We start from the raw sequence: 144,179 nt of genomic DNA, 5'->3' as shown, positions 1-144,179 counted from the left end.
ATTTATCTTTTAGAGGCAAGCAAGCAAAGGTGTGACAAGAAAACTATAATATGGAAAGATTCCTAAAGCATTACCACAGTAAATAGGTTTCATGGGGTACAATCAACAAAACAGTCACTAAAAACTAGAAATGCATGATAATCAAAATTAAGTTGTAACCTCTAAACAAGGCTTGCACCCCACCCAGAAGCTGAAACCTTGAGCTTCATGCATATCAACAAAAGAGACATTTGTTTTTTTCATTTTTACCATAGGCTATGTAACTTTGATTCTCTTTTGATCTGACCAAGATTTCCCTTCCATGAGCTTTTAGATTCTACTGCGGTTTACTCAGTCATTTTTTTCTTTCTCATTTTCTACAGGTTTGCATCTTAGCTTCACCAGCTTTTACTTTATCTTCTAGTCAAGAATCTTTTCACCAGTAGCAAACAAGTTCCATACTAGTGTGCCCACGAGGTACAATACGACGGCCACCTTAAAGACATCATCCCATGAACCTAGAAAATTTTGAGATAGAGAATTTACGGTTAATCAACACATGACAGAAAAAAGATCAGAGAAAGAGATTTGGAGTTGGGTCTATGGATTTCACCTTTTTGGAGAATGTATCCTGTCGCAGCAGTGCCAAAGACTCCAGCAAGGACTCCAGCAGTATTTGATAAGCCTAACAGTACCCCCTGTTTTCTCACCAATGTATATTCACAATTGCAGTTAGAAACCACTTTCAGTTCACACAAGAAGGAATAAAATGATGTGTATATGTTTTTTTTTCTCTCCAACTTATGCTGCTTCACTGACTAAATATTGCATATTTGCAGGTTACAATATGGGTTATTGCGAGTGGCCTGACATATCAACATTGCATATTTGCTACATAATCAATGAAATAAAATAAGGGTTTGTGCGGGTGATCATCTTGATTAAGCAGAGAAGCAATGGTGTATTAATTGATGCTTAATTTTACTATTTTCTGAAAACTGAGTGTTGTTTCTACTGAATAAAATAGTAGAATATTACGCAAACAGAGGATATAAACCAACTTACAGAGTAACGTGGCCCAATATCTTGGTGATTTGAATAGAGGCCAGACTGTGAGAAGGCATCAGCCCCCTGTGACAAACCAAAAAAACATAAGACCTTGAGAAGACAAACTTATCACAAATATTCAGATTCAATAAGACTCCGAAATATTGCAAAGAGCAAAGGCTAAGTTCTTATGTTTTAGCCTTTATGCATGCCAACTTGCATCATTCTGCTTATTGTATCCTTAGATTTGAGTGAATATTTAGAATTTGAATCTGTCTCACATATTCAGGGTTGATAACCACAATAGGATATATCATATATGCAGTTTCAGCAAAAACTTGGACAGATTTTCTTCTTCAAACAGTTGCAAATTCAAGAATTACATCTAAGAAAGGTAAGAATTGCATCTAATAAACTATTAAACAATGTATATGGAGAACTTTAAGGCTCTAACCTGACTGCACGCCATGCATAAAACTGCCATGGCTGGAGTACGGACTTTGCTCAGCTGTGAGAGAAAGAAGGCTGGGCCTAGAAACCCAATGGATTGCATGATCTGTAGCATAAAAGGTTTAAAGAGAGAAGAGTTATGCTCCAGGAAAATTCATTATCCTTTGAAGATCTTTCACGTTCCCGTAATTTAAAGGAAATTCTACCATGAATTTACTTACTCTCTGTCTTTACCTAAGTTCGGCTATTGGCTTCTATCGTACATTGATATTTTAAGCAATTGAGAAAAGGTAAAAACGCATGCGAAAAAAGAAAAGATGCCAGTAACGGGTATAATTATCTAGGCTTAACAAACACCAGTGATTCTTACCTTATAGTCTAACTAGAGTTTCTGTGTTAATTGTTGGAACATCAGTGGTTCTTACCTTACGGACATTAGTTATGGAAACACCTCTGCTCACAAGTGTGTCCGCAATCCACCCTCCTATATTTGCAAACACCGCCATGGTTAACCATGGTAAAACACAGAACAGTCCAGATTCAGCAAGATTGAACTTCAACACCTGAGGAAAGTGGATCCAATATAAGATATGGTTAAGGTTACTGCATTTGTAAACTCTTAAAAATGTAAATGGATATTTTTGTAAATATCTGTTTCTATAAGTAACGTATATTACGGTTTTAAGCAACTTATACTAATTAAAAACTAAACAATAGCATTCACACTAGAAAATAACTATCCTGGATTCTTTGAGAACTTAAGTACCTGATTGTAGTACGTAGGCATCCATGTGAGAAGAATAAAAGTTCCCCAATTATGGCAAAAGTGGGAGATAATTAAAGCCCAAACAGGTCCCTTCGATAAAATCAATTTCCAGGGTATCTCTTTGACAGGTTCCTTTGATACACTTCCTCCCATGATAAGCTTCATTTCTTCTGCTGAAAGGTCTGGATCTTCTTTCGGTGTGCTGTATGCCTATTAAGAAACAAATTTATAAAGAAATTATAGCTAGTTAGTTACTATGTATTTTATTTATTATGACTGGTAAAAGATATTGACAAGCATATTTCATTAGAGACTAAAGCATACGTCGCAGAGAAGATGCTACAGGATAGTTATTTAGTCTTTGACAGAAATGAATAAGCAAGATAGTAACCTTTGCTCATATCTATTCTCAATCTTGCATTTATTAAACTCACGTCAGAGATGAAAACCAAAATCCCTATTAATTAAAGAAATCAATCAATACTATCAAGAAAAAAGAGCATCTGGCAAATCTTAAGAAGAAGGAAACAGAAATTGCTAGAAGCAGTTCTTCAGGCAGCCAAAGGAACAGCACCAAGTTATAAAACCACCATGACTCAATTTTTCAGAAAGTATGGGTTTAAGTGCTTTCATATCGTTAAAATGCAAAATTGCAACTAGTGCAGCCTGGATGCTTTGCTATTGTAAGAGACCACACAAACTTGGTAGATCACTTCTCTGTCTTATCATACTTAGGAAGGGAGAAGAGAGAATAAGACGATGTGGGCTGGGTGGCAGCCTATACTATGTCCTGCTTATTAAAATAAAGGTAAGAAGGAGTAGCTGCTTACTTTTTTCAGCCACAACACAAACCAGATACTTCCAAGTGAACCAAAAGTGTAAAACACAGAAGGCCATCCAAATTTCTGGATCAACATCGGGGAAAATCCCAAGCCTGTCACTGATCCAAGGTACATGCCACTATATACCAGTGCAAGAGATCTGCTTCTCTCATTTACTGGAATCCACTTCGAAAGAATGTTATTCATAGCAGGCATAGCAACACCCTGAATGGATAAATAATCATTTGTTAGATAATACTCCTGTTTCCAAGGGACATAAACTCCAAATGCAATATACGGAACTCTAAATTCAGGAAAATTCATACTAGCAATTGAATGAAATATACAGTAGTCACTCATTCAGCCACATCAATAGCAAGTCATTATTCAAATTGTCGTACACATCAAAGAGAAATACGGTTGACAGGTCTTCATGTTACTAAGGTGTTAATATAGATATTAATAGTGCAATATCCAGGCTGACTGTGTTGACAATGTCAGAGAATTGCAATATTTCAACAACATGATTACCTAAGGGAGGATTTGAATAACAACAGAGATTCTCTTTTAATAACATCTTTCTTCTCATGAGTCAGATGTGATAGATTGTTTGCTCTAACTCATACTTGGTTAAATATATTTTCCATCACCTACAACCATGTAAAGTTTTCAGATAACTGTTTTTCCAATGGCTTGAGGCCTTTAAATATGTGGCTAACGATGTTAGAAGCAAACTTTTGTACAGGCATGGACTATGACATAACACCTCAAACAAGTACAGTTGATGAACTTATCAAGGGGTCCTTGCAGAGCATCGTCAGATATTATGAATGTTACCGAAAATAAATAATTAACAAAGAAATAGTGGTTATAACCAACCTCACCAATCCCCATAAAAGCACGCATCATAAGTAGGAAAGGTAATCCAAGCCTTGCAGCTATAGGTGTTAGAACTGTTGCAAGAGACCACCAAACCACCCCAAAACCAAGAACACGTTTGCCACCAATTTTATCCGCCCATATGCCTCCAATAATCTATTCAAGGAAATGAAACATAAGAAGAAAACATCAAAAGTTAGAAAGAGAGTACAATTAAGCATAATTTAAAGGACTGAGCCCACAATCTGAATTACCTTAGCTATAAAACACAATTAAATGCACTTTAAACTTAGTATCAGCGTCAAGACAGACGTTCTAAGCATTTCAGACTAAACATATTTCATACTGCAGTGCAGGAATCAATTTGAATTTCCAAGCCATACCTGAGTGAGTAAATATCCCCAGAAAAAGGATGACTGGATGAGACCAACAGTAGCAGGATTCCAGTTGAACTCCGCTGCCATTGGTAGTATGGCAATGCTCATGTTCACCTGCCACAGTCATTGGAGTTACAAAAGAGATAAGAAGAGCTTCTAGTGGAGATAAGCACCTCTCATTTGGAAAATATGTTTTATAGAGGTTTAAAGACTATTAAGACTACATACAAGAGAGAAAATCAACAAATATTACCCTGTCCATGTTGCAGAGAAGAAACGCTGTAAAACAAAGCAGTACAATCACCCAGCGCTTTGGCAACTGCCACCAAGGAGATGATGAAACCTGTGTACTCTCTCCTACTATAGCGATTTCATTTGAAGCTTCTGAAGCACTCAGTGGATCAAAGTTTGGTCCCTTTATGTCATTTGGATAGCTAGCACGGGTCCTGGTTCCCTTCCTATACTCAGACTGCTGACCTCGTGCATTTGGCAAACCATGCTTATCTAGATTTGTCTGCTGGCCCCAACTATTATTGAAAGAATTAAATGAAAGAAAGCATCCGTATCTTCCCTGAGTTCTTGTTTTCAGATCTACCTTCTTTTCACTGATTTGCAGAGAGTTTGAGAAAGGCTTCTCCGTTTCACCAAGGAATGAGGTCCTCTGATTAGTACTGCTCTTATCTGAGGAACAAACAAGATGAACAGCTGAGCTGTACGAGTATCTAGGCATAGATGAGTAGTATCGACTTATAACATGTATCTTTTTGTGAACAATGTTTCCCCATGGAGAAGTTGAACCCGAAACGGCCAAATTCTCTACTTTATGTATCATAGCCTGCTCTTTTTGAAAGGATTTTCCTGCATCAAACGTAAAATGTCAACTAGTGACCAATCTCACAAGCAAACAATCAGATTCATCTCCATAGTCATCAGTAGAACAACACTAGCAGTTCACAAGACACATACAAATACGCAATTGAGATAGTAGTACATTCCGTTTATAGTATTTGACACCATATGAAAATTCTGAAAATGAATTCCGCATTAAAGATAGACAATAAACACATGACTTTCCAATTTAGTTAGCTGCATTTAAGTTAAGAACCAATAAAAGGAAGTACATGCATAAACTTCAAATTCAACATAAAAAACAACAACCACGTAAAAAAGAACAACCTAACTACATTCATAAACTTCAAATTCATGAAAAATGTACTAAATAACCAAGACTAAACAGCAAACGAACTACATTCAATTTCAATTTCAATTTCAGCTCTGAAAATCAAAAAAATAAATACTACCAAGATTAATCCGAATGATAAACAAAAAGTGATTGAAAATCATTACACCAACTCAAGAATCAAACAAGAAATCACAAAATGCAGCTTAAATCTATAATTTTTCATTCACCCATTTCATCAAACAACTACAGTGACGGAAAACCAATCAAAATCTAAAGAAAAGAAGAGGTCTACCTGAACCAAAATGTCTGTTCGAAATCACTCCATTAGTAGTAGTAGCAGCCATTACTCTTCCAACCTAATAATTTTACACACAAATTTATTTACTCAAATCATTTCTAAATCCAGTATAATTTCTTCAAATCTCTTCTTCTTAACCTTCTTCTTCAGTTGACTAAAATATCTATCTATCAGTCTCTCTGAGAGTCGCTCACTTTGAGAGGATGGATTACACAGAGTGTATCGCTGAAGCGGGAAAGCTTTCTGTTTTTTAGGTGGGTTGAGCTTTTGACACGTCGCACTTCATCCTCGTTGAAGGAAATTCCTTAAAAAATTTCTTCTTTTATTCGGTTTTTCTGTTCGTATTCTTACGTTAATGCCCCTGAAGTTTGAGGATAAAATGGATGATGCTTCTTAAAAAGCTCTGGTTGTTTTGTAATTCATGGAAAATTTTATGGTTTTTATGGAATTGAAGGTAATAAAATTCAGATATTTTTTATTATAGTTTATTTCAGTTTGATGAGAACAAAGTTTTTATTACACGTAAGTAAAAACTAGTGAAAAGATTCCTGGGCCGATTCCTACCGTATAAAAATGGTGTTACGTGGGCATATACCATTCGTTGTTTTCTAACTAATCACAACCGTCTGTCAATTCTTCTGCAGTGCACCCTAGGTGGTGGACGGTACAACCTCTGTTGTTGAGTGCCCAGGGTTCTTGTTAGGCGCTGTACTTGTTTCTTTTGTTACAAATTCAAGCCAAACAAGATATATATTGCAGTCATCCGCTACTTGATTACACAGACGAGGAACAAACACACAAGACCATAGATGAGAGGTAAATCCGTCCAGTGAACCATAGAGTTGGGTTCGTGAAAACTGAAAATGCCCCAACACCTTTATCGTCTCCTTCTTTCAAACATCACTTGCAGAGATTGAAATAGATCTGTCCACTGCATGGCATGAAGAAGACACCATAACTCATTTAGCAATGTGGCAAAAGAAATGAACTTTACCGGTTCGCAAGTACTGAAATACCTGCTGAGAAGCGATCGGATACTCGCCAACTTTAGTCTTTAGCAGCATACTTCATCAGTTTGCCATTTCTAACAAAATAATTCATCTGTAAGCCCAAAGTTGTAGACTGGGCCTTGGTTACTCAATGTATAGCAATAGCATAGACATTCATTGCCGTACTCCTTTCCTTTCTTTACCAGGAATCAAATGAAACAGGTAAATGACATACCAGCACACACCAGATACACAGTGATGGAGCTAGGATTGACAAGTGAGGAGAGCCGGATACAAGTGGCTGATAAGTGAGAGGGGATGGAATCCTTTTTAAATTTTTAGTGCTGAAGAACAATTAACAAAATTTCTTTGGATTTGAGCTTGTGCTTCTCAAATTCCGAGGGGGCCATGAAGCAGACTGCAGCTACCCCTAATTCCGTCACCGGATAATCATGCTCACTGTTTGCAAATCTACCACTGGCGGTAGAAATAGTTTTTGTTGCTTTGTTTAGCATCTTTTTTTTCAAAGTAAAATGAGCCATTAGAGTCTGAAAAATGAAATTGCAATATCAAAAGTGAAACGGCATGTACAATGTCACAAAAGGCTGGTAGCCATAGAAGTCACTACACATTGTCTTACCCTTCAATATAATTTGCCTTTAGCTGTTACTTTGGAGCTACACATTTAAGGTATAACAAACAACAAGTACATACATTTGTCTTCCCATAAATCATGTGATGCTGATATATACCGCAATCAAGATTCATGACGACCCAAAACAAAGAACATGTTTTTGCAGCCTCCTATATATATATATATTTACATACAAACCCATCATGATATCAACCAATACCTAATATTTGCGGCTCCAATCTTTTCTCACTAAATCTCACTCCTCTTCTAGTTATCTCCTTTTTAAAAAACCAAAACATATTGGAAAATGACATATAGCTAAATTTATACTTAGGGGAGATGTATCTAAAACACAAAAACAAATGAACCCTAAAAGATGAAAGTTATCTAAGGTTGGTTGTTGTACTGTACCAACAATCAAATCACATCAAAAAATTTCAGAATTTGTATAAGAATTTAATTTTAGGTTTAATGTTAGATATGTTATGACTTTATTGCTACAATAATCTTCATTAATTTGCATTTAAGAAAGCAAAAAAAAAGCACCTGTAATTAATTAGGTTTGTGTATTTTTCGAAAAAGGAAAAGTTATGGGATGATGATTCTTTGTAATCTTTAATGGGGTTTTATTTATTTTTCATCCATTGTATGTGTCTTGGTTAGTTCTCAATCATCGTACCAATATGGGAATCATGGATAGATAAGAAGATGAGACTTTCCTAGGTAATGGAAAGGTAAATTGAGCACCGTGTCTTATCTTGGGCTATACATAGATAAAAAGGTCTCTCCCAAATTACTTTTTGCTTGTGCATGATGGATCATTCTTTTGGAAAAGATAGTTGATGGCTATGATTTAACAATCTATAAATGTCAATCCTTAAAGTGCAAATTATGGAGCTCTTGATCTGATGGGAAAATATTGTTAGTGATTCTTAGAATGTGTTTAACTATCCGAGTGTAAAAAGAATGAAGAATTTTCGGGTAACTTGAATATTTTTGATCGTCCTGATATTCATGAAAGAAAAGAGAGTGAGAGAGAAATTTTAAAAAAAGGTTTATGAGTGAAAAGACGAGGGTACCCAAATAACCATAATCTTTAAAATATCCATCTATAAGTCCTCCTATCGAAAGTGATTGTCGATCGACAAAGTCGAGACAATACTACAAATCGGTATTCACACTTTGTGTGATTGTCTATGGATACAAGATCGAGACAATACGACTACCAAAGTGTGATTACTTGATAATAAGTTCGGGCTTAACCAAACACTATAGGATCACTATCAAGTAAAGCAGAGTTAACATTTGTGTAATTTACTTTAAATTATAAACACAACAATTATAATTGCGGAAAGGAAAAGTAAATGACACATCAAGATTTTGTTAACGAGGAAACCGCAAATGCAGAAAACCCCCGGGACCTAGTTCAGAATTGAATACTCTCAGTTAAGTCGCTACAAAAAATCTAAACCAACTTCGTATAGTTGAGATCAATCAACTATCCCTAGTTCACTTAGTTTCCTCGGTATCTCTGCGCTTCCGACTTCGATGAGTGCACGCATTGGAAAAATTCCTTTGGATCGTATTCCAAACAGTAAAGGAACAACAAATCTGTTTGGTAACAACTCTATTGATTCTTTAAGATAAGATATCTCAAGTCATATGCAAAGGCTCTTCCGTTTAAGCTAATAAACTCCTTTGCCTGGTTAGATCAATCAACCCAATAACTACCAAAGTAGTCAAGTTTAGATTAGCAACAAATCGATATAGCTTCTAACAAGATACTATAAAGTGATGCCGATCTCACGTAACTAATCAATCGGATAAATCCGATATTAGTTGGATCCCATCCGATCAAGGTTTGTGCAACACAAAGATATGAGAAAACAATAAGAAATCTTCACCGTCTTCAAATCTTCTTTAATCTTAAATTAAACCTGCACAACACCACTTGAACCTCTTGTGATCAATCACGCACAGAACGGAGTCTATTAACGATGGATTATCACAAGATGTCTTTAGATCTACAAACAGTTCTAAAGATCTTGTCGACACTTCAATCTAGTTTGAGTGAATCTTATATCAGAAGAGAAGATTCTTAAGAATAAACAAACTAGGTGCAATCAAAGTTTCAGTAACCGCTAGTCAATCAAATCAATCGAAAACTAATAACACTACAATTATCTAGTTTCCTACCAACGGTACTCGTAGAGCTTCTTGATCCCACATAAGTCTTTAAACGAGCGTAAGAGATTTCGCCTAATTAGGGTACTTTCTTCTCCTATTAGACGGCTCCACCAGAAACAGCAAAAGATGAAGTTTTCTTGGCTCTTAGGATAGTTTGCTAGAAATGCAAACTTAGGTATTTTTAGATGAAGTAAAGACATGATGTGACGGACCGAAAAATTACGCGTGGCGCACCTAGGCGCGCAGGCCATAACTCCCCCGGTGCGCCATGATGATGCTCCTTACAGGGACTTAAAGCTAGGAAAATGCACGTCCATTTTTCCTTGCAAGCATGCTCGTGGAGCATGATGCAGCTAAATTAGCTTCCACACAGTTCCAAACTTGTTCCGCAAAGGGTTTAAAGCCTTGAAGGCTATGGCCGATGCACCTTACATACATCTCTGGATTCCGAGTCTTGTCCAGGCATAAGGCATGCCTTGAACTTAGGCATAGGCCTCCCGAATCCTATTGATATTTCCCTTCTGCACTTACCGACTTAGCTTACTCTCTTAGCCATGTCCAATTCTGTAATTTGAGCATAAGCTATGTGTAGCTTGATAGGAAGTATGAGCATCCCTTGCTAGCATGCAACTAGCCTCAGCAATCTTGTACACAATCGTCTCTTGCATCGAATTACCGAGCTTAAGATAATATGAGGGTCCAAAGTGCCGCAATCATCTCTCAAATAGATGATATGAGCGGCAAAGTGCTGGAGCGGAAATACTACAACTCATTGCAGCTGCCTACGTACCCTTCCCTACTTTAAAGGGATCAAGCACAGACCGTAGTTCATCCTCGAAGGGGAAAGAAACTTAATCCAACTCGTTTGCAAGGTCGTGGCCTAGCAATAAGGGTGATGGCCTAGTCCGTGTAGGCCGTTCCGACAAAATACATCCAAGTGATGCATATTTGGCCCGCGGCATGGCATAGTGATGCCCATGCTTAATATGCTTAATTGGCAGGGTTATGCAGCTATAAATGAGGCCTAAGCGTCATTTATACTCTTCCGGATAAACTATGAAGCTTACTTGGTGCATGGTCCACATATGTACCTTCAACCAACTACCCCTCCCTATATATGTTAACTTGACATTTTAACAACTTTGGTTAGGGGAACAAAAATCATTCATCAACTACCACTTTTATTATTCATGGTCGTTGCCATATATTTCCTGAATAACCGGCCAAGATGGTTGTACATTCAGTTCTGGCTCGCAGGCCAGTTCCAATGTCCGTCCATGATGGTTGAACATTTCCTGAGCTAGGTCCACTGAAGGGCCGTGATGGCTGTATTCCCGACTTTGGCCAATAGGTCACTCCAATGTCCAGCCGTGATGGTTGTACATTTCAAAGTCCAGCCTTCTCTGGCCTGTTGCACCATTGGGCGCGATATTGGGCATAGGCCAATGACCTGCGTATTGCGTCATTTTGGTGCTGCTTTGTTTTAGGCCATCCTCCCAACTGGCCTAATGCATCCTTTGATGCAATATTGGCCTTTGGCCAATATATCTTACAGCTTACACCCTCTTGGTGCCGTAATGGTCTTGACCAATATGTCCGACATAATGCGTCATTTTGCCACAGCATTGGCCTAGGCCAATGTTCCTTTTTCAACGCACCTGAACTTGAGATGAAGCTTCATCTCATGCCATGGATCATCTTTAAGCATGCGTCGTGCTAAAAACACGGGGTGTTAAAATATTCACCCCTTTAAAGAATTTCTCCCCTGAAATTCAAAACAAAAACTATTGTGGCAATCTCTTCGGTTTGGATTCCTGAGCAAAAGTCCCATGCCAGATGCTCAGAAATTACAAGTTTTCTTCAGTTTGTCATGAAACATCTATTAAGACCTTCTAAGAAAACGTCCCATAGCCAAAAAGAGTCCACAACATTAACAAGAACCCCATTTGGCCAGTGCCAAAAGGATATCTCAACAAGGTATCATAAGGGGCGTCCAATACCACCACTCAGGAATCCCTAAAGTTCACAAGTGGAAGATGTAACCGAAATGACAAGTAACATTTTAGCGCAGTACTGTGTGGAACAGGATCCAGTTTCCCACCATCCCAGACGGTCATCCAGGTTGCCACTCGTAAGTGGGATGCTAGCCGGGCCTGACAATGCACACCATTGGCCAGTTGCCAACGTGTGGGGATGATCAGTCCCATTGTCTACCCACCATCCCAGACGGTCTTCCGGATATCCACTTGTAAGTGGGGTGCCACTTAGGCAAGGAAAACTCACATCACTTAAAAAAGCTCAACTCGATTCGCAAAGTAACTGGCTCTGCAGTTACTAACTGTTTCCCGCATAAAAGTTGGCATACTATCCAACTTTATATTTTCCATTCAAGGAATATACTCTCTAATGAGTCCACTCCGGACAATCACTAGAGTTATTTCGGAACTTGCTCTGATACCAACTATGACGGACCAGAAAATTACGCCTGGCGCGCCTGGATGCGCAGCTCCCCTGGTGCGCCATGATGATGTTGCTTACGGAGACTTAAATCTAGGCAAATGCACGTCCATTTTCCCTCACAAGCATGCTCGTGGAGCATGATGCAGCTAAATTAGCTTCAACATCGTTCCAAATTACCCTTGTTCTGCAAAGGGTTTAAATCCGAAGGTTATGGCCGATGCACCTTACATACATCTCTGGATTCCGAGTCTTGTCCAGGCACAAGCCATGCCTTGAACTTAGGCATAGGCCTCTCCAATCTTATTTTCATTTCCCTTGTGTAATTACCGACTTATCTTACTCTCTTGGCCATGTACAATTCTGCAATTGGAGCATATGCCAACTACGTGCAACTTGATAGGAAGTATGAGCATCCCTTGCTAGCATGCAACTAAGCCTCATCAAGCTTGCTCACAATCATTTCTTGCATCGAACTGCCGATCTTATGATGATATGAGGGGCCAAAGTGCCGCAATCATCTCTCAAATAGATGATATGAGCGACAAAGTGTTGAACCGGAAATGCTGCAACTCATTGCGGCTTCCTACGTACCCTTCCCTACTCTAAAGGGATCAAGCACAAACTGTAGTTCATCCTCGAAGGGACAAACAACTTAATACAACTCGTTTGCAAGTCCACGGCTTAGCAACAAGGGTAATAGCCTAGTCCGTATAGGTCATTCTGTCAAAATACATCCACGTGATGCATATCTGGGCCGTGGCATGGCATAGTGATGCCCATGCTTAATATTCTTCATTTGCAGTGATACACAGCTACAAATGAGGCCTAAGCATCATTTATACTCGTTCGATTAAGCTATGAAGCTTACTTGGTGCATGGTCCGCATATGCATCTTCAACCAACTACCCCTCTCTATATATGTTAGCTTGACATTTTTAAAACTTTGATTAGGGGAGCAAAAATCATTCATCGACTCCCACTTTTACTATTCACGGTTGTTGCCATATATTTCCTGAATAACCGACCAAGATGGTTGCACATTCAGTTTTGGCTCGCATGCCGGTTCCAATGTCGGCCATGATGGCTGAACATTTCCTGAACCAGGTCCACTGAAGGGCCGTGATGGTTGTATTCCCGACTGTGGCTAATAGGTCACTCCAATGTCCAGCCGTCATGGATGTACATTTCAAAGGCCAGCCTTCTCTAGCCTTTTGCACCATTTTGGTGCGAATTGACCATAGGCCAATGACCTGCATATTCCTCCATTTTGGCACTGCTTTGTTCTAGGTCATCCTCCCAACTGTCCTAATGCATCATTTGATGCGAGATTGGCCTTTGGCCAATATAGCTTACATCTTACACCCTCTTGGTGCCATATTGGCCTTGAGAAATATGTCCGACATAATGCGCCATTTTGGCACCGCATTGCCCTAAGTCAGTGTTCCTTTTGCAGCGCAACTGAACTTGAGATGAAGATTCATCTCATTCCATGGCGCATCATTAAGCATGTGCCATGCTAAAAACACGGGGTGTTACACATGAGCTATAGTTGAAATAGAGTCTTCCAAAGGTGTAATATCAAGTGGATAAACGGGCCATTCATGTGAAGTACAGGGTACATGCATGATCAGGTGTGGAAGGAGATATGCCTAGAAGATGACAATGATGATATAAGTTGTGATAACAAATTTTTATTACAAGTGGATGTAGTAGAAGTAGAACACTATGATCTATCAGCAAAAGGAAATCCAGTTTCATAATAATTTAAAAAAAAAATGAATTTCTTATTATAAGTAGTAATGTCATAACATTTGTAACCCTTATGCATCGTTATATAACTCAAAATTAAACACATGTATTACAGATTTGGGATGAGTTTATCAAGTCTATAAGGTTCAAGGTTTGGATAACAACAACCAAATGTTTTCAGAACATTAGAATCAGGCAAAGTGTTGAATAACATCTGAAAACTAAATTTACAGTTAATTAAGAACCTTGTATAGTGGGGATTTTATTGATGACATAAATGGTTGATGTAATGGAGTCATACCAAAGATGTTTAGGTAAAGAAGCTTGAAAATCTAATGCATTACCCATTTCAGTAATATGGGGATGCTTCATCTCTGCGAAGCTAGTTTGATGATGTATATGTGGGCAAGAGACTCTATAAGAAACACCACATGCACAAGAATGCTTTTAATTTACCTTTAATAACCAATTCAAATGCACCATCACATTAAAACAATTTTATTGAGTTTTCGAACTAATTTTGTGTCATATTTTTTGAAAAGGAAGAGGGTACCATATGCTACCAACATTTTCGTTTGTGAACCTATTAGACAATTTTTTGGACGATCTAAAACATCAATATCTAATATCAAGATAGTATGTACTCGAACTATACAACATTTGAATTGAGCTAGAAAAACTATCTAGGTTGATTATTTAATCACTTAATTTTAGTATAATTATAACAAACACGATTATAATACGAAGTAAAAAGTAAGGTAAAACATGGAGAATTTTGTTAACATGAAAAATTATAATGTTCAGAAAAACCTCGAGACTTAGTCCAGTTTGAACAGCATACTCTCTTAAGTTGTTACAATACTAACAGACTATCAGACTTTGGAATAGAACATAGTTGAGACCGAATTGGTCCACCATAAATTCATCTTCATTCGTGCTCCGTATGTCTCTTAAATCTCGCGAGACTCTACGTATTTGATTCTCTTAGATTAGTTGCTTTGTAGGTTTATGAGTTGCTTCAACTGTACTAAAGACTTTAAACCTATCAGGCCTCCATCAAATACCTATTTATTTTATTTTTAAATGTGAATCGATATTTTGGAAATATTTTGTTTGACTCAAAGAATACAAGGAAAAAAATAGATATGAAAACAAACTGGGAGCATTAGGGTTTTTTCTCTTCAAAACTTATAAAGATACCTAAATTATTCTACAATAAAATCAACTAAAATAATTTTAGAGATATCTTGTAAAACTTCTTAAGGATTTGTGAGATACCTTATATGAAATTTTCTTTGCAGACTATATTTCGACCCATGTCGGTATACGATCTTAGGTTGAAATCTATCAAATCTAGGGTTTATGAACAATAATCCTTGAAAGGCCTTATAACAGAAGACAAATATCTTAGAATAGAAAGAAAAACTGTAATCACCTAAATATAGGTTAAGTAACTATCTAAGAAGATGATAACTAACTTGTGCTTTACGATCCCCAAATAAAGTCTTCAAAGTCTCACTCTTGTTTGTGAAGAACAAAAATAGTGGAAAAAAACCTTATGCAGAACACACAATTTTCCAAGGGATAGTTTATGTAAATACACGAATCCTCTATTTGTAGTGAGCGACCAACACTAGGTTGATTGATTCTAAGAAATTTTGTAATCTAGTTTCCTTGTTAGACTCTCCTTATATTGAGAGTACTTTAAGTTGTATAGTTTTTATCATTGGTAATTAAATAAAAAATTACTAGCATAAATTGTAGTTTTTAATTGTCTCTTAATAAAATAAGTTCAACTATAACTTGGATTAGGAAGGAATAAAAACATCACACACTTTGAAACTAGCCAAATACGACAATAGATTGTGTATGGAAGAATAACTATCTTGCCTAGAATAGGAATCATCAAAACATGACTAAGGAATACCGTCACGTTTTTTCGCTTTAGTTCGCGAACTGTTGCTCAAAGTTCATGTACTGATCCTATTCACGAAGTGAACCTTAATCCACACTTTTTAGCTTTAGTAAATCATTCATAACCTCGTCATTATCACTCGTAACTGGGTGATTCTTGTCCCGTTGGATTCAATATATTCATTCATACAACATGAGAATATTTTCAAAGTGAAGGTCATTCTCAGTAGAATATTAGTCAAATATCCTCGGATGTACACACAAATTGTTAGAGAATTGCTCGGTTGAACCCAAAAGTTTTTTTATTTTCAAGCTTGTTGTCAATATTAGATGATGAAAACTATATCTTGATTCCTAGTCTATTAATTCAAGTCTCGGACTAGGTTAGAATTTGGTAGTTGAGTATCAGACATCACCTTTGAAGACTGAAGATCGGCGAAGACATTTGGAGAACTTTTGAATCAGGTGTGTGAAGACTGAACCATTATACTTTACTTACATTTTGAGACGATGTCGTATGACTTTTAGTAGATTTACAAAAAAGAAAAAAAAAATCGAGTCAAGCTTGTCTTGTTAAAAATCTCGAAATATGATTCTAAGCAAAAATGTTCAACGATCCTTAACAATGTTAGTTCTAAACATTTTATTGCGTGAATTAATTTGTGGATCAATTAAAAATTTCCCATGTAAATGATTTTATCATGCGAGAATGTTTCAAACATCATAAGAGAGAAATATTGAACTCACTGATATTTCTTTCAGGGTAGGTTGGCGAACCAGTTTGCAAACCATAGATATCCGAGTATTGGATTTACAAGAGGGTTGGTGAACCAGTTCGCAAACCGCAAGTTCAATTGCGGACTTTTCACGAATCGGTGTGAACTGAAGTTTGAAAGTTGGATTTAAAGGCTAGCGGCTGACAAACTTGGTTCACGAAGCATGGTCAGTTGAGTTCAGTAATCTAGCAGGGTTGATGAACCCGGTTCACAAACCATTCCACCCTGACTCGTGAACAATCGTAACGGTACACGAACCGTTATACCAATTTTCTCAGTTTAAGTTTAGTATATTCTTTGTTAGAGCATTGCTCGGTCGAACTCACAAGTGTTTCTATCTCAAGATTTTTGTCAAAACTATATCTTGATCTCTAGTCTACAATTAGTTAATTCTCATATTAGGGTAGAATATGTAGTTGAAAAACGAACATCACGGCAGTCATCGTTGCGTTCTACTGTTTGAAGGTGAAGATCAACCGAAACTTTTGGAAAACTTCTTCAAAAAATGGTATACTGAAGACTGAACCACCTATATCTCAAGTTATATTCATCTTTCTATCTATGAGATGATGTCGCATAACTAATTAGACAATTGTAAGCATATCATGAATTTTGAGTCAAGTTTATCTTGGTAATTATTTCTCGAAATATATGGCTAAGCTTAATGAACATTAGTTCATACTTGATGAATTTCATTTAAGGAAAATTTATTGTTCGTAATCTAAATAGTGATTTAAGATTATCATTTGAAAATAGCTTGGAACAGTGATATGTGTCATTGATATTATTTATGGATGTTTCGAATTGATTTGGAGAGAAATATAGAACTACTATTATATTTTGGATACAATACATATGCATAGTAGTCTTATAAACTATAAGAACTGTTACAGGTCCGGAATCGTAGTACATCTACCTAGTACACGTACCTGAGTGGCTATATTTTGGTATGCATACCAGTATGCATACCATAAAAATTTTGTGAACTCGTGACCCTGGAACGGTACGCAAACCAGTACGCGCACTGAAAAAGATCTGTCGGTTTTGGAACCGGTGTGGCATCCATACCCGGTACACATACCGAGAAAGTTTTGTATGTTTAGGAACTCTAATTTGTCTTAAGGGTACATGTACCATGAAAAATATGTTCACGAAAAAGGTTTAATTATATGTACTTTCCCTGTCGAATTATTTCAGATGCACATAAAATTATTTATGTGAGATAATTAGCATTTGAATAATATCTAAAAACACTATAGATGTAATTGATCACATGATTGTGACTCAAGATTATAGTCTTAAGTGGTTTATGAAAATGCTCAAGCTTATAGTTCAGTTGTCTAGTTTCGGCTAACCATTCATGAATGTTGTCTTTGTACATGGTTCGGTTACGGTTCTTCCTAACCAGAGTGTATATCTTGATATGTCGATCACATTTCAAAGATTCATCTTATGGTGGATATTGTTTGCTTGCTTCGAAAGCTATCTTAGCTTAAACCTAAAGCAACCTATGCTTTGAAAGTCTATAAAAGGGGAACCTCAAACAACTTGGATCTTTGAATCCCGATAGTACTTTTGTGTGTCCTAGTTGTAAACTAGAGTCGTCCTCTTCCTAAAATCCTTCTAGGGTTTTGCGACTAAAAGGATTCATAGGGATTCATTAAGTCAGGTCCAACTATCTTTTATTAATTCCATAAGATAGATATAAATCATCAAAGTTTTCTTCGTCTCAGACTTTGATTGATTCCAAAAGTTTAATTCTTCTGAGGTGAATAATAACCTAGGTCGCAATTCGGGTAGCATAATTCTGGATATTAAGGTTAGCTAGACTTTGTCTATTGCTATCGATTTCCAGTCTTACCTTGATCTTCGATCAAAAAAGAAATCACACATATAGGTTTATCTGTGGGAGGCAGATTGGTTTAAAGTCTTCAATTGAGTTGAAGCAACTCTCAGGCTGTAAAGTACATCAGCTAAGGGAATCGTTTGCGTGGAATCCTGCTGGGATTCAAGAGGCATAAGAAGCGCGACTGTAACTTAATTTCTGTGAGGGTTTAATTTGGTCTCAACTACATTCTAGTCCGAAGTTAATTGGTAGTAGTTTAGTGTCTGTAGCGGGTTAATACAGTTTGGTGTTCAATCTGGACTAGATCCCGAGGTTTTTCTGCATTTGCGGTTTCCTCTTTAACAAAAGTTCTGGTGTCTGTGTTATTGCTTTTCCGCATTATATTGTTCATCTTTATATTTGAAAAGTCACATGTTGTACGTAAATCAATAAAAGCAGATACATTCATCCTTGTTTTTTGGATACGACTTGATTGATTACTTGGAACCACCCAAGTACTCTCACACGTAAATCAGGTTCACGGACTAGTCTTTGTAAACTATCTGATTATGAGAGAAAGAGATATAACTCTGAATATTATTCATCGATTGAGATTCATTAAGTTGAAATTTTGGATTGTATTTAGGCTTTGTCCATACAGGTTGCATACGAAAAAGTTGGTGGTGTATGTTGGTACCCCCAGTGTTTTCATGCTTAAAGACTTATTTTTAATATATTTAACAATAATAGAGCTCTCTCAAACACTTCTAAGACTTCATTGACCACTTAAACACTTATGTTTGTGCATCATGATTAAATTCTTAGGTGTTTAAATAAACATCAAATTGCTTTAGTTCTTTGGCATACTTGCCAAACCGGACAATCATTACACACGGTTCTAGAACCGGTTCCTAGTGTATATTTTTTCTATTGTATATTCAAGACCTAAAGTGTTTGCTTGATTCTCAAGTTATCTTAGCTTCAATTCTAAGCAACCCATGGTCCTTGAAATCTATAAATAGAGATGCTCTTTTAACTGAGAAGTTCAATCCTTGCATAGTCCTAGTTGATTCTAGAGTCGTCCTTTATAGTCCTAGGTTTCCTCTGAGAAACATAATTAGGTTACGAATAAAATACTTTTCTTTAGGGATTCGTAAATCCAGGTTCGACTATCTTTACCTTGATAGTTCGTGTACTGTGATCTTTCTTTTTTTGTTATCGAGGTTTTCGTAATATCTTTCGGGCAAAATAAATAGTAATCACAAAGTTCTATCCTTTTTAGACTTTGTGATTCCTCAAGATAGATATCTGAAAACTGATCCTAATTGATCTTTTGAAGATTGCTCTTGAGAGGTGGTTAAGAATCTAGGATGCTCTTCGGGAGTCCTACGTTCTGGATTTGTCAACTTCGCTAGCTTTGTGTATATTGCAAACAGATTTCCTCACCTTAATCTTAATTTGATCTAACAGAAATTCAAATAGGCTTATCCGCTAGAGGCATATTGATATCAAAATTCTTAACTTAGGTTGTAAACGAAGTCAGCTAAAAGGGAATCAATTGCGTGGATCCTTGAGAGGTCAAAGAGACGTAAGGAGCGCGTCTGTAATTGAATGCTTAGAGGGGGGATTCGGTGTCAACTACATTCATGTCCGAAGTCTGATAGTAGGCTAGTGTTTGTACTCTGTAGCATCTTAATATAATTTTGTATTCAATTCTGGACGATGTCCTAGGGTTTTTCTGCTATTGTGGTTTCCCCATTCAAAATTTCCGGTGTTTTATGTTTTTCTTTTCCGCATTATATCATTTATCATTATAACTGGATTTATACAGGTTTGTACGCAGTCAGTCTAAGTAGATACGTGCGCCTAATTGGAATCGATTACGAGACTAGTTTCTTATAGAATTCGTACCTTGAAAGATAGATAACAAGTTTAATTACTTGGCAGAGTTCCGACTGAATTATTTGGATACAACTAGATTGATCTTGGATATTGATTTTCGAGAACGTCCAAGTACTCTGGTTAACAATCAGGTTCAGGGACCTTGTGTCTTTATAGATAATGATTGAGTGGATGTTGATATATTATCTCCGTAAGAGCACTGCAAGGTCGAACTCGCAAGCGTTGCTATCTCAAGATTGTTTGTCAATTTTAGTTTCCAAAACTATAAGTCTTGATTTCTACTCTACTTATAGTTATGTCTTGGATTAGGGTAGAATGTGTAGATGAGATTTAGACTTCACGAGTTCATCAATTGAAGACGAAGAACTACTAAGGGGAGCTTGTGGAACTTCATCAATAAAAAGTATGTAGAGACTTTAACTCATCTATCACTTAGAAGTCCATTTCTATTCTATCTCCTATTGAGACAAAAGTCATATAACTATATAGATTTTATTTTATACACATTTGATATTTCGAGATGAGTTTAACTCGCTTACATATTTCTCGAAATATGTGTTAGTAAGCTTTCGCTTTAACCAAGTCCATCTTTATTCTTGACAAAAGTCAAAAGATGATCATGTGAAAATCGCTTGGTAACATCTTACATGATTTGTGTGAGACAGTCATTTGATGTAGACTTGGAATGTTTCGTATTGATCTATTGATCACTTGAAAATTGCTTTGAAGCTAATAGTTTGTGTGAGACATTTATTCCCGTCTTCCAAGAATATTTCAATGATTTCCTTTGATTGGATACATCAAAGTATGCGTACTTGTATGCTAACTGTTGCAAGTTATTCCAAGTCCTGGAACTTAGTATGCATACCCTTATGTGTGCTGGATTAAAAGTTCAAGTCCGGGAATTCAACTAAGTTTGGTCATGTACGACAGTATGCGTACCCGTTCGCATGCTGGCGAACCCATAACAAGTCCGACTACTTAGGTATGCGTAACCGTTTGCATACTTGAATGGGTTAAGTTCTAAAATCGGTTTGTTCATGAACAAATATATTTATATAATAAGGAGTGCAATATTTTGCAAACCGTAGGTATAATATTCATGAATAAATTCGAGTGAATCAAAATCGATTTTGCTTCAATTGTGTCTTGTATACTTCTATAAGAATATAAACAATTCAACAACCCTATAACTAGTTTCATTTGAGTCATTTGAACTAGTTGTGATTAAGATGAACAAGGTAGATATGAAAGTGTTCATATGGATAACTTCGGTTAACTATTGTTGAGCCAACCATGTGTACACGTTTAGGTACGGTTACTCATATCTAAATGAAGTCACATTTCATTTGTGTATAACAAGCTAAGTTCGATCTAACAGTTGAAAGATATTAGCTTGACTCTAATAAGGTTTTCATCTAAAGGTGAATATTGAATTCTTTGTTACTAAGGTAGTATTGATTGTAAACCATGATTTGAAGACTATATAAGGGAGAACTCTAGCCACTGGGAAACCTAATCCCCACACCACTTGTGTGATACTAGTTGCAACTAGAGTCGATTCTCCTTTAATTGTGTGTTCTGATCTTACTTTGTTCTATCGTATTGAGTATCTTCTCTAAGATTTGCACGAGATTTAATCTCCTATAGGTAAGATAAAAAGTAGTCACAAACATCTTCGTCTCATCGTTTGTGATTCCACAATATCTTGTTTTGCTACCAAACGATTAAGACTATTGTGAGGTGATTGATATTACTAGGTTTTTTTTCGGGAATATAAGTCCGGTGTATCAATTGGATCATGTTCACTTTGATTTATCAAAAGACGGAACAAAAACTCGTAGGTATTTCTATGGGAGACAAATTTATCTATTCAATAGACTTTTCTGTATGAGACATATTTGTTTATCAAGTCTTCGACTTTGAGTCGTAGAAACTCTTAGTTGTGGGTGAGATCAACAAAGGGAATCAAGTGCGCAGGATCCGGCGTGGCTCAAGAGGAGTAAGGAACGTGACTGTACCTTAATCAGTGCATGTGAGATTGGCTAGGGCTCAACTACATTTGATAGGTGTCTAAAACACCTAATTTTATATCTAGTATTTATGCTTTCTTTGCTATTTTTCATGTGAATTATGTATCTTACGGTTGTTCTGAGTGATTTAGGTGTTTTGGAGGCATTTGGAGCGAAACAAGAAGAAACGGTGTATTTTGAGCAGGATCGGCAAAGTGGCATTTGACATGCAAGCGATAGTCGGAGCCCAGCCGAGGATAAGGGGAATTCATAGAAGGAGACTGTTAAAGGCAGATTGGACAATTATTCGGGGTCACCATCATTCTATTTAACCCAAAAAAGAAAATCAAGTCGTGACTATCTCTCTAATTCAGTCACATCTCGGCGTTTGCTGCTCCAAGGGTTTGCTGCCGATCCAAGCACCACTGTCGTCTAACCAAGATTTAAGATGGTTCGTATCTCAGAAGTTGTGACAAACACAGTGTGTGGGTTCGAGTTCGGTAAAGGATTTTTGGCTGCAGAACTTGTCGAGACAACATAGAAGAGTTGGATTTGAAATTGAGAGAAGTCAGGTGAGAATCGATGAAGATTTGTATCGAGAGAAAGGATTCTCGAAGAAATGGAGCAAGAAATTTGAGAGATAGGTTTGTTCTAGATTCGAATCACTAAAGAATTGGAAGGGATGGAGTTTGTTTCCATGGATTAAGGTCAACTGGTTGGCAGCGAAGAAACTGAATCTAGGGTTTGAGATGTGAAATCGAGAGATTGAAATCCAGGAAATCAGATGAACGAAGAATTGGTCGAGCTCGTGTGATGTTGGGTTCGAATCTGGGATGAATTGAGAAGATCTGATGCTGCTCAATGGTGGAGACTCAGGTGAGAAGTCACCATGGTATGAGTGAACTGAGATGGCAATGAGTGGCTGAGGTTGCAGTTGAGAAGAACACAGAAGATTAGGTTTGTAATTATGCTGCTGATGGTCGAAGTGGTAATGCAGTCAAATGGATTTCTGGTGGTGATTTGGTCTGAGCTATTGTAGCTAGAATGAAGCTGAAAGAGGTGCAAGGAAGTGATGCAGTTTGAATGAGTTATGGTGATTGCAGATACAAGGAAATTGAAGCTCAAATAGATGTATTTCTAGGTTGAATGGTGTTTATATATAATTGCAGGGAACTAAACAGCCAACAAGTGAGGGCCTTTGGCACCGGTTTGTGAACTATGGACTGGATATGGAATGCAATATTGACTTCCAGCGAAGGCCTGAGTAGATCGAGTTGCTGTTGCAGCTAAACTGAAGACTTGTTACAATTGTTTATTGAATGAATGCAGGTATTGGTGCTATGTATTGCAGTGACTTGAGAAGGGGTATGAGTCTATGGTGCAACTACAGATAGTTCAGAGAAATGGGTTTGTGTTGATGATGTTGAAGTTAAGATGTTAATGGAAGTCAGATGGGGTTGCTGCTGGAAATGTACAAGTCTACTAGTGTTAATGGGTTGGCTTGGTCAGAATGAAGCAGGGAGAGAGCTACAGATAGTGCTGATTGCAGGGAACTGGTGGTTGATGCTACGGAGATCTGGCTGGAGTTGGTCATGTTGTTGGTGCTGTTATTTAGCATCTAAAGAAGCTGCTGATAAATGCAATGCAGAGCTGAGGAGGAGCACCAGCTGGTTATGTTGCAGTGATGGTTGCAGTCATGATGAAGCTGACTTGGGATTGGTTACATGGTGGAATTGCAGTTGAATGTGTTTGTTGATGACAAGAGAAGATGAACATAATTTGAGATCTCAGAAGATGGATTGATGGGCCCTGAGTCATAACCTTTGTTAAATCGGATTAGTACTTTTACACGTTCGATTGCTTTGATTGGCCTGATTTCATAGAACTTAATGCATCTAGGGAAGTAAACTTGATTAGTGCTTTTACACATTAGGTTGTTCTCTAAGATAGAATTCATATTCGCATCTTTTAATGTGTTTGTTGATGACAAGAGAAGATTTGCGGGATATACTTGCGATCAAGGTATCTTAGGGCCTTTGATAAAAGAGAGATTAAATATCAATTCTAGTTACTGTTAAAAAGCATGTTTGTGAACAAAGATGAATCCTTAACCAATATCTGCTCTATTTGATTTGCTTGTTTATTTCTTTGTTTTGTTTTTATTTTATTTTAGTATATAAAAATCAGAAAACCCCTCATTGGTATTTATAGGAAACCGAAACAATTTGAAAACCTTAGTCCTCTCTGTGGGAACGATCCTTTCTTGCTCTTGCTATATTTATATTTTGAGTAGTAAGAAAGTGTAATTTATTTTTGACGCATACGACAACGATCAACATTCCAGTCCGAAGTTAACTTGTAGTAGGATAAAGTCTGTAGAGGCTTAATATAGTATGGTGTTCAAATCTGGACTAGGTCCAGGGTTTTTCTGCATTTGCGGTTTCCTCATTAACAAAATTGCTGGTGTCTGTGTTATTTATTTTTCGCATTATATTTTTATATAATTGAAATATCACAGGTTGTGCATAGTTCAATCAATTGGTGAATCCAACCTTTGGTTGTTGATTGAAATTGATTGACGCTTGGATATTAATCTTTGGTACCATTCAAATTATTTCTCATATTAATCCGGCTCACAGATTTCTATCTGTTCGATTGCAGATTGATTTGACAAATTGAGATATAACTCTTGAATGTATTTTCCTTGATTGAGTCTGACTGTCTAATTGATTCTCTTAGAAATATATTGGAGTTATTCCATACAGATTTCCTAAACGAAATATTGGTCGTGGTTGTTAGACCCACGCTTTTTCAATTGGTATCAGAGCAGGAAAACACGTTTAAGACCTCATAAGTTTGTTTTTGTAGCAATCTGACTCTATGGACAGAAACGTTATCTCTATAAACGTACCACCAGTCTTCGATGGCTCGAATTTTCGTGGTGGAAAATCGTTATGCGTGCCTTTCTTCAAGCGCGTGATTTTCAATCATGGGTTCGTGTAGTTAATAACTATGATCCTCCGATTGTTACAGAAGGTGATGTAACTGTTCTAAAGGATATTGGTACATATGATCCTGCCGAGATTCTCGCTGCAAAGAAAAATTCTGATGGTTAAATGCTATCATCCATGCCATTACCCCAGATCTTCAGCACCATGTGACTACGTGCAATAAGTCTAAAGAATCCTGGGATATCTTAGATCTGTATTCGAAGGAAATTCCTCTGAGAAAGAAGCTAGGCTTCAAAACCTAAATTCTGATTGGGAAAACCTTCGTATGGATGATGAAGATTCATTTGATGATTTCAATCACAAATTGTCTGAAAATGTTAATGCATCTTTTGCGTTGGGTAAGACTATTCCTGAAAAGGATATTGTGATGAAAATTCTCAGATCGTTGCCAGCTAAATACGACTCTAAGAATCATGTCATCGTTGAAGGAAATAACCTTAATACTTTATCCAGAAATACTCTTGTTTAGAAGTTAAATATATTTGATCATGAACATACATCCAAATCTGGGAAGGATATTGCTTTCAAATAACAAAAGAACACTAAATTGCTTGATAAAAGTAAAAGCATTGGAAAATCTGTTATTGATCCTGTCGAGACTGATTCATCAGATGAAGATCTTGACAACTCAGTTTCACTGATCACAAGACAGTTTAGGGATCTTCTTTTGAAGATAAGTAAACGGTTTATCAGAGATAAACCCAGGTCATCAGTCAAACCTCATGACCGTGCTCTTCCTAAAAACAGGGACACCGTTGATACTGATGATGAGGATATTCCACAGTGCTTCAAGTGTAAAGGTTTTGGTCATTTTTCTAATGAGTGTCCAAATCATAGAAAATACATTGGGAACAAAGGTTTCACTGCAATTCTTGATAAGATGTCTGATCACTATGATTCAGATAAAGATGAAAAGTCAAGTGTTGCACTCCTTGGTATAAATATTGATTTTGATAATTGTAGCAATACGTACATCAATCTTGATATTCTTTCTGGAGAAACTTCGTCAACCACTATGGAGGATAAAATGGATTTTTCCCTGTCTACTAAAAATTATATTTCACATGTTTCAGGTACCTCAATTTGTTTAGCAGCATGCTCAGTTATGGTGTCTGAACCGTCCTCCACATTGACATGTTCTTATTGTGCTTTTACGGGTCATGAACTCTCTAAGTGTTACAAGTACAAACATAAAATAAGATATGTCAATAAAATTCAATGGAGAGTAAATCGATTAGCAAACAAGCTCAAACTTGTTCAAAAGTCTAATTCATCTGAGGTAAGTAAAAAACTCAACTCCTCTTCGAAAAAGTTACTTTATAAAGAATTAATTAGACCTCTCCAGAAAAGAACAAGGTGGAAACATTCTGTGAAAAGGGTATATTAAGAATTTCGTACAATAAGTGTATGATGGACATATTATTGTTCACCCCAATACAACTTAATTGTGTTGAAAGTGCATCTTGTCTCATGTGCCTGACTTCAAAGAGACAAGAGTTTCCCACAGTTCAGGCTTTAGGAAAAGAAAGTGTTTTCTTTTTTGGTTGCTTTTTGTTTTTGGAATTCTGTTGAACTTTTCATATCATAAATTGGTATTGAAAAGAATTTCCCTTTTCATTAAAAAGAGGTTAAAATCGACAATTCTACCTTCTTTAGGGTTATGAATTGATCTTATGGATCTTACTTTGTATATAGGTGTAACCCAACATTCCTTTTTCCTTCCCTGAAACTTTTTTTTATCACAAGATTGCTTGTTGAGCTTTATTTGTGTATTTCTTTCACCATTCCATACTTGTACGGAGACTCCAAGCATCATGTCTTCTGATAGAAAAGATGTTAATATGATTGTTAAGTCATCAATCATGAAGGAAAAAGATAAGTCTCCTTCCTCTACAACTTTAAAGAGAAAAGGGAAGAATATGAAGAAACCAAGGGCTATCCCCTCTAATCTTCAGAATTTTTCTGGTGTTCTTGAAGAGTTGAAGGAAACAAGAAAGGAGATTCAGCAAATAAAATCTATTGTTTTAAGGAATCTTGAGATTCAGAAGGCCGAGGTTAGACATCAGTCATAAAGGTTTGTTGGAATTGACTCATTTCTTCATGAACCTTATGTTCCAATGGCTGTTGACGACAAGGAGTTCGGGGACGATAAATAATTTTTCAGAGGTCTTAATGTCTAAGAAACTTCTTATGAGAATTTATTCTTGTGTTTTAAGAAGGATAACTAGGGTTTGGAATAGCCTATATTGTGATTACACATTGCTATTGGCAACGATTTTCATCTTGCAATATTTTTTGATTTATTTATTTAATTCTAAAGTTTATTTGGAAGATGATTTTGTAGTATTAATCTTTATTAGTTTTATATATTGCAAAAATTGTTATGGTATATGTATGTTTGCGTCTGAGAACTGTGATTGTCCCATATATGTCAAAAGTTAAGTCAATTGTGTCATTATGCAAATAGTGATGGAAAATAAAATGAACCTTTGGATTGCAAAAATTAAGTCTATGATATCATTATACAAATACTGATGAAAAATAGAATGAATATTTGAATATTCTGTAGCATTGATCTTTCCCTGATCCACTTCTAGATGTAAGTACTTTATGGCTCCGTAAGTTTTCTTATGTTGAGCATTTCCGATTAAATTAATCATGGGTTCTCTTGTGGTTAATTTAATTGAGTTTTCTGGATATAAATTCATGTTTCATGTGATTTGTTAATGTCCAAACAAATTCTTATTTTTTTTTTGAAAGTAAGGTCCCTCTTGTTGTTCCTTTCGGGAATGACATTTTATGGGGGGGAGTTCTTAATTGAACTTGTGCTTAATTACCAAATCTTCGTGGAGAGTGCGACTGTGGAATATTCTTTATTCTAGGAGTTTTCTTGTATCTTTATAAACTACTTGATGAATATACTAAGTTTCGACTATGTAAAATCATTGAAACAAAGTTGATATGTTCTCTTTTAGTCATGAAGTATCTCTATGAGAATTTCATTATGATCCCACTAGTTTACGTACCTTTGCCAATTTATATTGACAAAAGGGAGGAGAATTATTGTGTAGTTCACACTACAAATACATATGGTTTACAGATCATTATGTAAGGGGGAGTGGTTTTCATTGTGGGATGAAGTATTGACTAGGGGGAGTGATACATATCACCACAGTATTATTGTCAAAGTTGTGATACAATTGAACTTTGATGATGTGTAATAATATTATGACACTATATAACAATAATTGAGAATAATGGTTTTCTTATTTTTATGGCTACGGATCATCAACAACTATGATAGTGAGGTGAGCACGTTCAGAATCACTGGAGTATATGGAAGTGACGAAGATTTCGAGTAATGTTGAAGAACCAATGAAATAAAGCATTTGGATGAGAAGCTACAAAGTTTATTTATTTTGTAATTCATATGTATTGATAGTTTTAACAGTAAAGTTGGCAAAGGGTGAGATTGTTAGAGCACTGCTCGATCTAACTCGCAAGCGTTGCTATCTCAAGCTTGTTTGTCAAGTTTAGTTGACCAAAACTATAAGTCTTGATTTCTAGTCTATTATAGCTATGTCTCGGATTAGGATAGAATGTGTCGTTGAGATTTAAACTCCACGGCGTTCATCGATTGAAGACGAAGAACTACTAAGGGGAGCTTGTGGAACTTCATCAACAAAAGGTATGTGGAGACTTGAACTCATCTATCACTCAAAAATCTATTTATATTATATCTCCTATTGAGACAAAATTCGTATAGCTATATAGACTTTATTTTATATACATTTGATATTTCGAGCTGAAATTAACTCGCTTACATATTTCTCGAAATATGTGTAGGTAAGCTTTCGCTTTAACCAAGTTCATCTTTATTCTTGACGAAAGTCAAAAGATTATTATATAAAAATTGCCTGGTAACATCCTACATGATTTGTTTGAGACGGTCATTTGGTGTAGACTCGGAATGTTTCGTATTGATCAATTGATCACTTGAAAATTGCTTTGAAGCTAATAGTTTGTGTGAGACAGCTATTCTCGTCTTCCAAGAAAGTTCAATGTTTAATATGGAGTTTAGAACGATTAAACATTGATTGGATATATCATAGTATGCTTACTTGTATGCTAACATTTGCAAGTTATTCCAAGTCCGGGAATTTAGTATGCATACCCGTATCGTACCATACTTAAAAGTTCAAGTCCGGGAATTCAACTGAGTTTGGTCATGTACGATAGTATCCGTACCCGTTCGCATACTGGCGAACCCATACCAAGTCCCGCTACTTAGGTATGCGTACCCGTTTGCATACTTGAGTGGGTTAAGTTCTAAAATCAGTTTGTTCATGAACAAATACATTTTTATAATAAGGAATGCAATCTTTTGCAAACCGTGGGTATAATGTTCATGAATTGATTCGAGTGAATAAAAATCGATTTTGCTTCAAATGTGTCTTGTATACTTCTATGAGAATAAACAGTTGAACAAATCTATAACTAGTTTCATTTGAGTCATTTGAACTAGTTGTGATTAAGATGAACAAGGTCGATATGAAAGTGTTCATATGGCTAACTTCGGTTAACTATTGTTGAGCCAACCATGTGTACACGTTTAGGTATGGTTACTAATATCTAAATGAAGTCACATTTAATTTGTGTATAACAAGCGAAGTTCGATCTAACGGTTGAAAGATATTAGCTTGAATCTAATCAGGTTTTCATCTAACGGTGAATATTGAATGCTTTGTCACCAAGGTAGCATTAGTTACTACTAGAGTTGATTCTCCTTTAACCTAGGTTTTTCCTAAAACCATTATAGGTTAAAGACTTAAAGACTTCATTGGGATTCTGAAGCCAGACCCAACTATTTTTTCTGTAGTTGCATGTTCTGATATTACTTTGTTCTATCGTATTGAGTACTATCTTCTTTAAGATTTGCTTGAGATTTAATCTCTGATAGGTAGGATAAAAAGTAGTCACAAACATCTTCGTCTCAGCGTTTGTGATTCCACAATATTATTTTTCGCTGCCATACGATTAAGATTATTGTGAGGTGATTGATATTACTAGGCTGTTCTTCGGTAATATAAGTCCGATGTATCAATTGGTTCCGATTCACCTTGATTTATCATTAGATGGAACAAAAACTCGTAGGTATTTCCGTAGGAGACAGATTTATCTATTCAATAGACTTTTCTGTGTAAGACAGATTTTTTTATATCAAGTCTTCGACTTTGGGTCGTAGCAACTCTTAGTTGTGGGTGAGATCAGCTAAAGAAATCAAGTGCGCAGAATGTGGCGTGGTTCAAGAGGCGTAAGGAACACGACTGTACCTTAATCAGTTTGAAATTGGTTATGGCTCAACTACATTCCAGTCCGAAGTTAACTTGTAGTAGGCTAGAGTCTGTAGCGGCTTAATATAGTGTGGTGTTCAAATCTGGACTAGGTCTCGGGGTTTTTCTGCATTTGCGGTTTCCTCGTTAACAAAATTTCTGATGTCCGTGTTATTTCTTTTCCGCATTATATTTTTATATAATTGAAATATCAATTGGTGAATCCAACCTTTGGTTTTTGATTGAAATTTATTGACGCTTGGATATTGGTCTTTGGTACCATCCAAGTTACTTCTCATATTAATCCGGCTCACATATTTATATCTGTTCGATTGCAGATTTATTTAAGAAATTGAGATATAACTCTTGGATGTATTTTCCTTGATTGAGTCTGACTGTCTAGTTGATTCTCTTGGAAATATATTAGAATTAATCCATACAGATTGCCTAAAAGAAATATTGGGTGCGGTTGTTAGACACCAACTTTTTCAAACTCTATAGAGTATACATTTTATCAAGTATCATTAAGTTTGTCTACTTGCAATTGTATCAAGTTTTTTCTATACAGGTTGTCGAACAAAAAAGTTGGGTGTATTTGGTATCCCATGTGTTACCATATTTGACGAGTTCTGTATGATATCTTATTATTACACAACAGTTTGGTTTTACATCAGGTCGATGGTAAAATTATTCACAACCCGATTACAAACTTAATACAACTTAGTAGTATTTTAAAGATAACAATAATTATGGAATCGATGAATGACCAAGTTAGTCTTTATAACTGCATCTTCTGGTTTCCATGATTATAAGGAAACTATATAAGCACGCCATGTAGGAGTGTTGCAAGGCAATTTTAGCAAGAACTCTAATGAGATTCGCTGTGTTTTTATGCTTCTTTAAAGAAACTTCAACTTTTAACTGAAATTAGTCAGATAGATTTGAAAGTTTTCTACCATAATTTTCTGGAGTAAAAAAATAAATTTCGTTTCTTAAACCCAAAGTTGTTCTTTGATTCGGTCGAAGCTTCACCAACTATGAGGAGAAATCCTACAAGGTCATAATCATAAGTTTTTTTTTTGTTTGTCATGAATGTAAAATGAGCTCATAACACATAGTTCTCAACTCAACTTGAATTTTTACCGTTACACCCTAGTGTGAAATATGTAAGCATAATCATTAAGTTGCACTAACCAGATCTAACTATAGTAAATTTGTATCTGTGAATTTCTTTGTATCTGATAAAGTTTTAACCTTTGCCAACTAATATCTGTTGTGGTAATTCACGGTTTAAATGTCATGCATTGTTTTGGGGAAAAAAAGGGGGAAAGATACACATTAGAATTGTTCAAATATTTAAAGATCACTCTCTTTACTTGAAGATTACTCCCTCTTTTATGAAAGTATGTTTGTCTATTATGCAGATGGTGGTATATATTATATTTAATCTTTTTATATGCATGCACTTCATTTGTTGTGCAGATGATCGTAGTAACAATTTATGTATTCTTGTATGGCAAGATTTACTTGTTACTGAGTATATTGGAATAATCCATATTAAATTATGCACGATAAACACGTAATTTGTCTCTACAAGATGCAACCGCATCTGGAGCCTTGGTTCAGATGGGTTTCCTTGCGTCACTGGAAGTAGTTTTATGGTTCGGCATGAAAAGTTTTCTGAGTATTATAGTATGTATGGAGTCATTTTTTGAAATCTTTGGAGCTTATTATACTTTCGGTTATTTTTGGGACATATGGTTCTTCCAATAGTTACTTGTTTTTCACGATATTGATCTTCCATATCAAGTAATTTGATACATCACCTTTAAGTTTAAGAAAAACAAAGTTAGTGATGTTTGAAAAGTAAAAGATGTATGAAATTGAATTTAAGAATTGTGTTGATTGATTTGAAGAAGTTTTTATGATATCTTCGGTCGTTATTAAGATTGTGTTTAGATCCCACAAAATTTAGTCAGAGAAGAATGCAGAAGAAGATCGAAAATGAATTTTGAATTTCAAAGAAAATGAAAATGGTATGACACCATGAAAGTATCAAGAGTGAGAGAGAATCTCAAATGAGTTTTATAAATGGAATAAGCAACATCTGATACAGACTAGATTATATATAATCAGAGACAAAGGATAAGTATCCAGTACAACAGGCTGTAACCGAAAAAGGAATTAACATTTTCACACTTCAATATCCTTACAATGTATTATTACAACAACAAGCTATGCAGATGTTTAAGGATAAATTGTAATTTAAATTGAATTTTGTTTTTTATGAATAACCATAACGTACTCCTTAATTATTATTTAAACTTTACATGAAGCAATGTGTTAATTTAATTCATACGTATATCAGAAAAAAAGAATCCCTAACTTTGTTTTTTTCTCTTGTCGAGCATGAATCTCTTTCTTCTAATATAATATTTGGTTTTTCTTCGATTTTGTAATCTAAATATGCCAGATTCGATTCGAAATTTTCAGATATTTTCCAAATATTTGGTTACATGTATAATTAAAGAGTACTTTTCTTTCTTTCTTTCTATGACATTATTTTTTATTTCAATATTTCATCTCTAATGGCTTTTGTATACCAAATAGATGATTCACAAAGCCATACATGCAATTTCTTCGATTGTTATAATCATTTCAAATAAATCACCGATAGCAATTTATTAGAAGTAATCGTGATTTTGCAATCTGCTGAAGATCAATGACTACCGAAATGATTACGAAAAATGATGAGTTGCGCATATTCACAAGTTAGATCTTTCGATATCGTTGATTCCGTCTTTTAACAAGATATCTGTATTTATCATAATTTTTACCATCTTTTATGTATTAATGAAATTAAAAAAGAATTCCTTATGAAAAATATATCAATTTTATTTTAAAGATAGTTGTAATGCAACAATATATAAAAATCAACGGGTAAGGTTTTAGCCTCTTTTTTTTTCTTTCTTTCTTTCATTCTTTAACATTATTTTTTATTTCAATATTTCATCTCTAATGGCTTTTGTATGCCAAATAGATGATTCAGACAGCCATACAGACAATTTCTTTGATTGTTATAAATATTTCAAATATATCGCAGATATCAATTTATTGGAAGTAATCGCGATTTTACAATTTGTTGAAGATCCATGACTACCGAAATGATTATGAGAAATGATGAGTTGCGCATATTCACAAGTTATATCTTTCGATATCGTCGGCTCCGTCTTTGAACAAAATATCTCTATTTATCATAATTTTTACCATTTTTATGTATTAATGAAATTAAAAAAAGTTCTTTAAAAAAAATATATCAATTTTATTTTAAAGATATATAGTTGTAATCCATCAATGGGTAAGATTTTAGCCTTTTTTTTAAGATTTGACTATGTCAAGTATAAACAATAATTACCTCACTTGTCATATTGCAAAAATTAATATAAAAGTTTAGATATAAAAATTATTTGTATTTTTATAGAATTTCTATATCATTTTTTTTCCAATTTAACATGGAACGTACATAATTTTTATCCACTTTAATCATATGAAACCATAATTGTATTATTTTAATTTTTTATTTTTTAATAACGATACTTTATTTTTGAAAGGCACAACTTAGTTAAACTATTGACACCATAATTCATGATTGGATTCTTCACCTATAGGTATTCATAAAATAGGCCAAACAATCCGAGTGCATGTGTTTCATAATTAATGTTATTTGTTGTGGTTTGATATTATGCATGGATTTGGAACTCATCTCTTTTCACCAACAATAAGCATCGAGTTTGGCAAATGTGGTGGGACAAACTACCATTTTCTTAGAAGTTGCTCACTACACATGCACATCTTGTAGTGATAGTGTTCATCCAATTTGGTTGTTTTCTATAATTTGGCACTTTACTTTCTAGGTAGATATAATCATTATCAGATTGGGATCATCATTCTAATCTTGGCCAAGTTTTCTCACCCAGATGACACGGTTAAGAATGAACAACCATGGTGAATCTTCTTGGAACATTACTTTCCTTAGCATGAGCAACTGTACTTGTGTTTACTGAAAACGACTACATCAAATCTAATTAACAAGAAATTTCCAAGAAAAGCTTAATGAAGTGACATGCACTTATCTTCACCGCTAACTCAACTAGGTGAATTTTTTACTGCTAACTCAACCTTGTCCATAGACATATTGCTGATAAAGTTGCTTATAAGGCTGTTTGGTAATCATTATTATTATAGATTATGAGCTTATAATCAATCATCCAGCCTATAATTCATTATGTGGATGTTTGTTAAAATTTATAATAACTGATTATTTTAATCATAATTGAAAAAACTCATTATTTTCATAAATAGAAAATAATTGTTTTTAAAATTATCATAATTTATTAACAAAGTCGAGTTTAATTTTTTACTTCTTATTTTCTCTAAGCTATCAAGAAAGAAAAAAATAATAGCAGACTAAAAGAAAAAATCTTAGATCATCATTCTTTTGTCTCTTGTTTGAGAGCATTTTCTAAGATAATTAATTATTTTTAAAAAAATGTTTGTGGAAATTTGTTATAAATCCACCACCTAAAAACAAAAATATTAAGGCCAAATGGTGGATCTAAAATGTTCCTTTGCCGAAATCGATTTATTACGAAAATTCAATTTACTTTCGTAGTCCGTTGGTTAACGGAGATTGCATATCTCAAACCCCCACCGGCCAAGGCTCAACTTAAAGCTACATTATAACCAAAAAAATACACCAGCATATTTGGTCTTAGCTATAATATGTAGCCAAAACGAAGGAAAATTACCCCCATACTCACTTAGTAATTGGCCTAATGAGTGCGCTCGAAGAATAACTACTAAGAGCAAGGGCTATGGAGTGAGAGCCCTCATTGAATTTGAAAGAGATCAAAATAGATCAAATTAGATGTTACTATGGGATGAGAGCTCTCACCTACACACCCAAAATCATTCACATACTCATTCAGGTGAATTAGTGTTCAAAAATCTTCACTAGGAGGCTAAAGATTTGCCGCTCACCCAAAACCCACCAAAAACGGCAGAAGTTGATCCGTTCCAATAAATTTTCTATTTTTTTTATTAAACTCTTTTATGCGGGTCCATTAGAGTTTTATAAAAAAAAATGCCTAGGAGGAACATCTTTAGCCGCTTGGAGAGAAAAATTCTCTCCAAACGGCTGATCTTCAGCTAGACTCTCACTGGTTTTGGAAATGAATGAGTGTTAAAAACACTCATTCCATAGCCCTTGCTATAAAAGAATATAAAAGGTAAAGCTCAATTAAAACTCGTTGGATTAGTATATACCTAAACTAATTAAAAACTTAAGTGGACTAACAAATTATGTTAAGGGATGTCAAAATTATCATTACCAATTCTAACTAAAACTAGCTGATCGAATCTATGAATTCTATTTCATCATTTTCCTTCTTCCTCTTATCCTAAGTATAAGTCTTATGGGTACTAATCTAGCAGCTAGATTGACAATCCACGTTAGCTAGAATAACCATCTAAGTTTTATGGGAGTGCTAATATAGCAGCTAGATTAGCAGTCCACATCAGCTGGGACCACCAGCGATGAACGATTCAGCGCTTTAAACCTCAGCCGTCAGATCTGACTTAAATCTCCCAACGCTGAACCATTCCGCGGAAATGTGGTTTTCCCAGCGTTGAATGATTCAGCTAACTATCTAGCTGCTAGTTCACCTGCAGTGTTAACAAATAAACAACATTTTTTTTTTGAATCGCAACACATTTCTGCGACAGCTCAATCTAGTCCATAAGACTTAGCCAAACAACTGATTGGTCCTCTATCTCTCCATAGTTGCTGTAGTATTGTTTTCTTTTGGCTTGGCTATATTGAAACCATAGCCAACCATAAAATGCTTGCCTCGAGCTCGTCCATTTTCTTGTTCTCCAACCTTTCCATTTTACTTGCCAAGTACGTATGATCATTGAGCATTGTTGAATTGAATCAACCATTCTAGAAATAGCAAATCTTTTTCATACCACACAACAAATGGCACGTTTTGAAACAAACCAAATTGGTGAATCTTCTCACAAATCCAAGTGGTTATTGATAATGACTACATGAAATCCAAGTCCTAAGAAATTTCTAGGAAAGGTTAATTAATCATCAACTAATACACTTTTCTTTCACTCTCAATTTCAACTCATGTGAATTCTCTTTTTCCATTTGACAAATATATTCCGGTGACGTAAAAATTTGCAATTTATTTGTGAAGCTTGATCACTAATCTCTTTTAAAGACTAGACTTACACAAAAGAGTCAGCATTGACTTCAGTTGACCTTGCAAAAGGTAAACATTGACCTCAGCATGGATGTCATTAGTAGTGATTCATCACAACTAAAGTGTACACAAAGTGTAAGAAACAAATCTATATATAATTTGTCTGACCCACCTAAGCCACCTTCACTCACTTTACTTAATTATAGTTGTTCGTTAATGGGACCAGTAACCACCAAATTTTTATCATAAAACCAGTTTCTCACTCCTTAACCATTAGATCTAATCAACCAATTCACCCACACTCAACGGTCAAGATCAAAAGGCATCGTAACTCATAATTTGCAGCTGCAACAGGTGGTTGATTACTCCCTCGGTTTCTGAAAAAAGTTTACTCCATTTTAGTTTTTTTCAACCTAAAAATAGATCAGATTAGAAATTATATTTATTCTTTTCCAAAAATCAAATTGAAGAATGATAGTTATTATTTTCTTGAAACAGGGTGGCTAATAAAGAACTATTGTTGGTATAACAATCCCATTTCAATCAATATCTGTTATCATGAGTGTAAATCTATCAATGTTGCCCGATATGATGATGGCCAATTTAATTGAGAAAGATTCCGATGCTGCCGAGTATTGAATATGGGTACGGATTTACTACTGTACTATAGTGACATCCACTATCCAAATTTATCAAAACCTATTTATTCTCCCTGCTCCTAATTACACATTATCATAAAAAAGAAAGAAAAGATACACTAAAATCTAATTTTCATTAATTAATAAAAAAAAACATATTTTTTTTGACAACAAATAATAAATTAATAAATAAAAACATGAAATAAATATAATAATCACACAAAACTCCATTTCTTTGCAGCTCAGACTTGAGACATACTCTCTCTCTTTCTGCTTTCTTCTTCTTCTCTTCTTCGCAGCCTCTCTCTCTCAAACCCACCCCCACACAGCAATCCTCTCTCTAAATCTCGCAGAAATTAAACTCCTTTTTACTCTTTTCCATTTTCCCTAAATTTTTTGAATTTTTTTTCTAGGGTTTCATTTTTTTGAGTGATTGGAGCCCCCAAATTCAGTTGATTACTTCATGGTTAGTATCATTTTAGTAGGTTACTTTGATTTGGGGGAGATTGGTTACAGTTACTGGATATCAATTTGGAGTAATTTTTTCAAGTGAAGAAGGGGATTCAATTTGGGCGTGTTTTTGGCTGTTTAAAGGTAAGTAGAGTGAAGTTGTTTTTTTTTAGTTTAATTGTTCATTTCTGAGTGTTTTGTACTTGTTTTGTTGTGTTTCTGTATGGGTTTTTAGTTGAATTTGTAGATCTGTGTTGAAAGAGGGGTTTTGATTTGAGGATTTTGGTTTAGTAGTGAGTATTGAGTAGAGGGATGATAAGGAATCTAGGTATGTGGGTGAAATTTTAGGAATTTTTGTCAGAATGATCTATTAAGTGTACTTAGGATGAAAGATTAGGATTTTGAATTGGTGGAAAAATTTGATATCACTTGGATATGTGGAAGTTATTGGAATTACAGTGGACTTGTAACCTGGTGGGAAAACAGTGTGAAATTGTGGATCTTTGAGCGATGAAATAGTCTATTTGTTTGTATATTATTTATGGCTAGACGAAAGGTTGGGTTGAGGAGAAACATGCAACTGTCTGAGGACAATGTGTTCAAGAGATTTCGTATTGGGTGGCTTATCAGAACAAAATGAAACTAATTTTGGAAATCTTCTATTGTTGTTTTGTTGGTATACTTTGAAACCCCGGTAGATGTTTTGGATGGAAACGATAATGAACTTAGAAAGATCGATGTTTTCTTTTTAGTAGAAGAAAGTGAACCATCTTGGCATTGGGAGTCAATTTGGGTCTTAAAGATATGCCTGTCAGTTACTACTATTAGGTGAAGTGTTTAGCAAACAAATACTGATAAATTTCTAGTCATGCTGGTGCTGATTTTGTTTGGAAGCTTCGTGGTGGAGTCCATATTGTGTTGGATGCTTAATTTTCTAATTGATGGTACCATGTATTCAGCGAGGCCTGGTCGAACGTGTGCCAGTGACCAACTAACCCAAGTCTCTAGGCAGTATATCTATGTTATCTTACAGTTAAAGATGCGATGGAACTTCTGATGCATTCTGTTATTACTAGTGTGTTTATTGTTTTGTCAATGAAGTTGCCAGATAACCATATTTGGAAGGGCATTTACAATATGTTCTTTAGCATGCTTTTGAAGGGAACTCACCAGATTGCCTATACGTCTAATTTGTCATGGTTCTAGAGGCATATTTGTGTGATCAGCAATACTATTTGGAGATTGAAATGCTTGTATGTAGCAGTAAGTCACATTAGAGGGTTGATGCAGCTTCAACGTGCCATCAACTAGGGCTCTTAACCAGGCTTTACTTTATCATGAGAGCACTAATTTACTCACTAGGATTGGCTTTTCGTTGGCCAGTATGGTATCAAATCATTTGTATTATTTTGAAACATGTTATTGACGGATGCTGGAACTCTAATCTATTTATCAGTTTACCTTTTGTATTCTATGTTTACATCATCGAATTACATACTAGTTCCTAGTGTAGTAAAATTGCACTCTTAGAGCATGTCAGCATGATATTTGATTGTATGGTGATTTTATTATCTTTAATCTTCTTTATAGGTTCTTCCACCAGCAGTTCGTATTGATAACTGCTTTTCGGTAAAATGCTCAGATAGTGGTAGCTATAGGTATCTGTGACTGCTCTTTTGTTTGGGAGCTCAATATAGACTTCAGCAAGTGGACCTTCTCATAAACGGAAGCATCCTTGTGGGAAAACATCCACCTATTTATCCTACTGATGAGCACAGATAATTCGTTTTTTCCTGGGTGCTGAGACTATTGAACCACATCAGTTAGTAGTCAAAACTTTGTTGATTTATATAAGAAAGTAGTTAATCATGCCTTCGTGGTGGGGCAAATCTTCTTCCAAAGAAGTAAAGAAGAAAACAAACAAGGAGAGCTTCATGGACACACTACACAGGAAATTCAAAACTCCGACTGAAGAAAAAGGCACCGTTATAACAGGAGGATCTCGAAGACGTAATAGTGACATAGTTTCAGAAAGGGGTTCTCAATCTCGAGCAGCATCAAGATCACCATCACCGTCATCCAAAGTATCACGATGTCAAAGTTTTGCAGAAAGGACCCAGGCACAACCGCTTCCGCTTCCTGGAGGGCCCTCTGCAAAAGTAGGTCGCACCGACTCGGCCCTTAGTGTACAAAGACCTGGACGTGAAAAATCCTCCAAACCCTCATTGTTTTTGCCTCTTCCAAGACCCGATTGTATTTCGAACAGGACTGATGCCACTGATGTTGATGGAGATTTGGCCACTGCTTCAGTATCTAGTTCTACCTCTACTGAGAGTGAGGATCCATCCGACTCTCGTCTTGTTAGCCCTCAGGCAACTACTGTTGCCAACAGTCCTTCAAGGTAAGATTGCATGAAACTTTTAGATATTTTTTGTCAGTACACTTACTAATCCACTTTTTTTGTTTGGATCTTTTTCTGACTTCTTAGTCGTACCTCTCTGCAGGGGCACACTCAACAAGGATCAGTTTCCTGCTGTCACTTTAAAGAACTCGAGAGAGTCATTAAAGCCGGCTAATTTAGTGTTCAATCATCCAGTTCTTTCAACCTCACCTAGGCGGGGCCCATTAAGCAATTATGCCCCCACATTGCAGATCCCTCAAAACAGTGCTTTCGCCAGTGCTCCAGATAGTTCTATGTCAAGTCCTTCTAGAAGTCCTATGAGAGGGTTTGGTACGGAGCAAGTTGCAAGCTCTGCTGCTTTTTGGGCAGGTAAACCTTACGAAGCTGCTCTTCTTGGATCTGGCCACTGCTCGAGTCCAGGTTCTGGTCATAATTCTGGGCATAATTCAATGGGAGGAGATGCAATGGCGCCGTTGTTTTGGCAGCAGAGCAGGGGTAGCCCCGAGTGTTCCCCAATACCTAGCCCTAGAATGACAAGTCCAGGACCTAGCTCCCGGATCCATAGTGGTGCTGTCACTCCTCTTCATCCACGGGCTTGTGGAACAGTTACAGATGCAACACCAAACTGGCCTGATGATGGGAAGCAACAAAGTCACCGTTTGCCACTTCCTCCTTCAAATTCATCTCCTTTCTCTCCATCAAGCTCAGCTGCAGGATCTTCTTCAGTTCCGCGAAGTCCTGGAAGGGCAGAGACTCCGGTACCCCCAGGATCGCGCTGGAAAAAGGGAAAGCTACTAGGCAGAGGGACATTTGGACATGTTTATGTTGGATTCAATAGGTACACCCAGTTTCTTGTTAGTGTTCCCTTGATTTTCCTGTTACAATATTCTGTTGTTCTTAGTACTGATATTTCTGTGTGATTAACCTGGATTTAGCCTTGCAACCTAGTCTAGTACATAAATTTGTATTAAAATACTATATTGTTATTCTCAGTCTATGTATAGGGTTCCCTGCGCAAGCAATTTGTAATTTGTTCTCTTTTAAATAGTCATCCTCAAATGATCACGTGTTGTTGTTAAAACTCCCCTCTTATTTCATGTTGTTTCTATTACAGAGAAAGTGGGGAAATGTGTGCAATGAAGGAGGTTACACTTTTTGCTGATGATGCCAAGTCAAGAGAAAGTGCGAAGCAGCTGGGGCAAGTAAGACTTCCAATAGATTGTAGGAGCCTGTTTGTCTTCTTTGTGTTCTCTGCAACTCAATTATATTCTTCCTCTGCATTGATATGTTAATTTTGGTTGTCATTTTAGGAAATTATCCTGCTGAGTCGGTTGCGGCATCCAAATATAGTACAGTACTATGGGACTGAGACAGTAAGTGTTCGGCTGATGGTTTTAAAAATCTCATACTCTTTGTAGACTTCTTATGGTTGCCATCTAATGGATATTTTCTTACTATCACGACTTTAACACTTCATCAATTGCAATCCCAAATAAGAGATGATTTCATACTCTACTCTGTGCTATGACTTGTCACATTTCTTCCATTCTTAGGAAATTAAATGGCAGCTTTGCCTTTTTTTTTTTTTTTTGTCAGCTGATGGTCTAATATGTTTTTCTGGAACAGGTAGATGATAGGCTTTACATCTACTTAGAATATGTATCTGGTGGCTCCATCTATAAGCTCCTTCAAGACTATGGGCAGTTTGGTGAACTAGCAATACGTAGCTATACCCAGCAAATTCTTTCAGGGCTTGCTTATTTGCATGCAAAGAATACAGTTCACAGGTATTCTCTTCTCATTTTAAAACATTGCGGGTAATAATGATGTAAATTTTGGTGTGTTATTTATAAATCTGTTTTTTTTTTTTTGCTGTTCAGGGATATCAAAGGAGCAAATATACTAGTGGACCCCAATGGGCGGGTCAAACTAGCGGATTTTGGGATGGCTAAACATGTAAGTCTTCTCATCTCCTCTACCTCTTTCCCCTGTTTCATTTTTAAGGCGTGTCCACTCACATGTTAATAATAGTGTACCCTAGTCTAATTACCTATAAGTTCACTTTTCTACTTTTCCCCATGAACTATCTTATAAGTTACTTTTCTGTTGTCCCCTGTAAAGACATTAACAATTCTTCATTTGTGGTTAAAAGGCTTACCGAACATTTTTCCGCTGAATATGTATCACCTATTCTCAAATATGATGTTTTTGATTTTAACTTATCCATATCTAGTTCATCGTGCTTCTTTTACCAAGCGATGTGCCTCTTCACTGTGGGCAAAGCTCCTATTTGCTAATACTTATCTGTTTTTTAATTCATGATGAACTAAAATGAGCATGGGTTTCACTATGCTTATCCGTAACTAGTTCATTATGCTTCATTTTCACTTGTCCTCTTCAACATGTATTTCAATTTTTGGTTGGTGAGTGCTCTATTGGTGAAGTTCTGCTTGATAAAGTATGCCCAATTGAGTACTCATAGGCATTAGTACATGCACAACTTTTTTGTCTTGGATTATCCGGTTTTGTTTAGATTTTTAATTCTCGACTGTGCTGATATTACAGATTACTGGGCAGTCTTGTCCATTATCGTTCAAGGGAAGCCCTTACTGGATGGCACCTGAGGTAAAAGTTGTTTCATGCTCGAGCTACTGCTGCTGTTTGGTTTAGAGCATACTTTCAATTGCATCTAAGCTTTTCTATCTTTCATGCAGGTTATAAAAAATTCTAGTGGCTGCAATCTTGCTGTTGATATATGGAGCCTTGGATGTACAGTTTTGGAGATGGCAACTACAAAGCCTCCTTGGAGCACTTATGAAGGGGTCAGTTGCTTGGATTCTGGAACCTACGTGATGTCCTTAATTTGCATTTCAAAATTGATCCAAGAAGTTTACTTTTTACAGACTAAAGATACCAACTCTTTTATCTCTGAAAACCTATTGTCCAAGATAGCATTATTCCACTTGGCCTTCTGTTTGCAAATGTCTGATCTTCTTTGTATTCTTTGAAGGTTGCTGCGATGTTTAAGATTGGGAACAGTAAGGAACTTCCCGCAATTCCTGATCATCTTTCAGAGGAAGGTAAGGAATTTGTGAAGCTGTGCTTGCAACGGAATCCACTTCATCGTCCTACAGCTGCTCAGCTGTTGGAACACCCGTTTGTGAAAAATGCTGCTCCAGTTGAAAGACCGATTCTCGGACCCGAGCCTTTAGAATCTCCGGGGGTTACAAATGGCATGAGATCTCTGGTTAGATGCTAATATTACTCCTTTACTCTGCAATATGTTATTGTTGTGTTTTCTTTGCTTCTATTTTATTGTTTTATATAAGTAATTTAGAAGTCTCCATTTAGTGAATCCATGCTTATGAGGACTCTAAATGCTTCGTTTCTTATCATGTCTTACACTGTCTTGGACTAATGATTTCAGTTGTAAACCTTGCTTTCTCTTCCTTGTGTTTTTTTTTAATGGTTTGGGCAGTTTAACAACAAAGATCAGCACTGATACAAGAGCGCATTGTTCGAACTTAGATTGTGTTCGTTTAAGAAAATTTCTTGAGATAGTGTTATATGCTGTGTTACAACGATATGCCTAAAAAAATAGTTCAGCCGTATAGATACGTATTTACACGGATGCGCGTACTAATACTCCAATACTTCAAGATACAACTCAGTTAGAAAACTTTGACTGAATATTAGATACCAACAGCTGTTGAGATAAATCTCAATACCTTAATATTAGAGAATTTAAATATTTTACTAGATTCTATGAGAAGTTTAAAGTACAGTGACAAAATATTAGTTCCAAATCCGTCCACTGATCTTGCTCTAGACTTTCTTCCTTCTTATCCAGACTTTTTCTCTCCAGTGAAGTTAATCATACATATTATATGCATATATCTTGCAATTTCACTACTTATATATCTATGTTAAGCTGATATTTATGTTGTGTGTGCCGTATCCACGTATTTTAGTTTTTTAAGTTGTCGTATCAAAGTAGCGTATTGGATACAAGATACCGTGTCCTTATCGTTGTAACGTAGGTTATATGTAAGTGATATAATCTCGGCGAGTGGTTGTTGGTTGTTAGTGGTAGAGCATAATTCTTGTAGCTGGCGCAGTATTTGGTTACAGAACCGATTATAGGGGGGTGGTTGGTGTTTATCAACATAATTTATATTAGGAAAGAAACAGAAAAAAGAGGTAGGACATTATCTTTCCTCAAAGAAGAGAGGACTAAGAATTTGATAACATTTTAGGTTCACTGTGGCTTCAGTGATATATGGGAAGTATAGGATGTCACCATTGGCTAAAGCACACAAAGCACTGAAAAAAAAAGTTCTGTTTTGTTACAGAAGATATGATATTACTGATTCTTAGGGAAGACAAGTATGGTTTTATGGGCCTTGACATCCCGAATATGGTATCAGTTATTTCGATCCTGATAACTGGGTTGTTCTTGCAAAAGGGTGATGAGAGTGTAAGATCTTATGCAATGGGATGTGTAAAGGGGGAGTTAAGGTATATAAGAGAGATCTTTGGAAGTTGTCAGGGCTATAATGGATCTTCTATGGATTGATGTCCTAAATGCAACTTTAGATGTAGCCTGCTTTCACATCTTCCGAATCTTAAATTTGCTATTAGTTTCATATTGTTTTGTCGCATTTGTTATCAGTGCGGTCATGTGTAAGTATTATTCATGTGCAAGTATTATTCCCTCGAGTAGTAGAGTGAATTATGTGAACCTCTTTCGTAAACATTATTTAAAGCATCTGTTGATACTCGTGGCTTCTGTAATTAGACTACTTACAGATGTTAATGTGGTTTCATGGTCAATATTCAGGGCGTTGCGCATGCAAGGAACCTTTCTTCCTTGGATTCTGAAGGATTAGGACCAGGGTCAGGATTACATCAGTATAGGGGTGTAAAAACATTTCTAACTTCCAGGTCAGATTTATGTCCTCAGTTTCTTTTATATATCAGTTGTAAATCGAAACTTGAGTTTGACTTGATTACTTTTCTGATTTTATTTGCGTGTTCCCAGTGATAGCCACATGCTGAAAAACTTATCATGCCCAGTATCGCCCATTGGAAGCCCTCTTCTGCATGGAAGATCACCGCAACATATGAATGGAAGAATGTCGCCGTCTCCCATATCTAGTCCACGTACAACCTCTGGATCATCGACACCTCTAACTGGTGGCAATGGAGCCATACCATTTCATCATTTGAAGCAGGGTTACTCCCATGAAGGTTTTAGCATTTCAAGGTCTCCAAACAGCCACTATGGCAATGGCTCTACCTATCATGACACAAAACCTGATCTCTTTCGGGGGCTTCAGCCCTCATCTCATGGGTTCCGGGAATTAATGGCGTCAGATAAAGAAGTTCGTGGAAAGCAATTTGGTAGGCCTGCTCATGAACACCAAAGGGAACTTTATGATGTACAGACAGTTTTGGCAGACCGTGTATCTCAGCAGCTCCTGAGGGATCAAATAAAGTTGAACCCATCTCTGGATCTTAATCCTGGCTCTCCAATGCTCGGGCGCAGTAATGGTATGTAATATCGCAGACCCATACAGTCCAAGCCTGACTCGTAAGCAAATCAAATGATCTGTCCAGGTCGGTTCATTTTGGGGGTTACAACAAACCCATTTGTACATTAAGGACCAGAAAAGGAAAGTCAAAATTCATGGAATAAAATTATTTTGAAGCTGTGGCTGAAAAGGAGAAGATGGTTCTGACAAGTGAAGTGACCGCGTTATTGGGACTTGTTGGCAGATACTATGGGGATTCAGATTCAAGTTTGATATGCTTGAAGTCAAGTTTTCAGGTAAACTAACTTATTGGAGATTGACTAGAAAATCCATACTCTGAAGTGAAAAACGAGAACAGCTTACAGTAATCAAAATTTCAGCAGTTCTGAGAATAGGCGAAAAAGCATTCCTAGTAGTGGAAAGAACTGTAAATTATTATAGGTCATCATAGCACAAATGAAAAAAAGAAGAAGAAGAAAATGAGCATGTTGCAAATATACTAGTAGCACTTGGCACCAACTCTGTATTTTTTGTTCTTTCCTGATATCTTGTTCTAAAATTGGGTGTACAGAAGGTGGGAGGAGGATTTTAAGGACTGGATTTTTGCCAATGTTATGAAGAATTTTTCGAGCCTCTACAAAAATCATGATAAACCTTTAACTACTAGTTTCACGTAATATCCAAAAAAAAAATTGTGCAAGAAAGACATATCTGAAGCATCTCCAAAGAAATCTTTACCTAATTCTTTTCTGGCTCCAGACTTCTCTACACATAAGTACCGGTGTTAAGCGAAACCAAGCTCTCCATATAAACCACTGGTTGTCTGTGACATAAGGGGATGCTAATGATATGGAGTTCCTGGACATTCAACATTCTTTGTGATCCATTGCTTGGATCAAATTATACAAACCCATAGTCGACATCAATCAGAAATTCCCCATTTTGAAGAGACCATATGGGCTTCGAGTAAAGATATTTGGGTATTATTTGCTGGGAACATGTGAATTGTTTAGTCCAAGATGCATCAACTCCATACTTCCTCATCACCCATATATCGGTACGAATCCGAGGGATATTTGAGACTAAACAAAGACAATCACCCAATGTTCCTAGATTTCTACGGGCTTTTCGATTTCCTTGATACAACGTAGTTTGTTCTGGTAATAATGGCAACTCAAGGACTTTCTCACTGCTAATATCAAAAGACACAATAACTTCAGGAGAGTTTTCTTGAGTGACTGCAACACCTAACCAATGAAGAGCTCCATTGAAAAGCAAACCACGGAATCTTCTTTCATAAGGAAATGTGTAAGGACTTGCTCGAGTGCAACTCCATGTACTTGACCCTAATGTATAAACTTCAACTTCAAAGCAACTCGAGGTTTCGTTTTCCGAGATCCTTACTAACTTGTAGTCATCGATGATGTGATCATAACCAAACCCATATCTATTGCAACGATTATCTGAGTAAAGACTGAAATCACGCTTATGTACCGGTATTTTCTTATACTCCCTGGTTGATGGGTTCCATATACAAATACTAGCGTCCTTGCAAAGCATACTAGCACCCAAAATGTCACTTGAAATACCCATGCAAATTAAGCCATTACAAGAACCCAAAACGTCAACTTGGTTATATTCTAATGGGTAATCCATCCGAACAGCTCCATTGCATTCGCATGATGAATCCAGCAACGATGAGTATGATGATATTGAAGCATAATCCATGGAGTAAGTTGCAGGGACCTTGATACCTCCATCCCAGATGTAATCTATAAACACGAGCTTAGGGTTGTTGTTGTTTTGGATGGTAAGATTAAAGTGATATTTGATGAAACTAGGGCTACGTAGTAGAGTGCGCCATGGCTTGCAGACACACCTGCATGATACGATGGAAATATATCTACTTGAATCTCTTGTGGAAGGCTAAGCAAAGTCGACTTAGATGATTTTTTCTTCATCTTATTCTACTAGCAGTGGAGGATTAGGACTTCCTTGGACCCCAAGCAGCAACAAACGTCTTATAAACTGAAAAAATAACTTGGGGGTATTATTTTAAAGTAGGAATTACCGATAAGTACCATTATGGTAGTCTTAATTAGTGGCAGGTCCACCCACTAAAGCCCAGTAATCAGAGGTCCATAATAAAAAGAAAAAGAGAAAATTGGACCAAATTTTTTATCCCTTGGTCCGGTACACGTGCGAGTTGTCATAATCCGCTTTTAAAAATACCCAAACTACCCATTCCCTGATAATATATATATATTTCTTAAAAAATCAGCATTTTTTACAGATCTGAGTTCCGATCTCCTCCTCTCTTTCTGCTTCTGCTCAAATTTTGGTGCTGCTTTTGGATTACGAGCTAGAGCTTTTTTTGAAGATCTCCTTGAAGATTTACATGTATGTTATGTAATATCTCTTTTTGCTGCCGTTGTTTTTTTTTTTTCAACTGAATCTGTGAAGATCAGATCATTTTGATTATGTTTTCACTTTTTTGTTTCGTTTTTTGCGTTTATTTTTGTTTTGGTTTGTTTTTTTATGAATCTTGATCGTAATTATTCAATTTTTTGGTTAGATTATGATGTTTTTAACACATTTGAACTTTCGATTTGATTATCTTATTGTTTTCGCTTCTTTATTTTATTAAAATCGTGCTTGTTTGTTGTTTCAGGGGTATTATCCAACAGTACATATGTTGCATACTGATACAAATTGTTTTTGATTCTGTTTTGTTCTTAGTTTTATCACTTGTTGTTGTTGGTTCATACGTACATATCTTCGATACTGAAATAAAACTCTCTCGATTATGTTATTTTGATAGATTCTTTACATACAATTTTTTTTTAGTTCACGAATCAGCAGTATATATGTGGCATACTGATACAAACTCCTTTTTTTGGGTTGATCCATTAGTACATATGTGTAGTACTGAAATATGTGCTTTAATTCGGCTGTATTCATGGATTCATCAGTTTTAGTTCATGAATACGCAGTACGTATATGGCATACTGATAAAAACTTCTATTTATTTTGTTTTATTCAAAGTTTTGCCACTGTTTTTGGGTTCCATCCATGAGTACGTATGTGTAATACTGAAACATGTGCTTTGATTCAGTTATATTCATGGATTCATCATTTCTTCTTTACATGCGGTTGATTTTTTAGTTCATGAATACGCATTACTTATATGGTGTACTGATAGAAACCTCTTCTTGTTTTGTTTTATACATAGTTTTGCCATTGTTTTTGGGTTCGATCATGAGTACGTATGTGTAATACTGAAATATGTGCTTTGATTATGTTATATTCATGAATTCTTATTTACATGAAGTTGATTTTTAGTTCATGAATATGCATTACGTATATAGTGTACTGATAGAAACTTATTTTGATTCTATTTTATTCAAAGTTTTGCCACATTTTTATTTGTTTGATCCATGAGTACGTATGTGGAATACTGAAATATGTGCTACTTTTGTATAGATTTTTCTGTGTTTACAGTGCATATAAAGGTTTTCCTTTATTTTTCCTATGATTTAATAATGTATTAAATAAATATTAGAGATTAATTGATATTATCCTACAATATATGTGATGTAAAACATTTTCTAATTCATTTATCATTGATTCTAACAAACTTGTACTTTTCCTGTAAGCAGTGCAACATATATATACTCGAATTTGTAAGCAGTTAGCGGATACGTGTTTTATTTGTAAGCAGAGCGACATATATGTACTCAGATTTGTAAGTAGTGTAGCATATATGTACTCGAATTTATAAACAGTGTAGCAAATATGTACTCGAATTTATAATCAATGTAACATATATGTACTCAGATATAATGAACATGTAAACACCCACGTTTGCTAACAATGGGTATTATGGTCATTTCCATGTTTTAATTAATTTTGGACCTCTAAATAAAAAAATCCGGTTGGAACCTAGTATAACTAACTTTGTGGACATAGGACCAAACAACAAAGTTTCCTATTTTAAATTCTTAAAAAAGGAAATAGGGTTTGCAAAAATAGGAAGCACAGATACCCTTGACCATTTTACCACTAAAAAAGAAAATAAGAAAAGTAAGAACAGGCACCTAGCTATGCTGGTCATCCTCGTTCCCCAAAGTTTCATGCGTTCCACGAGGTCCCAGGTTCAAGCCCCCAATGACGTAATATTGCAGAAATTAACATGGAAAGTAAAGATAGTTTGCCCCCCTTGTGACACAATCTCGGCCCTCCATCCGCTTCGGATCCTTTGGCTAGGTTACCCATGAGACTCGCTGGTAGGCTAGCAAAACAACCTGCTCAATTAATGTAGTAGATATAATAATATTTTATTTCTTATAAAAATAAATAAATAAATAAATCCTTGACAACTTAATCTACGGCATGGACAGGTCGAGCTATACTATGAGAAGCATCGAATAGGTTACCCAAGCCAGTTAGGTATATTGGTCCAGGCTAGGCCACAGGAGCCTTTGGAATATTTATCTTATTTTTTTAGAAAATCCTTCCTAGTTTGGGGCCTATGCATATTATTTGAGGCCAACAATTACAAGAAAAGATAATATAATTTGGAGTAAAATGGATAATCCCTTGTCCAATTATTTTACTAAATGGTTAAATTTGTGAGGGTAAATTACCCGATGGGCACGTGTCGACATCTCAAGAGATGGTTTCATGATGAGATGATATGGTAGGAGCACCGAATCATACTCTAAAAGGCGCTTTTGTCTGAATCGAGACGCCTGCCACCAACACTACATGCCTGACACGTGTGAAGAGTGGTCTAATCCTCTCATATGGTCAAGTCTAAAGAAGGATCAGAAGAGGCGTGGACGAACCTACATCGTATCAGAAGACTCGGACGATCTATACTATAACCCAAGGATGATGTAGCATGAGGATCCCCAAGGAAGAGCAACACAATGATGTACAGGGCGAGAAAACTCGGAAGGAGAACCGAGCAGTGCATCACGAGGAATAGTATAGAGCTCGTCCGAAGTAATGAGAAGATGTATGATGGCTCCACCAGCTCGGCGAGACCAGACCTCCACGAGTCTAATTTGCCTATAAACACCGGTCCATGTAGAAGGAGACATACAAGCAATGTATTATTAGATTGTCTTTCTACAGAAAATTCCTGAGAGAGATCTGGAGATAGAGAGAGTGATAAATCTAAGTGAAATTTGTAGCTCTTTCAAGGGTAAGATCCTAATCATCAATAAAAAACATCTTCTTTCCCGTGGACGTAGGTCTTCATGGCCGAACCACGTTATATGCTTGTGTCAATCTTTACTTCTATGCTATTTACATCTTGTTTATCTATGAATCTTGAATGTTAGTAGCTTTATAGCCTTTAGATTTACTTGGATGTAGTCATCAGAAAAGATGCAACTACATTTTGGCGCTAGAAACAGGGAGATATGAATATTTAGTCCACCTCCCTAATAACAGCTCAATATTTTTTCTTAATCTCGCTAAGAGAGGTGGTTTTCACACCACTGTGTAGAAATCTGTAAAGTTCATGAGTAGATCTCGGGATCAAAAAGATCTATACGATCAGTAAAGTCTTGAAGATCCTCCGAATCATCAGATCTATACCCCTTTCCGTTAATTTTCTTTAAGATACTAGTTCTTTTATGATATCTCATATCTTCTTGAAGATGCTCAGGAGAGTTGAAGATCGGAGTGAAAATGAGGTTTAGAACACTTCAAACACCACTCAAAATATCTCTTCTGTGAAAGGGCTGGGAAAGAATTTTAGTCAGTAAACTTCATAAGAAAAAATATCATCCTATGAAAGTTGAAAAGACAAACTATTCATGATGTTCTTCATCTTTAAAGGAAACTCAAGACAGTCCATGATCTTCTTCTTAGAAATCTAACTCTACGTCAAGGGGAAGGATCAATGAGTACATAATCAATCATCAAACTTAAAGTTTGTTCAAAATCAAAAGTTTAAAAATGATAAGAAATGTTTCCTAAAAAGGGAAAACGTGCTCAATCGTCATAATTTGATTTTTTTCCCAGTAAAGGTATGACGTGTAGAAGGAGGTAGTTTTCTCGAAAAAAGAGGCAAACAAAACACCTTTTTCATCACTAAGACTTTATGCAAGTAGGGAATGTTTTTGACATCTTCGCATGTCTCCAAAATTTACTGATAAGTCATCCTGTACTAGAACTGTCCAGTATGAACTATGACTTAGCAAATGCACATGACCTGCAAATTTAGGGTCCCGCTTTTCAGAAGGAAAAGACAAATTAAGCATTATTGCATATCGCAGGTAAGGCGATGGTGATGAGACGATCCGCTCGCACGATCCAAGGTGAAAATGGTAGATCCCAACCTGAAGGACTTGAAGATATGGAGTTAGGCGAAACTATGCACAACTGCGCACTCCCAGGAGAGGGACAACCCGATAACCAATATCGGAAAAAGCTAACAGATAACTCTAGCTCTGACGAAGAAGGAAATCCCTTCGAAGGACAGGGCGATATCCATCTTACTCAACCAGGAGGGTTGAATTGTTTTCCACGGCAAACAACAAACAACGAGGTTAAGAAGGACGATCCTCAAAATCTCAGCGAGGCCAATGCAACTATCGCAACCATCCTGAAAGCACAAAGTGCACAAGATGAGAGAATGAAAAAGTTACAAAGATGTAACAGAAGGCTAGAACGGAGAAACCGTAGGCTAAAACGCAGGGTGAAGAAAAAGGTTCCACTCATGGAGGAGATCCCAGAGGAGGAAAATCCTTTCGAAAAATTACAAGATGACAAGCGAGTTAACATTCCTGATATCTCAAACGAGGAGACAGAAGAACAGTTTCCCAAGGGGAACAGAGAAGTCCTAAACGAGGAATATTTTCCCTCAGAAGGGTCATCCGATGTAGATCCCAAACACAAGCGGGAAAGGAAAAAGGAGGGAGAACCTAGAAACAACTGTGCGACTGAGAATCTCTCAGTTGTAAACCCCAAGAAAGGAGAGACTTCAAAAGAAAAGTCAACTCGCTCCAAGGTGTTAACACATGCTGAGCAATCCGACGAGGACTCAGTACGATCAAGATATCGTCATCCGGAGACCTCGTTCTCACACGAAAGGGAAAGAGGGCGCAATAAAAAAGCCGAAGGAAGGCACATTGATGACCAAATACATGCTCTGCCAACTCGAGGAAAGAGGGAAAAATTTTGGCGGAAGTAATGCAAGAGGCATGACCCCTCTAGAAGAGTCTACTGGCCCAGCCATTTCCAAGGAAATGTTCGCTCCCAATATTTGTGACTCCCTTCAGCGGGACTGGCGATGCAATAAAACACCTCGGGTCCTATCGCATGACACTAACCCAGTAGAACCACTACGACGTAGTAATGTGTAGATTTTTTCCAGCCAGTCTAAAGGACGAGGCACTAATGTGGTTCAATAACTTTCCGAAGGAGTCAGTTATGTCCTTTGCCTTCTTATCCAAATTTTTTCTAGAAACATACATACACGACAACCGAGTCAAACCATAAATTGATATGTTGTTCCAATTAGCGCGAGGACCAAACGAATCTCTTCGATCTTTGGTGACTCACTGGAGAAAATTATGTTCCGAGATCGGAAGAGTCCCAGAGGCCTACGCGATCTTAGGCTTCAAAAACAGTCTAAGGAAGACAGATCCCATATTCGTCTGCATGTACGAAACCATGGCACATTGTCTAGGAAAGTTGAGAGAAATTCAAGACGACTACATATCCCTTGAGGAGCTCCAAGATGGGACCTATGAAAAATTGGTAAAAGGAACCAATAAAGGAGCAACTACGGTAGAACTGCAGAACCCTCAACTACAAGTCCGAGGAGCAGGACGACCCAACAGCGGGTCCACTCCGTTCGATAAATATCAAAGTGGAGGATGGAAAGGGCGAGACCAAGCCCAACAAAAGAAGGGAAAATTTGTAGACCCAGTCTACACAAAGCTAAATGCCTCCATATCCGAGATCTTCAAGAATATCGACGGAAAATGTAATATCACCTACCCGTGGAACAGAGGACAGCAGCCAGAGCGCACTAAAAACAAAACATATTTCTGTGAGTTCCACCAGTTCTATAGCCATACGACGGACCCGTGTAGAGATTTGAAGAAAATGGTGCAAGACATGATTGATGAAGGCAAAATCCAGGAGTATATCGGGCAACCAACGATTCCATCGGTGGTAGGAACACCCGTACACCACGTGGAAATACCACGCGAGGCACAATACTTGGGATGCAATATCGCATTCAGTTATCATTGCACCTGCACCTGAAGGAAGTATCACAGGGAGAATTCACAAACGAAACTTTGAAGGCGACGAAGTTTTCAGTGTGGCAAAAGTACCTCCCATGCAGGATTGGATGAAACAATCCATCATCTTTTCAGCCTTAGTGGAACCCGAAGGCAGAAGAAACCATAACGATCCACTGGTGGTCATGATGGCTATCGCATTCCCCGAACATGAAGACGAGGGAGAAAAGCCAAAGGCATTGCCATGGGCAATGCCAAAAATATTGATCGATGGAGGAAGTTCTTTTGAAATCCTGTTTTACGAGACGATAAAAAAAATAGGCCTCAGAGAGGAATGCCTTATACCATTTACCTGTAACATATTAGGTTTTAATGTCTCGTCCACTCTTCCGAGAGGGGATGTAACTCTGGAGATTCTTGTTGGAAAAATCCTCACCCACACCACGTTCTGTGTCGTGGACGTGCTTTCACCATACACAACCATTGATGGGCGATCCTGAGTCCATAGGATCAAAGGAGTCGCGTCAACTTATCATCAGAGACTAAGGTTTCCGACACCCGATTGGATCGCAGAGATCATCGGGGACTCAGGCGAGGCTAAGTAATGTTACAACATGGACGTACAAAACGGCGAAAAGAGGGTAAATTCCTCTAAAGCAAAGAAGAAAAGGGCCAAGAATGATAAAAGATAGGCTGAAATCGATGCATATATTGGAGTGACAAACGAAGCGAGGGGATCAGACAATTTACCAGCCTCAGACAGTGTTCCAAACTCGGACTTACCCATGGAGCCCATACAAAACCTCTCTGATATTGGAGAGTTAAGGTCTAACTTCTCGGCCTCAGAGCCTACGAAGGAAGTCAACATCAGAACACCCGAAAATCCGGGTATGGTTAGGATTGGAACTCTCCTCGACAATGAGGAAGAAGAAAAATTAGTACGAGTATAAAAGAATACTCTGATGTATTTGCATGGCATATGGAAGATATGACTGAAATAGACCCAGAAGTCTATTATCATCATTTGAAAATATATCCTAAGCATAAACCCGTAAGGCAAAAGATGCGAAAGGTGGCACCAGAATATCACGAAGCAATTCAAAGATAATTAAAAAATATGGAGGCATCAGGAGTCATCCGAGAAGTGCAGTATCTAATATGGATATCCAACATGGTGATAGTGCCAAGGAAAAATGGGGGAGTGCAAATTTGCATTGATTTTAGTGATCTTCATAAAGCCTGCCCAAAAGACATCTTTCCACTCCCCAATATTGATCAACTCGTAGAAGCAACATCCGGATGTGGGATACTGTCCCTAATGGATGGATACTCAGGTTATAACCAAATCCCACTCGCCGAGGAAGACCAAGAGCATACCGCCTTCTTCACTCCCCGAGGTCTATATTGCTACACTAAAATTCCATTAGGATTAAAGAACGCAGGCACAACTTACCAAAGAATGGTGGAGAAAATGTTTGACAATTGGATACATAAAACCCTAGAGATATACGTGGATGACATGCTTGTCAAGAGAAAGCTTCCACAGGACCATGCAAAAGATCTCAAAGAAATTTTTCAACAAATGAGGAAGTTTAATATGAAAATTAACCCGGCAAAGTGCACTTTTGGGGTAACCTCAGGAAAATTCTTGGGATATTTGGTCACCAAACGAGGCATCGAGGTTGACCCAGAAAAAGTACGGTCCATACTAGAAATGCCCTCTCCTTCCACAGTTAAGGACGTGCAGAGATTAAATGGTCGATTGGAAGCCCTGGGAAGGTTCATCGCCAGATCGTCCGACAAGCTTATAGATTTCTCCAACACCCTTAAGAAGGGAGAAAAATTCTCATGGAGCGCTGAATGCGAAGAAGCCTTCCAAAAAATCAAGGAGCATCTAGCTACCTTACCAATTCTATAGAAGCCCGACCCAGGCGAGAGAACCTTTACATCTACCTATCAGCGACTAACACCTCAATTAGTGCAGTTCTAACTCGAATAGATAAAGAAGTAGAAAAACCCATTTACTTCATAAGTAAGACTCTGACATCTACAGAGAAGAACTACTCCAAAATCGAGAAAATCGTACTGTCCTTAGTTTAAGTGAAACAAAAGTTGGGAACATACTTTCATGCACATACTGCGACTGTCATCACAAAAGATCCGATAGAATCTGTGATAGACCATGCCGACAGGGCAGAAAAAATCTCTAAGGGGGGGGGGGGGGGGGGGGGGGGGGGCGCAAATCAAACAATTTGGGGTGAAATATCAAGCCCATACAACAATGAAAACCCAAGTGGTTGCAGATTTCTTAGCTGATTTTCCTCTAGACGTTGCCGATGAAATCGAAGAAATCCCAGGAACGGGAGACGAGCTAGAAGACCCTCCCGAGCTAATTCGCTTGGAGAACCCAAGACGATGGGAAGTCTTTGTTGACGGTTTATGTAATTCGGAAGGATCTGGCATCGGAATGGTCTTTACGACGCCAGCAGGCCGAAGGATCGTTTACAGTTTAAGGCTGGAATTTCCCGCTACTAATAACATAGCTGAATACAATGCAGTTATACATGCCCTCCGCATAATAATCTCGCTCAGTGTTACCGAAGTGAGACTCACATCTTGTCATACGGAAAATTAATGGAACCTATCAAGCCTCGGATGCATGCTTACATCGATACCTGTAACTCGCTAAACACTATATCAGAAAAATACCACATCACGTTCCAGCATCTAAATAGGAACACTAATAGGCACGCAGATGCCTTAGCTTTCCTCGAATCCATGACAATAAATCCGGAGGCTACGAACGTAAGAATCAAAAGGGTAATGCTTCCCTCAGTATCCATAGAAGGAGACATGGGAATCCTCAATATGGACATAACAGGCCAAAACGAGGCTCTGCCCGAGTGAAAAAAAATTGGGTTTTTGTAAGTTGAGAAGAAGAAGAGTAGGTTTTAGAGTGAAAACTATGGTTTGTAGAAATGAGTGATTCATGTGGGGGTAATGAACAACCCGAAGCTCAAAATAACCAGGTAAACTTCATATACTCTTCTAATGGTCTATATGTTGCTCAAAGTGGTCGAATCACATCTACCTGGTAACCACTCAGTGAAAGGGTCGTCAATATCGAGGGTATAAACCCAAACGACTCTTAAAAGTCGTTATTGTATTGGGCCTAGCATTGACGACTCAAACCTGCAACTTTTCCAGGTTATGAAAAGTCGTCAATGTTTATTTTATAGCATAACGACCCTAAGGAAGAGTCATTATAGGGTTGTCTATAACATAGACGACTTTACAATCCAAAGACTCTGTATAAATATACCCTTTAGAGTCGCCATTTGGTTATGTATAAACCCAAACGACTCTAACCTAGGCCATTAAATCTTAAAACCCAGAATTAGGGTCGTTATCTCCTACATCTTACACGATGCCGATTTTTCATAAATAAAAAAAAACAAATGAAAAGTTGTTAGGGTATAAACCTATCGATATGACGACCCTATAATTGTAACTGTAATTTTTCGGTTGGAAAACCTAATTTCGAAAGTAACTCACCAAATTAAACGCAAACATGAATAAATTTGGGGTTTTAATTTCGATCGACGATTACAACGATGAAATCGATTGAAGAAATTATTTTTCTTTAGGTGTCGTTAAAGGCTAGAGACAGAGAGATGGGAGTCGGGTGGGGGAGGAGAAGGGAGGGTTTTGGTTTTCTGAGTCGTTAGACTTTTAGATATAGGGTTATTAAGTTTTAAGTTTTTATTATTAGAGAAAGGGTAAAATAGTACTCTCATCTATTTTCGAAATACTCCCATAATTTTTGGTGTGAGTATAAATTGGTAAGGTCCCCTAATTGTTTTTTTGGGCACCAATTAAACGACGATTGCAAACCCTTTTTTTTCCAGTTTATAGAACGTTTTTGCTGCTAGGGTTGAAATCCTTGCTCTCACCTTGAAATGAAGAAAACATTTGATTCGACTTTATCGAGCCTTCCACAAGATATTCAATTTGATATATTCTTAAGGTTACCACTGAATTCCATCTCGATTTGTAGGTGTGTATGCAAGCTCTGGCATATTCTACTCTGTAGCCTTAATTTTATTAAATATCACCTTAATCTTACTACCCGAAACAACCCTAAGCTCATGTTTAAGGATTACGACCTGGATGGAGGAGGTGTGTATGAACCAGCAACTTATTCTATAAATTATGCCTTAATTTTGTTATAAATGCATGACTTTTTATCCAAATGCATAATTTGTTATGTGTTTGTGGAATGTGTTATACTTCTTTTTTGGTGGCTGCATAATAGTTATGTATCAGGTTTTCGAAAATTTTGCCTAAAATGAGGATCACCTCCGATTTTTTCGTGAAAAAACAAAAAATTGATATTCTTGTTTGTAATCGTTGCGTAGTTCTCTTAAAAATGTTTTCAACGATATAAAATTTGTAAAATTCCAAAACGCGGATTTTTAGATATGTTATATCCAAGTTGCGTTGCCAATTATATCCCTGATGCATAACCTGTCATGCGGATGCATAATCCGTCGCGCATACATTTTTAATAATTTCATATAATTATGGGTGTCACGGAAATAATTATGGATGTCACGGTACCTAAAATTAATTGTGGACTTGACAATGAGAATATTATTTTCTTTGGGCCTGCGCCTAAGTTTCCCTTGCAAAAATAAGTGTTCGTGCATTGCGGAGGCCTATACATACTGCAATTGTTGGCTAGGTTAAAATAGATAGACAACAGGCCCGGCCCATCACCAAGGGAAACTTATTCTTGACAACCAAGATGGGACGAAAACTTATTTAAACCTTAAGCACTATAATGACAAAAAAAGAAAGTTAAAAAAAAAAACAACACTAGTAATCTTCTTCTTCCCTTGGAGAAACATGAGCCCACAATGGATTCTTCATGACCGTAGTAAACTCTTGTTTCTCTTACAAATCTATATCATCTCCAACATTAGCCGTCCACTTGAATTCCTTGATGTAATTAGCAACAAAATACTCAAGATGAAGCATTGCCAAACCAAACGCAGGACACATTCTTCTACCAGCTCCAAATGGTATCATCTTAACCTCTTTGTTCCTTGTCACATCTGACAATTCTTCATTTAACATACCATTATCTTCATTCAAGAATCTCTCAGGTTTAAACACCATTGGAGCTTCCCATACTTTTGGATCCCACCCAATTTCTGCTACCAGGACATTCACCGTGGCTACTTTTGGTATAACGTATCCATCTAACTTTATATCTTGAGTAACTGCATGAGGTAGAACAAAATGGCCAGGTGGATGTCTTCTTAGTCCCTCCAGAACTACAGCTTTCAAATATGGCAGTTTCTTCAAATATCCTTCTTGTATCTCATCACGATCAGAATCTAATGTTCTGATTTCATCATATAATTTGGATTGAATATCTTGGTGTTTTACTAAATTAGCCATAACCCATTGTAAAGCTATTGATGTCGTATCAGTACCTGCATTTAAAAACTCAGAACATAAACTAACAATTTCACTGTTTGTCAAGTTTCTTCCACCTTCATCAGGTAACTCAAGATTTAATAATGAATCAACATAGCATAACCCTAAAGTTTTTTCATTCTCTTGACATATTTTCTTCATTTGTTCTTGTCTTGATCTAATCAAAGGTATTAGTACATTTCCTTGATTACTTTTCAACTTATAAAACTCTTTCCATTTTTTCATGAAAAATATTCTACTGATCAACCTGGGAAGAAAATTTAGAATTTGAAATCTACTAAACCCTAATAAGAAGCTTCTCTGAACAGATTCAATTTCTCTAATCTTTTCCTCATCAAGTTTTTCCCCGAAACACATAAAAACAAGTAAGCAAAACATCCCAAACTGAAAATGATCACCAACAAGAACAGGGTTTTGCCCTGAATTTGATTGTTTACGTTCTTTTATTATATTCAAAACTCATTTTCGAACTGGTGAAAATGATTTGATCTTTGATGGATGAAGAATATGAAGAGTAAGATTTCTCGGAAGTAGTCTCCATAGAGGACCATGATAAGCTCCACTTATATTATGTTGATTACTTGAATTAATTTTTAATGTTTCTGATGATGGTGGACGATCAGCAAAAATTGCTCCATTTTGAATTAGGGCTTGATGAACTAAACTTGCGCTTGTAATGAAAATAAATTTACCATGACCAACTGATATAGTTATGATTGGTCCATATTTTGTTTTGAGATTTATAAGAGTTGGTTCGAAATCTGCAAAAGATTTTCTAAGCCATTGTAAACTTTATGATTGGGATTGAAACATGACCAGGTCGTAATTTCTTATATGGGGTCCGAAGATTGAATAGAGCTTTAAAAGTTGCACATAAGGAGAGTGTGATTATAATTATGAACAAAATTGAATATTCCATTAGAGACATGTGAGATGGTTTCAGGAGATGGTTGTTAGTGTGCATGCATGTGTATTTAAATGGCGAAGATTGGTAAAGATAAGAACCTGGAACTAACAATCATGCACCATTAATCAAAAGGTTAGGAGACGTTACAATTCTCTGTATCAAAATAGAGTATCGAACTATAAACATGCATGGGGAGACATAACTGAATATTAAAATGAATAAGAACGTATAAAAGCCCATTCTGTTTTCTGTTTTTCCTTTCTTTTGTTTGTTGCTTTCAGTTGTCTGTATTGTGATTCTGTTTTAGTAATATATTCCAACTTTACTTTGCAATTATTTTTTATAAAAGATTCACAAACTGCTCCACGTTTATTTCTTTCGTGATCAAACGATTCTTTTATTTGCAACCAAAAACCATCTCTTACCTTTCATGAACAAACGATTCTTTTATTTGCAACCAAAAGTCATCTCTTACAAAAAGGAGAAACTATCCAGTCGAGATTGAGGCTTTACATCGATAATAATACGAACCATTAATTAACCAAAATGCAATACCGTACAATTTTTCTACATAAAAATGGAGAATTGAACTAATGATGCGTGCACTAGTTAAACACAAACATGCATGGGGCTGATAGCCAGCCGGAACTGAATATTAACATGATATTCAAGAATTTTGTGTAGTCTCAGTCCATTTTATTTGTCCATACAGTTCACCGGAACATCATTCCCATTCTATAGTTGAAGGTGGTTTCGACGTGATGTCTAGAACAACTCGGTTTACACCCCTGACGCTATTGCCAATCTTTGCGGTCACATCCTCAAGAAACATACGATCAAAATAGTACCTGGAACAATTTCATCGAGATTATATGAGATATATAAACAAGGTAAAGTTTTACTCAAAGGTCAAGACCACCAGAAGAACTGGATTGTTGACATGCATTTAGTTTAGTTTAATGATGTAAGAAGTTTACAAGACAAGACAGCTCCTCAGAAATAACACGAAACAAATAACAAAATAATGACTGAACATTGAACATCACTTAAACCTGAAAATTAAAACATCCATGTCTAGAAGTAAGATGTATGGATGAATGATACAGCTCATCAGATTCATTTGGTTAATGTTCTAGTTTACTAAACTAATCCACTCGTTGTCGTCTTTTTGATGCTATCAAATGCTACGGTGAAAACTTAGCACACACTATTATGAATCTCACCTTTCACTTCCATTAAAGATGTAGTGCCAGAGAGTGGTAAATAAAGAGTGGTTGATATTGTTCCAAATATCATTGTACGGGTATCTTCATAGTATTTGTTTACACAAAATTGGTTAAAAAGACCAAAACCAATAATTCCTGAGTGAAAAGGATACTTAGATTTTGATACTGTTTAAATGGACAAAAATGTAAAAATAGCCACGATGTACACAGTTTCATCCTGTCAATTTTCAAATACTTTTTCTTATTTTTTAATTTACACAGAATGCATCCAATTTCATCTCGCTAAATTTTGGACAAATGACCCATTTTATTAGTATTGGAGTATGTAACACTTGTGGAGAAACTAGAAAAAAAAAGAAACAAGCCAGGTTTGGGAGAGCCTCATGCCCTCATGTTTTTGCCTATGACAAGAGAGAAATACTCTAAATAACACTGTCTAGGATCATACTAATTCATGTCTGGACAGAAACCAAGTGTGATAACATGGACTTACAATTAGGTCTCCGAACTATAGAATCATGTTCAATAACTCAACCAATAATTCCTGGGTGAAAAGGACACTTAGATTTTGATACTGTTTAAATGGACAAAAATGTAAAAATAGCCACGATGTAAACAGTTTCATCCTGCCAATTTTCAAATACTTTTTCTTATTTTTTAATTTACACAGAATGCATCCAGTTTCATCCTCGCTATATTTTAAGTTTAAGCCAGGATGAATCCAGTTTCATCCTTGCTAAATTTTTTTTGTCCATTTCACCCATACTAAATTTTACTCGTCCATTTGAACCATGTTTTAAAAATATTTGGACAAATGACCCATTTTAATAGTATTGGAGTATGTATCACTTGCGGAGAAACTAGAAAAAAAAGAAACAAACCAGATTTGGGAGAGCCTCATGCCCTCATGTTTTTGCCTATGTCAAGAGAGAAATACTCTAAATAACACTGTCGGGGATCATACTAATTCATGTCTGGACAAAAACCAAGTGTGATAACATGGACTTACAATTAGGTCTCCGAACTATAGAATCATGTTAAATAACTCAACCATTTCCAGCATAAATTTCATGACAACACTGAAATAAATGAGTATAAAAAAACAGCAAGCCATATTTCTCAGTTTTTGTGGGTGAATATTGGGAATATTGATAAACTGCCCCACTCTCAATTTTGGTTTAATAAATTGTTCCCGTTTTTTTCAATTTTTCAAAATTGCCCCCACTATTAACTTTTCCATCTAATTTAGTTTTCCATCCAATTTTTTACTTATTTACCCTTTACCTGTCACGTTTATCTTCTACTTCATTTTTTCAGGTTCGTCGAGCTCGGTTCACGGATTTAGGATTCGGGGTTCAGGGTTCAAAGTTCATGGTTTTGAGTTCATGGTTCAAGATATAGTTCAGGGTTCAGGGTTTAGGGTTCATAGTTCAGGCTTCGTTGTTCATGGTTCAGGGTTCATGGTTCACGATATAGTTCAGGGTTCAGGATTAGGGGTTTAGGGTTCATAGTTCAGGCTTCGTTGTTCATGGTTCAGGGTTCATGGTTCACGATATAGTTCAGGGTTAGGGGTTTAGGGTTCATGGTTCATGGTTAGGGTTCATAGTTCACGACATAGTTCAGGGGTAAATATGACTTTTTAACAGGTGAGATAACTGCCACCTTGCATTTAACGGGATGGAAAGCATTATTTGAAAAAATGGGCACTTTAGAAAAGTGCAAAAAAGCGGGGGCACTTTTTTTTACCCTAATTCAAAACTGGGTCACTTTATCAAAATCCCTGTGAATATTTTAGTAATTGATCCCATGGCATCTTAAACACAAAATTGGTTAAAAAGACCAAATCAACAATTCCTGGGTGAAAAAGACATCTAGATTTGATACTGTTTACATGGACAAAAATGTAAAAATAGCTAGGATGTAAACAGTTTCATCCTACCCATTTTCAAATTCTTTTTCTTATTTTTAATTTACATCAGGATGCATCCAGTTTCATCCTCGCTATTTTTTAAGTTTAAGCCAGGATGAATCCAGTTTCATCCTTGCTATTTTTTGGTGTCCATTTCACCCGTACTAATTTTTACTCGTCCATTAGAACCATGTTTTAAAAATATTTGGACAAATGACCAATTTTCCGCATCTTAAAGAGTTAAAGATCTGACATTAATAGCTCAAAGCAACGTTTGTTACTTTACCTCAAAGAAAGAAAGAACGAAGAAGCTTAATTTATGGAAATGGAAATTGAAGCTCTCGACTAAGCCTCTTATTTTTTTGAAATATTGTTTGCCGTTTGCGATATGGTGGTCAATTTTGTTGGAAAGAAATGATATCCTAATAGCGAAGAAATAAAGGAAAAAAACATTAAGTTCTCTCATTTTAGATATCAAATTGTTGTTACTTAGTTGGACTATCAATGTTGATTCGTTTAAAAACATTAAACTTGATGATTTGGTTTTTGATTGGGTGAACTTGTTTAGAGAGTAGCTTGTTGTAAACTCTCTTTTTACCTCTCTTCTTGTACCTTTGGAGGGTGCTATTTTAACACTCTTTTCTTATTTATTTCAATCTTGCATTTTTCGAAAAAAAAAAAAAAGCTTAATTTAAAAAAAAAGTACTCCTTTAAATTAAAATAATAATAAGAGAAGGAAAACAACTCACCAGTCTGCCGTCATACCATCCTCACTAGTAACAGCCCTAAGGGCAACAGCATGACAGTGAGTTCTCTGATCACCCTGAACACCAACTGATATTTCGGGCAAAAGTACTGCAAAAGCCTGCCAGATGAAATCATATAGTCTAGCTTCTTTGATAGACTGAATGAAGATCTCATCAACCTGGAAATATATTATGCAAATGTAAGAGCTAGGCAATCCACTACAATCCCTATGGTTTTAATCGACAAAACAGTAGTTAACAGACCTGACGAAGAGCCTCCAATGCATTTCCTTGCGTGACATCACCTATGATTCGTACTGCAAGACCTGGACCAGGGAAGGGGTGGCGCTTAAGAAACCCCTCGGGAACATTTAAGATCTTTCCAAGCTCCCGTACCTTAGAAAGAAGAACCAAGTAACAATGAGAAACACAGAGCAACTTAGCCCATACGCAAACTAGTTGAGCCGGCCTATAAAAAAATTTATGTCAAACCTCATCCTTGAATAAAAGCTTAAGTGGTTCAATAAGCTTCAATTTCATGGCCTTGGGGAGCCCCCCAACGTTGTGATGGCTCTTGATTGTGTGTGAATGGCTTCTTCCGCTTCCTGGTGGTGGGCATGATTCAATAACATCAGGATAAAGGGTTCCCTGAACCAAGAAAGAAGGTTTCTTCCCTATTCTTTTCTCTAAATCTGTGGCGAAGTTATCAAAGACGGCAATAAACTCCTTTCCAATTATTTTTCTCTTAATCTCAGGATCCTCTATGCCTTTCAGCTTGCCTAGGAACTGCTCAAGTCCATCATGACAAGTAACTGGCACGCGAAGGTCCTTTTCAAATAGTTCCATCACACGTGTTAGATATTTGATTGAATTTATGATGATGATTAAGAAGGATTTTAATTGATAATGGAGTGAGAAACTAATAGTTTCTACCCACTCTATTTTCTTTGATTTCTTTCTTCATAATGATTTCTCTCTCTACACATGATCAATATAAGACCATAGAGATAAGATGACATGTGGACATCTATTGTCCATACAATTCTACGACTATTTATATTCTTACACTCCTATTACATTTGAACATTACATTAACACTCAACAATCTCCTCCTTAATGTGATGTTCTACAACTCCAAGTAATTCCCTAAAGTTTTGGAACTTGCCTTTGGGAAGTGCCTTGGTGAATATGTCCGCCAATTGATCTTCCGTCTTGCAATACTTGAGTTCTATCTCACCATCTTCAACGGCTTCTCTAATGAAGTGATACTTGAGTTTGATGTTCCTTGCTCTTCAATGCTCAACCGAATTTTTGGACATATCAATTGCGGATTTATTATCACAAAAAATTTCGGTGCACCCTTCTTGGTTCTCTTGAATATCTTCCATGATTCTTCTTAGCCATACAACATGAGATGTAGCTATTGATGCTGAAATGTACTCCGCTTCCGCCTGGATAGAGCTACGGTTTCTTGCTTCTTCGATGCCCAATTAAATTTTCCCGAGCCAAGAGAAAAAGCATACCCCGATGTACTCTTCATGCCATCAATACACCCTCCCAAGTCACTATCACAATAGCAACTAATTTGACATCCAACTTTCTTGAATACATGATTCCAAAATTCATTGTTCCTTGTATGTACCTCAACAACCTCTTTGTCGCGCCAAGATGTAAATGACTAGGTGAGATCATGAACTTAGAAAGCATACTTGAATCAAACATGATGTCGGGTCTTTTAGGTGTAAGATACAACAAGTTTCCAATAAGATCTCTATAGTAAGTCTCATCAACTTTTCTTCCTCCATCATCTTTCTTGAGTTTCTCATTCACTACAAGTGGTGTAGATGTGGGTTTACAACCAAGCATACCAAATTTCTTCAACACCTTTTCGGCATATTTTCTTTGAGAAACGAACACTCCATCTTCACTTTGGTGGACTTCTGTACCAAGAAAGTACTTGACAAAACCCATGTAACTCATCTCATATTTCATCATCATTTCTCTCTTGAATTTCTCAATCATATGGGCATCATTACCCGTAAAGATAAGATCACCAACATATAAAGCAACAATGAGAATAGATGTACCTTTTGTCTTCACATATAATGTAGGCTCACTCTTGCTTTTGTTGAAGTTTTGCCTTTTGAAGTATCCATCTATCTCACTATACCAAGCTCTTGGTGCTTGCTTTAGGCCATACAAAGCTTTCTTCAACTTGTACACCTTATATTCTTCTCCTTCCACCACAAAACCTTGTGGTTGTTCTACATAGACCTCTTCATGGAGTTCTCCGTTCAAAAATGCCGATTTGACATCAAGTTGATAAAATAACCAATCTTTTTGGGAAGCCATAGCAATCACGGCTCTAATGGTGTCAAGACGAGCAACCAGTGCAAACGTTTCATTGTAGTCGATACCGGGTTGTTGTGAGTAGTCCTTTGCCACCAACCTTGCTTTGTATCTTTGAAGTGACCCATCCGCATTGTGCTTCACCTTGTAGATCCACTTCACACCAATAACTTCTTTGTCACTTGTCCTTGATACTTTCTCCCATGTGTCGTTATCATTAATGACAACAACTTCTTCTTTCATGGCTTTTATCCATACCGGTTCTTTTGATGCTTCTTCAGAATTTTCCGGTTCAACCGTACAATAGTTACATCTTTCATACACTTCACTCAACCTATGCATCTTCCTTGGTGCCTATGGTATTGATGTTGATGCACTAGTACTTGGAGACATACTTGGAGATGCTCTAAACCTTGCATTTGGGGGTGTTTGAGGTAGTTCTTCACCTTCTTCTTCACCTTCTTCTTCACCTTCTTCTTCACCTTCATTTATTGCTGAATTTTCTTGTTAATCATCAAGAATAACGGTTCTCTTCTTAATTTTACCTTCTTCCCAATTCCATGAAGCACCTTCATCGAACAAGACATCACGACTTGTGATCATTGTGTTGTTTTTAAAGCTAAACAACCTATAACCTTTTGATTGGAGGATATAGCCAAGAAATATACATTTCTCACTTGATTCATAAAGCTTTGTTCTCTTCACCTTTGGAATTTGAGAATAACACACACTACCAAAAACTTTGAGATGCCTTACCAATGGTCTTCTCCCACTCCATGCTTCAAAAGGAGTTTGATTCCATACGGCTTTTGTTGGACACCTATTCATCAAGTAGACGGCGGTCTTAACGGCTTCGTCCCAAAACTCTTTAGGAATACCCTTCTCATGAAGCATGGACTTCGGCATCTCCATCATGGTTTGGTTCTTTCTCTCGGAAACACCATTTTGTTGAGGAGTATAACCCACGGTTAGTTGCCTTTCCAAGCCTTCATCTTCACAAAATTTATCAAACTCTTTGTTGTTGTACTCTTTGCCTCTATCACTTCTCAAAACTTTGATGTAGTGACCACTTTGCTTTTCAACAAGGATCTTGAACTTCTTGAAGATGCTAAAAACTTTGGACTTTTGTCTCATGAAGTACACCCAAGTCATACGAGTAAAGTCATCAATGAATAAAATGAAGTATCTCCATGAGTTGGTGTCTTCATTGGTCCACACACATAGGTATGTACCAAACCAAGAAGTTCCTTTGACCTTCATGCTACACCTTTTGGGAATGGTTGGCGATGTTGCTTCCCAAGTGCACAACCTTCACACACTCCATCTTTGTGGTTGATATGTTGTGTAAGTCCTTGCACCATGTTCTTGTTGGAAAGCACCTTGAGACTATTGAAATTCAAGTGCCCTAGTCTTTTATGCCATAACCATGTTTCATCAATGGTTTCCATCCTCAATGCAACATTTTTTTTGCTTTTCAAACACAATTGGAAAGCTTATACTTTTCTCCATCTTGATACTCTTCATAAATTTTCTCTTGTTGTTGTGCTTCTTGTCATAAATGGTGCAATATCCATCTTCAAAATGAACCGCATACCCAAGTTTTTGAGAAAATACAGTGAAGTCGATCTCCAATTGCCTTATGCACCAAAGTTGTTGTCACTGTAGAATCAACACCCCTAGATAAAGAACAGATAACATGATCATCATAGGAAACTACTCTTTTAATAACTTTAATTTCTTATTCTAGTACATCTTCCATCTTCCATTCAGGAGTTATTCCACAGACATCCAACAGAAAACTGCTCAGCATTGCCATTCCTTCCGTTGAGTGTGTCACCTCGGGATGTACTGAAGGCCGTAAAACTTCCTTTTGGGATCCTCGATAGCAGCAGTGGAACCCTGTTGACTCTTAGCAACAACAGTAAACCCGTCGGGCAATTTCACAGCTTCTTCACCATGACTCATCCAAACACTCTGTTTAGACCCAATCCCACCACTCTTATACAACCCACTCTCCTTTAATACCTCAATATCCATTTTCCCATACTCTTGTTTCTCACCAGTATGAACAACACCACCAAGTTCCTAAACAATCAGTTGTAAAAATAAACATTGATGCTTCTTATATGTATGAAAAAAAAAGGAAGTGTTGGACTGATTATTCGGGACTGTGCAGGTACCACACTAGGGGTCAAGGGAGTAAATCTAGATGAGGAAGTAGAGGCAGAATTTGGAGCTGAGTATTTTGAGTGCAAAGCTTTATTATTGGCAGTTGAATGGATGGAGCATCTAGACTACAAGAAGGTGGTTTTTGAAATGGATTGTGATAATGTGGTGAATTCTCTGCAAAGAGTGGATTCTCAGATACATTGGCATAACCAACATTTACTTTCAGCTATTAAAAATAAATTTTCTAGTTTCAATTTCTGGTTCTGTAAGTCGGTTCATAGATTGAGTAATAGTGTGGCTCATTCTATAGCTGAAAAAGCTAGGCTTGAAGCCAATAACTTTATTTATATGAACTACTATCCTCTTGATATCACTAGATTGACAGGAGATGATTATGTAAGTTTTCAAATCAATTAATGAATAATCTTTTAGTATCAAAAAAAAAAAACCATAACAAATACCCAAAACAAATATACCGTTAGATTCGGCATATTCAATAAACCCATTTGGTAAAGTTGGTCATCTTCTGAATGAACAAAGTGGGGTCCACCTGATAAGATTATGACTTTAGGGTTTAAGTCTGTGATGGTTTCGAGTGATGATGTGTCGGAGATACAGAGTGAGAAGATGGAGAGTTTTCTGATACGACGAGTTATGAGATGTGTATGTTGTGAACCGAAATCAAGGAGTAAGACTAGATTTGTTGATTTTGGTGTTGGGGTTTCCATTGGTTCTTGGTGGTGGTAGTGGTGGAGAGGGGAAAGATGGAGGAGATATGGAAGAACCTTTAGGGTTTATATTAGGGATATTTTGATTTTGGGTCCCAACTTTGTGACATAGTTACATTTGGGTCCTAGAAAGTTTTAAATTAGAGTTTGGGTCCCAGGACTCACGTTGACCGTCTTGACCGTCAAAAGAGGGTTAAATAATTGATATTACCAACTGAAACCAAACATTTGATTTATTTACAAACGATGTCCTAATCTTCTTCCCCTGTTTTCTAACGTACATTAGCACCAGTGCACCACCATTACTAGGGCTGCACAACGGGTAGGGTGGGTAGGATATGGCCTATATCCGCCACCCTACCCGTTTACCGGCGGTTAAGAAAATCTTTACCCGCCACCCTACCCGTCAAATAATGGATAGGGTAGGATACGGTTAAAAAATTGGCGGGTAGGGTAGGGTTGGCGGGTAGGAGTAGGGTATGTGCACTTCTAGGTAGGGTGGGTAGGATATGGCCTATACCCGCCACCCTACCCGTTTACTGGCGGTTAAGAAAATCTTTACCCGCCACCCTACCCGCCGAATAGTGGATAGGATAGGATACAGTTATAAAACTGGCGGGTAGGGTAGGGTTGGCGGGTATGGGTAGGGTATGTGCACCCCTAACCATTACCATCAATTCAAGCTAGCGTACGTTCTACACAATCTTAATTTACAAACTCTAAAAATCACTTCTATCTCATCCACTCATTATGATATCTACGGAAACAATTCACTCCCTCTTCCCTAACTTCTCGGCTAAACCCAAATCATTGAGAATTTTGCACCCAAATCCGTAAAAACAATCCTTGTGTATATCAGTAACTTCTAAACCCTGTCATGGACCTTGAAAAACAACCCGCAAAGTCTATGGAAAACCCGGTCAATGTGACGTACAAGTACTGGTGATGTAAAAAAGTTTTCTTTTGAGACTTTCCTCAAACAAGTGCTGAGCGTGAAACGGTGTTGGCAAGATGAGTTTGTCGTGTTCTTTCAACCTCTGCTGACTGCTATATTACCTTCCCTGCAGAGAATCCAAATTCAACAACTACCCAACATCATTAATCTTATATAAACACCAAATCGCCCATCAATCGCTACCATTAATCACCTAAAATGACGACATCAATTCACTTGTTCCTTACCATTTCTCGCCACTGTCCAAATTTCTTCAGATTCTCTGCCAAAATCCAAACCAAGGTAGGGTATCTCTTTCTCTCTCTTTATCTTTTTTACATTTTGGTTTACCACATTGATGAGTCAGTCAAATGGTGGTAATTGGCGTTAGTATTTAACGGTGAGGTATCGTCATTTGGATTAGAAAACAGGGGAAGAAGATGAGGATATGGTTCGTGAATGAATCAAATGTTAGATTTAAATTAGTAATTTTAATTATTTAACCCTGTTTTGGACGGTCAAGACGGTCAACTTGAGTCCTGGACCCAAACTCTAGTTTCAAACTTTCTAGGATCAAAATGCAACTCTGATCATAAAGTTGGGACCCAAAATCAAAATATCCTTTATAAGGTTCGGGAACTAGGGATTTTAGGATCGCAGGAATTTATCGATCTTGTTTCTTTTTTCCGATAATCTGACGCTGAAGACGATGTATGCTACTTGATTCTCGGGATCTTACTGAAAAAATAAAGTAAAAGACACTGTAATAACCACCGGGACATTTGTTATGGTATCTTAACAATTAACATGATATTCAAGAATTTTGGATAGTCTCGGTCTTAATTATCAAACGATGGGATACCCAAATCCGTTCATTCATGTGGGTTTATCTGGCTGCATATATTAGTTGATTAGTTGATTTTAGTTGATTAGTTGATTTTAAATGACATCAAATTAATCTTGTATTGATTAGATAACAGTTGGTATATCTATTTCAACAAATAAAGTCGTTATTTAATAAATTTTGTATTGACTGTTGATAAGTTATTGTAATTAATAATAGCAACATTTTTCCAAAAAGAAATTTATGTTACAATAAATAAATAGTAATGTTTTTTCCACGTTATAAATTCCATGATTTCGTATAGTGTTAGCCGATGAGGTACACTAAATCCATAGGGGATTGATTTAGCGTTTTGAAAGTGATGGTGAAGATCGAGTTAAGGGTTAAGGTTTTCTTTCGTTGTTTCGTTACAATTAGGATGAGTTAATACTTGAAATTTAAAGATGATACTGCTCAGATCTTAGAAGACCTGAGCAGTTAGGTTGCCGAGAAAAAAGTTTATCTCAATCGGAAATCGCAGTTATAGAGAGGAGATGGTGTTTTTTGAATAACAACACTTTATATTGGTTTGGTTCTCCATAGAATAAGATAGATCCTGGACACCATCTCATAGGATCGTTATATTAGTATTTTAGTTTACTTTTAGTGATCTCAAGGTGACAGCCAGTTGTGCCTTCCTGAAATAAATTATATTTGATGCAATTCTTGGATTAGAAAATTTTCATTTCTATAACTCTGTATAATTTTCGATTTGAAATCAAAAGGATACCTTTATTTTCGATGTGATATCTTTCATTGATATCAAGTTTAAAATAACTTGTATTCCAATAAAACATGAGTGTTTTGGATTAGGATTACGTAGATATTTAACAATCCTAAAAACTCTTAAATATTCAATTAGGATATGTAAGGAATCACATTAAATATCGATGGTATTCGAATAAGGTTTATTTAAATTCTATAAATATCATGGGTATTCAATTAGTTTAAGATTTCTTAAGATAGTTGACGTGTATATAAAGATTTTTATATGGATACTTATAGTCAAAATATGTGTGTTATCATCCCATATTATTCTTACCAGAGTTTCATGTATTCTTATGGACATTTCTTTTTTTACCATACAATCTATGGTTTTCCACCACTCACCACCACCATTACCAACCACCAACAACAGCTACCAATGACCACCAACATCGATCACCAACAACCACTACCTCAACCACCAACCACCACTACCACCACCAACAACCACCGCCACCACATACACCAAACACCACCATCAAATTAGTTTTTTCTATTATATTACAATTTGATGATCTACTTCAATTGTTGTGAATTTAAATTAATTACAATTCAATCCATTATAATTCAAAATTATATATATTTATGAATGAATAAGATTCTATTAAGAAACGTTATAAATCCACTAGATACGGGTAAACTAATATCTATTTCTATCCACAAATATCCTGATGCAATACACCCCTACTTAGATCCAAATATCAGCTCTTTATATTTACTAATCATTAAGGGTGCACAGGAACCGAGCCGGACCGATGGACCGTCCCGGAACCGGTGGAACCGTACCTGTTTTTGTACCGAACCGAGGAAGGGGGTACAGGTACCGGTCCAAAAAATAGGAACCGAGGCTACGGAGGTACAGGTACACAGTCCTATCCAAGTCCCGTACCGTCCCGGACCGAATGTACCGAGTAGTAATAGCCATTAGATTTAGGAAACAGTTTAGCAGTCATATACCTTTCTTTTTTCAGTGTTTCTGACTCTGGGTGTTGTGAATATGAAGGCTTTGATTCAAGATTCAATTAATTGGTTTCTAGCAGAGCAACGTTGGATATTAGGACATTTTAAACTCAAAGATCACTTTGCTGGTGAGTTGATCCATCCTGTTGTTATGCGCCAAAAATATCACCAAATGGTACTAATCACTTACTATTACTGGTTACAGGTGATTCCATTTCGTCATAACCACTCTTTCTCTCAAAATCAAGTAACTACATTTGTTTTATATGTCAGTTTTAATGTAGACCTTAGTATAATGGTCGTTTTGCTTGCGCTTGTCATTGATATCAAATCATATTTTCTTGCTGTAGCTGAAGAAGACTGAAAGTATGGTGCGGCAGTACAGTTCATCACGAGACGACATCAGGAAAAGCATCAAACATGCTTTAATGTTGCTCTGAAGTTTCCCGTTCCACCAATCGTCAATTATTTTTCAGTTGTAAGGTGACCTTCGTAATGTTAAAACTTTTTTTACTATTTTTCATTTACAATCCAAACAACTTAATTGGCTAAGCTGTATGTTTGTCCATGTACTTGTTGCAGGGTAGTTCACCTTATTCATGAACAACCTTCATGTGCTACCGTAGGGTGGTATTGCTTTTGTCCTGAGTACATCATCCTTCATGAGCTCCACTGGTCATATAGGCCAGGACAAGAAAGGAAGTCTGGCAGTATAACTCACTGCTTGAAAATATTTGTCTGGAACCGAGACTGGTACCGGAACCGTATATGGTACCGTACCGGTCCCGAATAGTACCGGAACCGGGGTACAGGGTACAGGTACCGGTCCAAAAAATAGGAACCGAGGCTAGGGAGGTACAGGTATTCGGTCTCGACAAGAACCGAGCCGAACCGTACCGTGTGCACCCTTACTAATCATGCATGCGTCCATCTTTTTTTTATAACTAGGGACCCCCAATCGCCGCATGGCACCCCCTCCCCCCAAATCAATCCAGATTCTGGTGAAGCCACCTGCCCTATAATCAGTATTTTGTTGGTCGCTCCAACATGTAGTACCTTATGAGAAACGGTCTAGTTGGAAGACTCAAAGATCACTATCACATTGAAAAGATATGTCTTTTCACAATCTCCAATTAACAACTTTAAGACATACTACGTACCATAAGACATAATGAAATTTGCAACTCCAACTGATGCTAAAAAGAAACACTCTAAGACCAGTTCCTATGGGGTTGGCTAATCCATGCATACCCATGCCAGGTGACCTGGAACACTGGACGCGCTGTTATGGTAATATTACTAAGCGATGGAATCTCTACAAACCGAGATAGAGAAGACCTTCAGTGATCAAGACTCGACAGCTAGCGATGGAGTCTACATCGTTCGACGGGTATTCCAGCTCCAACGGCTATTTCTCTTTCGCTATAAATATGTGAATTTTAAACACAAAATTAACACCAAAACTTTTACACAATTTTTTTTTCAATATATCTTCTTTTATCTCAAAATAAATTGAAATGACAAAATTTAAAACTCAACTTGACTTTTCTCCTATAGTGCTTGAAGCCGTTGTTAGCAAGTGGTGTAGTGTTGAATCTGTTGTTAGCAAGATATGTGAAAATTATGAAGGAATAATTTTTTTATTTGAAAAAAAAAGGTCGATAAGTTTTGGATATTAACCAAATCAAACCTTCGGCTAAGAAAATACAAAGAAAAGTTAAATGAAAAGCAAATTTGTAACTTAACAAAAGTAGTAGTCACAAAAAAAATGTTGCATTAATTGGAAATTATGTGAAATGAAGAAGATAAACAAGACGAAGAACATTGTCCTTGCTTTAATTTTTAAAGTCTTTAAATTAAATTATTATTATCTGGTACATTAGTAAAAATTTTACGTCATTTTTTTTGGCTCAGAACTTGTCCACATAAGTGCTCGTGTCCACTGAAACCAATCTCTTCATAAAAGTCACTGGTTTTTGTACTCTCTTATTTCCGTGGAATATCAGGATATACAAAACTCTCTCTACTCTGTTTCTCGAATAAAATAAGAGAAGATTGTATCCCAAATCAATCATAATTTCCCCATTCAGAAGGCTCCATATCGGCTCCGAGTAATCGTGTTTGTACACAAACTGTTGGGAAAAGGTGAATTGTTTTGTCCAAGTTCCTGCATTACCCATATATTGGTACGAGTTCCATGGTGATTTATGATTAAACAAAGGCAATTGCTCCTAAGTGTAACATAGTTTATTCTAGTAATGTCACGTCAACGATTCTTTCATTAATAATATTGAAAGATATAACAACTTCGGAAGATGTTTCTTGAGTGATGGCAACGACTAACGTGAAGAGATCCATTGAAAAAGCAAGCCAGCAGATCTTCTCCCATCAGATAATTTGTGGAATTTTGTTTGAGTGCAATTCAATGTACTAAAAAAGGTATATGTATGAAAAAAAGTTTATACAAAAAGAAAATAAATTAATTATATTGCACTAAAAAAGGTACATGTTAAAGATATTCATCAACAAAAATAAAATTTCATATAATTACGCATTGTATTTTTCACACATGAAATACATTTTGACGACTAAACTATAACTAGTGCGGACAGTAAATGTAATCATCTGCTTAAATTTTCTATGCAAAAAACTATTCATATGCAAATAAGCAAATTAAATGCAAGAGAATGAATCAGTTGTTTATAAAACAGTTGTTTTGTTTCCATAAACCCAATTTCTTAATATAACACAGTGAAGTTTAGGGTTGTTTTCAGCTAGTTTCCTAGTTTTGATTTTATTTTCCGAGTCTTAATACAACATATCGATGCCTATATACACCACCAAATTTAGTGATTAGCAACGGTAAATGACAGTTGCAAAGTGGGGTCGCAACAGTTTAACTCTGTTACGGCTACATTGTCGTTGCGGAATTCTAGTCGCAACAGTGTTGCGACGTCAAAAAGTCACAACTGTTTCAAACTGTTGCAACGTCAAAATGTCGCAACTGCTTTTGACCGTTGCAAATTTTTTGCAACATCATAAAAGATAGTGGTTTTGACCAGTCAAAAACCAGTTTCTGACCTGGTCAAAACCACTGTTCCCCTGTAGAAAAAAATCAAGTTTCTCCGGTTCATTTAGAAATCAAAATCAAGTTCCATACATTCTGTGCCTAGTATCAAAAAGTATGACTAGTATATAAACATTTTCTAAGTTTTCAGAACATACAAATTCTGCAAGTGTAATGTTAACTGTAATAACAATAGCAGATACAATCTTAAAGGCTTAAAACCCGGAGACAAGCTCAAATCATTCATTACCTACATGCTCAAACAAGTATAGTTTCTTGTTGCTTCATAACCATCCTTGTAAGTGGTTCTTATTGATCATATCTGTGGAATCATCTTCGACCTCAACAACGTCTTCTTCCTGGGTTCCCTGCTTTTCATGTTTCTCGAAATAAGTTAGGGTACTCTTCAGGGTCAACTAAAGATTACACAGCTTTCTGGTGAACCTGTCAAAAGTCATGGCATGTAAATAGCAAGTCAATCTAAATAGTATAGCAGATAACAAAAACAGGGTATTTCAGTTCATGAATTTTGTCAAATGGCAAAGGCGCGACTTAAGAATTTGTGTACCTACAATTTATGGATGCACACAAAGAAAAAGAAGTACGGGCTATCATTTCAGGGAGTATACCCACATAAATAACAATTATACCCTTGACAATAAGTTAGCATAGGCATACAGACATAAAAGTACACACCAATCCACTTAATACTTAAAACTCGAATATGCCATACTTTCAGAGACCAAAACATCGAATCACACCCTGAATCTCTTAAAAACATGATAAAACAAAAATCCAGAAAGAAGGGCAGCACACAATTGAGGGTCCTACTCATTTTTCATATACTCACAAGCATAATTCTAAATCCATATACTTACAAGCATAATTCTAAATCAGATGCATATAAGAGTAAAAAATGAAAATCATATTGATAAGTGAATTCAATGATGAAACAAAACGTCTCTTACCTAGTCACTTTTTCTATCCTCTTCAGCTCGACACATTGCTTCATGAGTGAACTGATAATCCAAAACATCATAAGCAGCAAGCCAATGGCTTGTCAATTAGAGTCATGTGACCTACATCCACAGTAATAACAATGATATTGATTCACTATGTATGAATAAGAATACAAAAACTCTTCACTAGACCTCTCTCGATTCTATAACATCCTGACCCCTTTCCCATCTCAATCTGTCAATAAAAACTGGCCTTATTGAGACACTCTAGCATAATGGTTTTATATATCCATATAAATTATAATTACACCCTTGATACTAAGTTAGGACTATGAACTTTATTATTCAAGACACATTATAAGAGTTTCAAAAATAAGAATTCAAGACACAAAGAAGGGAGCCATAAATCTGGAACGCATGCAACAAATGATAATATAAGCATATCATTCGCATTTTACACCATTTTGAACAGTTTATGGATAAAGAAAAATCATATGTGAATATAAGGAGGTGAAAAAGACATTAAGAAAAGAAAGATATTTCCACCTTGAGAGAATCGATCTTGTAAAGTGATAATCCTTTTTGGTTTAATGCTTCCACCAACCGATATCGTGTTGCGTCCATCTTCTTTTTCATTGCCTGCAGTCATTTTAGACGATATTACTCTCCTTAAGCAGTAGTAAAACCTAAAGAAATGAACCCCAAAAAAATATGTAAAGGAATGAGTCTACAGGATGTGAACCTCATCATTGTTATCTTCAGGATCATAATCCACCGAAAATAACTTCAATAAAATTCATCTTTGTCAACACTATCAACAACCTCATTTGCTGCGTCTATTAGCTGAAACATTGAAAACTTGAGGTTAACAGGAACTTTTATGGAGTATCCAAATTAATTATGTTAAGTAGTAATGGCAGGGTGGACACATAAGTATTCTGTTTGAGAAAAATCCCAGTCGGATAAATTCAGCTCTAGAGGCAAGTATGCCATTTAAAAAAATTCCAAGTCTTCTTTAAACAAAAAGTTACCTCTTCGTCGTATATGATTTGGTCTTCCTTGACACTTCCAAAAGGAAAACACTCCATGATTTTAGAAAGAAGTAGAGTGTAATTTGGATAATACGACTGCAAAAATAAAAATAAAAGCTAGAGACCTCATTGAAACTACTGGCAATACAAGTAAACAGATTCAATTTTTTTTTTAACTTAGTTGTCATTGATTACTTGAGGCTTGCTAATTTCAACCTCAATCACGGATCCAATAAAAATTAATATGTCGTATCAATTCCCACCAACTGAATTACTTCAATAGAGTAATGTTCGATAGAGCTTTATATTGTTGGAAGGTTCCAACACGCAATATACAACCAGTTGAATTGGTCCTAAAGAAAAAATGCAATAAGTTTACCTTGAGACTTGCAGTTAACTCGCTCCATTAGCATCGTTCTTCTTCAGTTCCATGTTTTATGCTTCCCGAAAAGCTCGCATCATGAACCTATTGCAGGAAGAACAATATCAATAGCAATGTGAGTTAATGAAACTCAGGTATATATCTTTTTTACTTACTACGCATACATAAATAAGGCATCTTCCAGAAGGCACGCATATTAGGTTTTAGAATTCTAGTGGAAGCAATAAATGAAGGAGATTATTTCACATAGTGGTAAGAGAAGTTCAGATATTAAAATCTTCAAGAAACTGAAATAAGTATCTCAGCAACACAAGGTCTGTAAGTCAAAAAAATGAAGTACATCTAGCATGCAGCCTCTGCCATGGGGACATCAACTGCAACACTTTTTCGAGTAGGTTTAGCAAGCTCTTTAGGCTTTGACTTTCACAGATCATTACTATCCTGTTGTTCATGCGCAATACCTGACCGATTTATCCATAGATCCTAGACACCTCCTGCAAGAGATCCCTTCCCTTTTGATATTTTTTCTTCAAACCCTTTTGTTGGATGCAGGTCATCAGCAGCAACTCGAAGAGCTTTAAACGCCAACCATAAACAAAGCCATCAGTACAAACACTACAAAAACAAGTCTTATTTGTGAGGGTTTTTTAAAGAGGGGCGTCACAAATAAGAGTTATTTGTGAGGGTTTATAGCCAAGCGTCACAAATACTTAAGTTAGTCAAAGTCAACTCAAATTCTGTCGGTTTCAAGGGTCCGACAGAGTAGTTTGAGAGGGTTTTTGGACCAACCGTCGCAAGTACTTAAGTCAGTCAAAGTCCAACATATTCTCTGTCAGTTTTAAAAATCCGACACCACACGCTCCATCAGTTTTATGAGTCCGATAGAAGAGAATTTTTTTTTAATCGCTGCGGTTCTTAAAACAGTGAGAAGTTTTCAGAAAAGGAGGTGATATTTTTGATGAAAACCTAATCTTTCCTGCTGAAATTTCCGCCAAAATTTTCATCCCTATATTTCTTTATTTCTTCATCTCTTCTTCTTACTAGATCTGGTTTTATTCTTCTCTTACCTTCTTGTCTTCTCCGCCGAAGAAGTTTGGTGAGAGGTTTGCTTGTCTTTCCATCTCATCCATCTCGTCTGTAACCATCACTGTTCTTGATCTTACTCTCATCCATTAATGGGGTTTTCTTCTTCTTTTTCTTAATATTACTTTTAATTCATGTTCTTTGTTCTGCAGGATATTGTTTACTTCTAATCTCTTTTTATTACTTTGTTTCTGTGATTAAGAACTGGTTTTGCTTAAAATTAATTTTGTTTATTTATTAGTTTCAATTTCTTAGGGTTTACTGGAAAATTTTATTTTCTTTAATTTTTGAGGGTTTGTGTTATGGATTTCATGTTGTTTAATTTCTTAGGGTTTGTGTTATTGATTTGTGGTCTATAAACGAAATCTAAATATGGGTTTCTGTTGATGGAACTTGATATTGTGGTTTGAGATTTCAATTTCTTAGATATGAGCTAAGAATTTCTGATTTAGGTTTAAGTTTTAACTATTTTGTACAAATATTGGGATTTTGTGAAATTTCTTAGTTCCTGATTTAGGTTTAAGTTTCTAATAACTTGGTGATTATTGGATCGTACTGAGATATTTAACCCGGTAAATATCCTTGTTAGCTGATATGATCAACATACTATACTAGAATTCATAATTGAGGTTCTGTAATGCCTTATTAGAATTTTTTTTTTATGATTGCAAAAATGTTCTACCCAAATTTCAATCTGTTAGGCTTTAAGATATGAGTTGTCCTGATTCTGTGCATGAATGAAAAGATATGGACTTCCCTAAGTTATTTCTTTAAAATTTCGAACCTTCCATGTAAATTTTTGCGACACTAATCCTTAATGGATTTATGTGTTACAGCAAATACAAGACTGTTACCTCATTGACTGACGTAGAGATCATGAACAGTCCGTGAATGAAAGATCTTGGTGCACATAGATATAACTCTGGCGACCCAGGTGCTTGGTTTTTTTTAATACAAGGAAATGGGATGGTCTTTTTTTTTATGCAAGCAGGTGTGTTTTTATCATAAGTCCTAAACTTTCGACGAGCATTTTGGATGTTAATAATCTTATTTACCAGCTTTTTGAACTCTCCGAGTCTTGTTTTGTTTCCCAGATTTTGTTTTTAAACAGTTAAGCATCTTACTGTCAGATATTTAAGTTTATATGGTGCATCAATGTAAAACTTTTTTATGAATGGTATATTTAATTTTGTGAGTGCTTAAGATTTCGGAGAAGTATGTAACTCCGAGAATCTAAAATCCGGCTCCGGAGAACAGTTTCCGGTGACCGGTATGAATGTCCGGCAGTGTCGGGCAATGTCGGTATAAAATAGAAAAAAACGGCGACGGCTCCGGTTGTCGAAAAATTTCCGACGGCGACAGAAAAACACTTTTTAACGGTTTGACCAAACGCCAGAAATAGAATAACTATTCGTGACGGTTGACTAAACGTCACAAATGACCTCAAACCGCCAAAAAAACATTTGTGACCCCAGCAATAACGACGGAGTGTTCACTGTCATAAATGTGTTTTTGTGACGGTCTTTTTCATATTTGTGACGGTTATTTGCTGTTTGTGACGATTTATAAACCGTCACGAAAAGCCTTCTATTTTGTAATGAAAGAGACTCGCAGTGAACTCAACTTCTATGTGATCCTTATCTTTGTAAATTCTTGTAACCTGAGCAACGTAGTGAAACCATCAGATAATTCTGCCAAGTTCAAGATAGTAAAATCGTAACTAGATGATATCGCGACAGACCTGATATACGCAGAAGCTGAATTGTTGATGAACTTCATGCACAAGGAGACCTAGCATAATCTTCAAAGTACTACCTGCATTTAAATCCGAATAAAGCTAGCTAATTATCATTCTAAATAAAGTAACTTCAACTACCACAATCATTATAAATAAAGTAACTTCAACTACCCATAAATCCAAATAAAGCTAGCTAATTTTCATGGCTAAAGACAAAGAAGATGAAAGAATCAAAAGACTCAATTAAAATGTAATACATGCTGATAAAGTTGCGAGAGAACACTACAAAGGTTGGAAAGATTACCAAAACAAGTCCAATCATGTTGTAGGCTGCTCACAGATAACTGGCAATCTTCTATGCCCTTTCTCCATCAGCATCAAGCAGCACCATAAACAGCTTCATACATCACCATCATCATCGGATACCACCAATTTTCCCACTCCTATTAACTCCAGATCAACTCCATCATCTTCACAACCCGTAACCCTAACTGTGGACTCAAAATTGGGTAAACCCAATCTCCTAAACCCATTAGAACTACCATTCATGCTTCAATCACCTCTAGTGATCTACAAATTCAACACTAGCAAGGTTGTATTGTTCTCTGTTACCAAATTCATAATCATCAACACAATTCCTCAATTACTTGTTGATTTAACTCAAACCCTATCTTCAATTTCTTCTCCTCCATCATCGATGTCATCTTCTCATCTTGATTTATTGGCATCACAACAAACCCATGTCGATTCCATCACAACATCTCCTTCGCATCTCTCTCTTCTTTAAAATCGAACCAGAACAGAACCCTAGTTCTTGGCTTTCATTTTCTATCCAAAACCTCGTCTGATTCATCTACCTTGCTGCCGATTTCAAACTCGAATTGAACCCAATATTTCAGACAACGACCATTAGGTTTTAGGTTTTGGGAATCTGCGGACATAAAGATATTTCTAGGGCTTCGAAAGAAAAGAAAAAAAAGGATTGGGGGGGTTATGATGTTGATGATAATGATGGTGGTGGTAGCAGAAAGAGGAAGAATGAACTTTAATGGTAGGGTTTCACTGGGAGAACCAGAAATAATTTCACAGACGAAACTAGAAAGAGAGAATGAGGTAGATAATGAATGAATGATCGATAATAATCGAGATAAGAGAAGCGAGTCAGAATCCCTAGTGTCTGAATGAGCTGAATAGTGAGTCAGTTTTAAAGTGTAGGCAACCACACTAGTTTTTCGCACGCGTACAAGTGGGTTTAGTTGCGAATCGCAACAGAATGTAACAATTACGAGTTTCGCAACTGTTTAAAACTGTTGCGAATTTTTTGCAACTGAGTTTAGCAACTGAAAATTCGCAACAACTTATAAGTTGTTGCTAATCTGAGTTACTAATCCCAGAATTTGGTGTAGTGATAAGAAGATTTAAATCCATTAATTTGCGCAAGTTTTCAACATTGTTTATTCGAATGTGTGATGTACCATCACACCACGCTCATCCATCTGCCATAAGCAAACCCTAGCATTAGTATTCTTTATCTTTGAAGATTCCAATATTTAAACTTTTTGGTAGAGAAAAATTCCCAATAGAGATCGTGAAATTATAGAAAGCTATTATTCTTTGGAAAGAACAATGGAGGATATAGATAAAGCTGATAAATAATTTGTTCTTCAGATGAAATCAGAACCTGTTAGTGACGAAGATATTAATGAACTTGAAAAAGGACGGGAAGGAATCGAGAGACTGCATTCTTATCTCAAGAAGTATGAAGAAGAACTAGAAGGAAGCAGTAATCTGTGTATAACCTTAGGAAACGTGTGTGTAGGTAGGAAGATTAACCACGTCCTTGGATTGTGTACTTGTTCAATGCAGTGCAAATGGATGATAGATATGTACAAAGATAATAATCGTCTTCCAAGGTATCCTGAGATGAAAACATTATTTGTCAAAAACAAGTTCTGGTGTCGTCATTTCAAAACCTAATTTTGATGGAGATATTCCTAGAGAAAAGACGGATATTCCTAAAGCGATCTTGCATATGTATATTTTACTTGATTTTCCGATGTTTTTGTGAACATATTTTTGTGTAATGGGATTTAAACAACTGTATTATCTTTTTTAAAGATATGACATTTTAATTCAACAATTTAAAAGTGGCGCAATTTGAATATATATAAATACATTTTGGGTTTTGCAAATCCTAAATTAAAAGTCGCGTTAGATTTTACGAAAACTCTAATAAACTCTTAATTAATTAATTTAATGTGTAAAGAAGAATTTACAATTTTTAATATGGATAAACACCTATTACGAATAACTAGATGATCGCTGCCACGGTGGGACGGCCGACCGAACAAAAAACACCACTAAAAACCAAGTAACATTACCTCAAAAATATAAGAATATATTAATATATACATATTTGAAACAAAGCTTGTTAAAATCGCGATTCTTTGGGTAAGTTCCTTTTTCATCTAGCAAAACTCTCACATATAAATTGTGTATCGGGAGGACTAAAAACAACTGTCGCTTCAAACTTAGTGTGTTTATATGTGCAACAAAGAGTTCAGGTAAACAGAGGGTTGATAATTGACCTTGTCTAACAAAAAATAATATGACCTCCTTGCATGAACGACGAGCGGACGACCATCCAATATATGGTATCCAAGTGAATAAATTTTGTAAGAGGAAAGGGAATTCTAGTAAATGAGGTGGAAATTAAATATAAACTCAATCATGATCAAAATCCATTCCGCACACACAAGTCATTCTCTTCGTCATATCTCTATAATAAGAAGTTAGGAACAAATCTAGCTTAAATGGTAAATACTCATTTATTGATGAATCAAAAAAGAAGTATCAAAGATGTTTATGAACAATCAGTTTGTTAAGATGGATTTGAAAAACTTGAATTTTAATGGTATATTATTATTATAGCTTATGTAATTTTCTACTGAGTTATATTAGTTATGTGTGATTTCATATTGTTTTCATCTTTCCTTTTGTATGTTAATGTTGTATTTTATCCCAGGGTTTAGTTTTCACTTGGGTTTGTGTTGTATTTTATCCCATGTTAGTTCTCATTTGGATTTGGTATATTCAATCTTATGTATGGAATTTGTGCATCAATCTCATGATTTTTTCAAAAAAAAATTACAGGTGAATTTGAAAGTTTATTAGGTTTGAGAAGAGAAAGGGGCTGTGAGTCTGTAACTTGGTTAACTCATTGAGTTGAGAACCGAGCTCAAGTTAATGGGATGAAACGGTGCGCGGCTTGCAAGATTGGGTAGAAATAACTTTCAACTGAATTATGGGCTAATGGATAGGGATACAGTTCTAGTCCAACTCGTTACTTCGTCTTCTTCACTCGAGACTGGACTGAATTATCTGCATATTTTCTTTGCATCTCTGTTTTTTACAGGTTTGAATTTCTTACTTTTTTGCGTGTGATTGAATTGGATTAGCCAAATAAATTTTATTCGTGTGAGTTTTGATCTGGATTTGGTATTCTAGTGAGTAATATTAGGATACCGTCGAGAAGACTGGAATTGGGGGTAATCGGTAAGTAAGTTCAAAATTAAAATCAGTGTTGTTGTTTCTCTCTGAAGCAATGATAGTAGTGGTGTTGGTTTCTTTTTAGGTGGTGCTGCTGGTTACGGTCGGAGGTGGTGGTGAGGGAATAACGTAGCGGAGACGGGGGTGAACGAATTACATAGAAATTGAGAGGAGGAGGAAGAAGAAGAAGGGAGGAAAAATGAAATTTTTGGAGGTGGCCGGATTCGACCCCATGACCTCTAGCTCGATTCTGTTTTTTGTTTTTTTTTCATTTTACAAAAATATCTTCAATATCGTAATTATTTACCTCCGTTTGAGGAAGGAAAAAATTAAGGAGGGGAAGCGTCGTCCTTTCATCGTTGAACCAAATCCAATCTTTTTGTGTCAAATTGGAAAAAAAAAAATCATGCTTCACACTGAAACAAAGTCACCATGTATAATGTCCTCCCTCACTTCGCTCGGTCGGCCCAATAAAAAATATGTTTAATAAGAGGTAATAGAATAATATCCAGATTCATCGACTCAAGCGAAAACACTAGTATATATATTTAAAATCTCGTTCAAGAAGGTGTGCTAGAGTGAATAACTCGGTTGGACACATATGTAGCTTGGTTTGTCAAGTTTAAGATCACGCGAGTTTTTCCCTATAGGTTTCCATATATAACGGAAAAAATTGATGGTGCAATTAGTAAGTACTCTCCTTTTTTTAATATGTAATGCTAGCAAATAATGTAAAGATTAAAACAATATTGGTGATTAGAATGAAGGATACACCGCATGCATTTATTTATGAATGTTGTTGGAATAATTTGATGAAATTATATAGTTGTTTGACTTTAAATTTTATTATGTTTATTAATTGGAGTCTTTGGATATTGTATAACATGGTTGTAGTGCATAATAACGACGGAAGGGTCCAACATGTCCAGGTTTGAAAGTTTGTCGAGGTATTCAGAATTTGGGAACAAGCAAAGATGAGAATTAAAGAACTTTGCACACTCAAATATTTTTTATAGATGCATGTTTGCAATACAAACAAATGGAATGATCCGCCGAGCAGTGAACATATATACATGAAAATTTGAAAAAAATCCATATAGTCAAAAATTAAAAAGTGCATATATAGTATCTTAACTTGTGATAATAATGAAATATTTATTTGTGGAACATGCTCATATTAATTGATCAAAGGGAAGTAGACACGTAATTTATTAAATTAATTTCTCAATCCTTGTATGATTTTGTATATAAAAGATCTATCAGCTAAAAGATAGTCTAAGCGGGCTTCAGAAATCTCAAGTGAAGTCTCCAAAGTCGTCAACTAGTTATGTTTCACGAAGAAACCTAAGCCTGACTTTATCCGTAACTAGTATACGTCGTGTACAGATTGAGATTCTATTTGGTATAGATCCTTATATTTATAATGACGAAACATACTAGATTGCTATGAGGTTCAAGCAATTGTTTCTTGTGATCAAATCAAGTTTGTGAACTAGACTTCATGCTTAAGAATTACTTTGACCCTAAACAAACTAAATTTCTCAACACATACTGCTTCCAAAGACTGTAAACCATATAATCATGTGAGAAGTTTGCCTTGTAATATAAAGAAAATATGCACTCGCATATTTTTTGATTAAAGAACCGTGCATAAAAGTTATCTCAAGAATAACCAAGTATGGTTCGTGAAATATCAAGCAGTATTGGAGTTTCGTGACACCCAAAAACATACCACTTCGCGAATTATGAAGGTGGTTCCCGAACTCAATATGTATGAATTGTCCAGGAACATGACCAAAAGTTCATGGTTCCCGAACTGAAAAACTAGTTCATGAACATAAGAGAAATTTTCAAAAGTTTTCGGGAACACCTTGAAATTGCATTATTTGAACCTTGGAGTCCAGTAGCATTAAAAAAATTCATAGTTTGGAAACTACAAAATCAGTTGTGAATACAACTAGATTTTGATGTTAATACGCTTTCACATACAAAGTTTTTTTAATAATAAGAATTATTATCAACCTCAAAAGTTATAAAACCTATGAACATCCAATGATTGAGTTGATATTTTCTTCTTTGTGATTCATCATATACTAAAGCCATATGACATTTTCTTAGAAGATAGAATGATATGAGTAAATATGATAGTCAGTCTTCACATACCTTTGTTGATGAAGTTTTCACACATGTCATTGTTGTTCTTCAGTTTTCAATCTTCGAGGGTATTCAATGATTTCTGATACTCAACTATCATGCTTTAATTTAGATTTTTGTTAAAGGGAGAGCAGAAAAAGATCTCGGGAGAGTAAAAATCATGGTTGACTCACTAGTCAAGACTGGTTATATATATATCATCGACTCGGATGAAACCACCCTTTCTAACCACATGAATTATTCACCTGTCGACCGATTTATCATCGACATGAAACCTAATCTTCTGCGTCTTATTCTTTTTCCCAACCCTAGATAATTAACTACCGTTTCAGCAACTTAAACTTCTATTAATGAAGGGGAATTTGGGTCTTGAGCATGTGATCACAAGTAAGACATGTTGACAAGCATATAGAAATTGAATCCACAAAAGCATCCAAAAACAAATGAATAACCCGTGTTAACAGATAGAGAATTCAAGTATCACCAGATGATACATGTACCAATGGGTTTGGTAGGAACGTGCTTATGAGCTCCGACTGAATTCCACTATCAAACGAATTTTCTTAACAGTGACAAATGACAGAAAATTGATTATGGTTGTTCGTGCACTAGCTATCCTTAAATCAACAACTATCACGACTAATAATTTTACGTGGTTTATAATTTGCAGGATATTCAATCTTGTACTGGTTTTTGGTAATGGTGGTATTTACATGTTGGGACTTTCAAGAAGACGATGAGGAGGTGATGCTCGATGTGTGTGAGAAATTTGTGTGGTTGCAGGGTATTTAAGTCCCGCTCATATAATTGTATTGAATTTTTCCTAGTTAATGAGTTGACTAAAGTTTATGCTCTCTTAGGATCTGTTTTTGCTCTCCCTTTAACAAAAATGTTAATTTAAGACGGAATTGAATAAATCAAGATGTGGTTTTGGTCATCTAACATTGACAACAAGCTTGACATACCAATACTTCTAGGTTCAACCAAGAGATGTTGTAACATGGATCTTGGTTTCAGATATTTGATACTTGATGTTTCGGTCTTTTCCAGTTTGATGAATTTTGTTGTAATATAATTTTTACATTAGTGGTAACACCAAACTTAGCGTGGGATTTTTTTGTAAAAATTCCCCAACTACCACGATCGTAGCAATGACACGACTTTAGCAATAGAAACATGGGTCATGCTTATGGTAGTCATAATAACAACAAACAGACAATGTAAATTCTTTTCTTAGAATCTAACTCACAAAACCTCGCTCATTTTATCCGATAATCAAGTTGAGCCACTATTGTACCTGCGAAATATGATCAACAAAATTATAGGCCTGCTACGACCCATTTTGTATCGTGCATTCCACCACATTTATATAAAGGCCAACCGGACGAATGATGCACTAAGAAATCAGGCGGCAGACATAAGTCAGCAAAGATCTTTTGAAAAAGAAATTGAGAATACGCAGGCCCTGCTTTTTAAGACTGTATGTAATTGATGATTCCACAAGTTGTGACATACCCACGCGTAATCTTTTTTTAGTTTAAATCAACATAATATGTTCCAAAAGAAATAAGAGGAATTGAATCAAAATTTGAACTTTTTCTAGTGGCAATATTGATATTCATCAAATTTTATATGAATTTACTTGGAAAGAAGACATCTAAATTAGCTTGTAGAAAATTGGTATTGATACGGTAAATTCAACAACGTGAGGCTCTAGGAAATATCCTAGCTAGCCTGGTCTATACAACGGCTCTTCCAATGCAAATCATGCCATCACAAGAATCCAAAATGTACGATTACGTTTTTTATATCTGAATGGATAATCCATCCGAATAGCTATGTCGCATAATATGATGGTGAATATGAATCTAGCGACAATTTGTATGATGATATTTTATCATAGTCTATGGACTAAGATGCATAGACCTATGTATTTTCATCCCATTGTTCCTTTATAAACATGAGCATACGGTTGTTGTATTGGATTGTATGATTAAGTTGATATTTAATAAAATTAGGGCTACAAAGTAGAGTATGCCAGAGCTTGCATACACATCTACAACTTACGATGGGGTTCACTGGTAACACTAGAAGTATATCTACTTCCAATCTCTTGGGGAAGGCATGACAAAGTCGACTCAGATGTTTTATTCATCTTCTACTAGCTCGTCAAAGCAGAGAGCTAGGATTTACTTGAAACCCAAGGAGTTAGAAACATCTTATAAAATGAAAATATCAGGGTCTTTAAGAATGAAAGTAATTAATATCGTATACCGGTATCGTATCAGTCGGGTCCGATACACCTATACAATTATATCAGTTTTTATTTGTGATGCATCATTAAGACTACAATTTTAATATTTATAAATGTTTTAACTTAAAAAATTTAGTGCTATATAATGCATTAATTCTCTAGATCAAAAGCTTCACATGGCACAAATTCAACCCTCTTCCCCTTTGTGTTCCCATATTTACTATACTCTTATTTCAGGTAACTTCGTTCGTTGCTACTAACCTGAATTGACGATGTAGAAGATAAAAACGTTAACAATAGTGAATTCTCAATTGACAAATCTTTAGAAGAAAGAGAATGAGCAATAAAGAAACACAGTGTTTTCAAGGATAAGACACTCATAAATTTTTTTTGAAATAGTTGGAAATTTCTTTACCGGATGGATTGAGTTTTCAAGGGTACAAAAGAAAGAAGATTATTGGGAGGAAGGCTTTTGTTTAAAATTTTTGAGATATGTATAGTTTGTTTTGCAAAATTATCCTTACCGATATTATCGGTGTACCGGTGAATCTTTTTTTTTCCCCGATAAACAATGAACATTTTCATTAATGAGATTTTAAGGTTACAATGAGTTTAAGATCGAAAATAAGAGAATACAAAGTAACAAGAACATATATAGGAGTACAATACCGAGAATTCCGACAAGCGAAAGACAAGGATTACCGGAGCAAGACAAATACAAGTATGCATAAAATCCGATTAAATCGGAAGAATGATGATTTTTCTCGGAATTATATTCCAACCATTTATTTTGTTTTTCTTCTTTAGAAAGAAATGCTCCCAAAGTAGGAGTGATTTGCTCAAATCTTGTGTAACTAGTGATAAAGCTTTCATCGTTAAAAAGACCACCGATGAAGATTTCGTCGTCGGATACGTTGATGATAAAGATTCTGATGAAGATTTCGTCGCCGGAGACAACAAAGATGGAGATTTCATCGTTGGAGAGCATCACTATTGATCTTTAAACGCAACCCAATAACCAAGAATCCCCATTATACCGAAGATAAACCTCAAACGAGTAGATAAATCCACCAAAACAGTGTAGATAAGGAGAAAACATAATAGAAACTAAACTAAACTACTAACTAACCTAGAATAATGAAGAAATCTACTAAGATCTAGTCCAAAATATACTAGATCCGAGCAGAAAAGGGTTGCTTTTGATGGTTTTGTTGGAGAAGAAAAATGAGTGAGAGAGAGCAGAGAGAGAAACACATATTCTGGTGTTTTAGCATATTGTGTATCGATGAATCCGGTATATCGATTTGTACTGGTAGATATAAGTGTTTCTATCGTTCACTACTTGCATCCCCGATATTTTAGATATCGTAAAAGAAAATTCTTCTGATATATAATAAAAACCTATAATATTGACCGGTACAACTGATATTGATTATTTTGATAAAAATAAGTGCATGTGCACTGCCCACAGTAGATATGCTGCACGTGTAGTTTAGGTTGCAAGGACGGTGAATGCAGTGGTTGTAAGGAAGCCGGAGATGGGGCAACTTTGGTTTTAGTCCATAACACTACCAGTTCATTTTCACGTAGATAAGTTTATAGGAACACCTGGATTCTATCTTGCTGAGCTGTAAGTGGATTTTATTCGACCCCCCAGTATCCATCCTAGGGTGGGAGTTAGTAGGTCTTTTTAAATTGGATCCTTCCGTCGCAAGCCTTGGCATTGGTTCCCCACTACTATCTTATACCACTTACCCTGAATGACCCATTTTCTCGGCCCATATCTTACCAACTAACAACAAACACCAACTATATATTTTGTCTTTCCTCCCATACATGGCGAGAGCACAAATCCTTTTTTGTTTACTTGGTTTGGTTGTTGTTAGAGAGAAAAAAGAGATGGAGTATGAGTATGAGAATGAGAGGATAGAAAGTGATGAAGAAGAAGAGGGATGCAAGACACCAATAAGAGATGAAAACCAGATACGGTTGAATTTGAAATGTCCACCACCACCACCAAAGAAGAATAAATCAAATGGAGCAAAGAGAGAAGCGCCTAAGAATGGGTATTATCAGCCACCTGACCTTGACCTCCTCTTTGCTACACCACCACTCTCATCATAAACGGAGAAACTTGCTGCTGCTCCCGGAGGGATATATAGTCAAGTAATTACAAACTTAAAAGTAGTACGTAGTCTTTTATTTTCAAAGAATCTTCACATGTTTGTATATAGATCATCAATTTACTTCCATCAAAAATAAAAAAGATCATCAAATTACATCTTGTTTAATTTTCTGTGTTAATTTGTGTTTAATTTTGGGATTAGATGTTAATTAAGCTACATATTGTGTGCATTAATTGGGCATGTACCATTTTTTGCAGTATGACTGTTATTATCTTCATGATGTTAACTTGTTAAGGGTAAGTACAAGGAATAATATCAAAGAAATGCAGGGATCGTGAAATGTAGAAGATTTGATAGTACTATTGGTGGTTAGTCAGTTGCAGCTGAATTTTCATACTAAAAGAGGCCAGAGGGGCTTTGAGTGTTTGATAAGCCAGGCAGCTTATCAACAGATTTGGCATATGCTAAAATTTGCCGACAAATATATGGTTTTTTTCTTAAAAAAAAAACAACCAAATTTAGTTTTTGCTTAAATTTCCTCCCACATTAATCCTTTGTATGGTATGTTACATCAGTAAACTTTTTCTTATTGTTTTCGCATTAACAGATGGATGATTATTACCCTAGTAAAAACACAGCATTAAAAGTTTGAAGACGAAGATTCATTTACTGCTGAATCAAATTCATGGTGAAATCCCAGAGTTTCTTGGCTAATTCTGTATCTTGAGCTTGTGCATTTGGTGTTGAAATGTTGTTATCCATAAAATACTCTCCACTTACGCCTTTGACATTTGGATGTAATGCGACATAGCAAGTTGTTGATGCCCCCTGAAACCATGAGAGGAGTACAAACATGGATAACAGTTGGGTTCAGCGTATTAAAAGTAAAAGGACGGTTCAATGTATGATTTACCTGCTGAACATTCTTAAGCACGAGTCTTCCAATAGTAGATGAAAGGCCTGCAGAAAAAACAAACCAGCAGCAGGTATTATTGTAGCATAAGCACAAAATACAGATTGAACGTTTGAAGTGAAAATTGTGTATCCAGTGATTTACCGCCAATAATGCTGTGATGCCTTAAAAGATTGGTCATAATAGATCCTGGATGAAGTGAATTAGCTGTTATTTGAACTCCATCTTCCTGTTTGAACATAAATACTTTTTGTTTTCAGAAATAAAGGAATACAACTCGAGAATGCAAGATACAAGACCCATATAATCACATAGAAACATTTGTCAGAATCATCAGTGATCCCAGTCGAAAGAATTTTATGCTTTATGGCTCAGTCAAGTGGGTCATGGATGAAGTGAACTAGCTGTTACTTGAACCAGTCACAGGGAATTACTTGGGAAGATTTTCTTGCAAAGCTAGTGGCAATTAAACAATGTGAAGAGGGTGGGATCCAAAATCCCCTATCTAAGATAACTAAATTTTTGTTTGATGATGTAACTGGGAAAGGTTCCCCCAAATTTGTGGAGCGCCTAACTTTTGTTAATATCTTTGTTAATCAAAGAGAAAAGATAGTACCTTCAAACGTCTTGTTAGCTCATTGGCATGCAATATATTTGCAAGTTTTGACTGTCCATATGCCCAAATTTGGTTGTACCTGTATATTAGAGAGAGAGCAAGATAGAAGAGTTCAGCCAGATCTCTATACTTGTACAATTAGAAGAAAAAAAATTCAAATATGAGATATCTTAAATCAAAAAACAAATGACAATGATAACTGCATCAGGAGTAACAGAGTATGTATCGCTGAGAAATTACTCTGATTGATCATTGATTTTGTCAAAACGAATCCCTTCTTTGTATGCAAATCGATGACCTTCGGATGATACATTGACAATTCTTCCTTCTACGCTACTTTCTTGCGCAGTGCTTTTCATGGTATCCAACAAAAGCTCTGTCAAAAGAAAATGACCTGAAAGAGTTCGAAAAGGATAAACAATTAACTTTCAATAATTTCAAGCACATTTAAGTATATTAAATTCAAAATAAAAGAAAAATGTTCAATTGGACTTCTTGGCCATTGATAGCTAAATTTCGTTTCGGATCTTTCCAAAGCTAACACTATCAGAGAACCTTTATCATTCACTCGATTGTTTATATCAACCACTCATTCACTCGATTGACATATTTTGGGAACTTAGGACATAATACATGAAGACAGATTCATAGGCATATAAAAAGAATCATGTTGCAAACCTAGATGGTTTGTGGCAAACTGCATCTCTATGTTGTCGTGGGAAAGCATGAAGGGACATGCCATGACTCCTGCATTGTTACTGGATCAAAGAGAATAGAAAATCAGTTTCAAATCAGATTCAGCAATCCATATGGTTAATGATACAACCAATTCAAAGAAAAAATTCAAATCCACGTCCCATTTATGTATAAACCTCTGACATCAAGATGATACATGGACCGTTCTACTTACATAAGCAAGTTCAGTGGAAGATCTGAGGACTTGAACTCAGAAGCAAATTTTCTCACAGATGCAATGGAGCTAAGATCCAGCTCCATAACATCAACTTTAGCTGAAGAGCTTTCCTTTAGTATTGTTTCCTTAACATCCTTACCTGCAGCCATATTCCTAACTCCCATGACTACATGAACTCCACGCATAGCAAGAACACGCGCAGTCTCGGAACCAATACCACTTGAAGCACCTATACAAGTACAAATACATCAAATTCCATATCAATCAATACCCATTCAGATTGTGATATTGATATTCCATCAGGTATGAGTCACAACACCAATCCAAGATCTCCCTAAAACAACCAATATACTTGTTTCTCTCAGGAATTTCATCAAACACAATTACCATAGATACAAATTCATGTCTTTAAGCAAAAATCAAAGTGAACCCAGTAAAGAAAATACTGAAAAAAGGAAACCCAAATAAGGAAATTAGTTAGTTACCAGTAACAATTGCAGTAAGGCCAGTTCCATCAATTCCATGAGTTACATCTTCGGTTGTGTTTGAGTATCCGAAACCAGATGGACCTTTTCTCCTAAACAACCACATCTTTACTCTCTTCTAAATTTGTGAAAAAACAATCAATCAAGATTCAATTTTAGACACAATGATTTTGAACCTAACAATCGACAGTGCTGAGCAAAATGATGTCTGTTTTCTAGTATGATGACAGCGGAGTGTTAACAGTATTTTGGCTGTGTATTATGTTGTGTTTGGATTACCTCTTTGGGAAAATAAATCCAAAACAGACTTTATATTTTTTTAATCTGAAGTGCTTTTTTGAGTTGTCATAAAAAGGATTAGTGATGTCACTGATGATGATAAGCGGAGTAATTGAGTTGATTAGTGATGTCACTGATGATGATAAGGGGAGTAAAGTAGTCAAATAGAGATTTTAACCTTGGTCAGATGAATGGATTTTGGGTAAAATCTTCAGTAATTCCAATCCCAAACTTTTTTCAAATGCACTGAAATAATAAACTACCAGAGTTGTTGAAGTCCCGGAGAGAGTACTATTCTCCTAGTTTTCCTGGTAAAGTTATTGAGTAATGATTCAAATTACTGTTATGTACTTCAGTTTGCAATGCAAATAGAGTATAATGCAGTAACTTTAAGAGCACCATAACCAGGAATATCATGTGCTTGATCTTCAGTTGATTAAATTCATTCAGAGATCCCAAAGTTTCTTTGCTAGTTCTGCATCCGTTGCTTGTGAGGTTGCATTTGAAATGTTGTTGTCTACAAAGTATTCTCCGGTTACGCCTTTGTTGATAGGATGTAATGCAACGTAGCATGTCGTAGATGCCCCCTAGAAAAACCATGATCAACGGAATCATGGATGACAGTAACTAGTATTGGCAAAACATGTCTTGTCTGAATAATGAAAAAAAAAATGAAAAAAAAAACATCTACTACACCATTAATTTAAAGAACATACCTGTTGAATATTTTTTCCCATAACCTTTCCAGCGGGGTAACAACATGTTTACAAAACCAACCTAACCAGCCTGCAGAAGAGCTAGTGTGTGAATATCAGTAGTATGAAACCCCAAACCAAGACAGTACAGAATATATTACCATCAAAGGATTTGTGCCAAAGATCTGTCGCAATTGATCCTGGATGAACTGAATTTGCTGTTATTTCTACCCCATCTTCCTGTCATTGTATATTCCACTTAAGCTGATTGCTCAACATTTCAAAGACAGTAAACATGGGGGATAGCATTACCTTAAGGCGTCTAGCAAGCTCGTTAGCATGCAGTATATTTGCAAGCTTTGATTGTCCATATGCCCCAAGCCTGCCGTACCTGCAACAGAATCATACAATGAAATCAGAAAACCCCGGATACACTAGGCTATTCCTTTGAAACAGAATCAATTTTCCAAGGAGTCACGAACCCGGGTTCATCATTGAGTTTATCAAAGCGAATCCCTTCTTTGTACCCAAGCTTATAAGCTTCAGAAGAAACATTGACAATACTCCCTTCAATGTTACTTTGAGATGCAGTCCTTTTCATGGTCTCCAACAAAAGATCTGTCAAAAGGAAATGACCTGCAACAAAATTCAAATAATAGCAAACATCAGTAGATGAATTCTTCTTCGAAGCGTTATTATCATCTAAGTTATGATTTCACGAAAACGGAAGTGGGTTATATGATTGAGCTCTAGATACAATGCAAAATAGGAGACTACCTAGATGATTTGTTGCAAACTGAAGCTCTATCTTGTCTGCAGATAGCATGTTAGGAATTGCAAAAACTCCTGCATTATTGCTGCAACAAAATGGATCATACAATTCATATTTACAATTACAATAGGGTATAAATAACGCCCAAAAAAGCTTCAAATTCTATAGATCCTCACATAAGGATGTTCAGCGGAAGACCCAAGGACTTGAATTCTCCGGCAAACTTTCTCACTGACGCCATGGAACTAAGATCTAACTCCAGTACTTGAATTTCAGCTGATGGTATTTCCTTTAATATTTTTTCTTTAACAGCCTTACCAGCAGTCGTATTCCTGACTGCCATGACAATTTGAACTCCACGCATTGCAAGAACTCGTGCAGTCTCAGCACCAATACCACTTGTTGATCCTGCCATCAAAACAATAAGAATTGGATAATAAATATGAAAATTAATGCAATTAAAATGTTGAGGTACTAGCTAAATGCTTCCATCACTCACAAAATCGAAAAATAAATTCAATCCTTTATATTACCAGTAACAATGGCAGTAAGACCAGAGGCATCAATTCCCTGAGTCACTTCTTCAGCTGTACTACTAGATGAAAACCCAGATGCTCCATTTCTAACAAAAAACACCATGTTTCCTTCTTTCTTCCTCTAAATTTTCATTCAAATTCCGATTTAGAATTTGAGCCACTCACAAAGTCTTCTCCTCCCTGTGTGCACTTATGATTCCAACCGCCTGATGTAGAATCAGTGGGTCCTGCACTGCTACTTGGATATAACTTTTTCCGGTGGCCATATTGTGGTAAATGGATGTGATGGTTTTAACTGTTGGAAGACGTCCCCAGATATCATGATTCCGCAGTTTTGCGAGTGGGTTAATTAATATGACTTAAAAGTTTATTTTGATGTGAACTCTGAAGTGCTTTTCTGAGTTGCCATGTTTCAAATTGTCATGCAGAGCTCAAACTCGGCAGATGTGTTGAGCTCAAAAGCAGAGCTAAAATGACGCCAGTAAATATAACAGGATCTTGTATTAGACTGAGAGCTAAATTTTGGAAGATGTGCATAATCTTGTATTGGACTGCCAGTTTTTTATCCAATTTTCACTCGGTATCCACCTGATTTTACCAGTAAGTCAAACCTGCAGTTTTTGTGAGACAGAAGGAAAAAAAATTTACCATCAAAGCAGTTTAGGTTCAGCATCCGACTACAGAGAAACAGTACCTTACCATTTTCTTGTGCCGTGCCAGTTCTTGGTTATGGCAGTAAAATGTGAAGTTCGATGTCATGACACGGTAATTCCCGATTCCAAACTTTTCATATATACTGGGAAAAAAAGTAATAAACTACAAGAGTGTTTGTCCCAAAGAAATTTCTGCTCTTACTTACTGTTATAAAATTATAATGTAGGTTAAACCACCATCGCCAATAGCACCATGACCAACACGAAGAGCAGTTCTTCAACTGATCAAATTCATGGAGAAATCCCAAAGTTTCTTTGCTAGTTCTGGATCTTTAGCTTGTGCGGTTGCTTTTGAAATGCTGTTGTCCTTAAAGTACTCTCCACTTACACCTTTGTTGCTCGGATGTAATGCAACGTAGCATGTCGTCGATGCCTCCTAGAAAAACGATGACCAACGCAATTACGTAACTAGTCTTAGCAGAACAGGTCATGTCTGAAATCTGAGAACGATAAAGGAAACATTTTCTGCGCGATTAATTAATAAAAGAACATACCTGCGGAACATTTTTACCCAGAAACTTCCCAGCCGGAGCAACAACATATTTAGAAACCCAACCTACCGAAAGCTCAAGTCAGTAAACACATACAGAGAGAGAGAGAGAGAGAGAGAGAGAGATCTTGTAGTACTAATTCAACACATTAAAGTTCTGTACGGGCAAGGTAAAGAAAACTCCCATTTTTTTCATTTGGTACAAGAAGTCTATGGGTTCTCTTATGAAATGAAACCCATAGATTTCGACATGGGTTTCATTTCTAGCCTACCGTAACTTGTTTGGGACTAAAGCTTGGTTGTTGTTGTACAACAAAGATGAGCCTAGATTATTTTTTAAACTCTTCCTAAATGAGAAGGGATTTTCTGTGATTTCCAGAAGTAGACAAATATCTTCGAAAAAGAGATGTACAAATGGAATCCACAGACAGTAAATTTACCGCGAAAAATAGGTGCTATTATGCCAAAGATTTGTCACGATTGCTCCTGGATGAAGTGAATTTGCTATTATTTGCACCCCTTCTTCCTGTCCATCAAACAAACGGAACAAAATTCCAAGTCATTATATATCCCACTCGACATTTTAAAGCTGGTAATAGCATGATAATACAAGAAACAGTGGAGGATAATAGTACCTTAAGGCGTCTAGTGAGCTCATTAGCATGCAAAATATTTGCAAGCTTTGAGTGTGCGTAAGCCCCGAAGGCACAGTAACTGCAAATTAGAGAGCGGTACTAAGGTTCAACTTGTTGCATTTTAAAGTCTTGTCACAAGTAAAAGAATTAAACATCAAGAACCCTTTGATGCAAAAATCACAAGCTATTATAAACTCAATCATTTCAAGAAAAAGTGAAAAAATATCTAGTATCATGTTGGAAGAGAGTGTAACAAAATATCTCTTTATTTCGAAGTTACAAACCCTTGTTCATCATTGAGTTTATCGAAGCGAATCCCTTCTTCGTATGGAAGCTCGTGAGCTTGAAAAGAAACGTTGACAATTCTTCCTTCAATGTGACTTTGAGATGCAGTCCTTTTCATGATCCCCAACAAAAGATCTGTCAAAAGAAAATGTCCTGCAAGGAAATTGAATTAAAATTGAAACATCAGTAAGTATCCCTCCTCATCGAATTAAGTTGGGGGAAAAAGAAGCAGTTAAGACGGCATGGCCGAAATAATGCAAAACTCAAGCACGAAGTAGACCAGTACCCTATCAATCTCTATGATCAGTTTTTATTCCGCAGAATCATCTCTATATTTACAGGCAAAATTTAATGAAGACCAGCTATGCAGCATACCTAAATGATTTGTCGCGAACTGAAGCTCTATTCCGTCTGGAGAGAGCTTGTAAGGCAGTGCCATAACTCCTGCATTATTACTGCAACAAAGTGGGTACAAATCAAATTTACACTTATTAAGACATAAATTACGTTTACTCCCAAAAAATTTCAAATTCACATATGTGAACAGGAAACTGCTGAAGAATAGTGATAATAAATTATTCAAAATTCTTTAGATTCTCACATAAGGATGTTCAGCGGAAGACCCAAGGACTCGAATTCTCCGGCAAATTTTCTCACTGACGCCATGGAACTAAGATCTAACTCCAATACTTCAATTCTAGCAGATGGTGTTTCCTTTAATATTGTTTCTTTTACTGCCGTACCCGCAGCCGTATTCCTCACTGCCATGACAATTTGAACTCCTCGCATTGCAAGAACACGTGCAGTCTCAGCACCAATACCATTCGATGATCCTGCCATCACATTGATAAGTATTGAATATACATACGAAAATGCAATGACAGTGTTGAGGTACTAAATGCTTCAAGATTCACAAAAGTGTGAACAACATTCATATTCTTCTTTGGGTAATTATTATCCCAGACAGTGCACATATTAGTGTTTTCAAATTCAAAATTCTTTAGTTCACTCTAGAACTAAAAATAAACCCTAGTAAGTTCTAGTAAATAGAACTATTCAGACAGATTACAGAAGCCGGCAAGAGAGACAAAAAATAGACCTAGTAATCCGCCAGTAAGACGCTCCACCACAACGTACAAAGGTGATTTCAGGCTAATACTTCAATTCTAGTACAAAGGCAAAACCCTTGTTTCCTGGGAACTAAACTAAACCCAAAATCACATCCACCTAAAGAACTCAGACTCCAAATAAAACCTAATCTCAGCATAAGCAGAAGAAAATAAAAATTTCAATTAAAACCCACATCTAAAACAAGAGAAATTAGTTCTATCTTAACCAAATTTCTACAAAATTAAGTGTTTGATAATTATTATTGCCAGTGATAATAGCAGTAAGGCCAGAGCCATCAGAGTCACTTCTTCAGCTGTACTCCAAGCTGAGAACCCAGATGCTCCTCTTCTGCAAAACAGCACCATCTTTCGTTCTTTCTTTCTCTAATGAATTCCTTCCTTCAAATTCTGCTCCGTCTCAGTTTAACTGAATTTGAAATACAGTAGGCTTATGGATTTTATAACCAGTAAGTCCAGCGGTTCGGACTCTGGCCAGCCTGCTCTCTGGACAAGTCCCACATTAGTTGGGCTTTAGACATTCTGGTCCAGCATCTTTAGGCTAGTACTCGCTGGTCCAAATTTATAAAACCGGTTACAATTCAGTGAATCAAGCTTCACCCATGAATGCTTCAGCCTTATAAGTTTACACAAATGCAAACAGCAACACCTACACAGGTCTATAGCTGAAGTCTTAGCCCTTCTTTCATTTCTCTTTCCGTCTCAAATGCTTACCATAAAGCATTTAAACATTTACTAACACTATCAGCCAACCAATGAAAATATTTTCTCTAGACCCATTTATAGAACCTGAATCTGAACCACAGCTAGATGTAATTTTCTTAGGCTTAGTTTGGTATTGCTGCGGCTTTTATAAAAGCACTTTTCTGCTGAGCGTTGTTGTGTTGTGCTGTGAGAAAAAACAGTTAGACGTTTGGTAAAATATTAATTAAAGTTAAAGCTGATTAAAAAACAATCAAAGTGTATTTAGTAAAATATGAGATTCAGTCATTGTTATTGTGGCAAATGAAAAAAATAGATCTTTGAAAATAGTTTTATGCAATTTTATTGTGTTTAAAAATAATTAATTTTTTTATTATTAAATATAAATATATTAAATATTAAATTTACTAATTACTACTATTATTATGATTGTTAAAAAAAAATTACTTAACCACTTTTGAATATATATATATATATTAAACTAAAAATTAAAATAAGTAAAATATAATAATATTTAATGGCAATTTTTGTCATTTACAAAATATAAATGAAATGGTATCATAAAATAGTTTGAAAATAAAATATAATAATATTTTAAAAATAAAACATAAAAAATAAAAAATTGATTGCATATATATTTAAGGGTAATTTTTGTCATTTACAAAATAAAATAGGGACAAAAAGGATAAATCAAGCATTAAATTTTGGTGGGACCAAAGCTTATGCTTTTGTAGCTTTTAAAAGCTCCTCCTCCTCAGCTTTTAAAAATTGAGGAATTTGGGAAGTGCTTTGGGAGAAAAGCACTTTGATTTTTTTTTACGAAACATTAATTTCAAAAATTATTAACATATATAGGTTTTGAAAGTGCTTTTGGAAAAATAAAAGCATTACCAAACCCAGCCTAAACAGGAAACTAGACAAGGGTGTGCTTTATTTGTTAATTTTCTTAGCATGTTGCAGATTTCTTTTACTTGTGATAGCTCTATTTGGTTTTGGTGATCCACAATTATTCCGGCTATTACTTTATGATTCTATAAGGTGACTAATGCCTTCTTAGTCTGGCTGAATACTTTAAACTTAGCACTTCTTGGGAGGTAACTCATGCTCGTGCAACATGGTAATATATTTTTTTAACTCTTTTGCTCCAAGTGGTAATAGTTTCTCCTTGTTCACACTTTTAATTTTATTTTTAGAACATTGAGGACAATGTTAGATTTAAGTTTGGGGGTGTGAGAAAAAATTTAGTTGCAATAAATAAACTCCAGAGCCTATAAATTTATGCTTATTAAGGATGGCACTAACCAATATAAGTGGATGGAAGCATCCTAGTTGTAGGAGTTGAGGAACCAATCTGAGTGGATGAAAGCATCTAAATAGGGTCTATTCATAAAAGCACAGAGCTCAGGTGTTAGAAATAACAAGACAGTTTCACCGTATCTTGGAATCATCTTATTACTTTATGTTTTTGTTTTTGCAAAAAATTTATGTTGATGTCTGCTGGGTTGCAATAGATTGATTGAGTTACTAAAAAAAAGAGAAAAAAAATTGAGACCAGGCCATCAGACCAAGTGGAATAAATCCAATAAAATCGACCATTGGTTTCCTTGTATATGCCAGCTGAGTTGATCTAGAATTAGGATTATCGACCACTTGTTCCCTTGTATATGCCAACTGTGTTGATATTAGTCCAGACCAGTATTTTAATCCATTAGGTCATAGGATTCATCTTAGCATTGACGTCCATTCGCAACCATCTATATCTATTTCCATCTTCTTAATCTATTCATGTGATTTGTTAAATTCCAGATATTGATGTCCATAGTGCGACTATCCGAGTAGAGCTCTGCCACTTATATATGAATTTTAGTATGTGAGTGCAAACTCGTGTACAGCAATTGGAATTTCGTATCAGGGTACTTCTTCCTATAATCAATGAGAGTATCCAACCAATGAGGTTCTTTAGTGCTATTACAAGGTTCTACATAGATAGATAGGGTCTGGAGTAAAGGTTTTGTGAGTACACCTCTTGCAAACCCTGACGAGATTATAACTCGGCAACTAGGGTCACCTAGGGGTTGAAAGGTTTGTTGCACACGCTAACTGCAATCGCGATGCCTGCGACAGTGAGTTAGGATTTTATTTTCTAGATTAGATTTGCTCGAGTACTAGCAAATAATAAGTTTGGAGGTATTTGATACACACATTTTTGTGTCTGATTTGTCTCGATGCTATATCTTGTTAGTGCTCAATTGTTGTACTTATTATGGTTTTTATGTCTTTGTAGGTATATTCGAAGAAATAAGCTTTTGTAGAGAAAGTTGCTCGAAAAGTGTCATTTGGACCGCCAGAGAAAATTACTAAAGCCACCCGAATGAGTTGATAAAGGCACTCAGGAACATTACTATTTACGCCCCAAAATTATTATTTGCACCCACCATGGCATGCACTAAAGGGACCCTAACATTGGATAAGGGGCGACCATCTTCAACATTTGAAATTTAAGTTTTGGCGGGAAAGAATGACAGTGAATGAGCAGATTTAGGGTTCAAGTTATGCGTGAATTTTAGAGAGACTTAATCGCTGAAACTTCTTGGGCGGACCTGTTTGGGCTTAACAGGAATGGTATGGTGATTGAATTTCACCCAGTTGGGATGGATAATCCGGTGTTTGGTGAAACAGGGAGAAGGTTATTTTTCGGGTTTCGGCTTTGAGATATAATTGGCAGTTGTATGAAGAGATTGGGAGACGTTTAGATACTACAGAGCCGGAGAAATTGGAGTTACAGAACTTCCATTGCTGCTCCTGTGAAGAACACGAAGAACATCAGACAGTAGGGGACAGTTGTAGTGCTACAGTGCCAACGACACTTCATATTTATCGTTCTTTGTAACAGTTAGTTTTGTAACAAATATAAGTGTTACAAACCCGAGTTTATCATTTTTCTCCCATTTCATTATTTGTGAACACCTTTGGGCAATGATTTCATATTTTGAGTGTGTTTCTAATATGCGGAGCTAGACCCCTACACTGGGAAGACGGAGAAAGTCGAATGTCATACGTGGGTAATTTTAATTAATTCTTTTTATGACTTTTGCACTAATTAAAATTGAATTATGATTTTGATTAATTAGTTGTCATTTCATTTGATGGGTCATGCTTTCTTAGATGTTTTGATGTCCCATGCTTATGATTTACAACTAATATTCTGAGAATCTTCCTTGGTAAAAATAAGAGTCCATGTTTTTATTTATTGAGCTATAATTGTTAAAAGAATTAATATTTAAACCTTATGTTATGAGTTTAGAGGAATCCTGAGTCCCAGCACCTCTTTTCATCTTGTTACCATTATATGTATAGATTTTGTTATTTTTAGTGTTTTCTATTTTTAATTCTTAAAATCAATCTCATCAAGTCCGAGTGAACGACAACCTTTTTTAGTGTTTTACCACTATATACAATTCGATCAATTTTTGGCGCCGCCGATGCGGACTTGTTTTTAGATTTATTTTTTTTATGTTTTATTTTATTTTTGTTCTTTTTTATGCGTTTTGGTATTTCTGTTTTCTTTCAGACTTGAAGCTGAGTTAAATAAAAAGAGAATAAGTGTTGAAAAGAAAAGCAAAGCCAAAGAAGTAAAGAAAAGATAAATCCAAAAAGGAGTGAAGAAGAGTATATTTTTACAAAGTAATTTCATTTTTATTAGATTTTATTCCTTTTATTTTTAGAAACTGTAAATAGGGTTTTATTTTTTTTGTAATCTTTTATTTTTGGACTTTTTGACCTTTATTTTCGGGACATTGGACATTATTATTTTTAAAACCCTAAGGAATGGTTAATTCAAATAAAACTGCTGCAGGGAAGGACGACAGTTACGATACTGTCTCAGCCCCTCAGGTTCGTACACTGACATAGGAGTCGGTGGTATGAATCGACTTCAACGAATATCCGACTGATTTTCAAAATGGACATTACTTTGACTATAGTGTGAATAGTGGTTGCGAACATCAACCTTTTGAAGATTATGGCTCATACCATATTGAGCCCAATTATTATCCACACAGTCACCGGTCATACGAGCAAAATTCTTATAATTCCTCTTTACTAGAGTCAACACGTAAGTTAGCTGAGTCGACACTTAAGTTAGCAGAAATAAATAACTAGTCATGGACGAAAGAAATGAAACATGTGGACCTTGTTTCCTAGATAAAATCAGGAATTCATGTGAGTCGACTCAGAATATTTTGTTAGAGGCCCGGAAAAAAATTGCTCGGAATAATCTTAACTTCCAATATAATGTTTCCGATAGTACCCTTGAAAATGAAGATAGATATTCACATAATCAAGATGACGAGGTTATAATTGGTAATGCTAGTTGTTTAGATGAGGTTCGACCATTTTCATGATGATTATGATGAGGAAAGTGTTGATGAAGAATCAGACACATATAGGCATAGTGATCAGGAATTTGTTACTCCAATTGAGCTTTATAATGATAATGTTATTTCTAGTTCAAATCCAAATAATTTTAATAATTATTCACCTATTCAAAAGGACGAGGATTTGATTAAAGATACCCACGTTTTAGACGATGTAGTATTTCTTTTTTACGAAGCCGGTGATAGTTGTGAGGAACGAGTTTATCCTGAGAATACTGTTTTCAAGTCTAGCGATTTAGAAACATTATCCTTAGGAAAAAGAAGATAGACTCGTGGAGAGTTCAAATATGAGTGAGGATGCACCTCCCGATTATAACTTAGAAGAATCAATTAACCATTTTCAGGAATCTGATGACCTTGAAATTAAGGAGATTGTGACTAGTCTATCTAGAGACACTGAAAACTCTAAGTTTGAAGGTGATTATCATACTCCATGTGCTTCAACTTTGACTCTTATAGATATCCCTCACTTGGGATTTGATATATGTGCCTCAACCATTGTGCCAGATTACCTTCATAATAGCTCTCCAGAACCTAATAATGTCCAGGAAGAAGTTCAGTTGTTAGAAACCCATCCTCCAGTTGATATGGTTACCCAGGCTACGATACCTCGATTGACTTTGTTTTCCCACCAAAAACTTTCTCTCCAATTATGGGAACTTATGAAATTCAAATTTGTCAATTATTAAGTTTTGATACTAAACCTAATTACTTTAGGAGATTAGGGTCGACACATTTGTTTAAGGAAGACTATCACTCTCCTTGTGGTCAGCTGTGTAAGTCAAATTTGATTGAATTTCAGGATCCACAATTATTTAGGCTATTATTATGTTGTTCTAAGTTTTTACTTGAGTTTTTCCGGACTCTAGAACCTGAACATTCGGATCTAACTTATGAGGAAATGTAACCCATGAAAATATTTTATCTAGACCCAGTTATAGAACCTGAACCACAGCTAGATGTAGTTGTCTTAAACAGGAAACTAGACAAGGGTGTGCTTTATTTGTTAATTTTATTGGCATGTTACAGATTTCTTTTACTTGTGATAGCTCTATTTGGTTTTGGTGATCCACAATTATTCCGGCTATTACTTTATGATTTTATAAGGTGACGAATCCTTTCTTAGTCTGGCTGAAGACTTTAAATTTAGCACTTCTTGGGAGGTAACCCATGCTCATGCAACACGGTAATATCTCTCCTTAACTCTTTTGCTTCAAGTGGTAACAGTTTCTCTTTGTTCATGCTTTTAGAACATTGAGGACAATGTTAGATTTAAGTTTGGGGGTATGGGAACCGAATTTCTGTCGTAGCCATAAAATCCGATCTCCATAAATTCTCTCAGCAAAGACGAAAACAAGAGGTTTGTTGTAACTAACAACCGAATTTCTGTCGTAACCGACAACCCCATAGAATGGACTAGTTCGATTACATCCGATACTTCTCTTACGGTTGATTTTATTCCTTCCAGTGGCCAAGAGGTCATCATACCCGCTGACTTTCCTGGATTCATACGACGAACGACATCCGCGTGCTCCTTAAAAACATAACAAAACCGATAGACAATAATCAAAACACTAAACGTATAATAAGTTCTATCTTAAATAACATAAGGTTGAGATATTTATTATGGTACGAAATATTGCAGCCGCCCAACTCTCGTTGTAATCTCATAAAAAATGTCATTTATCTCCGGGTATCCCATAAACGGGATCAGCAGTGTCGCGAGGGAACATCCTCTTTAGGGTGGGCATGTGGTCCCCTTTCTTCTTCTTTGGACCATATTTCTTTCCTTGTTGTTGAACTTTTTATTGAACTTCTTCTCCTCCTCCTTATTCATCAACCTCCTTACTACTTTCTTCTTCATCAACTTCCTTGCCACTTTCTTCTTCATCAACTTCTTTGTCACCACTTTCTTTTTCATTACTTTCTTATTCAGTAGGTGTAGCAGAATCAGATTCTTCTTGTGTTTGTGGCTCCGCTTGAGATGGTGGTTCATTCATGTGGATTCCTTTGGGTTTACCCTCCAAACCCCTTCGGTGAGAAGAAACCAAATTTTTAGCGTCCTTTCGAAGAGGTTCCAAACTTTTAGGAGAAACAAGATAATGTTTTTTCTCATATTTTTTTCGGATGCGTTTGCTTGTCCTTGTTATCCCTGGAAAGTATGGGGATAAACTATAAACAAAAATCAGATCAAAATATATTTATGAATTCCAGGTATATAATTGGTTTACATGATACACATATAAAGACTGATTCCTAACATTGCACAATAATAATTTATTATTTATATAAGTGCTCATGTAATCCGATTCTAACAAACAAACAAAAAACATAATAATGAGGTATTTTCCCCCACCGAGAAACAGTTTATTTGGACACTACAATAAATCGATTATGGCAAAGGCTATACAATCGGTTTATGTGGAAACTCATGTAATCCGATTCTAACATAAAAAAAAACTGAAGAACGGTTATCTCTTTCATAACAGAATCTGGCTATGTGGGCATAAATACGGACCGCTTGTGGTTGAATTTTTCGTCAACCAGAATACACATAGAGGACAATCAGTCTTTGTGGGCATGCAAAACAACCATTTCTAAACGAAATAGGTTGACAACTACATTAACGTGGACCAATTCTAATAAACCCAAAAAACTTTGAATTTAAAAATTACAAATTTTGAGTGATTGCATGTTACTAAAACCTAATTTAGAGGATTGGTTTGATAGAAAAGTACCTGATTCGATCCATTTCCTTTGCTTGAAGTGTGATCAAAGATGGTTCGTCTTCTTCAACTGTTTTCATTTTCTGTTTGTTTCGAATCGCTTGAACGATTACGGGATTACTCTCACTTAGATAAGTACCTCCAGTGGGGCGCATGAATCTTGTTGGTATTGTTGGTATCGACATAATATATATATATATATATTAAAAGAAACGGTTAATCGACGATGTTTTCGTTTGAAAATTAAAAACAAAAACGGAAAATATGGAAAGAATCAGTTAATGAGAAGTATAGATGAAACACACATGAATTTGATTGTAGTTGTATATTTTATTATTAGGATATAATAATAATAAATTAATAATATTAAAATTTAATATTATTATTAATATGTAATTATTATTATTGGGACGATACAGTTCCGTGTTGTCACTCAATATAGACTAGGAATCCCACTCTTCCCTGAGGAAAGCATTTGTACAATCTGTAAGCGGCACATGGACGTTTTCGGTGATCACGCAGTCCATTGTGTAAGTGAAGTTAGGGTTAAATTTCGTCATGATTTAGTGCTTGATGTGTTGATAGATATCTTCTACAAGGCCGTGATGCATGTTTTAACGTCACGGTGACCTCGCCGTTCAACGGAAATGGGATTCGAAGATTCGCTCCAGGTCGTGCTATTTCTTTAGATGTAACTCGTAAAAAATACTAATATTTGGACAAATGCGCCACACATGGTTATGGGTTTAGCGTTTTGGATTTTACTACTTTGGGTGAATTGGGTGATGTTATGATTGTCTTCTTGAAGAGATTGAAGAATTTCTTAGCTAGTTATGATGCTAATATCAAATTAGGTAGTTCTATTTTTCAAAAGGTGGGGTTGGCTATCCAGAAAGGCGTCGGGGCACAACTTGTTGCCCGGCTTCCAATCATTTCTATGTAGTTACCTTTGTTTCTGAAAAAATAAATAAATTATAAGAACAGTAAAAAAAAAATCTGCATTAATAGTTGAGACAATTAATAACAGTAGATGGTGCGGGATTTGGCCCCTTGCAGTTCTGTATAGCTACTCTTCCTATTAGTGCAGGTGGTCTGGGAATATATACCATGAAGGACACTAGTAACTACTGTTACTTGGCGTCTCATTTCCAAACCAGTTCTCTTCAGAGCACAATTCTGCACGGCTTCACTCCCCTATACCCAAGTCCATCTCACCAGCAAGCACTACAGTCATTTCGACAGGTATGTGGCCTTCTTTCTTCACACAGTTTCGACGATGTTGCCCCATTATCCATGCGCTCCTTGTCAGCAGATTACTACATGTCCGAACGTGATGGTATATTATGGCAATGCAACAAACTAAAGCATGCCCAAGATTACCTGCTTGTTATCCCCATTGACGGGCAACCAAACTCTCAGCCCTAGACAATTTAGAAGCGCGCTCAGTTACCATTTAGGCATCCCACTCTTCAACGAGGGAAGCCATTGTTCGAGTTGCAATAGGGAAGTGAATATATTTGGATACCATGCATTACATTGTGCTAGTGACGTTGGGATTAAATTCAGACATGATCTCGCATGTTACGTCTTTGCGGACATATGCTTCAAGGTGGGTGTCTCGTCACGAAAAAAAGCTTCTTTGGGATTCCTCTCTGATGGAAACAACGCTAGCCAGCTGACTTGTTGGTTTATGATTGGGGAAACGGAAAGGATACTTGGTTGGATGTCACAGTGGTCTTATCCTTCACCGGTGACATTCGTTCTTTCACACCCAGGCAGGCTATCTCCAAAGAAATTACCCATAAACGTCACAAGTATTTGGAACTATGCGAGTCTCACGGTTATGGTTTCGGTATTCTAGCCTTCACCACTTTGGGAGAACTCGGCGAAGACACAGTAGCATTCTTGAAGAGATTGAAGAACTGTCTTGCTAACAATGACGCCAATTGTGGTTCCGACAGTTTTCTTTTTCATAGATTAGGTGTTCCAATCCAAAAGGGTGTTGGTGCCCAGCTAGTTACTAGGCTGCCAACAAACTCTATGTAATAACCTATTTATTTATCTATTAATAAATGCCATCATCGACGCTTTCATAAATTAATTATTATTATTATTTTATTTATTTTTTTTATGAAAGAGGGCCACGAAGCCTTTTATTAAGAAAATAAAACATAAGTACTTTACATAGATTTGGCCGGGAGACGTGCTACAAAAACTTTATTCATAAGATGAAAAATCAAGGTTACAAGTAATGGTGGGCGACCTAGCAACAAGCTGAGCGCCCACACCTTTTTTTTTATTATTATTATTTTTTTACTTTTTTATAAAAAAACTCTTTATTAAACAAACAAAGAAAATTTACAAAGAGTTGATGGGTATCCTAGCGACAAGCTGGGTGCCAATACCTTTTTGAATAACAATCCCTAACCTATGGAAAAGAGAATGCCTAGCTTGAAATTGGCATCATGTCTAGCCATGCAATTCCTCAGTCTTTTGAGAAAGGAAATTTTATCCGCTTCGAGCTCACCTAAGGTGGAAAACGCCAGCACAACCAAACCCATATCCACGTGAAGAACATATGTCCAAGTATTTCTTGTTTTTGCGACTAATAGCAGCACCGATGGCATGTCCAGGAACAAAGTTACAAGTCTGAGCACTTGTAAAAGGCGAGACACCCGTAACATCCGTGCATACATCCTTACCGTCTTCCCAATTGTAAACCACAATATCGATAGGCTTGATATCATTACCGTCCTTCGAGAAACCCAAAGAGACTTCTTTCCTAGCAGCGACACCTCCTTTATAACATATGTCACCAAATACATCTTTCACCAAGTCATGGCGAAATTTCTGCCCAACCTCACTGGCGCAGTGAATAGCATGGTCGCTGAAGACATCCATGGGTCTTTTGCAGCAAGAGCATAAGCTTTTCTCCTCGAAGAAAGGTATCCCTAAACGATACTGCAAGACAGAATTGAATTGTCTAGGACCAACAGTTTGGTTAAGCCCATCTATAGGAATGTCTTTAAGAAAGTCCATAACATGTTCTACTCGGTTGCACTGCCATATTGTGTAATCACGCGCTGTTAAGAGGAGACTAGAAGGTATCTTCTTTTTGAAACATCAAAATAAATAACTGCCAGAGACTTCATGTAATGGGGGGAAATATTACTGATGTTGAAACCCGGAGAGGAAAGATCACAAACTTCGGTGAAAACCTGTAGAGCGTGTTGATAACTAAGACAGGGATATGTAATATTCGTTAACCCCAAGATCGATTGTTGTAGCTGTTGAGTTTGAGCATGAGAGGCAAGGTATCAGTACATACCTGTATCCGCCATTGTAAGCACACCCAAACCACCGTCTTTAATGGGAAGCGTGGCCAGCCTTTGTTGGACCAATCCAAATCCAGCACCATCACCAACAACCAAACGGCGCAAATAATCCATGAATTGTTTATCAAACATAACTGCAGCCGACTGAATAGCTTTAGGACTTGTAGTACGGAGGGTAAAATACAACCTGGCAACCCCAGTGCAGTTACGTAAAAGGAGTAACTCACTTTAAGGATCCTCCAGTTCTTGAATGTTGCCCATTAATTGCACTGCTTTGTCTACCCTCGACAACACCATGTTGCTGCAAAATTCCATCCTCAAGCTGACTAGTCCGCCAAGCAGTTTAACTCCATCCACTGGCTTACCAATATTGGAGGGAAAACGTCAATGTTATCTCTTCCTGGGTCATAAGAAGGCCAGAAAATTTCGGTCTTCGAAATATTCATGTGCAAACCATAACTAGGGCCTTCGTCTTGTATAATCTTCAAGGCTTTAGATACTTCCATAGTGTCTCCAACTATGGTACCATCGTCCAGGTACCACGCATTAAGATCCAAAGTACACTGAGCTGCAATCTTTTCGATAAGAGGATGCACATCTAATGCAAAAATAAGGGGACCGAGGGGGTCGCCCTGCTGCACGCCTTTGTCCGAAAATAGAACAGAGTCTAGGTAATACAACTTAGCTGGTTTTGCGTAGAAAAACTCGACCCAATGAGAGATACTGGGACAATAAGCTCTCACCTCTTTAATGATGCTGGACCTGTCAACAAGGTTGAAGACATTGGAAAAATCTATAAGCAACATGGTCTTGGAAGAATCAGGACCTTTTAGCTCCAACAATCTATTAGCCGAGTGCATAATAGCTTCATCACCGCACGGGGTACCAACACCATATTGGTATTTGCCAGATAAGAATTTGTAGCTTTACAAACCGAAGTAACAGCTAATTTTGAACACAGTCTTCTCCAAATAGTCCCTACTGCAATAGGTCGCAACCCTCCATCAGGTTTGAGCAGTGGGGTTAAGGGACCACTAGCTACAAGGTCACCAAGAATGGGAGGGCATTTCCCGGCAAGCCAAAGATTCACCACACCGGTGATAGATTGAGGCAATTCATCAGCAACGGCAGCACCAGCTCCACTCATGGAATCCAACAAGTGTTGATCCCTAAGTCCGTCCCTCCCACAGAAAGTACCCTTGGGAAAACTATTAAGGGCCAAAAGAACATCTTTTGCATTAACAGACAAAGCAGGAGATGAAATATCTTATGCTGGTATAATTGGAGGCCGAGCAAATGAGTGTTTTTGTTGAAGCTCAAACAGCGTGTCCGGAGTTGGTGAAGCTAAACCATTGGAGGAAAGGATACGGATAGCTGCAGTATAGTGGTTGTTACTTAGTTTCCTCCTACAAGCTGACAACTTAGTATTTTTCCTTTTCTTACCAGGTTGTTGTTGTCTAGGAGTTTTCTTAGGTAGGCCAAGCAATTGTTGAGCCAAGGTAAAGCAACCAGAAGGCTCTTTCCAACACAGCAAAGCCCTATTTATTGCATCCATCTGCAACTTTCTCCTGTTTCCTAATCGTTCTTCCATGGAGATTTTTGGTTCAAACAAATTCAAGGTGCAGGTAGGCAGCAACAACAATTGTATCCAAGAAGCAAGGTTCTTAGGGTTTTCAAGCACAGAATCCAAAGCCGACTTCAGGGCACGAGAGAAATGCAGCCTGCTAGGTAGTGGGATACTTACAATAGTTGTAATTTGTTTCTGCAGCATACTGTCAAGCAACTCCACCGTGAGACCAGCAGCAACATCATCCACCACAGGATTATTAGTCTCAGCAGTATCAACTGTGACAGGGGACTCAACTTGTGGTTTCTCAGCTCCATGAATGAGTAAATCTGCGCCTAAACCATTGAAGGGACCAACAATGTCTTCTGAAGGATGAGTCTGTGACCTGCAAGTCATTCTCCATGCATGTATTCGTAGGCATTTAATTATAACCAACCTTGCATATCATTTAAAGCCCTTTCCCAAGTAACAAAGCAGTTAAAATTATTCTTAATTAGTTCTCGACAAACCTCTCTACTAACTTCATCAGGAAAGTGTTTATCTTTTAAATGTCTATAGATAGCACTCTTAGCATATCCCCTACCCCCTGTACCACCAGTGCAGCCATCAAAGTTCTTAAACGGACAATGGATCTTATCTCGTTGTGAAACAGATAAAGATTGAGTGATTGCGAACCGAGAAGGTGAAGACGATCCCAAAGGTGAATCTACAGATGCATCACTGTTGCACTGATGAAACTCATTAGCAGTTTGATTAACACAACCTTGAGGGATGGAACACAAGCATTGTGTCTGACTAGACCTAGTAACCCTTGGCATAGTAATTCAGAGAAACTAGCAATCAACCTCTGAAACTCAACAAGATTGAGAGAATATCAATTGAATTCGTAAATCAAACACAATGAGAGAACAAGAAGACAATTAGGACTCAAGGAATGAGAAATTAAGAGTTCAAATTAGATAAACAAATTCAATTGAACCCTTAAAATACCATTCATTGAAACACTAATTAAACAACCAAGAAGGGAAGGATAAGGCCTAAATGATGAACGAAAACACCCTGTAACTGCTTCTGCACACACACAACTCTTGAATATACCTCCTGCTACAGCCAATCACACACACAGAGAAACACTTAAACATTGTTCAACCACACCCAGAAGAAACCAGCTGCAACAACAAACAACAAAACCCCACCGCAGAGTCCCCCAAATTCAAACAATCTACACCCCTGATTCTGGTTCCTCAATCCCACAAAAAACCACAGCCACAGAATCCCTTACTTTCAATTCTGCAAAACTGTATTTTGAAGATTGATTCACTTAATTTAAATTATCCACGATAATAACAAGCCTCATCCCAACAACAGCTTAAATTCTAACCTTCAAAAACCCTAATTATCCCAATACACTTGAGGATTGAGATTATATTAATTAAACCTCACCCTTGCAATCAAAACACAAAACCCACCATTAAAACAACATCAATTTCACACAACTGCCAACCTTTTCGAAAAACCTAAACCCTAATTTTCATTAAAACACCTCTATCAAACAAAAACAAACTCAATCCAAATCGACACTAAGAACTTCCTAGATTTAACAAACTCACTACGTTTGTATGAATCACACCCTGAAAAAGCCCAAACCTGTATATTGAAACTCGAAAGAGAAGAACAAAACAGAAGAGAAGAGAAGAAAAAAATAATAAAGAAAACTAAAAGAACCGTAACCTCAATCGATGGATGAGAATTCAAGTCTTCAAAACCTTAATTGGAACTAGAGAGGTAGAACAACTAATTGAATCTTCGAGCAATTGAATCTTCAACCAATCGAAAAGAAGAGAAAGAAAAACGAGAGCGAAAAAATAATAAAGAAAACCTTATTATTATTATTATTAACGATGCCGCAAGGGGGCTTTATTGAGAACAAAGAGTAATAATTACACAGAAATATGAGGAAGTCGTGCAACAATCCGTGCACCGACACCCTTTTGAATAGTCAAGCCTACTTTATGAAAAATGGATCCGCCAACTTTGTTATTGACATCGTAGTTGGCTAAGCAGTTCTTTATTCTCTTCATCAGGACGGTGAAATCATCTCCAAGTTCTCCCAAAATCGTGAAAACCAAGGCGCAGAAATTGTAGCCAAGGGTCGTACAAGTAACCACATACTTACTGCGTTTACGATTGTTATTATTATTATTATTATTATTATTATTATTATTATTTTAATCATTCATATGTTATTTATTTATTATTATTATTGGATAATGATTATTACATGAAACTAGTTGGAAGCCTAACAAGCTAAGCTCCAACGACATACTACTACATTAATTGAACAGGTTGATGTGCTAGCCTACCAGCGAGCCTCATGGGTAACCTAGCCAAAGGAGCCGAAGCGGATGAGGGGGCTAAGATTGTGTCATAAGGGGGGCAAACTAACTCTACCTTCCATGTTAATTTCTGCAATACTACGCCATTCGGGGCTCGAACCTGGGATCTCCTGAAACGCATGAAACTTTGGGGAACGAGGATGACCAGCTGAGCTGGTTGCCCGTTCTTGTTAACTCTACCTTCTATTATTATTATTATTATTTTTTTTATAATAGAAAATTTTATTATTATTATTATTATTTATTATTATTATTAAAGAATAAAATACAAGGTATAATGTCGATAGAGGGTAACCTAGCTACAAGTTGATCCCCTACACCTTTTTGAATTGAAATACCTAAATCTATAAAAAAGAGAATTACCTATTTTGTAATTGAGATCGTAATTAGCTATACAATTTCTCAACCTCTTCAAAAGAAACACATGTCTTAACCAAGTTCGCCTAAAGTGGAGAAAGTAAGAACGCCAAAACCAAACCCATGAGTAGACACCTTATCCAAATATTTCGCCCTCTTGCGTGAAATAGCATTAAAAATGGCAACACCCGGAATGAAAGTTCGACCATTAATACCGGAAAAAGGTGAAACACCCGTAATATCAAAACAAAATCTTGCCCATTAACCCAATTACATACAAGAATGTCGGTTTCAAATACTTACCATCATCCGATGAGAGTCCAAGATTGACCTCTTTTCTAGCCGCAACTCCAGCCTTGTAAAATATATTCGAAACAACATCCCTAACAAAATCATGTCTAAACTTTATGCCCACCTCACTTGCACAATGAAGTGCATGATCACCATAAACATCCATTTTCCTCTTACAACAAGCACAAACATCAATAGTATTAAACATAGGTATTCCAAGCCTATAACTAACAACTGCCATGAATTGACGAGGTCCGAGTGTCTGACTAAGCCCACATATTGGTATAGCTTTGAGGTAATCCTGAGCGTGGTCAAGCCTATTTCTTTGCCAAAGTATAGTATCACGTTCTGATATAACAAATTTGGAAGGAATATCTTTCTTAACAACCTCAAAATACTGTATTTCCAAAGATATCATAAGACGAGTGGCAATAATGTTGATATTGAAAGAAGAAAGCTCACATACCTATATGAACAGTGACAAGGCACGCTGAAAGCTAAGGCTTGGCTCAGATTCTGGTGGAAGATTAAGGATGATCTCCTGCAGATTTCTTGTTTGATAATAAGAAGCAAGAAAGCAGTATTTACTCGTCTCTTCCATCGTGTAAACTCCCAAACCCCCATCCTTCATTGGAAGCGTAACAATACGTTGTTGAAGGATCCCAAACCCTGCACCATCTCCTGTAACAATATACTGCAGAAACTGTATCAAGGGAAGATCATAACAAGAAATACTTTGTTGAAGAGCCTCAGGTTGGGTAGTTCTCAGATTGAAATACATCTTTGAAACACCTGTGTAACTACATAATAGTAATAATTCACTCTGCGGTCATGTAATTACTTTACAAACTCCATGAGCTGTAAAGTTTTATCAATTTTATGCTTCACAAGGTCACTGCAAAACTGCAGATTACAACTCACCGGCCCTCTCAACATCTTAACACCATGAGTAGGTCTACTAATGTTATCCGGAAAGACTCCATCAGCTTGACTTCTAGGATCAACGCAGGGCCAAAATAACTCAATCTTGCAAACATTAAGATGTAGCCCACGGCTACTGCCTTCAGCCTGAATTATCGAGAGCGCTTTAGCTACTTCCATATGGCAGGCCCAGATTGGTGTATAAAATGAAGAGCAAAGATAAAGATGGCAGGGCCTGCGGTTATACCGCAAGTGCACGGTGTCGATTGTAGTATGTGTGTGCAAATACGGGTCATTCCACAGGGACTAGGGTGTGTGTTGAAATCTTCCTAAGCTAAAGTTATCTAAACAAGTAACTAAGTGGCAGTGAGATAGTGAACCAAGGAATAACTGTGAAACAATGGCATTGAGCCAAAGGCAGTGAACTAGTGTAGGGAATAAAAGAAGATGAAAGTAAACAGTTGTGGGAACACTACTAGGGTTTTTGAATCCACCACCTAATCTTAGCTAAATAATTCAGTTACGGTGATGTTCTTGTCCCTTGTAATGGATGTTGGACAAGATACAAGTCTTCCATTTATCCAGGGTGATCTGAAGATGGATAAATAATCACAATTGAAGTGTTTATCCTAAGCATTAATTGTCTGATTAAAGCACAACTAATCAAATAATAAATCTATTCATTTAAGCTTGAATTGCAGCACAACAACATAGAAGTATTCCAACTACCTAGGTTGCATATAACAAACAAGGTGAAAGTAATATGTTGTAGTACAAAGATTAAATCTACCCTTAAGCAATTAAGCACAGCAAGAACACTTCCATGAACATGAATCAAATTAGCTGAAGATTAAGGGTTTCATCTCCACCCCAGCAAACCAAATTAGAGCATGCTGAACATAATTAACATTCGAAATTGAAATTAACTGAATTAAGAACTATAATTGAAATTCACAGAACATGGATAATTGAGGAACTGGCTAGTCCAGTCCTCTTGGTGGTGCTCTGGCTAATCCAGGCATGCCCACAACAACACCAAACACCTTCTATTTATACCCAATTTACATAATTAGGGTTCATACACCCAATTCCCAAAAATACCCAAATACAGTTGAAATTAGGGTTTGTTGAATCTTACCCATACTTCTCTGATTTGCTTCATAGCCTTCGACCCATTCTTCTGCTTCCTCCCATGCTTCTTTGGTGCGAGTTGGTGCCCTAATCCTTACCCCTACTCCAACTAATATTAACCTAATTCTTCACTGAGAGGAGAAGGTGAAGATGTAGGCTAATAAAGGTGGATAGAAGAGTGATGGTGATGTGTGAGGGTTTGTTTACTCGACCTTTGCTCGAGTTGGTGGAGGCAGCAGGAGAAGGTGGTGGGAATGGTGGTGCGGCAGGGTATGGGTTTTCTCTGCAGACGGTGAGGGAGGAGGTGGAGGAGAAGAGATCGATGGATTTAGGTTTAGGGATCGTTTGTTTTGGGGTATAGATATTAGGTACTAGGGTGTTGTGCGGGATCATCAATATTTGATGTTTTGTAAGGGGAATCCGTTGGATGAAAAGATGAAGGAATGATCCAACGGCGTGATAGAGATGGGTGTGGAAAGACCGTTGGATCTGAGATACATCAAAACTGACGGTCCAAGATGGAGTTAGGTGCTATAGTGTTAGAAAGGAACATCAAAGCTCGATGTACTCTGATGTAACGACCGTTAGATGATGAAATGGATCCAATCTGACGGTTAAGAGGGGAAACGGGTTTGGGTATTGATTATAGGCTTAGAAAATGGGTTTTGGGCTTAAACAATCTTGAGCCCACTTCTTCTTTAAGAACAATTTCTTCCTTTGTGAGCCCATTTTCATCCTTGAGTCTTCCATATCGCATTTTGCACTTCTTTTCCTCTAGAGTTTCCGCCGGCTTTCTCCGTGTCTTTGCACTTTTCGCTCCGCAACTCATCTAGTCTTTATTTATTACCTAAAAATGCAAAATTAATTAATAAAAATATTTATTCTTGAAAACAAAGAAAATACAGAATATGGGATAAAATGTAGAATTAATGCACAAAAGATGAGTTAAATGCCAAGAAAAATATATAAAAAAATGCACTTTTTAGCACTCATCAAATACCCCCAAACCTGAATTTTACTTGTCCTCAAGTAAAACAAAACTAAGGAAATCCTACCTATACCACTGTCGCTGGTCTCTCGAATGCATTTAGCATATGCACTAAGCCTTTTAAACCACTAAGTGTCCCTAGTGGACGAGTGAAGTCTCGTGAAGGTTTGCTTAGAACGTACCTACAAAGTTCTAGGACAAAATATAAGCTCAGATTCCATCAAATGTGACATGTGCAAGACAGTAGAAGCTCACAGCAAAATGGAGATGTCAATCTAGCTATCAAAGGCACAATCCTAGCACTGATAACAAATAAAGACATGTGATAAGAGTGTAAAGTGTATCTACACATGTGTAAAGAAAGATCGGATGTTATGACTACTAATCACCAAGAGATAGTTTCTCAGGCTAAGAACCAAGGTCGAAATCTAGCTAGCTGTCCGGACTTTACGAGAATTGTGAATGAGTTGGAAGTATTTCACAATTACTCGCGTTGTACATCAATGGCATACACCCTCCTTGCTTATTACAATGAAACAACAAAAGATGACTCTTTACATGACTCTTATTTACATTGACTACTCTCTTTTATTTTTGGAACAAGAGAGGATGGAATTGATAAATACTTGATTTTTTTATTTTATTTTTTTGATTTTTTTTTTTTTGAAAAGGAAACACTTTTGATACATAAGCAAAAAGAAACAACAAATTACATGACATTTTGCAAGAGGTAGCCCTTTTTAATGCACCCAGTTAAATTCGATGGTTGTCTTTCTTAATGTAACCTCCACCTCCCAACCAACCAAAGAACAAGCTAGTCAAGTTTCGTTCAGTATTCTAAAGTGATTGGCAACTAAAACTTCCGATAGAACACCTCAAGGATGAGGCTATACATGTATTGGTAGATCGTGCGCGTGCAAATTTCTTATCACTATGTGAATTGTGCTAGAATCAGGGGTGCCTAAATATCTAGACTAAGACTCCTAATAAAAATACATATTTGCACAAGAGTCAATATTTCAAGGTAAATGAGCTCCATTTTTATGTTTTTTTTCAATTTTTTCATTTTTTTTTTTTTTGGAATTTTTAAATTTTTTCAAAAAGAAGGAGTTCTTGTTTTCAATTATGGCATATTATCAAAGTATCTAATTTTCACCCCCAAACCTAAACTAAACATTGTCCTCAATGTTTCAAAATATGAACAAAATTATAATACAACATATGAAGAGGATCATGTTGAGTAGAGAAAAAGGAAAGAGAATACCCGATTTCGGCGAAAGCAAGATTAGAACTCCGTTATTCAAGGCAAGAATCCAACATATGTCAGCCGAGATCATATTGTATTAGCAAAATATATACAAAAGGAACAAAAGGATTTTTTAAAATTTTTATCTACTGGATTATATACAAAAAATTCACCATACACTAACAATCTAAAGAGTTGAGGATCAACCCAAAAGACAAAGTGTAGAGGTTTCAATAGCTTCACACAAATATAACAGGAAATAAACGCAAGTGAAACTGTGAAACAAAATGAGCTACCCCCAAACCTGGATTTTTCAACAGATAAAATTTTGGATACAAAATCTCGCAGTTTTGGGGGTTCATCATGCACAAGGTCTAACTCAAAGTGAACTTTGGTAGGGACGGGCAAACATGCATATCCTAAATGTGGCTCCTCGAAGATATTATACTTAGATGCAAAATAGTCCAAAAGGAATTGGGAAGCACACAGTTCCAAACCTAGGTTGGGCATTCTCAGAAAAATTGGTTTGACAATATCGGTACAAACCAAATCTAGGTTGGGTGGAAGGCCATCAGATTGTGACTTATGTAGGACGATAGGCACATCATTATTAATCACATCAACATCTCCTAAGTCTTCTACAAGTGTCACAACATGCTCACCATGCTCACACAAATCAGAATCATCAACATCATCAGAAGAATTATTCTCATGCATCGGCAAATCAGTGGAAACATCACAACGTGACCCAGGTAGAGAATCAGACACAACAATTATATTTTCATGCATATTAGTGTCAACAGAAGATTCTATATTACCTAAGTTATCTTCATAGGACAGATGCACATGCTCAAAATCAGTATCAACATCACATGTATATGGAATACTAGAAGAAACATCATTCATGAAGGTCGAGGCAGAGAAGCCTAATGTATTTGAACCCAAAGGTTCCATAACATTTTCAGTATAGACATGTTCTTCTAACATAACATCATAATCATCATCATCATCATGATAGGGATTTTGCAATCTAGGATAATTTTCAATCCTAAGGTCGGAGCTATCAAAAGAATAAGACTCTAACTCATGGGGGTGACTCATACCATGTGGCGTTGTCCCTGTTTCCCTAACAGATTCCCATTGATGGGTTTTCTCTGCAATTTCAGCTAAAAATTTCCATGCATCATCCACAGATTTATCAATAAATTTACCATTACACATAGACTCAACCATGGTTCGAGATTTAAAGTCTAGTCCCTCATAGAGGATGACGACAAATCTCCACTTCTCAAATCCATGGTGCGGACATTCGCTCAACAAATCATTAAAACGTTCAAAATAGTGAAAAACAGTTTCCTCATCCAATTGGACAAAACAATTGATACTTTGACGAATAGCGATGGTCCTATGATGTGGAAAGAATTTTTTGAAAAATAGATCTGTGAGTTGGTCCCAAGTGTTGATTGATTGTGGTCTCAAACCGTAAAACCATGTTTTGGCCCTTTCCTTTAGAGAAAATGTAAACAAACGCAATTTCAGAGAGTCTTCGGACATATGATCAGGTTGCATAGTCCGACAGATTTGTTCAAACTCTCTTACATGAGTATAGGGATTCTCAGAATCGAACCCTCGAAATATAGGAAGTATTTGTATCATGCTTGCATTTATTTTAAAAGGGTTATTGGTTTGAGGTAAGACAATACATGATAATGGAATTTTTATACCGCAAAAAACTTGGCAGCCCGGATTGGTGTATAAAATGAAGAGCAAAGATAAAGATGGCAGGGCCTGCGGTTATACCGCAAGTGCACGGTGTCGATTGTAGTATGTGTGTGCAAATACGGGTCATTCCACAGGGACTAGGGTGTGTGTTGAAATCTTCCTAAGCTAAAGTTATCTAAACAAGTAACTAAGTGGCAGTGAGATAGTGAACCAAGGAATAACTGTGAAACAATGGCATTGAGCCAAAGGCAGTGAACTAGTGTAGTGAATAAAAGAAGATGAAAGTAAACAATTGTGGGAACACTACTAGGGTTTTTGAATCCACCACCTAATCTTAGCTAAGTAATTCAGTTACGGTGATGTTCTTGTCCCTTGTAATGGATGTTGGACAAGATACAAGTATGCAATTTATCCAGGGTGATCTGAAGATGGATAAATAATCACAATTGAAGTGTTTATCCTAAGCATTAATTGTCTGATTAAAGCACAACTAATCAAATAATAAATCTATTCATTTAAGCTTGAATTCCAGCACAGCAACATAGAAGTATTCCAACTACCTAGGTTGCATATAACAAACAAGGTGAAAATAATATGTTGTAGTACAAAGATTAAATCTACCCTTAAGCAATTAAGCACAACAAGAACACTTCCATGAAAATGAATCAAATTAGCAGAAGATTAAGGGTTTCATCTCCACCCCAGCAAACCAAATTAGAACATGCTGAATATAATTAACATTTGAAATTGAAATTAACTGAATTAAGAACTATAATTGAAATTCACAGAACATGGATAATTGAGGAACTGGCTAGTCCAGTCCTCTTGGTGGTGCTCTGGCTAATCCAGGCATGCCCACAACAACACCAAACACCTTCTATTTATACCCAATTTACATAATTAGGGTTCATACACCCAATTCCCAAAAATACCCAAATACAGTTGAAATTAGGGTTTGTTGAATCTTACCCATACTTCTCTGATTTGCTTCATAGCCTTCGACCCATTCTTCTGCTTCCTCCCATGCTTCTTTGGTGCGAGTTGGTGCCCTAATCCTTACCCCTACTCCAACTAATATTAACCTAATTCTTCACTGAGAGGAGAAGGTGAAGATGTAGGCTGATAATAGGTGGATAGAAGAGTGATGGTGATATGTGAGGGTTTGTTTACTCGACCTTTGCTCGAGTTGGTGGAGGCAGCAGGAGAAGGTGGTGGGAATGGTGGTGCGGCAGGGTATGGGTTTTCTCTGCAGACGGTGAGGGAGGAGGTGGAGGAGAAGAGATCGATGGATTTAGGTTTAGGGATCGTTTGTTTTGGGGTATAGATATTAGGTACTAGGGTGTTGTGCGGGATCATCAATATTTGATGTTTTGTAAGGGGAATCCGTTGGATGAAAAGATGAAGGAATGATCCAACGGCGTGATAGAGATGGGTGTGGAAAGACCGTTGGATCTGAGATACATCAAAACTGACGGTCCAAGATGGAGTTAGGTGCTATAGTGTTAGAAAGGAACATCAAAGCTCGATGTACTCTGATGTAACGACCGTTAGATGATGAAATGGATCCAATCTGACGGTTAAGAGGGGAAACGGGTTTGGGTATTGATTATAGGCTTAGAAAATGGGTTTTGGGCTTAAACAATCTTGAGCCCACTTCTTCTTTAAGAACAATTTCTTCCTTTGTGAGCCCATTTTCATCCTTGAGTCTTCCATATCGCATTCTGCACTTCTTTTCCTCTAGAGTTTCCGCCGGCTTTCTCCGTGTTTTTGCACTTTTCGCTCCGCAACTCATCTAGTCTTTATTTATTACCTAAAAATGTAAAATTAATTAATAAAAATATTTATTCTTGAAAACAAAGAAAATACAGAATATGGGATAAAATGTAGAATTAATGCACAAAAGATGAGTTAAATGCCAAGAAAAATATATAAAAAAATGCACTTTTTAGCACTCATCACCATACAATCACCAGCAATGGTACCATCATCAAGGTACCATGCATGAAAATCCAGTTTGTACTGTTCTGAAATCATGTTCACTAGAGGATGAAGAACCAAGGAAAATAATAGAGGACCCAACGGATCCCCTTGTTGGACCCCACAAGCAGATGAAAGTACAACCTCATTATAATAAAGTCTTGCTGGAGAAGCATAACAAAACTCCACCCATCTGGAGATACTAGGACATCTAAGTCTAACCTCCTGAATTAATGTGGTTCGATCAACCATATTAAAAGCAGTAGAGAAGTCAATTATAAGCATAGACATAGTATTTTGAGTATCTTTCATCTTCAAAAGTCTGTTGGCAGCGTGAAGAATACCTTCTGCTCCACAGGAAACCCCAACCCCGAACTGATGATCCCCTAGATATAAAGACATATCTTTACAAACTGATTTAACAGCTAGCTTCGAACATAATCTATGCCATATTGTACCAACATCAATTGGCATAAGCCCACCTCCAGGCTTGAGAAGATGAGTTAAGGGAGCACTCGCAATGTACTCCCCTAAAACAGATGGACATTGCCAAGCCAACCATAAATTGACTATCCCATTAATGGATGATAAAAGATCGTCACTCACAGAAGCATCCGCACCACTCAAAGCATCTAAGAGATGCTAAGACCTAAGCCCATCTCTGCCACATGCCGTTCCTTTAGGAAAACTCTTCAAAGCATCAAGGACAGCTTTAGAATCAACATACATAGAAGTAGCTTCAACTGGTTCAGGGGGGGTAGATGGTGGTGGGGCATTTGGGTGTTTCTGGATAAGCTCTTATAAAGTGTCTACAGTGTCTGGAGCTATACCATCGGAAGATAAGACCTTTATAGCAGCAGTGTAGCGACCTTGACTCAATTTCTTCTTACAGGCTTGCACATTAAGGTTATGCTTCTTCTTCTTGTTTGATTTTATGACTTGCTGACTCTTCTTGAATTCCGCCAAAAGTTGTTCAGTGATATGAATACACCCACCACTTTCCTTCCATTGTAACAAAGCTTGGTGGATATTATCCATTTAAAGCTTCTTTCTAGTTCCAGCCCTCTCTTCTCTCAAGTTCTTAGGCATGTATAGATTTAAGATGCATATTGGCAACAGTAAAAGCTGCAACCATGTTGATAAATCTGTAGGATTATATAGTACCTTATCCAATGCGATCTTTAAATTCCTTGGAAAATGAAGCCTGCAAGGTGGGGGGGATGCTAGCAATGGTTGTGAACCGCTTCTGATAAACAAGATTTAGTAAATCCAAGTTGAGGGAAACATCTTTGAGGACATCATCATCTTCTCGCACAACTGTTGGAACTTTATCGGGGGTGTCAGCCGGTTTGAAAATTCCATAAATAAGGAATTTCACAGAATTACCATCCAGTAGTCCAGCAATAGCCCCACCCACATGAGAAGTGCACGATTTCTTCCAAGCTTGGATTTGCATACAAGGCACACACAGCCACATTTGCAACTTATTTAGTGTTCGTTCCCAAGCTTCAAAAACTATTCTGCTAGAACTGATTCTCTCCCTAAAAACATTATTACACTCTGAATTTGGTAAATATTTGTCATGTAAATGCCTGTAAAAACCCGATTTGCTATATCCATTACCACCAGTTCCATTAGAACAACCATCAAAAATTTTGAAAGAACAATGAATACGTCCTTCATTAGACGAGTTAGGTTTGTTGCTACCCAGATTAGAGAGGCTAAAAACCTTACCATTTTGAGATGATGATGTGGATGTAGTCTGAGGCAACGACAAAGCACAGGATGTATAATCTGTGTGTTCATCTTCCTCTATGCGTTGAATTCTCGTTGTGTATGAGGTTGAAGACCTAGTTGTAGGCATTACACTTCACAAACAAGAGGTCCTGATTTTCACTGAAAATACCTCCTTCAAACAAAACAAACCCTGACCAATTCAACACTATAACCTGCACAATTTCACAGTTAGAATACAATGAAACAGAGCCAATTAGTAGTCAAGGAATGAGAGCATAAGATTTTCAAATTAGGCAAACCCTAATCGAAAACTTAAAATACCATTCATTAGCCCACTAATTAAAAAAAAACTCCACGACAAAACCTCCAAAGCTTCTCAAAGAATAATTTTCCTTGCACCACTGAGGAAACCCTCCTGCAACAAAACCTTCAAACTTCAACAGGAAACCCCCAAACACTATATGCTCAAAGAACTTCTACACTTCTAATTATGTGGAAACAGTCACAAAGCACAAATCCAAAACAATTACTAATAAGTGCTAACATTGAAACATGAACCCACACACCCCTACTGTACCAACAACCACTTGCACAACAAAAAAAAACAAAGCTCAAAATTGAATTTCTAACACCTCTACAAAAATATGTGACAATAAACACCTACACCGAGTAAAGAAACAACTTACAGAACCAGGTGGTGGTTAAACTCCTTAAGAACTCAGAACAGCACTTGCAAACTCTATCCCCTGAAACTCTTGCTTCAATCAATGAAAACCCCTTCTTCAAACTGAGAAATTCAAGGCTTCAATCCCTGACAGAACATCAAACTGAAGCTTCGAAACACCAATTATCTCTGGTTATTGACAACGAAATACCCCTCTTTAAACTGAGAGAAACCATACTTTAAAATCCCAAATAAAATTCTAAGGACGAAGAACTAATTGGGTCCCTTGCACCTAAATCAGAAAACCCGTCACGAATTCACCTTCAAAACCACACAACTATCAATCTTGAACAGAGAAACCCCCTTTCACAGAAACACCACTTTCAATCAAAGAAAACCCTAATCAAATCAACTCCTTGATTCAACTAATTCACACTCAACAAACTGAGAAATTCGATTCTCTAAAAAAAAACTAACTCAATCTACGAAGAAGAAACACAGTTGATTCTGCAAACTAATGGATTCAGGCGAGAAAGAAAAACGAAAAAGAAAAACTTTTTGAAACACAACTTATTATTATTTTTATTATTATTATTATAAAAACAAAGGAAATTTACCAAGAGTTGGTGGGTAGCCAAGCAACAGGCTGGGCGCCAATACCTTTTTGAATAACAATCCCTATCCTATGGAAAAGAGAATTGCCTAACTTGAAATTGGCATCATGTCTAGCCATGCAATTCCTCAGCCTTTTGAGAAAGGAAATTGTATCTGCTCCGAGCTCACCTAAGGTGGAAAACGCCAGCACACCAAACCCATAGCCACGTGAAGAGCATACGTCCAAGTATTTCTTGTTTTTGCGACTATATAGTACCACATAGGGCATTTTATTAGAAAATAAAAAATATAGTGCTTACATATCGGTAAAGGGTATCCAGGCAACAAGCTAGGAATTTTATTGGATAAATATTATTACATTAACTAGTTGGAACGTTGGGGAACGGGGATGACCAGCTGAGCTAAGTACCCGTTTTGAAACTAGTTATTATTATTCGATTATTACATGAAACTTGTTAGTTGTAAGCCTAACAACCTAAGCTCCAACGACGTACTACCACATTAATTGAACGGGTTGCCGTGCTATCCTACCAGCGAGCCTCATGAGGAACCAGCCAAAGGAGCCGAAGCAGATAGGGGGGTGATTATGTCGCAAGGGGCAAGCTAACTCTACCTTCCATGTCAAACTCTGCAATACTGCGTCATCGGAAACTCAAACCTGTGATTAATAATAGGATTTAATATTATCAAATTTTAGTTGGGGCCGACAAAATTTATCCTTCTTTTACTTGGGACAAAATTTATGTAGGCCTTAAATAACCTCGCGTTTTTAGGGGCCACCCGAAAGGATTTAGGGGCCATCAATTTATACCCAGCCAAAGACTCTAGTTAAGGGGTACTCTATATGATATTTAACTTACATAAATTCCCTTCTGGTAAAACTGTATAAAAACCAAATCAAAAAAAATTCTACTCATTTCAACTCTTCTTCTTCCAGTTTCATATTATCTTCCGATTGTGGAAGAAAAAAAAACTTTCCCTCGTTCTTGTGTTCAAATGAAACATCGCCGCGAATCGTAAAACAAAACATCGTCGATTCGTTTATAAAACAATGGATAAGGGAAATGAAACCCACAGACCTAGAACCAAAAAAGTTGCTCGGGGTATCAATCCAAAGATTGGGATTTTAGCAAGAAATAAAGAAATTGTTGCTGCAAATGAAGAAGAACGCGAAGAACGCGAAGAAGAAGTACCCGTCGATGTAGTCGGTGGTTGCGATTCCGATAGTCAAACACTTCGTCAACTTCAAATGGCCCCAATTAGGTAAGAATCTATCATTTTTGGGGTTTATTTCGCTTTAATTCGACGAACCGAGAAAAAAATTTTCTAGGGTTTTCGGTTATTTATCCAGATTCGGGCGATATTCATGCTTATTTACTTCCGAATGTAGTCGTGTTCTTCATTTCTCAAGAACATCGACAGTATTCGGGAGAAATATTTGATGGTTATCGGCCGAATATTGTTGGCCATATCTTCCTGGATACAAACTGGTAATAATCGGTAGTTTAACGAATTTTTTGGCCCCCGAATATATTTACGTAGACACAAAGTATTCGGAAGTACACTCACTACTGAATATATATATATATATTGAAAAAATCTCAAAATTTATGATATATGAAAAATCCCATTTTGGGGCCAGTATTTATTCGGAAGACAATATAATGTTTTATACCTCCGATTGTGTAGGATAAAATTTTAGAGCTTCTGAACTCCAGTTGATGAATATTCGGTTGTAAACATGTTTAGTTATATTCCGATTGTTTTGCATTCGAGAAAAATATGTGTCTTCTTACTTCCGAATTTGTTCATTCGGGTTATAGTTTTGTACTTTTTCTTCCGATTGTGTAGGATGAAAAATTTAGAGCTTCTGAACTCCAATTGATGCATATTCGGTTGTAAATATGTTTAGTTAGCTTTCGATTGTTTTGTATTCGGAAAAGTATGTGTCTTCTTACATCTGAATGTATACATTCGAGTTATATTTCCATACTTTGTCTTCCGATTATATAGTTTGTAAATATTGTTCCTTTCTTTGTTGTTTAGACAAAGTCGAGAAAGGAGGAAGAAAGTGACAGCTAGTGCTAGGAGGGAAAGGAGTGCCAAAGATAATTCAAGTGCTCAACAAAGCTTACAATAACAAAGCAGTCAACAAGGAGTGCAACCAAGTGATGAACAAAGTGTAGAACAACAAGGCAGTGAACAAGGGGTGCAACCAAGTGTTGAACAAGCCGCTCAACAAAGTGCAGAACCAACTGCTCCACAAGTTACACCCCACCATGAAATTGAACCAGTTGATCCAGTGCCAAGAGTAGAAGAAGAAGGACAACCAAGTGGTACCCAAAAAGCCAAAAAAGGAAAAGATGGTGTAAAGAAGGATATTGTTAAGAAAGCATCACATCTTGTCCCTCAGCACTTGAAGAAGAAGGGTATTCCAGCAGGCACAATCCTTGGGCTACCGGCGGATGGAGGAAAATTGCTCTTTGGATACAAAGACTCATGGGCCAGAGAAATATACGAAACCAAGGTAATAAAATTACAATTTTTTATTAATGTATTGTCTATGTGTTATATCGTAATATTTGTATTAAGGATTTTTTTATGTACTTTAATAGGATCATCAAGATACGGTCCGTCTACTCAAACCTACCGCCGCACCAACAAAAATTCTTGCGTGGCCTTTATCCGTTGAATGTGAAAGGTTCAAGTCAATTGTTGCCAACTCGGGGTTAGCTAATTCCGCCGAGAATTCATTGTTGGAACATGATCGTGTGGCCATATCGGCGTTCGTGGAGAGAATGTATCCTGAGACCGATACTTTCCATATGCCGTTTGGGGAGATGACGATTACCCCGGATGATGTTGTGCATATTCTTAACCTTCCCGACCAAGGCACAACTGTGAAGTTTAACTACACAAAGCAGTTAAGTTGGGCACAACTTTATGCTCTAACTAAAAAGTGCTTAGGTTGGGATGAAGAGACAACAACAGCAGAGTTTAGGAGGAAAGCAAGTTACAGAACAAGACAGATCAACATTACAGCTTTGATGAATATGTTCTGAGGCACCTTGGATAAGGAAAAGAATAGAACGTTAACTGATGAGCAAGTGAACCACGCTGCCACCGCATATCTCCTTTGGGTATTGGGATGTATCATATTCCCCAATACTTCTGGCAACCAGATCGACGCCAACCTTATACAACTTTTGGATCCTCTCCATGAAGTCGGTGACTATTCTTGGGGCACGGCATGCCTAGCATTCTTGATGGAAGAGTTGAGAAAGGCTTCGAGGCTAGTAACCTGCCAAGTTGCCGGGAACGTGGCTCTATTGCAGGTTTTTTCTTTAACTCTATAACTCACTATATAGTTATTCGGTAGACAATACATATGATGCATATTCATAACTCCAAATGACGCATATTCGGTAGGAAATGATCCATCTCTTTTTCCGAATGTTGGGTATTCGGTGGCTAAGTACTTATTTTGTTTTTCGATTATATATAATCGGAAATATTCTTTTGATATTAGAACCGAATATACAGGCCAGAAAAACTATAGATTACTGAACTCCAAATGACGCATATTCGTTAGGAAATGATCCATATCTATTTCCGAATGTTGGGTATTCGGTGGCTAGGTACTTATTTTGTTTTCCGATTATATATAATCGGAAATATTCTTTTGATATTAGAACCGAATATACAGGCCAGAAAAACTATAGGTTACTGAACTCCAAATGACGCATACTCGTTAGGAAATGATCCGTATTTATTTCCGAATGTTGGTTATTCGGTGGATAGGTACTTAGTTTTATTTCCGATTATATATAATCGGAAATAATGTTTGGAAATTACTACCGAATATACACAATCTATTTACTAAACTTGGTTTCTTATGTATATAAGCATGGATCTATGACCACTTCCCTATCCTGAAGTTGTCCGGAGAGAACCCGGGGTGGTGCAAAGGTACTCCTAGAGGAACAAAGTATATATTTGAAGACAACCGTTCTAGGACAAAAGAGCAGCAGTTGATTCGCATGAGGGAGATTTTGGACCAATTGAAGGCCTCGGACGTATGCTTTGATCCACACAAGGAAGATCGAGCCAGTGGACATATAAATGTTCGGTCGGACTTGTCCCTTTATTTTGGACCATTGTGGCACCCCACAGGATATGTGATGTATAACCCCTCTAGGGTGATGCGACAACACGGGTATATACAATATCAACCTATGGAGGAAATGGGGGATTACTACAAATTGGAGTTGGAGTTGTGCTCTTCTAGTGGTGACAATCTCACGATTGTTCACACAGGCCAACCTACTGTTCTTGATAACTGGGATAATAGTAATGACTTCATTATCGACACTGGTAGACGAACCACCCGAGGTGATGAAAATTCTCCAGACTATATGAGTTGGTATAACAACGTATCACATCCTTTGGTTATCCGTGAAATCAAATCCAACACTACTGCGGCGGGTTCAAGTTATAATTGTATCATCAAAGACAAACCAGCTGGTTATGATAGACTGGTGCGTGTTCTTATATTTTTGTTCATTTTATATTATTCCTATAAATCTTAGGTAATTACCATTTGATGTTATGTCATTACGTATAAAAAACAGGTGAATAGGTTCAAGCGTGTTTCCAAAATGTTAACTGCATGCCTGAAGAGCGGAGATCCCATGCTAGCTGAGAAGATCAAAGAGGCTAGAGACCTAGTTGATAATATGGATAACGAAGATTTTGCTTCCCAGTTTGGGGAGAAAGTCACGAAGAGGCATCCGCCCAAGGTGGCAGTATCAAAGACGGGTAAAAGAACTCGAGCTTCATCGAGAGCTGAAGGTGCTCCAACTGAAGCTGCTCTAACTGAAGGTGCTCAAACCCGTGGTCGTGCAGGACTGGGAGGTAGTCACGGTCGTAAAGTAAAGAAGAGCAGATAAATGACAATGATTTGTGTTGTACATTTGGGACTTTACAAGGGCGAATATAGAAGGTTAGAAAACCCATATTCGTAAGTTTGGGTAATTGAGTTGACTTCCGATTATTGCAAGTTCAAAATTTGAAAAGTATCAGTTTTTCCCAAATTCTGATTTTTGGGCCATCGTACATTCGGTACTTTACAAAAAAAAATTATCCACCGAATATTACAAGTTCAAAACAAACCATGCCATGGCTCTAGGTGGTTCCAAGGACCAATATAGAAGGTTAGACAACCCATATTCGGAAGTTTGGGTAACTGAGTTGACTTCCTATTATTGCAAGTTCAAAATTTGAAAAGTATTAGTTTTTCCCAAATTCTGATTTTTGGGCCATCGTACATTCGGGACTTTACCAAAAAAAATTATCCTCCGAATATTACAAGTTCAAAACAAACCATGCCATGGCTCTATGTGGTTCCAAGGGCCAATATAGAAGGTTAGACAACCCATATTCGGAAGTTTGGGTAACTGAGTTGACTTCCGATTATTACAAGTTCAAAATTTGAAAAGTATCAGTTTTTCCCAAATTCTGATTTTTGGGCCATCGTACATTCGGGACTTTATAAAAAAATTATCCTCCGAATATTACAAGTTCAAAACAAACCATGCCATGGCTCTAGGTGGTTCCAAGGGCCAATATAGAAGGTTAGACAACCCATATTCGGAAGTTTGGGTAATTGAGTTGACTTCCGATTATTGCAAGCTCAAAATTTGAAAAGTATCAGTTTTTCCCAAATTCTGATTTTTGGGCCATCGTACATTCGGGACTTTACAAAAAAAAATTATCCTCCGAATAATATAGTCGTGTTTGAAATACCAACCTAATCGGTAGATAAAAATTTAAGTTCGCTACCGAATGTCCTACTCGGAGGGAATACTTGTATCGTTAGCAACCAATTGTAGTGCATCATTGATACGAAACCTCAACGGCCATATTTTCAAAAATTAGAGCCGTTGGAACTCTAATCTATATAAGGAGGGTAACCCCTCTCAGTTATTATTGAGTAAAAAATCAGAACGAAAAACCTTTTCAATGGCAAGTCCATCATCAATCGACAACATACTTCGAAGATGCAAGCGAACAACTACATCAATTGCAGCAACGGAAGAAGAAATACAAAAAAGGAACAAACAACCCAAAAAAATTAAACCATCGTTAGTGGCAACGAAGGAGGAGGAAGAGGAAATCAAGGCTAAGAAGCGAGGTCAAGAACAATTTCATCAAAGAGAAAGATTAAAACAAGTTGAGGAAGAGACCGAATGGATAAAAAATTATTACATTGTGAAAGATCTACCCAAAGAACAGCAGGACGATCGTATATTTTTGATTAACGTTTCATTGGGTACTTTTGTTGGTAAGTACAAGAAGCCACGCCACAATTATGAACCATCCCATGTTTCTTCAAGGGTGCACCATGTTATAAAATTGTGCACCGAGTACAACCGTATTCTTGCTAGGCACATAGACGACAGGTTTGCGGCACAAGATGCTTATTCCAAGTGGAGAGGAGAGTCGTTTCTACATTTCGAAGCCGCGTTGATTGTTGCATCTCGGACTGGGAAAAAAGAATAACATGTGATGTTTGAGTGCTGTAAATTCAAATTTTTAATATTAATCGGCGGTTTAATAAAATATGGAATTCCCGAATATGATTAATCGGATTGAAGTGTTATAATACTGTTGTTCCGATTACATAGTTTCAAAAAAAATTATAGCCGTGCCTCGAAATGCCCACCAAATCGGTAGATAGATATTTAAGAGTTCTACCGATAATAATATTCGGAATCAAAACGTGTATCATTACCAACCGATTATAATATTCGGAATCAAAACGTGTATCAATACCAACCGATTATAAAATTCGGAAGTAAAACGAAGTAATATACTTTCGAAGGCACGTCATTCGGAAGTAAGATATGTATATGTACTACCGAATATAGGAGTTTTCCAATTTCTCCTGGGTTCTGAGTTCAAAATGCATATAATCAGAGAGTTAGGAGAAATTAAAGAGCTCGATTCCTACATTTGGGAGACAACATTGTATTTTTTGCGACCGATTAAATCATACATCTTCACAAAAAAGTTTCCAAAAAACTTGTACAAATTACATGTTCGAAAAAAAAACGATAAAACATCGTCATCATCCGAGGGGATCAATTCGAGTAACTCAGCGGGAAAGTTGTTGTCCATAACGCGATCCCAATCAACCAGGTTGGACTCATATTGTTTCACCCAATCCTTACAATGGTTCATCGGGAAGTAATCGTGCCACTTACTCAACGGAGGTAACGGACAATCTTTTTTTACTCTTAAACCCATAAAATGCATTTCATTCACAAATGCCATTACGATTCTTCTATCTTTAACCGACTCGTCGTAAGCCATTCTTGTGGGTGCAAACGTCATGCTAAGTCCATACATAGGAGGAACAAAGAAATGTACCACGAAATTCAAAACGCCCGCTAGGAGATATCCAAATTTAGGCATTGTTTCATCATGCGATTTATTGCCCATCTTGAAACTTTATGAACAACTCCCCTTAGAAGCAATTTTTCCTTAACATGTTCCATCGAGAATTGGTGTACACTAAATTGCATACATTTCCTAATCTTTACGAGATCACGATTGGTGAATTCATGGATTGCTTCTTGGATTGACACAACTCCGTTTTGACTACCAATTAGTATTTTCTTTAGTCGACCATGAGACCCCTCCGCAATGCTTGTCGCCTCGTTCTTGAAGTTACGATATTCATATGTCCATGCAAACACAAACCTCTCCTTAATCGTTAACCATTGTTTTTTACAATACTCAACCGGTTTTGGGTAGTCCGTGCCGTATTCATCCTCAAATTTCTTCAAGTTACATTCGTAAATTTCCTCGGTCATCGACCAAACGATTTTGTCCCATGCTTTCATGAACATTTTCCAAATAATTCCATCCTCCTTCCACTTTTCTTCAAATAACCTATCCTCTTCCTTACGTTCTTCCACGGTTAATTTACTAATGCGCTCATCCTCTTCCTTTGACCTCTTGGTACCCTTTCTTGGTCTTTTAGCTTGGAAATGATGATGGAAATTGGTTTTGAGATTGCATTGAATGTTCCACGTACATTGCAAGTTTTGGGCTTCCTGAAACACTACCGCTATTGCATGCATTAAGGCTTGATCGTTATCCGTTACAATAACCCTTGGAAAATTATCACCGTTATAAATGGACCTCAACGTCTCCAACATCCAAATGAAACTCACATTGTTCTCATGATCCATTAAACCCCATGCAATCGTAAACGTGTTTTTGTCCGAAGTATGGCAAGCAATGTTCAACAACGACATGTTATACTTGTTTGTCTTATAAGTAGCATCTATCAAAAAAAATTTGATGAAAGCATTGAGCCAATTGGATCATTTCGGGATGTGCCAAGAAAATACGAACCACTATACCATCCTTTTCTTCCCTTCTCAAGGTGTAGCCGTGTAACTCCGCTAACCACTCTAATTTTTGCATGACCGTTCTACCATCCTATTCAGTCCTTTTGATTGTATCTAGGGACGACTTAATTGTAGACAAAGAAGACAAGTTGTCGGGGTCGTCCGCCTTTATTTTACTTAAGATCGCACTCGCTTTTTGGATCCGCATAGACCTCACCGTCTGCATTTGATGTGGTTTTAACTTGGCAACCATTACATGTCCAATTAAATCCAACGGATCATCATGGTTGTGACAACCGTTATCAACTTTATACATTTTATACTCTTTATCTTTAATACCATCGGGCTTATAGAAGACAATCTTAAATGGGCATCCTATCTTCTTGGTATTGCTTCGGTATTTCCTATTCGTCTTCCATACGTACTTACTATTCTTTCCCTCGTGACTCTTTCGCGTCCCACCTCGCTCACAAATCATTTCAAATCGAGTGTCACTAACATGATTATTTTGAACTACCACGCACATGTTATCTTTTTCCTTGTTCATAAGCCATTCCTTTGCCTCCTTCTTACTTCCAAATGTCTAAACGTGCATAAAACAAAACAAATCTAATAAGCATAACCATTTAACATATAAATTTTGAAAAAAAAAAAAGTAGTAATGAGTATACCAAATCGTTTGCATAGTATAGGGAAGTGTCGGGACTCAAATAGAAATCATCAACAAACTCTTCAACAGCCTGCATATGAAAGCAACAAATTATTATACAATAATCGGGGGTTATTAAATAAGTCAAACTGCCGAATATACTATATTCGGAATACTATCGGTTACCCGAATCACCCGATTTATGCAAATGAATGTACACAGTTTACTGATTGCAAAAAATGATATAATCGGAAGCTAAAATATATAGTAAAACAGCTGAATATAAATAACCGGGAGGCAACTTTAATCGATAAACATCTGATTTTCAAGTTTTCGGAAATTTTATTTTGAGGCCACTGTTATATTCGGCAGTCAAATAATGTTAAACTATTACCGATTATAAAGGATAAGAATACTGAGTTTTGAAATTTTTTGAGGAATTCGTTTCTCATATTCGGCAGTAAACTACTATCTTGGAACTACCGAAAATACATATTTGGTACTCTGTGTGTTATATTCGTAAGTTTATTCGAGAAATTATCTACCGAATCTGGGTAGTTCATGGCATTCAATGCATGCAATAATCGGTTTTTCTTGTTTACAAAAGCACACAAACGCATGCAAATCGAGTATTTGAGTTTCTTAACACAATACTTGTGTTTTACATGCATCGTTAGCTTCAATATCAGGCGATTCTCCATTTTCTTCCATGAATGGGTCGTCTAGGTTTTCCTCTCCACAAAAGTTTGGATCATTCAACATATACCCCAAATCGTCTTCGCCATGATTCTCACCTTCTTCTTCATATCCATCCATTTTTGTAGTGATAAAATGGGTTTTCCCTTTTTTTCCTTCACCTTCTTCTCTATAACTCTAACAACTCAAAAATGAAAAAGAAATGGAAAAAATGAAACAGAAATCATTCTAATACTGCACCGACTACAATCGGAAGTCTGGGTAATATTTTGGCTTCCGATTGCAATCGGAGGATAAAAATGTTATCATATCCTCCGAATATATAAAGATAATTTTGCCATTACGAATTACGCAAGATAAGGACTGGTTACATTTTTCCTTTGGGTGACCTTTTTTGTTTTATTGTTGCCCCCTAAATTCTTTTGAGTGGCCCCTAAAAACACGAGGTTAAATAAAGTGTATAGGCTCACGGCCCCAAATTAGCCGGGTAATCCACGATAAAAAGAAATGCAAAAATGGATCGTAATAGTTTACTTCCCTTATCACCCTAAAATAACATTTTGTTTCTCCATAAAGAATAAATTGGTCATGCAGCTACGGTTATCTATTTCAGCAACAGACTCATTCCAAAAGTTCATGAAATAGATGCAAGTAAAGTTGTTTCCTTTCGGCCGATCACAAATGTCATTTTTCATGTAATTTTTGTGTGCGCACGGCATCTTGGCTAAGTGTAGTATAAAAGTGTTGCTCTTAGAAAGATGAAAGAAGATGATAAATTATTTTATAAAAGTGTTGCTCCTCGAAAGATGAAAGAAAATGATAACTTATTTTTTAAAACTAGACAAAAGTTGGTCCTCATCTTCCGGTCAATGAACTATTGGGAAATTGGAGGAAATTGGAATGGATGTTGTACAAACAATCACTTGATAGGAAGCGAATAAAATATACTCCCTCTGTACTAAAATTTGTGTCCTCTATTCTATTTTCGTTTGTCCTAAAATACTGTCCGGTTTCTATTTATAGTCATATTTTTTAGTCAAACTCTCAAATATATCCTTCAAATTTTTACAATTATAAAATTATATTAAATATCACCAATCTAAATATTAAATGATATCTTCCTCAATAGGAAACAAATCTACTAAATCAATCCATAAAGATTTTTATTTTTATCTTCTATTTAAATATTTTTATATATATTATAATAACCAATGTATTTTTTTTACATACTCTATATACTCCCTATAATTTTAGTAAAAATGCATCATTTAATAGGGGTAGTTTTGGACACTCCTCCAGTCTCCTTAATATATTGACTTAGTCAAAACGGACTAATAATTTAAGACGGAGGGAGTACAAGTTTCCAAAGAAACAACACCCGTAGACTAACATATAAAGATCAGGCAATGAGCATCAATAAACTTTGAAGAAGCTCGCTGTTACTTGTTTTTGTTTGATATTTTGGGATTTTGGTCTAATACTAGCATTCAATTCCATTGCAATTAGTTTATCATCTTTTTAACTTTAATTTTTTTTTATTGTGTTGGCCAAGAGTTGCACATTTCTTTTCAGTCAAACCAATGCAAGCTCTAGATCCTCCATCAAGTAAACGTAAATTAATTAATGTAACTTGTTAAAGGGGTGGCGGATTCTATTAGAGGGGCGGCAGTGTGATAATAATGTCTTTCTAATCGGTTAGGGGATGTCCTGTAGGGGATGTAAATTGGCTAGATTACCCTCCCCATTTTTTAACCTAAATCAAAGCTAAATGGAAAATTTGTTTTTTTTTTCTTCTTATCTTCTCCCCCTCCCATCAACCATAACCTCCATTAAAACTCAAAATTCCATCGTCTTCGATTAATCGACGATTCGGAAATTAATCAAGTATAGTGTAATGACTTATATATGGTATGTTTTGAAAAACCCAGTTACGGTTTGGTTTATATTGTTCGATTTAAGTTTAATTTCTATCAAAAATTGGGGTTTTAGATGAAAATTGAAATTCAAATTTCTGGGTTTATGTGAGTTACGGTTGATTTTAACTCAATTACGAACCGTAACTGGAGATTTTGATGTTATTACGGTTAGTAATTGAACTATTACCAAACGTATGTTCTTATATCTGAGAATATTCCTCAGTTACGTTTTTATTTTCAACCGTAAGATGTCGATACCAGAATTACGAACCATAAATAACCCTGGAACCCAAAGTTCAGAAAGGTCACCAATTACGGTTCATAACTAAAATTCGAGATGAACCGTAAATACTGTTACGGTTCGTCTCGACCATTTGGTTACCAACCGTAACTGATTTTACGATTGGGTTTTCCCAAAATTTAATCAGTTACGGTTGGTAGTTCATCTTTCACCAACCGTAACTAAGATTTATGGTTGGTTACTAGCAAAATTCCAACCGTAATTAGCTCTGAAAATGTAAAAAAAATGGATTTTTTTTAAACTCTAAAATCTGATTTTGTTTTGATTTAGAGTTAATTGAAGTGAAACTTAATCATCAACACTAAACTAGATTATCAACACTAAACTATGTAAGGGTTAATTAGTCATTTTTAATTATTTTTATAAGAGGCACTTGGAATTACCATGTAATGACCCTTTTTGTCCTATTCAATGCCGTCACTCTAATGGAACATGCCGCCACTTTAACAGGCTTGTAATTAATTCTTGATCATCAATATAATATCTTATCATATTTTAGCTGTATTATTTGTCAAAATAATTTTAATTGCTACATTTTTCCAATAGGTGTGAATTTTTTTACGTTATACCAAAGAAATCGGTATGAGATAATAATCAAAACACAAAATTGGTTAAAAAGATCAAAATCAACAATTCCTGGGTGAAAAAGACATGTAAAATCTGATACTGTTTAAATGGACAAAATTTTAAAAATAGACAGGATGTAAACAGTTTCATCCTGCCCATTTTCAAGTATTTTTTCTTGTTTTAAATTTACATCAGGATGCAACCAGTTTCATCCTCGCTCTTTTCTAAGTTTAAGACAGGATGAAACCAGTTTCATTATTGCTATTCTTTTTGTGTCCATTTCACCCATACTAAATTCTACTCGTCCATTTGAACCGTGTTTTAAAAATATTTGGACAAATGACCCATTTTCCGTAATCAAAAGTAAGTTTACTATTTTTCTTTTCTTTTCACACAAAATTGGTTAAAAAGACCAAAATTAACAATTTCCGGGTGAAAAAGACTTGTACATTTTGATACTGTTTAAATGGCCAAAAATTAAAAAGATACTGTTCAAATGGACAAAAATATAAAAATAGCCAGGATGTAACCAGTTTCATCCTACCAATTTTCAAATATTTTTTCTTATTTTTAATTATATCAGGATGCATCCAGTTTCATCGTTGCTATTTTTTAAGTTTAAGCCGGGATGAATCCAGTTTCATCCTTGCTAAAAAACTTTTGGCCATTTCACCCATACTAATTTTTACTCGTCCATTTGAACCATGTTTTAGGTTTTTTTGGACAAATGACCCATTTTCCGTTCTTTTTAAAGCATGTTATTTATTAAACTAAATGACGAATACATGAGGCTATATAGTACCCCAAGATTCATAGGTGACAATTAAATTGATAAGCCATGAGGCCCATGACTGTACAGTAACATGATATTGGAGCAATACACCAAGCCCAAACAAATGCTTACATATATTGATATACATATAGATGTAGTGTTTTGTACTTTCAGCATGCATGCTTCGAGGATCATGCCATCTTACTTGGTTCACATTGGTTAGTATAACATTCTGTTTCTTTCATTTTGGTCTCAGGTGCTTTCATGCTTAATTTCATCACCAACGAAACTGTTCCAATGTTCATAAATTCTACATTGTAATGCTACTTTCTTTTCCTTCGTGCATTCACCAAAGTGTCAATTTTCATGTCACTTTCGTGTGTGAATAACGGTTACTGAAGTTTAGTATTCAAGTGTTGCTTTGGGCTCTAGCCTCGCGGTGAAACAAGAAGATGAAAATTAAAACCAAACAAAAATTAATATTTAAAGCAATAATAATTTAATAAGAAATTGGAGGAAATTAAATTCGAATCTGGAAAAATAACAACACAACACCAGACTGAAATGTAAACAACTTTGCCTTAAATGTACATCACACAGATGATAAATGAAAGTACCGTCTCATCGGTGGTATAGTTCCGCACCCTTTTCCACGAATGTATTGTTATGAAAATGTACTTCCATTAATTGTTTGCTTGTAAGAAAAATTCGAGAGGTTTATTTGTTGATCGACAAAATAAATGTAACTGGAGCATAAATTTGTTGCGTTCCTTTCTTTTGTGCAACATGAATGTAGTTTTTCTTCCTAATTTTTGTGTGTGTGAGCAACATTTACTGAAATCTTAGTATTTAAGTGTTGTGTCTGTTGGGGAGACTTACCTAATCCGAGTCGCTATGCGCAATATGAAACCTACATAAGCAATGAAACACAAATGCGGAAAATACACAACTAACGCAATACAGAAGCAATCACACAACACCGGAAATTACGTGGAAAAACCCCTCCAAGGTGAAGGGTAAAAAATCACAGGCAAATCTTCCATTATAACAATAATGGGTTACACACAATTCTCTCAATTTGGAGATCACAACAACTTCAAGGTGCATATAGCACTTGGATATCAATTTGCGTAAATTACACTCACCCCTAAGGATGGATCAACAATTCATTCACCAATAAGATGAGGTTCACTATCAATTTGACAATAGCAAGAGTAAGATTACTTACTACTAAAGTTTGAGCAAACCCTAGATTTTTCCCCTTTGAAGAGATATGGAAATTGATGGAACAATCTTCACCACAACGAACCAAACGGATCTTTGACAAGAACCCTTTCTTCTTCTCTTCAAGATAACTTCAATCTCACCAAAAATGGTGGCTTAACCTTCCTCCCTCACTCATTCTCTTTCTATAGTGCCTCTCTCTATTTTCTTCATGACAACATGCGAAGAAGATACCCTCGTCTCCTGATGCTTTTGGTTCTTTTAACCCAACAAGGCATGTGCTGCTTAGTTCCCCCCATTGGATAAGGGGACACCTAGACTATTGAGCCATAAGGCAGTGACCAGGCCTAACAATCTCCCCCTCACGACTTATGGCAAGGTACCCGTCACCATCAAACCTGCCTTGCTACATAAATACACATGCTTGTACTTTGGTAGCGACTTTGTCATCATATCAGAACCGTTGTCATATGCTTCTTGTATCCACTGATACCTAATACTGATGTGCTTGGACCTCGAGTGAAAACTCAAATTCTTGTTGAGATGTATGGCACTCTGGTTGTCACAGTAAACGATGAACCTTTGTTTCTTCACACCGAGTTCTCTAACAAACCTCTTCATCCATATCATCTCCTTGCAACTCTCCGTAGCTGCAATGTACTCTGCCTCTGTAGTAGACAATGCCACACATTTTTGTAACTTGGATTGCCAAGACATAACTCCCCCTGCATAGGTAAATAAGTAACCCGATGTCGACATGATACTATCTTGAGCACCAGCCAAATCTGAATCTGTGTAACCAACTAACCCTGGCTTGTTACCCCCATAGCACAAACACATATTAGAAGTACCCCTTAGATACCGTAGTATCCATTTAACTGCTTCCCAATGCTCCGGAGCAGAATTTGATAGAAATCTGCTTACTATTCCAACTGCATAAGCTATATCCGGTCTTGTACACACCATTGCATACATCAAACTACCAACTGCGGATGCATAAGGAATATTCCCCATCTTCCGTTTCTCACATCATTCACAGGACATTGATCACGAGTTAACTTGAAATGGTTTGCAAATGGACAACTTATCGGCTCAGCCTTGTCCATGTTGAATCTTTGCAACACCTTCTCAATGTAGCTTTCTTGTGATAGACACAACTTCTTGCTTTCCTATCACGAGTGATTTCCATGCCAAGAATACGCTTTGCTGCACCCAAGTCTTTCATAGCAAAAGACTTGCTTAAATCTAACTTCAACCTGTCAATTTTCTTCTTATCTTTGTCAACAATAAGCATGTCATCTACTTATAGAAAAATAATAATAAAATCACCATCAACAAATTTTTGAATGAATACACGATGATCTGAAGCTGTTCTCTTGTACCCATGTTCCTTCATGAACGATTCAAACTTCTTGTACCATCTTCTAGGAGCTTGCTTCAAACCATGTAGACTCTTATTTATCTTGCACACCATGTGCTCTTTTCCTTTGACTTCAAAAACCTCGGGTTGTGCCATATACACATATTCCTCCAACTCACCATGAAGAAATGTTGTCTTGACATCTAGTTGTTCTATCTCAAGATCCAAACTAGCGGCTATTGCCAAGACAACCCGAATAGAAGGAAATCTCACCACCGGTGATAAAATCTCGTCAGAGTCAACACCCTTTCTCTGCTCATAAACCTTCACAACTAAGCGTGCTTTTTACTTTGGTTGTGAGTTACCATCTTCAGGCTTGATTCTATATACCCACTGGTTCTTCAAAATTTTCTGGTTTTCTGGCTTGTCAATCAAATCAAAAGTGACATTCTCATCTAAAGAGACAACCTCTTCTTTCATGGATTTCAACCACTTCTGACTTTCAGGAACACCAAGAGCTTCTTCATAAGACTATGGTTCACCTACATCCGTGAGCATCACATACTCATGTGGTGTATACTTTGTTGAAGGTAATCTGGGTCTGCTGGATCTTCTCAACTCATATTCTGGTTGTTGTTGTACTTCATGCTCAACATCACCCACTAGAACATCTTCATTAGCTTCATCTTCATGATTGTGTTCTTCTTATTCATTACCATTACCATCAACATCATCGTCATGTTGTTCAAGAGAATGAACAACTGGATTTTGATCCAAGGTCATGTCATCTTGAAGCTTTGGCATCTCAATCTTCTCAAAGTCTTCAATAGTCTGGTCTTCAAGGAATACTGTATCTCTACTTCTAATAACCTTCTTCTCAACTGGATCCCAAAATCTATAACTAAACTTCTCTGTCCCATAGCCTAGGAACACACACTGCTTTGCTTTGTCATCAAGCTTCAATCTCTGATATTTTGGGATACGAACAAACGCCCTGCAACCAAACACTCTCAAGTGATCATAAGTAGGCTCTTTGTCTCTCCATACCTTCTCTGCCACTTCTCCATATAGCGGTCTTGAAGGAGATCGATTGATCAAGTACACATCAATATTCATGGATTCACCCCAGAAATGCTTCTGCAACTTGGAATGAGATAACATGCACCTGATTCTCTCAAGAATAGTGCGGTTCATCCTCTCTGTAACATCATTATGTTGTGGAGTCTTCGGTACTGATTGTTCATGACGTATACCCATGCTCTTGAAATACACTTCAAGCGGTCCAATGTACTCTCCCCCGTTGTCAGAACGAAGGCACTTCAAGGTTCTACCTGTTTCTCTTTCTACCATGCTGTGAAACATCTTGAACACAGGAACAACATCATCTTTGGTCTTGATTGCATATGACTAAAACTTCCTTAAATAATCA

At 36.5% G+C, this 144,179-nt stretch overlaps 6 protein-coding genes and 3 pseudogenes across 6 annotated transcripts in view; 1 reads left to right on the top strand and 8 right to left on the bottom strand.

Annotated features, from left to right (window-relative positions):
• LOC113304285 (ascorbate transporter, chloroplastic-like) overlaps positions 1 to 6,108 on the bottom strand; it is a 6,213-nt gene extending 105 nt beyond the window's left edge. The window contains exons 1-11 of the mRNA XM_026553360.1: positions 5,795 to 6,108; positions 4,573 to 5,177; positions 4,326 to 4,433; positions 3,943 to 4,098; positions 3,073 to 3,288; positions 2,243 to 2,452; positions 1,902 to 2,039; positions 1,481 to 1,582; positions 1,045 to 1,110; positions 593 to 677; positions 1 to 497 (exon numbers count right to left, since the gene is read on the bottom strand). The exon at positions 1 to 497 is cut by the window's left edge and continues 105 nt beyond it. Coding sequence (XP_026409145.1) covers positions 400 to 497; positions 593 to 677; positions 1,045 to 1,110; positions 1,481 to 1,582; positions 1,902 to 2,039; positions 2,243 to 2,452; positions 3,073 to 3,288; positions 3,943 to 4,098; positions 4,326 to 4,433; positions 4,573 to 5,177; positions 5,795 to 5,846 — 1,836 coding nt within the window. The 5' untranslated portion in view covers positions 5,847 to 6,108 and the 3' untranslated portion in view covers positions 1 to 399. The remainder of the gene's footprint in view (positions 498 to 592; positions 678 to 1,044; positions 1,111 to 1,480; positions 1,583 to 1,901; positions 2,040 to 2,242; positions 2,453 to 3,072; positions 3,289 to 3,942; positions 4,099 to 4,325; positions 4,434 to 4,572; positions 5,178 to 5,794) is intronic.
• A 31,633-nt stretch (positions 6,109 to 37,741) lies between these two features.
• Positions 37,742 to 46,527, top strand: LOC113304284 (mitogen-activated protein kinase kinase kinase YODA-like). The gene is made up of 12 exons (XM_026553359.1): positions 37,742 to 38,093; positions 39,540 to 40,350; positions 40,454 to 41,188; positions 41,465 to 41,552; positions 41,661 to 41,723; positions 41,977 to 42,137; positions 42,231 to 42,306; positions 42,916 to 42,975; positions 43,065 to 43,172; positions 43,361 to 43,597; positions 45,191 to 45,294; positions 45,392 to 46,527. Exons 2-12 carry the CDS (start codon positions 39,818 to 39,820, stop codon positions 45,909 to 45,911), a joined length of 2,685 nt encoding a protein of 894 aa, XP_026409144.1. The 5' UTR covers positions 37,742 to 38,093; positions 39,540 to 39,817; the 3' UTR covers positions 45,912 to 46,527.
• A 257-nt stretch (positions 46,528 to 46,784) lies between these two features.
• On the bottom strand, positions 46,785 to 47,612 carry LOC113305001 (F-box/kelch-repeat protein At3g06240-like). Its single transcript, XM_026554118.1, has one exon. It carries the CDS (start codon positions 47,610 to 47,612, stop codon positions 46,785 to 46,787), a length of 828 nt encoding a protein of 275 aa, XP_026409903.1.
• Positions 47,613 to 59,029: 11,417 nt separating this feature from the next.
• On the bottom strand, positions 59,030 to 60,575 carry LOC113305000 (annotated as a pseudogene).
• A 712-nt stretch (positions 60,576 to 61,287) lies between these two features.
• LOC113302606 lies at positions 61,288 to 69,690 on the bottom strand (annotated as a pseudogene).
• A 22,390-nt stretch (positions 69,691 to 92,080) lies between these two features.
• On the bottom strand, positions 92,081 to 94,884 carry LOC113304280 (short-chain dehydrogenase TIC 32, chloroplastic-like). The gene is made up of 8 exons (XM_026553356.1): positions 94,503 to 94,884; positions 94,015 to 94,246; positions 93,783 to 93,862; positions 93,345 to 93,498; positions 93,105 to 93,183; positions 92,633 to 92,717; positions 92,489 to 92,535; positions 92,081 to 92,403 (listed from the first exon to the last, which is right to left on the bottom strand). Exons 1-8 carry the CDS (start codon positions 94,606 to 94,608, stop codon positions 92,242 to 92,244), a joined length of 945 nt encoding a protein of 314 aa, XP_026409141.1. The 5' UTR covers positions 94,609 to 94,884; the 3' UTR covers positions 92,081 to 92,241.
• A 149-nt stretch (positions 94,885 to 95,033) lies between these two features.
• On the bottom strand, positions 95,034 to 97,708 carry LOC113304281 (short-chain dehydrogenase TIC 32, chloroplastic-like). Its single transcript, XM_026553357.1, has 9 exons — positions 97,484 to 97,708; positions 96,782 to 97,395; positions 96,425 to 96,656; positions 96,254 to 96,333; positions 95,959 to 96,112; positions 95,789 to 95,867; positions 95,638 to 95,716; positions 95,498 to 95,567; positions 95,034 to 95,368 (listed from the first exon to the last, which is right to left on the bottom strand). The coding sequence occupies exons 2-9, from the start codon at positions 96,885 to 96,887 to the stop codon at positions 95,317 to 95,319; spliced, it is 852 nt and encodes a 283-aa protein (XP_026409142.1). The 5' UTR covers positions 96,888 to 97,395; positions 97,484 to 97,708; the 3' UTR covers positions 95,034 to 95,316.
• Positions 97,709 to 97,733: 25 nt separating this feature from the next.
• On the bottom strand, positions 97,734 to 100,421 carry LOC113304282 (annotated as a pseudogene).
• A 9,675-nt stretch (positions 100,422 to 110,096) lies between these two features.
• LOC113304283 lies at positions 110,097 to 114,694 on the bottom strand. Its single transcript, XM_026553358.1, has 2 exons — positions 111,227 to 114,694; positions 110,097 to 111,116 (listed from the first exon to the last, which is right to left on the bottom strand). The coding sequence occupies exon 1, from the start codon at positions 113,194 to 113,196 to the stop codon at positions 112,501 to 112,503; it is 696 nt and encodes a 231-aa protein (XP_026409143.1). The 5' UTR covers positions 113,197 to 114,694; the 3' UTR covers positions 110,097 to 111,116; positions 111,227 to 112,500.
• Between the last annotated feature and the right edge of the window lie 29,485 nt (positions 114,695 to 144,179).

The sequence above is a fragment of the Papaver somniferum genome, chromosome 8, assembly GCF_003573695.1.
Source record: "Papaver somniferum cultivar HN1 chromosome 8, ASM357369v1, whole genome shotgun sequence".
Classification (NCBI taxonomy): Eukaryota; Viridiplantae; Streptophyta; class Magnoliopsida; order Ranunculales; family Papaveraceae; genus Papaver; species Papaver somniferum.
This window is presented reverse-complemented; position numbering and strand designations above follow the sequence as displayed.

What these genes read in the sequence shown, in the direction of transcription:
- LOC113304280 (XM_026553356.1), bottom strand. Translation starts at nt 94,608, where the DNA reads ATGTGGTTGTTTAGGAGAAAAGGTCCATCTGGTTTCGGATACTCAAAC. An exon ending in CCTTACTGCAATTGTTACTG is followed by an intron (nt 94,247 to 94,502) that starts GTAACTAACTAA and finishes GTACTTGTATAG; the next exon opens with GTGCTTCAAGTGGTATTGGT. An exon ending in AAAATCAATGATCAATCAGA is followed by an intron (nt 93,184 to 93,344) that starts GTAATTTCTCAG and finishes TCTAATATACAG; the next exon opens with GTACAACCAAATTTGGGCAT.
- LOC113304283 (XM_026553358.1), bottom strand. Translation starts at nt 113,196, where the DNA reads ATGACTTGCAGGTCACAGACTCATCCTTCAGAAGACATTGTTGGTCCC.
- LOC113305001 (XM_026554118.1), bottom strand. Translation starts at nt 47,612, where the DNA reads ATGGATTATGCTTCAATATCATCATACTCATCGTTGCTGGATTCATCA.
- LOC113304284 (XM_026553359.1), top strand. Translation starts at nt 39,818, where the DNA reads ATGCCTTCGTGGTGGGGCAAATCTTCTTCCAAAGAAGTAAAGAAGAAA. An exon ending in GTTGCCAACAGTCCTTCAAG is followed by an intron (nt 40,351 to 40,453) that starts GTAAGATTGCAT and finishes ACCTCTCTGCAG; the next exon opens with GGGCACACTCAACAAGGATC. An exon ending in AAAACATTTCTAACTTCCAG is followed by an intron (nt 45,295 to 45,391) that starts GTCAGATTTATG and finishes GCGTGTTCCCAG; the next exon opens with TGATAGCCACATGCTGAAAA.
- LOC113304281 (XM_026553357.1), bottom strand. Translation starts at nt 96,887, where the DNA reads ATGGTGTTTTTTGTTAGAAATGGAGCATCTGGGTTTTCATCTAGTAGT. An exon ending in CTTCCGCTGAACATCCTTAT is followed by an intron (nt 96,334 to 96,424) that starts GTGAGGATCTAT and finishes ATTTTGTTGCAG; the next exon opens with CAATAATGCAGGAGTTTTTG. An exon ending in GTTTGCAACAAATCATCTAG is followed by an intron (nt 96,113 to 96,253) that starts GTAGTCTCCTAT and finishes ATTTTGTTGCAG; the next exon opens with GTCATTTCCTTTTGACAGAT.